This window comes from Sphaerodactylus townsendi, linkage group LG05, assembly GCF_021028975.2.
Source record: "Sphaerodactylus townsendi isolate TG3544 linkage group LG05, MPM_Stown_v2.3, whole genome shotgun sequence".
Lineage (NCBI taxonomy): Eukaryota > Metazoa > Chordata > Lepidosauria > Squamata > Sphaerodactylidae > Sphaerodactylus > Sphaerodactylus townsendi.
The window spans coordinates 100066862-100211040 of NC_059429.1; the positions used below are offsets into that span (position 1 = coordinate 100066862).

General features: G+C 41.9%; 3 protein-coding genes across 7 annotated transcripts; 1 reads left to right on the forward strand and 2 right to left on the reverse strand.

Moving 5' to 3' along the window:
• Positions 1-12421: 12421 nt before the first annotated feature.
• Positions 12422-61296, forward strand: PHF20 (PHD finger protein 20). Its single transcript, XM_048497887.1, is given in 18 exon segments — positions 12422-12573; positions 26068-26178; positions 31829-32000; positions 32724-32808; positions 36561-36640; positions 36726-37110; positions 43010-43117; positions 44840-45027; positions 45438-45591; positions 46690-46962; positions 48365-48457; positions 48767-48931; positions 49721-49896; positions 52552-52651; positions 54650-54845; positions 55565-55964; positions 57835-58018; positions 60085-61296. Coding segments are annotated over 17 exon segments (2985 nt in total). The 5' UTR covers positions 12422-12573; positions 26068-26095; the 3' UTR covers positions 60228-61296.
• Positions 61297-62847: 1551 nt separating this feature from the next.
• On the reverse strand, positions 62848-70591 carry SLA2 (Src like adaptor 2). 3 transcript variants are annotated; one of them, XM_048495900.1, is made up of 8 exons: positions 69087-70591; positions 67898-68038; positions 67188-67266; positions 66784-66870; positions 66467-66570; positions 65921-66070; positions 64975-65107; positions 62848-64655 (listed from the first exon to the last, which is right to left on the reverse strand). In XM_048495900.1, the coding sequence occupies exons 2-8, from the start codon at positions 67977-67979 to the stop codon at positions 64505-64507; spliced, it is 786 nt and encodes a 261-aa protein (XP_048351857.1). In that variant the 5' UTR covers positions 67980-68038; positions 69087-70591; the 3' UTR covers positions 62848-64504. The 3 variants fall into 3 exon arrangements, with proteins under 3 accessions (XP_048351857.1, XP_048351858.1, XP_048351859.1); XM_048495901.1 differs by lacking the exon at positions 66784-66870 and having other exon boundaries at positions 67898-70591; XM_048495902.1 differs by lacking the exon at positions 65921-66070 and having other exon boundaries at positions 67898-70591.
• Positions 70592-72987: 2396 nt separating this feature from the next.
• On the reverse strand, positions 72988-130387 carry NDRG3 (NDRG family member 3). 3 transcript variants are annotated; one of them, XM_048496909.1, is made up of 17 exons: positions 130255-130387; positions 110707-110808; positions 108497-108532; positions 86214-86319; positions 85843-85963; positions 84861-84923; positions 84495-84555; positions 83938-84024; positions 82895-82951; positions 82396-82499; positions 80158-80223; positions 78688-78739; positions 77396-77443; positions 76830-76865; positions 76691-76742; positions 75910-75948; positions 72988-75195 (listed from the first exon to the last, which is right to left on the reverse strand). In XM_048496909.1, exons 2-17 carry the CDS (start codon positions 110761-110763, stop codon positions 75017-75019), a joined length of 1164 nt encoding a protein of 387 aa, XP_048352866.1. In that variant the 5' UTR covers positions 110764-110808; positions 130255-130387; the 3' UTR covers positions 72988-75016. The 3 variants fall into 3 exon arrangements, with proteins under 3 accessions (XP_048352866.1, XP_048352865.1, XP_048352867.1); XM_048496908.1 differs by having other exon boundaries at positions 110707-110811; positions 130255-130381; XM_048496910.1 differs by lacking the exon at positions 75910-75948 and having other exon boundaries at positions 110707-110811; positions 130255-130381.
• Between the last annotated feature and the right edge of the window lie 13792 nt (positions 130388-144179).

Below are 144179 nucleotides of genomic sequence, written 5' to 3' on the forward strand. Positions count from 1 at the left end.
TATGCTGACCCACAATATATCAAAACCAAGATGGGGAAAGTTGTGATGTGGAGGGGATAACTGTGCTGAAATCTAAATGAGTTTAGCATATTAGATATGTTAAGCTGGAAGGAACCGTCAAGGACTTGCAGAAAACATCTTATTTTCCCCCTCCCACTATTTCCTCTTATACTTTCCTGAAAGTCCCCGTGGCCTCTTTCCTTTTCCTGCTTTCTTCTCTCCTTAGGACCGCCAACTCCAGGTTGGAAAATTCCTGGAGATTTGGGGTTGGAGCCTTGGGAGGTGAGGTTTGGCGAGGGAAGCAACCTTACCAGGTTTAACACCATAGAGTCCGCCCTTCAAAGCACCCATTTTCTAACTTGGAGTTGATAACCCTATCTCCCTCACACTTAACAGACAACCAACCTTTATTTGTCCCTCTGTTATAAGTTTTCTGTCTCGCCTCTGCTCTACCAGCCTCTACCTAAGAAAACTGTGGCACAGTATCTGGTTCTGGCCACTGTTTCAGGCCCACTTGTGTGGCTAGGAACCCTCAAGGCTTTGGGATGGCACCTCATTTTCTTTCTATCCCCCTCCCCAACCAATTTCATCTTTCCCTCCCCCTGGCAACCCCATATCGTGTTGTTTTCCCCTCTCTCTTTCTCTCCTCAGCCATTCACCAACTAATCCTGCTTGCCATCTTCAACTATATTATTTATTCACTTCATATTTATCCCACCTATCTTCACAGTGGGACCAAAGCAGCTTATATTATTCTCCTGCCCTCCTTTTTATCTCCATAATAATAATTAAGTGAGGTAGGTTACACTGAAAATATGTTACTGGTCCAAAATAATCTAGTAGCTTCCACAGTTAGATTGTAATTCTCCAAGACCCTACTCAGAATATCCAACAACAGCCACTCTATGAAAGCCAGTGTGGTATAGCTGTTAAACAATAGCAAGCAGCCAAGCTGAGTCATGAAAGTCGGGTGGTATCAAGTTATGCAGAGGTTGCTGCCAGGCCTAGGTTTGCCTGCCTCCAGCTGGGATCTGGAGATCTCCCAGAATTGCAACTGAGCTCAGATGGCAGTGATTGGCCCCCTGAAGAAAATGGCTGCTCTGGAGGGAGGGCTGTATGGCATACCAGCTGTGGCCTCTCCCCTCCTCAAACCCTGCCCTCCTCAGACTCTACCTCAAAGTGTCCAGGAAATATTGGGATATTAGATTTGCAGAGTGCTCAAAGCACATACAGGCTTCAGAGTACCATCTGGTTTGTGAGTGCTGCTAAGAGTTGGCAACTGGCCAAGCCTGGCCCCAATGAGTCAGGCTAAAATACCAAAGGCTAAAACAGACCTGGAAAAGCCCTGCCCCCTCCCATTGTCTTTTACTGGCAGAACCAAGTCTAGAAACAGTGGTTGCCTAGAAATGGCGACTGAGGGAATTTGTTGCTTAAAGCCACATGTGTTCTGTTTATCATTTGGGGTTTTTAAACTTCTTCCTCTTTTTTGGATTTCACATTTTTCTGCAAATTTGGGGTGGTGTTCAGGTTTGTAGAAAAATCTGTCTTGAGCTTTCCTCCGATTTAGCCTACTTAGCTATTAGTATATAGGTACAGAGTGTGGATATAATGAATAAATTATATCAATAGAAAATAAAGAAACAGAAAATACATATAGCATTACTGATATGTCCTATAATTCATAGGTTTAATCCATAATTACTTTCCCTTTATAGCGCACTCGCTTAAACTGCTCTATTACAGTATAGCCTTTTGAACAACTCCATTTTAAAGAATTTGCAGAATGGAAACCTTCCTGACCTCTTCAGGCATGCCATTCCACAAGGTGGAGGCTACATGTATGTGTAGCAGGAGGGTGCCTGACTGGCCAACCTGGGGGAAAGGAGTCAACAGAGAAACTACTGTTGTCCTAGTGGGAAACTTATCAAGTTATGGGAGCCTGAATTAGCAAAAGAATGTAAAGAGTTAACTTAGGCTCAGTAGCAGAAGAAAACTCACAAGCAGACAGGCAGTCAGACCGACCAATAGGTGAAAATAGAAGCCCCACTCTCTGGGAGTGGGATCTCTGTGTTAACTAGACTGGCTGGGTGAAGACAGGAGGCCATCATCCAGGTTTGATTAAATTGGAACAATGCATTTTTTTTGCAGCTGCATTAACTTGCTTTTCCAGCAGTAATGGAAAAGAGATCTAAATTTGCTTTTCCAGCAGTAATGAAAGGAGATCTAAACTTTTGGCATGCATAGCTTGTGTATGAACCCATTTAATTGTTCATAGTAATAGGGAGCAATCCTAAGCAGGTATACTGAGTAGTAAATCCTATGTCATTCAGTGGTTCTTATTCCCAGAAAAAGTCTCTAAGGTTGCTGCCATAGTCACCTGCTTCCTTAACAGGAATAGAAGTAGTGGGACATCACAAGTGCATGTGGGTTAATATCTCTCTTTAAAGCCAGGTTAACAACAAACAATGACAACAGCCATGACTCCTAGAAAATAAGAGGTTGGGCCACAGTTGAAGGTTAGCCAAGTTCTTGAAATCCAGATGGTTTCCAAATGAATATACAGTTCAAGAATGTCTGTCATACCAGAAATGTTAATTCAGAGGATTGCATGTAATGGAAATGACCACAGCAGCAGCCAGCAGAAATTAAGGAGGTATTGCTACCCCTGATACTCTATTTGTTATGGATACACCTAGCTTCAAGTAAATATTGGGATATTAGATTTGCAGAGTGCTCAAAGCACATACAGGCTTCAGAGTACCATCTGGTTTGTGAGTGCTGCTAAGAAACAGAATTGCACATGGAGCTGCTTTATCTTTGCAAAACTGGTACGAGTCCTTTATTATATTAAAAAAAACCATTCTAGACAGGATAGAGATTGGATTCTAATCTAGTCTAACTAGGATGGATAGAGATGCACAGTGCATGTGCCGCCCTCGTGTCACCAAGATGGAGAGAAAGTGTGGAGAGGTGGTGTATCAAGCAGAAGGAAGAGACCCTGAGAGTAGGAACCTACACAGCAAAGAGTTAGCAGCACAGCAGTAGAAAGGAAGGATGTCAGGAGTTAAGAGGCAGGCTTTCACTTCCAACAGTAAATAGACAGTGCCAGTAAACAGAAACCTCACCTCGTTTTTAAAAGCTTCAGAATCACAGTGCTATATTAGATTGCACATATCCCTTAGAAGTAATGCAGGGAAATCCTGTTGTGGTGCATGGGGACTGTTCCAAAAGGTCACACTGGAGAACATCAGGAAATCTAATGTACAAGCCAGACATCACAGTGTTTCTCTTCATACTTCTAACTATCTTAATGCAAGGTACTCATCTAGCAGAAGACAATTGTTAGTTGGTAGCTTTTCCCCTGGAAATTCTCCTGGGTTGCTTTTACTCTTATCAGTATTCCAGACTCACAATCCCATGGGACCTGTTGTCTGTGCAGTCCCATCATGTATGAGGTGAAAAGAAAAGCCAAGAGCCCCTCTACCCATGTACATAGTCCATCATCCATATACAGAGTAACCACAGTCATTCATCCTTGACACATACAACACAGAACAGAGGGATACTTTCTAGCAAGCTCAAACATTGACTCTATTCTGGAGGCAATGAACACTGTCAAGTTGAAGCTGACCTATGGTGACCACATAGGGTTTTCAAGGCAAGAGGTGTTAGATGTGGTTTCCCATTGCCTACCTTTATGTAGTGGCTCTGTTATTCTTTGGTGGTCTCCCATCCAAATACTGACAGGGGTGACCCTGCTTAGCTTCTGAGATCTGAAGAGATGGGGCTAGCCTAAGCTATCCAAATCAGAGTCTAGTTAATATCACTGTTGATATTTGATAGAAACAAAGAGACTATTCCAAGGAAATACTGCCACTCTGTGGTCAGATTAAGAAACAAGCTAGACAGCTGCATCTGGAGATGGTGCAAGCTTTACAACTTCATATTTTCTCTTCTCTACCCCAGGTACAGTTCAGTGATCTTGCAGCCAGTGTTAAGGTGAGGTAAACAAAAGTAGGATTTTATACCCTGCTTTTCAGTACCATAAGGATTCTCAGAGTGGCTCAGAATGACATTCCCTTTCTCTGACAGAAACGGTTTTCTCAAACTGGCTCCCAAGAACCGGACATGAGGAAGAATCTTACCCTATTGTCCTCTCTTAAGAAAACTATAAGTGAGAGAAATAATGAAGAAAACTCAGACATGAGTTTTCCATATCTTAAATAAAATGAGAGTCAATGTGGTCTAGAGATTACCATGTTGAACTAGAATCCCCCTTACCATCAGGCTTATTGGGTGATCTAATTTGCTTCACAGAGTTGTTGTGAGGATTAAATGGAGGAGGAAATGAGTAAGCCCCATGGAGCACTGTGGGGAATGAATGGAATAATAATTCACTGAACAGATAAATAGCAAAATTCTGAACAAACATGCCTGTTTGGCAAAACAGAGCAGTAGCTGGAGGAGCTTGTTAAGAGACCCAGGCATCAGTCAAGTCTGTGGAATTTACCCACTGACCGAAATGAAAAAGAATGCACATTTTTTGATCCATAAATCTGTGAGAGGATAAATAAGGACAATCTAGCAATTTAGCAAGGTAAAAACGAAGCTGCCAATGAACTCTGCTATGGGCATACAAAAATGCTAATATTATTGCCTTCTAATTCTGTAATCCTAATCCTGTTGTATTGCTTATTGAATGTTTTATGCTAATTTCACTGTTTTTGAATTCTATGATGTGCTTTGTAATCATCTTGATTACAGTACAGGGGAAATGCTTGGAGCAATATACATTGTACCTTTGCATCCTTTACAAGCATTCTTTACAACACCCCTCTTACCTTCTGCCTAGGATAAAAAAAATTCAGAGACTGCCATTTCTACTCTCTGAAACTCTTATTGGCCTCTAAGGTGCTTCTGGACTCATATGTAACCACTCTACTACAGAACAACATGGCTACCCTCTTAAACCACAAAATTGGAGTGCATAAACAAAGATTATTTTGCATAGATTACTTATCTCTTACCTCCCTTTGACTGAAGTATTGTATTAACAATCAAATAGTTAAATGGTGGCCATAGGGTATAGTGATCTCCCAGCAGAGGCAGTGATCTCCCAGCACAATGGCACTCACTGCCATGTTTCCTGACACCTATGTGTTTCTCGTCCAAAGCATCTCTTCCCCAAAGCAAAGAGCCAGTTCTTATTTTCCTCTAAGTAAAACAGGAAATACTTTACAAGAGTTTGGGAGGCATCACCTTAATGCCTGCTTAGAAGGCAAATTCAGAAACAGGTCCTCGTAACAAGAGGACATTTAGCTTGAAAATGCCCAATATTTTGTGATAAACCCCAGCCCACAAGACAGCCGTGTTGTGGTTGGCTGATAGGGTTGCCAGCTCTGGGTTGGGAAATACTTGGATTTTAGGAATGAAGCCTGAGGAGGGCAGGATTGGGGGGGCAGAGGAACTTTGGCAGGCACGTAGGTAAGGGGGGGTTCTCGGGTTCAAACCCTTCCAATTACATGTCCGGCTTGCTTGAAACAATGCATGGAATGGAACAGCTGGAAAGCCCTCAGTCACCGAACCCACCCCATTAAAAAAACTATACCTACATCACTGAACTTTGATGTGGTATAATGTCATAGGCCCTTTCCGCACACGCGCGGAAACGAACCTCCAACAGCATGAATTGTGCCAGTGGAGGCTCGGAGGCTCCGCACAGAGCTGCCTCTCGGTCGGCCCCCTCCACTGACCTCTTCTTCCAGCGTCGGTCTGGAGGGCTGCAGGGACCTGCCCATGCTGCCTTCCGACCTCCAGGGGTCAGAGGGCAGCATGGGCGGGTCTCTGCAGCCCTCCAGAGCGATGCTGGAAGAAGAGGTCAGTGGAGGCGACAGGAAAAGGAGTGTCTTCCCAGCGGTGCGGTTCGTACCACACCGACGGGAAGACGCTGCTTTGCAAAAACCTTGCTCAACGAGCGATGTTTACAGCAGCACCTTCACGCCACTCCCAGGTGGCCAGGACAGTGCTGCTGCAATGCAGCAGCGCCTCCTGTGCAAACAGCAGCCCAGAGACGGTGTTTTTGCCATCCCTTGGTTGCTGTATTTCACCAGTGCGGAAAGGACCATAGAGCCCTTTTTCTAAAGCAGCCATTTTTCTCAGGTAAACTGATCTGTTACCTGGAAATCAGTTGTAAACCCAGGAGATTTCCAGCTATCACCTGGAGGTTGGCAACCATATTGGCCGAGCCCTATCATTTTATAGAGGCACCCACTCAGTTTCTCAGGGTTCCAAATATGCTCACAGATTCAACACTGTCGGGGATTCCTGCTGTAAGGACACATAATGCAGCCGCCTTGCCAAAGCCACCTTATTAATATAGGTCTGGTTCTGATCAGATCTTGGGTATCTTATGTATGGGAGATAATTATAAGCATTATAATAATAAACATAACGGTATGTTTTTAATGCTTTATGAGTGGAGTGGAGGTTCTAATCTGTGTTAGTGTTGGTGGGTAGTTAACTATGCTGTAACAATTTTAGTTTTACTTAAAGAGGTGTCAAAATACGATAATAAGGTAGGTTTGAATAGTTCCCACCCTTTCCCCAATGGCATTCTCACCCTCCCCGCTTCAGCTGGCATGATCCCAACACTTGCTTTGCCAGATTCAGTAGTAACTGAATTAATGAATGGACTGGCAAGGAAGTAAGATGGGAACTCTTTTTCTCCCCAATGAGACCATTGCCATTAACAGAGCAAAGGTGAGGCAAAAATGCCTTTTTCAAACCTGGCCTTATCTCTTGTTAACCGAACTTCAGATTCTGATTAGATGGTAAGAAACACTTTCCTCTTTTCTAGAGCCTGGAGCCGCATTCCAAATATGTTCCAATCTCTGCAGTGCCTCCTTTCTTCCTTCTGAATCCAGTTTATTTTGTAAAATATGTGAAAATTTCCCCTCTTTCCTGCAACTTCGAAAGGATTTAGATAGGGAGGGAGGGCCATTTCCCCATGCAGTGATGTATTAACTGGGTCACCACCTGCATTGTTTTTTATGCAGTGTTTTATTTTCCCCCATAAGAATTAAACCAGTGGCTCTGAAGTCAGTGGCTCCGAAGCATCTCACCAACTACCTGATCCATTTAACTGTAGATACTGGGAATCGAAACTGGGGGTTCTATATACAAAGCAGATGCTCCACAGCTGAGCCACAGTCCCTCCCCACATTAGTGGTAATTGCTAATTTATATGGAAGAAGAGAAAGACTAGTTATGAGGGACATCAATGGCAGAGAAGCTAAATGCGTTTTCCACTTCTAATGGTGATGGACAGGAAATAAGTATACAGGTAAATAAAACAAATAATATTTTAACTGCTTTGTGCATTACCCCTTGGGTAGCTTATAGAAAGGTATTTATTTACAAACGTCTTGACATAAGACCTCAAAATTTATTATAACAAAGAATAGTAACATGATTAGTACATTAAAAGATAAATTCAGGAAGAGAGGTGCTACAACCTGCTGGTAGCATCAGTCCCTGAGAAAGAGTAGATTTTCCTGTCTTGTCTGTCAGCACTAATTGTTCTTGAACTTTGTTTGTTTCCCCTCACCCACAACCTCAGACCTGTTTGTACAATACTGTGCTTGTCCTCACTTTGAAATGGTTGTTTGGGGAGGCTTTCCCCCCCCCCCCCCCCCCCCCACAAGTAGCTGCTCTGGAGCGATGGACAAACACTAATGCTGGCATCTGGCCGGCAGGGTGGATCCTTCAAGAACTTGCCTGACTCGTACACCAAGGATGGAAGAGGGAGTAAAATGGGAGCTATAACAGTGACTCCAGCCCAGGTTTCTCAATGGCAGCCTGTGGCTGGGCCAGAGGGACCCTTTAAGTAGAGTCGCCAATTCTGTGTTAGGGAATTCCTGAACATTTGAAGAAAGTGGGGTCTGAAGACAGAAGAGAATTAAGTGGTGCATAGTGCCATAGAGTTCACCCTCCAAAGCAGCCATTTTCTCCATTTTCCTTGTAGTCTGGAGACAAGTTGTAATTTTGGGAAATCTTCAGGTATCACCCTTACACCTGCAACCCTACCTTTAAACCTGCAAAAACCTACCTTTAAACCTGCAAAAATAAACGAACAGCCCACTAGAGAGGGCAAAGAATGGAATTGGCTGCAGGATACTCTCTGGGTGCTCAGCACTAGGGAAGTGTTTAGAGAGAGGAAAGATGATTTGCCTTAGCCTGTCATAGGATAAGGGTAAGGGCTGGATCAAGACACTTGTTAAAATGGGAAATATGCTATGATTGACAACTCCAGCTTGGGAAATTCCTGGAAATTTGGAGCTTGGAGACTGTGGAGGGGAAGTTTTGGGAAAAGATTTCACCTAGAATCTATGGTATAACACAGGTCTTGCCCTCTGGAGCTGCCTACAGGAAATCTAATCTCTGTACTCTGGAGATGTTGCTATCTGTCTGTCTGTCTGTCTGTCTGTCTGTACCTGTCTATCTACCTCTCTATCTCTCTATTGGTATCTATTGGTATCTATCGGTATCTGTCTGTGCATTTATTTTATTTTTATCCTACTCTCCCCCACCACAGCAAACTCAGAGCAGCTTACAATATAAAACAATAAAATTTATATATATATAAACCTTTAATGGCATAATTAAAACAACAACAGCAAAATAACAGCAATGATGGCGGCACCAGTGTGATAAATACGATCTCCAATACAGTTATGACCGTTTGCTAATGACAGAGCACAAAAAGTTAGCCAACGCTTCCAATACTCCTACAGTTTCACAATCCAACATAGTTACCAAAATTGACAATAAAATTTATAACACAATAAACAATATTATTCTTTTAAAAAACCATGCCAGGCCCAAAATGCCAGGCCCATCTGGAGATTGTCAATCCTATGATATGATGGTGCTAAAAGTAATAAGGCCAGAGGGAGGAGAGTATGGGTCACCATTAGACACCCCCCCCCCCACACACACACTTCTGAGGCCATCAGGCAGCAAAAGGAGAGATTTGGATTTATACCCCCTCCCCTTTTTCTCCTGAAAGGAGTCTCAAATCGGCTTACAAACTCCTTCACTTTCTCTCCCCACAACAGACACCTTGTGAGGTAGGTGGGTTGAGAGAGTTCTGAGAGAACTGTGACTGGCTCAAGGTCGCCCAGCAGGTTTCATGTGTAGGAGCAGGGAAACAAATCCAGTTCACCAAACAAGAGTCCACTGTTCATATGGAGGAGGGGGGAATAAAATCTAGTTCTGCAGATTAGAGTCTGCCGATCTTAACCACTGCACCATGCTGGTGCTACACGTAGCTGGGGGAGGGCACTGGCTAGTTTCCTACATTAGTCTAGCAATGTAAAAAATAATGTTTAATGTTTAATAAATCTTGATTGCTCCAGAGGAAGTCTTAAGTACCTAAGAGGTGCCCTGTTGAATGAAATTAGTGCTCTGTCTTGTGTAGCAGAATTTTTCACACAACGGGAAGCCAGTTAACATGGTGGGCCAATGAACAGAGGTTAAGGCCTCTCTAGATGTTGCCTCAACAGTGATATCCAGAAAATTACCGCTCTCTTAGTTATCTTGATTATGAGATATGAAGGACACACTGAATTATACAAAACTGGTTTGTGTGTATATGTGACACAATCAGGTAATTTATTCTTTTTGCCATTTTCCTACAATCACAGTGGATTGTTAAAGCAAAAAAAGTTATTTTAGACTGTGCAACCTGGGGACTGGAAGTGCAGCAAAAATGTGACAAAGAAGGGCTTGCTAGATCTCAATAAAAAGGGAAGAAAAAGAGAGGTGGTTTGTTTATTAAGTCTTAGAAATTATGACTTTGCACCCGTGACAACAGGCACCCCCTAAATTTCCCAAGATCCTCTTTTTAAATCCACTCCCTTCCTGCCAATGCTTGTTTTCTTTGTTTCTTTTATTCTCTCAATGCCTAATAAAAGTTGTTGTTGTTGTCGTTGTTATTATTATTATTATTATTAAATTCACCCCCTTTGGCATGGATTTAAAGGGAGAATCTGAGGTCCCCAGTTTTAACATTGAAAGGGATGTTGTTTCAGGGTGGGTGAGAATCCACCCCAAAATAGCATCACTTTCAATGTTGTTTAAACTGGGGACCCCAGATTCTCCCTTTAAGGTGGATTTAAAAGGAAAATCTGGGCTCCCTAGTTTAAACACCATTGAAAATGATGCTATTTCGGGGTGGATTCCAGCATCACTTGTTTAAATAGGGACCCCAGATTCTCCTTTCAAATCCACCATAAAGGGAGAATCTGGGGTCCCCAGTTTAAATAACATTGAAAGTGATGCTGTTTCCCCCAATTGGGGGGACTGGATACAACACCATAAAATGTTTTCATAGCAGCAATAAAACATTTTGAAAGCATTTTGAAAATGTTTTCCAAAAATTATTTCTGCTGTGTGGCATGGCCCATTGCTTTGTTCAGATTTGTGAGTTGGGGCATGTTCTATAATGTGATGGTGACTTTGAAACAAAAAAATCATTGTTTGGTCATGGTGGGGGAGGATAGCCACCCATGGGGGGCATTTTTATTGATTGATTGATTGTCAAATTTATGTACCACCCTTCCCGAAGTAAATTTATGTACCACCCTTCCAGAAGTAAACACAAACAGAATAAAATTATAAATAAATAATAGGCTCCACGAGTCCTAAAATCACTAAAACCCCAATAAATACAACATTACATACAACTTCCCGGCGTCCGACATTAAAATTTCATTAAAAACCCTCCTCAGAAAGGGGGGAAGAATGGTGGGTTGCATAGATGATAAAAGTCCCAAGATGTAGGCAGGACAGCCAAGAGGGGGGCGCACCAATCAGTGGCCGGCTCCCCCAAAAGCCCGGCGGAACAACTCGGTCTTACAGGCCCTGCGGAACTCACCAAGATCCCGCAGGGCCCGGACAGATGGAGGAAGAGTGTTCCACCAGGGCTGTAAAGGCCCTGGCCCGGGTGGAGGCCAGCCGCATCATCGAGGGTCTAGGGACCACTAGCAAATTGGCCTCTGCCGAACGCAGAGGCCATGTAGGGACATATGGGGTAAGGTGGTCCCAAAGATATGAATCAAACTCAGGTTTTGCCCAGGGCTCCAGTTTGCCTAGGTACACCTCTGGTCTCCCAGATTCTAGGACAGGGGTCCTTAACCTTTTTGATCTTTTGGACACCTTTGGAACAGGGCAGGTGCAACCACAAAATGGCTGCCACAGGAGTTGGAGCCCAACTGTATAGAGGAATCCCAAGTCAGAGAGAGGAGCGTTAATTTTACAAATGCACTCAGAAAAAAGGAATGAGAGAATAAAACCAATACTTTGCTGGCAGCTGCTGCAGAAACAATATCACTTTAATCTGCACTGCTAACTGGATCTTCAACAACCAATCAGAAGCCCTAGGACAAGAGCCCCACTTCTTACCATCTAAAAACACTTGTGAGCTTCAGGAAAGGTGTTGGTGGGCACCATGGTGCTCATGGGTGCCACACTGGGGACCCATTGCAGTCCAACACTCTAACCACTGTACCACAGTGTATGTGACTATCCACATAATGCTTTTTATAGGAGTGGATCCTCCTACCTCTATCCTACCACTTGAATAAGGAAAGTTTATTCATCTATTTAAATATTTAGGGCTCATCTTTCCTTGTGGTTCAAGTTTGAAGCCTTGTTCCAGCATAAGTGGCTTCTCTGTTAAAGGAAAAGCCTCAAGTTAGAGAAAGCCTCCTTAGGGTGCAGAAAAGCTACTTGGTCATCAATTGGATCCACACCTACACTTTTATTTTATTTTTCTGTCAAGTAGCAGATGACTTATGACAACCTGGTAAGGGGGTTTTCCAGGCAGGAGACGTTCAGAGGTGGTTTGCCATTTGCCTGCCTCTGTGTAGCAAGACAGACTTCATCTCCCATCTAATTGCTAACCTGGTCAGCCCCTTCTTAGCCTCCAAGATCTGCCTAGCCCACCTGCTTAGAACGAGCCAAAAGTCACCCAACGTTATGGGCGCTTTGAAGTTTTCCAGAACTCCTCATCAGAGCTTTGGGTGACAAACTGTCACAAGCCACTTGGCTGGTCCTAACAAAAACCATTATATGGATTGTGTTCTGCTTTCTCGAATATTATTTCGGCACCCACCACACGCTGTTTCAACACCTATTTGCGAATCAAGACTGCTGCTTTGTTGAGAACGAGGACTTCTTGGAAGGGGCAGCGAAGGCCGGCGGGAACCCACAGGCGGCAGCGAGGAAGCATCAGCAGCATCTTTCCGTCCCAGTTAGAGGGATGAAGGCGACTCCCGCGCTGAGACCCCGTCGCGCCGCTTGCTGGAAACCACGCCCCCCGGTATAGCCCCGCCCCCCGGAGGACCCCCTCCCCCTCCGCTCGCGGCAGGCGGCGGGCGAGCTAGCGGCACCGCAGTCGTGGCGGCCATTTTGTGGCGCCGCTCGGTTGGTGGCGCCGGGCCGGCTTCGAACAGCGGAGCCAGAGTGAAGAATTAGCCGCTCGCTCGTCCGTTTTCTCACACGAAGCCCTCGGTAAGGACACGGTGGGGTCCCTCAAGAAAGCGACAGGGAGGGCCCGGCCTCGGACATGAACACTTTCCCGCCGCGGCCTCACAAAGGCGGGGAGAGGCGGGACCGGCCGGGGCGGCGTGAGGGTCCCGGGGCGCGGGTGGCGCTTCTTTTCTCTGCGCCGAGCGAGCCCGTTGTGTCCACGCATGAGGGGAGGGGCCGCGGAGCTCCCTGGGACCGCTCGCGCCACTCCCGCTCGGCGCTCCGGGCCCTCCGGTTGCGTCTGAGCGGCGTGGAGGAGCGCCCGCATGGCGTTGGCGAGAAGCTGCTCTAGCGGCCCCGTGGCTCTTCCGTTGGGGACGGGTGGGTGTGGATGGAACCTTCGGAGAGCTGCCGTTGGGAGCGCGTGCTCGGTTTCCACACTCAGCGTGCTGTCAGGCCCTCGTTGCTCTCCTCCCCACCCCCGCCCGGCGGAGTCTGCTGACGCTCGCGGCGGCAAGCGGAGGGGCAGGCGCGCCCCCCACGTTAAGCTGGAAGGGATGCTGCTGTGCTCCTACGATGTCAATAGCGTGACCTTGATCTTGGCAACTGCAAGGTTTTCCATCAGCCAAGTTGACCACGCAGCCCTTTGGAGGGAAGGTCCGGTTTACGATCCAGTTAGGCTCTTCCGCCTCTGAAATAACGCAGAGTTAATGTTTCGGTTGCAGCCCCTCCCCCTCCCGCGATACCGCGGAGTAAGCCCGCCACACGACTTATAGCCGAGTAAACGGACATAGGTAGGCGCTGTATGTACAGCATGTGTTCGTTTAAATGTCCTGGCTTCCATTAGTATCTCAGGATTTATTTTTTTTAAAGGAAACAATTCAGGAGTGGCAGAACCGCTGCCATGTCATAGTGACTTGCTTGAAAGTTGTTTATCCCTCAGTTGGTAGCAATAAACAGTTGGCGTGAAGAATGGTGGTGATAAATTTTGTTGGAACTTGGGAGTATAGGTTATTTTCTTGACTGGCATGATGGGTGTTGTAGTTACATAACATTTGTTTTGCTGATTGCTTGCCCTTAGGGCTCGTAGGGGCAGAATAGGTCAGTTCTCTTAATTCTGGTTACAGGCAACATGTTTGCAAGGCCTTCTGATGAATAATGGTTCACTGGAAATACATACTGAGCACAGTGTGAATTCCTTTGTTCATGTCTGGTAAAATAGAATGTAGTAGAGAACTTGTGTGCATTTATGTGGATAGTTTCATCCTGTCTATTTTTCAGTAGAGTTAGATATATTAAACATGGCAAGGGAAATCAAGTAGAATGATGCATTCACCTTCTGGCACAGTTTTGTTGCCTGTAGAACTAGAATAAATGGACCTCTCAGGTGCTGAATTCACATAGGCTCAGAAGGGCTTTTTAAAGTGTTGATAATAACCTTGCTGTGTACACTATGCTTACACACTATCTTTAGTATTTCATTCTTGTTAGATGTCAATTCTGTGCCCTGACCTGGATAGCCCAGGCTTGGAGACTAAGCAGGCCTGGCCAAGATTGGTATTTGAATGGAAGTCTACCAAGGAAGTACCAGGATTTGCTATGCATAGGCAGGCAATGACAAACCACCTTTGAACATCTTTCCTTGAAAACCTAATGGTGTCACCAAGAAGTTAGTTGTGTACAATATACAAACTATTTATTTTTAATTTTTTGGTCAGATTTTCATGCCATTCTGAAACAATCTATTTTCATTTTGCAAATAAGGTATCAGCACAGGTGTGTGTTTGATGATAGAGTGCAAAGGCTGTAAATCAAATAATAGAGCCTTCATCAATTCTATATGGAGGAGGAAGCAGGGAATTTCAACGAAATGACAACTCTGTTTTGATTTTTACTGGAAGTGCATAATTTAATGCTTTGGAAACCTTATGAATCCTGCATGCAGTTTGTAATGTACATTCTGCATATTGGTCTAATACACAGGTATTACTAAATCACTCAGTTGTAAAAGAAAGGGTAAGTTTGTTAATTAGGCAAATTGTTATATTTCGTGTGATGAAAAATCAAAGTGTTCATAATTTTCCATTGATATACTCACATAGTTCTCTAAGCTGGTGAAAGTATATGGAGGAAGAAAAATAGATATACCCCTTTCAACAGAAAGAACTAAGCAGAATTATAGCTTCACTAGCCATGTGGTGGACCATCTTTGTTTTAGAATGCGCTGCTTGGGTCCTATTGCCTACCTTGTTTTGGTAGGTAGCTACTAGGACCCAAGCTGAGCATTCTAAAACAAATATGGTCCAGCACATGGCTAATGAAGCTATAGTTTTGCTTAGTTCTTTTTGTCAAAAAGGGTACAGTGGTTTCTCTCTGTGTGTGTTAATTGCCATCAGGTTGCTTCCAACTTATGGTGACTCTTGGACCTCCTGAACATCCTATCATTAACAGCCTTGCTCAGGTTTTACAAACTGAGGGTGGTGTAGTCCTTGACTGCATCAGTCCATCTTGTGTTGGGACTTCCTGTTTTCTTGATGCCTTCAACTTTTTCTAGTGTCATTGCCTTTTCCAGGGACTCTGGTCTTCTTATAACATAACCAGAGTATGATAACCTCATTTTAACCAATTTAGCTTCTTGGGACAGTTCAGGATTGGTTTGATCTAGAATCTACTGAGTTTCATTTTTCGTGGTCCACAGTATCCATAAAACTGTCTTCCAGTCCAACATTTCAAATGAATCAACGTTCTTTCTGGCAGCTTTCACACCCATGGACTGTAAAAGGGGATACTGTAGTATGAATTAGCTTGATCTTGTTTGCCATCTTTACCCTTTGGGATTTTTTTTGGCTCTTTCATGGCTGCCCTTCCCATTTCCAGTCTGTGGGCATTTGTTTTGTTTTCCATATTTCTTGGCATATTCTTGTTAAGATATTGATTGACTTTTTCTGTGTCTTGAAATAGCACTATTGATACCCCACCTACTCCCCATCTATTTGTTTCTTTCAGCACAGCTTTCACTTCACTTTCTAAAACTATTGCTTCTTCAAAAGATTCTTCTTGGAAGGAATCTGTCATCCTTTCATCTCTTATGTATAGCATATGGTTCCCACCTTTTCTTTATTTTGTCCTGTTCTGCTAATGTATTTCAATGTTGATCTTTCAGCATGCCTAATTGTATTTTAAATTTCCCTTTGATTTCTCGGATCTTGTGGAACAGATCTTGTTTTTCCTTTTTTGTTGTACTCTTCCATTTTTTTGCACTGGTTATTATAATAGTTCTTTTTGTTTCCACATGCAAGTTACTGAATGCTACATTTTACACTTGTTTTACACTACATTTATATTCTACTTGTCACCTTTTAGTTTTATTACAGTAGAGTAGAATATAAATCTTTCAAATGATTCCAAAGTTGAAATCATCTTCCTAGGCTCTGTGCCTTCCTTTAAAAAAAAAAAGACTTCTTCGGTTAATTCTGTTAGCAGTAATTGTAATTGTTTGTCTGAGATCTAGTGTCGTCGTTAGAGTGTAAGAATAGAATTTGGGAGACCTAGGTTCAAATCTCCACTCTGTCCTGGAAACTTGCTGGGAGGCCTTCATCCAGTCAACCACATTTAGCTTAACTTACCTAACCACATTGTTATGAAGATAAGATATAGAAGGGGATAGTGTTCTAAGCCAGGGGTCCTCAACCTTTTTAAGCCTATAGGCACATTTGGAATTCTGAAACAGTATGGTGGGTGCAGCGTGGCTGCCATAAAATGTCTGCTTCAAGTTGACGGAGCCAGTCACAAAATGATTTCCACAGCTTAACTTCAGGTAACATGATGTAGATCTTTGTGCTGTGCTGGCAGCTGCTGCCAAGGCAACATCTTTTGAAAATCTGCACAACTAATCAGAAGCCTTCTTAGGGAAAAGCCCTACATGACCCCACCCACTTCTGAAAACGTTTGGCAGGCCCCAGAAGAGGTACCAGTGGGCACCATGGCATGAGCCTCACATAGGGCACTGCTGTTGTAATCTGAGTTCCCCTTAGGGAGAAAAGTGAGGCATAAATGAAGTTAAATAAATATAAAGTTCAGTGATTCTGTGCCCATTTCAAGACCCTCGTCTACAATGTATCTATCTGTGTGTTTGGGCTATAAATTTGGGTTTATGGATTATATGCTAAATAATGACCTCTAGCTAATTTGAATTAGTATAAACATTAGATTTATATTGTTACAAATGCTTACTTGCATTGGAGCGTAATGCGAACATAGTATTAGCAATCCCATAATTTTAGTTAGATGATCAGGCTAGTGCCCCCGGACTTACATTAGTTACTATAAGAAAATATTATTCTGAAAAAATAAACCAAAGAGGCATAGAAAAGATTATGTAAAAAATATAACAGAAAGGGAAGCCAGAAACGTTCATGACTTCTGCTAAAACATTTAGAAGTACCACAATCAACTCAGAAATTAAGAGCACAGCTATACTGAATTTTGCTTTCAGTGAGATTCCAGTTATCAGTATTATACATCAGACAAGCAGATGCTATGTATTAATTGCATCTGGTAGCATTTGTCTGGTAGAGTTATTCTTTTTATTTTCCCAACTGTTATTTGCTCAACTTTATTTTATGGAATTATGATATAAATGTGTAACAGATTGAACTAGTTCATTGCAATCTAGTACATTTTTATAGATCATTTTAAAGTGAAGTGTGGAAAATAAATATTTTCCATGAGACATACCTGGTAACAATACAACCAATATTTTAACCACAGGGGTTTTTGTTAATCTCAGAGAGGCTTTTTTGGACAGATAAGCGGATGGGAGAACAGAAAGGTGGGAAAGGATGCTAAATCCTTTAGTGAGCTTTTCCATTGAATCAAACATTGTGTGCAGGCTCACTTGTCTATCCTCTTGTGGTCTCAGGTCATACTGATTTTGCAGTTTTTTTTGTTGCACTCCAAAGTGTCTTCTACAAAAGCTGAAATTAGCTGCCAGAACTGTGCCAGAACTTTGCTAAAAGAGACTTAAAGTGTCATCCTAAGGACCTCCTACACCCCAGTGGATTTAGAAGAGTGTAATTCTTCTTACAGTGGTGCTGTTATAGTAACTTGTTTAATTGTTATGTTCCTTACGAGTGAGATACTTTCTCTCTTCCCCCAGTGCCCGGAAGGGCCACAAGGCATCTACTTACTCTGTTAAAGTTATGTCAATAACATTATCTGATTTTAAATCTGCTTCTCTTTGGTCATGGTGCTCTCTTGCACCCTATCAGCATGTTCCTGCCCTTCCCTTAAAAAAAATGAACAGGTTCCCCTTTCTCCTTGCAAAGCTGTATACCCTCAAGCCTCACATCCTTTCATTATGTCTATATACATATTGTCCTGACCTGGATATCTCCAGGCTACCCTGATTTTGTCAGATCTCAGAAGCTAAGCAGGGACAGCTCTGGTTAGTAATTGGATGGGAATACTAGGGGCATGATGTGAAGGCAGGCAATGTCTCTTGCATTGAAAACCCTGTAGGATTGTCATAAGTCAGCTGTGGCTTGACAGCACACACTAAACCACTAAAGAAAGAAGAAAGTTAGCAATAATGGATAATGTGCCATTTACTCAGCACAGCAAAGTATTGTCTTTTGTCTAGTCACACTCTCTTACAGGTGGATCACAAGGTGAGGAGGAGGAAGAGTAAGGTGACAGTAGACCTTTTATGCCCTAATCCAATGTTGCATTCCCAGGGGTCTTGTGGCCTTGAACCAGGGGCGTAATGAGGCAGCCCTGGGCAAACTGTAGCCCTGGGCAAAACCTGAGTTGGATGCCCCCCCCCCCCCACCCATGGGCGGCCACTCCACCACGACCAAAACATTTTTTGCACCAGGACATTAGTGCCTGCAGGGGGTGCATTTTTAGACATATTAGCACCAAAATTTCAGCATATCATCAGGAGACTGTCCTTATACTACTCCCCACGTTTGGTGAAGTTTGGTTCAAGGAGTCCAAAATTATGGACTCCCAAAAGGGGTGCCCCATCCCCCATTGTTTCCAATGGGAGCTAATAGGAGATGGGGGCTACAGTTTTGAGGGTCCATAACTTTGGCCCCCCTGAACCAAATTGCACCAAACCTGGGGGGTATCATTAGGGCAGTCTCCTGATGAGACCCTGAAAGTTTTGAGACTGTGCCTTCAGAAATGTCCCCCCCCCCCAGCCTGCAAACCCCATGGACAGCAATGCAGAAAACTCAATGCAGAACAAAGATTCTTGGGCAAATTTATGGGATTTTCCTGCAGGGGGTGCATTTTTGGATGTATTGGCACCAAATTTCAGGGTATCATCTGGAAACTGTCCTGATGGGACCCCCCAATTTTGGTGCAGTTTGGTTTAGGGGGTCCAAAGTTATGAACCCTCAAAGGGGGTACCCCATCCCACATTCTTTGCTAAGGAGATGGGGTTACCCTTTTGAGGGTCCATAACTTTGGACCCCCTGAGCCAAACTGCACCAAACCTTGGGGGTGCCATCACGACAGTCTCCAGATGATACCCTGAAAGTTTGGTGATGATACGTCCAAGAATGCTCTCCCTGCAAGAACATCCCGAAATTTGCCCAAGAATCTTTGTTCTGCGACGAAGACCTATACATTATCCATAAAGGCTAACTCTTGAAGAGGGGGGGATTTCTGAAGGCATATCTCAAAACTTTCAGGGTCTCATCAGGAGACTGCCCTAATGATACCCCCAAGTTTGGTTCAGGGGGGCCAAAGTTATGGACCCTCAAAACTGTAGCCCCCATCTCCTATTAGCTCCCATTGGAAACAATGGGGGATAGGGGCACCCCCTTTGGGAGTCCATAACTTTTGACTCCCTGAACCAAACCTCACCAAACTTGGGGGGGTCGCATAAGGACAGTCTCCTGATGAGACTCCGAAAATTTGGTGCCGCTAGCCTAAAAACTGCGCCCCCTGCAGGTCATAAATGGAAAACCACTAAAAATACCCAAAAACGAACCCAGCATTTTGATGCCCTCCACAAGGTGATGCCCTGGGCAGCTGCCCACCTTGCCCAATGGGCATTACGCCAGTGCCTTGAACATCAGCTTTTCCGAAGGTTGATGGGGGAAGACAGGAAAGGTTCATGTTTGTAGGATCCAAATCCATATGTAGTACAAGAACAGTCTTTCACAGAAATAGTATCTCTTCAGTAATGCTATGTTGTACCATGTTTCTAGGAATGGTTCATTTGAAATAATAGTAGCAGTAACATGTCTGATTCTTAGTGATTAACTTTACTTATCCTATGAATGTGTTTAAATGCAGCATGCCAGTCCTTGTTAATTTGCAAGAGCTTCTATTTGTACTATGGATCATGGACCACTTCTACTTTAGATGAACCATTCTTGATGGGGGCATGCAAATGGAAGAGGTGCACATAGTTCTTGCAACTAATTATGGTATGAAACATAGTCACTAAATGGAGCATGTAAGGATTTAGAAGTTGCTTACTGCACTATTTCTCAGACTTCTTGCTCCACTTGTCTGAATTTACTGTAATTTTTTGCCTCCAACCCAAAACCAATAATCTTTTCTGAATGTGGGTGCATAGTAATTTTCATGTGCTGTTGTATTCAACATTCTGCTGCATAAGGACCTGGGCATTGTGGTTAATGAAACACTGCAATTATAGGAATAGGACAGGACTGTGTGTGTGGACTTAGGAGCAGGCCAGAACTATCCTTTAATATAATTCACTAAGGCTTGGAATGAGTCGACAACGCACTTCCAGCCAGTCCCCTACCCACCCACCCCTGGATGTAGGAGCAAGCCAGGCCCAGCAGGGAGGGCAGCTTCCTGCCGCCCTCCCACTGGGCCCAGCAGCATATTTCTCATTTCCCCACCACCTTCCCCCCATCCCAAATAACAAGTGGGGAGGGTGGTGTTCTCCCACTGGACCATGGAGCAGCCTCCCCATTGCCCCACCACTCCCCCTAACAAACTAGGCCTGGTGGGTCAGCAGCAACAATCTGCTCTCCTGTCGGACCTGGCACCCACTTCCCCATTTCTCCATCCCCAGCCCAGATACAAAGCAGGACCCACTTGGCAAGGACGAGGAGCAGCGGCCTCAGGTAAGTCCTTGCCACTTCCTCCCCCTCCCTCCACTCTGTTTAGAGTCCATTTTATTTTAATTTGAAATGGGCTTTAGTGCTAGTCATTACAGTAAAACAGTAACTTTTCCTTAACTTTCCGAATCAGATTGAGGTGATGAGGCAGTGAGGAAAGAGACACTCCTGAAATCCAGTGAGAAAGTTAAGAGTTCTCCACCATGGCATTCAACCCTACCTGATCCTGTTAGGGGAAGGGGGCAGCCTATCTGCCTATAACTTTATTCCTCCAGAGATGTGAAAATCCAGAAAAATGGTGGGAGGTATAATGTTGGAATCATTTACTACAGAATTTGGTTTCTACCTCCCAACTTTTATTTTTCCTACCTCTCAGGGGTCAAGTTAAAGGTACCCTCTGGCGGTAGCATTGTGTGCAGCAATTTGCAATTTTTTTCTCAACTACTGTACTTGCATCTTTTGTTAAAGAAAATGAAGATACTTATACTTTGAATGTGTAAAACAGTACAATTATACATGCTTAATAATTTATAAATGATCATCCCAGTTCTTGACATGTCTGCTGTGCAGCTAAGTTCCACTGCCTTCTTTCTGGATGTTCTAAAACAATAGTTCCCAAAATGGCAGTTTTGTCCACTGAGGGAGGTGACTACCTTGGGGGTGCCAAGTAGCAAGGAGTTGGTGGGCGTGTGCTAGAGGTGGGCATCTTCATCTGTATAAGTCACTTATTTATGATTGACCAGGCTATGACATCATGCTGGCAAATGGTACTCCTAATTTATGTCTTCATAGGCCCATTCTGCATTGGCCAATTAAAATGGTGGGGGGGAGTGCACAGATTAGATGGGATATTCTAATAGGCAGCTTTCCATGCAAGTAGGTGGAGGGAGATTCTGTGGGGGGGAGGAATCTCAGCTTCCTGATTTATACAGAAACAACAGCGTTTCTGTGCAAACCATGCTGTCTCCGGGATCCCAGTGATCCCGGCTGGCTCCTGCAGCTGCTGTGCAAACGGTGGCAGCGCAGCAGGAACGGGTTTCATAAATCTGTTGCTGCCTGTGCAGAATAGTGCTCATAGTGCTGAAATCTGGTGGTAACTATCAGGGTTTTTAGGTCATCCAACTTCTCTCCTCATGAAAGAAATTTATTCAGATTATTGAACATAGTGATTTGAGACTCTTGCTAAGCAACTTCAAACGAGACGAAGGGAAACTAGTGTCCTTTCATCAAGCCTACCTGTAGCATTTAGAATTTACTGAATCTAAGATTCTTGCTAAATGATTGAGACTTTGAAAAGCTGGTATCACTGAATCAAGGTCATCAGTTTTGCTGAATAAATTAAACTAAAAAGTTTTAATTGGATTTTGAATAAATATGCAATTGTTATGGTTTTGAATTTTTTGTTATTATCTCTTCCTTATGGGTCATGCAGACCACTATTCTGAATAATGGGTTTTATATGGAAGGGGACCCTGGAATGGGTTTGTGCAAGGGGGGTGGTAGCCAGGAATTGTTTGGGAACTATGGTTCTAGAACCTTGTACTTTATTTTTGGATCCTTTTTTATCTCTGGAGATTCTGCTTAGTTTCCCCCAGTTTGTCCTCTCTTTGGCCCTCTAGGCACCTCTAGATTAATAAAAAAGAGAGACAAAGTAAGAACAGGAAGATTGGAGAAGCTTAACCCCACATTCCTCCAGTTGGTGCAGCTCCTTGGGACTTCAGTGGCAAATCTCACAGGAGAGGCTACACAGTCCAGCTAGCTCATGAGCCAACCAGCAGATAGCCAAAGGGGATGGTTTTTCCAGTCCAGCTCAACCGCCTGACTTGCTCACAGTGGTCTGCCAAGGCAAAGGTGCTCTGAAGCACTGAGAGGGTGCTGTGGATGATTGAGCTGCAGCACAGTGCAGCCATCTGTGAGGCTTCTCAGCAAGAGCTGTTCACTGCTGCTCAATCTGACAAGTGCTGGTTGGTTAGAGGTAGCCCAAGGGCAAGGCAGAACCTCCCTTGACACCACTGCAACAACCCCAGCCATTATTTTCCTCAGTGTGGGAGGTGCCTATTCAGCAGTAGGTGTAAATCCTCCCCTGCCATGGTGTTGCTAAACAGGCCTCAGGCTGGTATTCTGCCATAGTCTTCCTTTTCATAGCCTTTTATCACAGGGAAAGAAATTGCAGCTACACCAGTCATCCGCTAGAGGGCCTGTCACAGCAGCTCACAACTGTACAATCTGCTTTATCAGTTTCAGGAAGTTGATTAGAAAGATCTTAAAGCCATGAGCAAATACAGAGTTTTTAGGTGCAGGAATTCCTGTTCTGCTTCCCTGCTGCCCCCCCCCCCCCCCCCCCCAAATGCAGACAGCATACCGCAATCCACAATACAGATCAGGCTACAGGCCAAGCTCTGGCTCCTCAGTTCTTTGCTTGGTCCAGCCAAATTGTAAGGACAATTTATTTCTCTGTGGATACAGAGGTATATATTTTGTCTTTTAGCGATAATAAAGGGGAATGATCAGGCAACGAATTCTGTCTTCCTTACCCAGTCATGCTGTATGCTAGCATCTGCCAAGACTGTTCCTCTGTGTCTACCTGTATCAAATTGAGCAAACTCAGCCAACAGTCAACAAAAGCAATAGCACCCAACATGACTCATTGATCGGAGACCAGTTCTGCTTTCACCTTCAAGCTAGGGTGGTCACATCCACACATCATTGAGTGATACAATCAGGGAAGGCTGCTGCATAGAATTCTTCTACCTATCTACCTATCGTTCCATCCCTGAGATTGCCTCATAAACATCCTGTAATTCTTCAAGTCATTTTACATTTTCTGGATACACAAGCCATGTCTCCTCAAAAATACTCTGTATTTTTATTGTTCTCAAACACAACAGGGACTGCAGAAGAACACTCAGGCAACTGAATAAACTCTTTTCAGGTTTATTCTGAAAAGGACAGAGGGAATTTACACATTCACCTGGGATTGGCTTTAGAACTCTTCTAGACATCTTCCTATATCACTCTGGCAAGGGTCCTGAGAAGATTCAAAATGTGAAAGCAGAAGACAGTCTCATAGTGGAACAGACCTTGTTTTCTTACTTAGTTCAGCTTGCCATTCAGCAACTAAGGCTGATTCTCTCAGCCCATGGCACCAGAGTCCATTCACTCACCTGGATCCAGTACAGGTCTGACTCTCCATCAAGAGACAGAGTAACAAATACTGGAAATACCTAGATAGCAGTTGAACCTCACAAACTGATTCTACCAATTGCATTGATTACTTTGCAGCTGCCACAAGCATTTGTCACCATACTCAGACAAGGAAGTACTGGAATTTCTCCAATCTCTGCTGGACAAAAGCCTCTGAGACACGCTCACAATTGCAAGAATTAAAATCCCTATATACTTACCTAAATTTCAAACTTGTGGAGCATCTATTCTCATCCCTCCTGGATTCATATGTACTCTTCCTGGGATCATTAGTGAGTTCTAGTAGTACTAGCCCCAAACCCCTATTTTTTCATAGCCTTTGTACACAGCTTGTGTCTCAAGATAGGTTTTACAGTGACTGTTGTGTTGGCCAAAGTGCAGAACTTAATTCCATATCATTGTTTATCATGGGATTATATTCCTTCTACAGTGACCTATGTGAACTAAGCCAATAGTTCTTACAGAGATCTCAAAAACATTGCAGAGACAAGGAGTGGCATGTTCGATATTTATAGAGCTTTCCATAGATGTGTAAAGTATGCAGCAGAGTCTTTGAAAACAGACACTTTTGACTTCCCATGTATCTGCAACAGGGTCCTGAAACAGGGTCCTGAAATGTAGGAGTGAGTACTTGCAAGTTTCCTGCATGAAAGTTAATGACAGCTGTTCAGTGGCCCTCCCAGGATTTACATACTGGGATGTGAAGAGCAGGGGACCTTGTTCATTAAGATTGTTGGAGGTCTGTGGATTCAATAATCTGTTTCTCAGGCAAGGTGCTATAGCCTGTTCAGAAGTGTTGGCCAGGTCAGTTACATCTGTTGAGCTCACTGGAAGGTTAGGCTACCCTTGGGATATATAACCTGTATTCATTTATTAAAAGCAATTATATCCCATCTTTTCATTTCTAAGCTGATCGCCAGGATAAATTGCTATAAATTTGTAAAATAACATAAAACATGAGATAAGAAGAAGAGATTGGATTTATAGACCCCCCCTCTCCTATAAGGAAACACAAAAGGACTTACAAACTCCTTTCTCTTCCTCTCCCCACAACAGACTCCTTGTGGGGTAGGTGGGACTGAGAGTGTGCTGAAGAACTGTAACTAGCTCAAGGTCACCCAGCTGAAATGTAGGAGCAGGAAAACAAATCTGGTTCACCAGATAAGACTCCACTGCTCAGGCGGAAGAGAGGAACCTTGGAGCATAATTGTTTATAAGTAAGTTCTATGAGTGTCTCAATGCATGTCCAAAATAACCTGGTGACTGCAGTGGCTCCCATTCCCCAGTTCAAGCCCCACATCATGCAGACAATTCCGTGTTCTTAAAGATCTGAGAATATTATGCTTTGCTACTGAGTGGTTATGTATGTCTGCTGGAGATTGGAGGGAGGCTGAAGGCTATCAGCACTTGAATCAAGGTGGCAGTGCATAATGAGCGGCAACTGTAATAACAAGGCAGCTGTTTGTTGGTAGAAAAGAGGGTTTCTATTTGCTGACTATGTATTTCTGACAAAATGAACAGCTTAGTTTTCAGGCTGCTTAGCATTTGTACTTCTTGATGGATAACTGAAATCTTTTGAAGACAAAATTGGTGCTTTTGAGGTGGGCACCACAGAGTGGGAGGTGTTTTAACAACCAGCACATTTTGCTCTTTATTTATGTCATAATGAAGTATGTGAAAGCCTCACGGCCAGGAACCATTCCCTTACCTTCCGTCTTCTTCAGTACCAACAAACCAATACCAGGGAATTAGAGACATGTCACTTTAATTACTCAGTCACATAAAACAGTCAACTCATGCTATTAACAGTTCAGTCCTCACAGGGTACCCTCTCCGGTTATCACCACCACCTTTTCCAACCCCGGGTTCCTGGCCAGCTTCAGGTTGCTGCACCCTTCTTGTAAGGTTAATTTTTGATGTGGCAGGCCTGTCAGTGTCCCAAGAGGTGCCACCTGCTGCGTCCCTGGGGAGCAATACTACTTCCCAAGTCCAGTGAGGTCTCATTTCTCCAGAAACAGAAGATTTAGAGCATTTAAGGCCAATCTTGGTTATCAGGGAGAATATGTATTAAAGGGCACTTACTTCAGCCTACATATGGATGAGTTTAAAGGCAATTTTTAAAAACTGAAAGATTGGGTTGTGAATTATTTGAATTCATTAGACAGCCTAGCAAATATAGAGATGACTCAGTTTCTAGTGATTGATATTTAATTGCATTTTTCAGGGGAATAAAAGCAGCGGCTTTTTACAAAATGAGAAAACATCCACCAAACAGAAGAGGTATCAGCTTTGAAGTGGGAGCCCAGTTGGAAGCCCGAGACAGATTAAAAAACTGGTATTTCTTATTTCATGATAACCCTTGGATACATTTTTGTGATGCTGACACATTATGCTATGAACAGAGAGTCAAACCATTAATCTTCAGTCATAGTTGAATGGAAACCAGCCCTAAAGTTCTAGTACAGATAACTTTTTCATAATCAGTTTGACGTACCTATTTCAGTTCCAGTACATGTAGGCAAAATTGAAGTAAGATGCTGATTTGTACATGTGCTGAGGTGATTTATATCCTTGTGATGTTCTATCCCAATCTTTTGCTAGATGAGTAAACATACTGTACAGAAAAGTCTTAAACAAGAGATATCCTGACTCAAATCAGGAGTTGATAGAAAATTGATTCAACAACTTTAAGATGTAAACTGGCTAGAAACTGCAGCATGGGAGAAATAGTCTGCAGTGCTCAGAAATACTGTCCTTCCAGCACCAGAGGCTATTCAGTCTGTTTGATACTGAATTGCATGTCAAAAGCAACAGGTCTCTATCCTGCTTGCTTCCTGCTAGCTGTTGGAAGAGGACAGAGTACAGAAGCTTAAATTAAATAAATATATAAAAATCTCTCAGATATTAATTCCAGGGCAAGTGAGTACATCAGTCCTTGTTAGTCGAATCCTTATCTGTTTTCTGGTTTTGTTTCAGTGCTAGTCGAGCAGACAAAATATGGCTCAAATTCTATGCCAGTTTGGAATAAAATGAAGGTGCAGGAAAGCTTTTCAGTAAAGGTTTGGTTTGACTCCCTGGTAACAATTTGATTATGATTCAAATGTTCTCAACGTTGTTCTTATTTTGTACTCATAATACAGAAATATGAGTAAGAAATATTACAGAAATATGAGAATAACAAAGGGCGAAATGTTATGGTGCTGCCTGAAAGAAGTGTAGTCCTGTACACTATAAAAGCTATTTGGTGTTCTTGGCTTGAAATGAAAGGCCTGTGTTAAGTAACTAAAGCAAAAGTAGATTCTGGTCTTCAAAAATTGAGGAAACTTTAAAAGGAATGAGGCACTGGAGAATTTTTCCAAGTTGATTTTAAAATTAACATAATGTAGTTTTATACTGCCCAAGTTGACAGTAGCTGTCTGGTAGAGAATGCCTCCGAATCTTCAGGACCACAGCTGTATTTTGTGTTGTATGAACAGAGAATATTTGAAAGGCTGCTTGTTACTTTGCTTGTCATCTTTAGGAAAAGTGAGGAGGATGTTTTTGAGAACCTGAGCTGAACCTTGAAACTGTAAAGCAGGGCAGACCAGACTTCTGTACACCAAAAGCAAGCTACACCTGGGCTTGAATACTGTTTTCTCCCTCCTCCCCCAAGTTGGGTTCATAGAGCATGAAAACTTGCTTTGGTATGCGAACTTATTTTTGCAAGGCTATCAAATTTATAGCAGATAGGTTGCATCCCAGAAAACTTTCTACCTTACACAAAGGAAGCTGGTATGTTTACAACGGGTTAGAACCAGAGGTAGTATTTAATGGGTTGTGAAAAACATTCTGAGTTAATGACCTTTAACTTGCAACATATGATGAAATGGTTGAAATTGGCATCTATTAAATTCCATTTGTCAGATCCACTGCTGATAATTTTTTACCTGTTTAATGTGGTTGGGGATGTATCTTAAATTTTGAAACCTTTTCTGGATTCCTTAGGAAGTGGTCAGAAGGAATTATATTTTGAACTAGTACCACTGATCACTAGGCAAAACCCAAGAGCTTCTAATATATTAGGAATCTCAGATGTTCATGTGATACTCCTATATACTGTACTTGCAGTATATGGGATACTTTTAAAAAATGTCACTTAAAACGTGTTAATGATTGAAAATATCACAGTGTTCACTAGTTGTTTCATTACGGCCTTATAAAAGCAACCTTTGATTAATCACTTTACTACTTATAACATGCAAGTAAAAAACCCTCAGATGCAAGGAAAATTGTAAAGCTGACAGTGTATTATGTGATTGTCAGAAAAGTATGAGTGAGAATGTGTGGAAATAGCTGTTTTTGACTAGAGTTTGTCAGCCTTTAATAGACCAAAACCTGCAGGTCCAGAAGTGGAGATTGCAGAGAGGAGAAGAAACTGCGTGAAAGTTCCCCCACCTCATTCTTGTACCAACAGAATTGTTAGGAAAAAGGAAAATGGTGGGATTTTGCTTGGTTCCTCTTCTTCACTGTAGTTCTGCAGACTACATTTTTTTTATCCATGCAAATACTGGAATCTCCATCATCAGTTTTTCAGAGGTCTTCCTTCATATGATACCATCCGTAGAGCTTGTAGTTTTGAAGGAAGAATAGTATTTAAGCACTGAACATAAGCACACTCAATACTTTAAAGATGCTGAAAAGCTTGGTTTGAGAAGGTTCAATGAAAACTGTAAATGTTTTGAGAGGAAGGGTGGTGTAATGGTTAGAATGTGGGCCTAGGTTCTGGGAGACCTGGGGTTCAATTTTTGTTCTTCCTTGGAAGCTTGCTAGGTGACCTTGGGCTAATCATACAGTCAGTTTATCTCAAAGGGCTGGTGTGAGGATAAAATGGACAAGAGGAGGATATAAACTGCTTTGGGTCCCAGTTAGGGAGAAAGTTGGATGAAGCGAAACTTGTAATGAATGCAAAGTTAAATATAACAGTTCATCCAACTCAGGAAAGACAAAAGTTTAAGACACACTAAAATGCATTACTCATCCAGAATCAGCATGATAGACTGGATTGGAAATTGTGGTAACTCTGATTCTTGAGAGATGCAGAACCCCATCCAAAGGGGGCAGGCCAAATCTGCCACTCGGAGTGGCATGGTAGCTACACCGGCAGATTCGTCCTCTCTGGGGCACTTACCCCAGCGAGGGGCAAAACTGCTGCCATGCGGCTGCCATCAACCTCCCCCAGTAGTGGGATGTGGCACATGACACTGCAGCAGTGTCACTGTGCTTCCACTGGCGTAGCAGAGGCAGGTTATGGGTGGGAGAGGAGCCAACATCAGTTGGCTCTGTCCTGGCCTTTGCTGATGTTGTACCCACAGGTCACAATCTGTCGTAAGTCTATTGCGGCCCATTAAGATGTTTTGGTGGTGTGGAGGCTGTTACATTTTGTGAGCCTCCCCATGCTGTCATGAACCCCCTTTGGGAGTGGCGGGGCAGTGCCACATTGGTTCCACAGCTCATCACCTCCACTGTAGATGGGGCTGCCCATCCAGCTGTTAGTCTTGCGAAATATTTATTTATTTATTTATTTTTCAGTTTTATAGACCGCCCCATCCCCTGAGGGCTCTGGGCGGTGTACAACATAATAGCCATCATATACAAATAAAACAGATAAAACCTTTAAAAGCAGCGGTAAAATGAGAGACTAAATATAATAGTTAAAATTAATTTGTAAAATGGCATCCGACAATTTCGTTTCCAAATCCTCTTTCAAGGAGGGAAGGACAGCAAATCCCAGAGTAACAAAGGCACAGATGAAGCTAGGCCCGTGGGAGGCACTGTCAACGGCTGGGTACCTCCAAAGGCCCGGCGGAACAGCTCCGTCTTACAGGCCCTGCGGAATTCCATAAGGTCCCGCAGGGCCCGGACAGCTGGTGGAAGAGCATTCCACCAGGCTGGGGCCAGGGCTGTAAAGGCCCTGGCCCGCGTGGAGGCCGAGCTTACGTAGATCATCGAGGGGCCAGGGACCACCAGTAAAGTTGGCCTCTGCTGAGTGAAGAGGCCGTATTGGGACATACGTGGGGTGATGCGGTCCCGGAGATACGAAGGTCCCAAGCCGCTGTGAAGGACCTTAAAGGTCGAGTACCAACACCTTGAAGATGATTCGGAACTCTACTGGGAGCCAGTGCAGCGGCGCAGCACAGGCTGGATATGATCCCAGGTGGCACTGCCTGTGAGCAGTAGCCTTGGCATTTTGGGACCAGTTTTGAAAGCCTTCCGAGATCAAAGCGCCAAAGAGGAAGCGCCCGCGTAGAAGCGAAGTTACAATAGTCTAATCTGGAGATGACCGTTGCATGGATCACTGTGGCCAGGTCGGTCTGGGAGAGAAAGAGGGGGGGCCAGCCGCCGGGCCTGACAAAGGTGGAAAAAAGCAACCCGGGTTATATGGGCCACCTGAGTCTCCATTGATAGAAGACGAATCCAGGTGTGGACCCCCAGGTTCGCGTCTCTGCCGGAGGGGGTCGGTTTCCGCCAATGCTTGACCCCTCCCACACCGGCGGCTGAAACATCCCCCTCTCCCCCTCGCGGCCCAGCCAGAGGATCTCCGTCTTCTGTGGATTCAGTTTTAACCTGCTCTGTCGCAACCAACCAGCGACCGCCTCCAAACAATGCTGTAGAGCTGCCGGGGCAGTGGCTGCTCCCCCCTCCATCAACAGAATGAGCTGAGTGTCATCCGCATATTGGTGACAAGACAGCCCAAAACTCCGTACCAGCTGAGCAAGGGGTCGCATGTAGATATTAAATAACAGCGGGGATAATAATAAGGTGGAAGCATGGCACTGTTTCAGCTCAGCAGTGTTCAAGTAGTATGTGAAATGTTAGAAATTCCACTATATTAGTTTTCTAATATTGTGTTTTGTTTTAAGAAAACAAGGTATTCTAGGCCTACATTGACTGAAGGTCAATTGGGGATACAGTTGATGTGACATTACAGGGTTTTTTATGAATGGAAGCTGAAGTGTATGACTGCCTTCACTTTCAGGTCCATCTTTAAACTGCGGAGTGGATTCTGGGATAGCTCAGCAGTAGCAGTTTGACGATGAGTAGGCAATAGGAGAAGGGGCAGGAAACAGCATAGGTGTCTTGATGTTGGTAATAATAACACGCATGTAGTAAAACATTTAGGTACTAGAGAATTTGGGTATGGTTAATTTGGTTAGTGTTTAAAACAGCTTCAAGCCTCAGTCACAACTGGCATTCGGAAATTATTGTTAGAAACATTCAGAATTTTAATTATGGGGTTGATCTTATAAACACTATTTTAATCTGGACAATGTTATTTTAAGATGTCAATGGTGTGTTTTTATTGTCTGAAGTTTTATGCTAGGTTTTATGCTAGGTTAAGCTTTTAATGCTGGATTTTCACTAATATATTTTAACGGTTTGCTTTTATCCTTATTTTGTAAGCCACCTCAGGCAAGTTCCTAGAGGGGTGGCATAAAAATTTGAATTGCTTACCTTCAATTTGTTGCTTTCATCTTGAGCCAATATTTATATTGTTTATGTTGTTCTTTGGAGCCAAGAGGTCCTAGTGGGCAAATAAAAGCCTTGGAGATTAAAAATAGAAGAGCGGACCCACATTTAATAATCTTAAAAGGAACTTGTGCTGTGAATAGCTGGGGGAAAACAAACTCATGGCCACAACTATTTTTCTCTTTTCTTGGCCTACTTTTTCTCCTGCAAGTTATACCGCCATTCTTCCTCCTGGCCCTTCAGAATTGTTGTGGTTCTTCTTTCCATTGCAACCTGTCCTTGTTAATGAAATGATTTGACAAGAAGTAGTTGTTGCCTAAAATGGTATTTACACATATGATATCATCACTCGTTAAATTGTTACTGCCCAAAACAAACACATTGCTAGATAGTATGGACTTGCATTTTAGTTTGCCTGTTACTTGTGAGATGCAATCTCATGTTTCTTAGCAAGAATATGTTAAATTTATTTGATTTAGGTATCCAGCTCACATTGAAGAAATTGATTATGAGGAAGGAAAGGTGCTTATCCATTTTAAACGCTGGAATCATCGGTATGATGAATGGTTTTGTTGGGACAGTCCTTATTTGCGTCCATTAGAGAAAATACAGCTACGGAAGGAAGGCTTACATGAGGAAGAGGTATCTTCTGTACGTAAAAAATAAATCTGAATGTCTTTTCCATTTTTGAGAATTGCATACAAATTTTATAAACCAATAAGGCCTTTAAGAGCTTGAAGTTTGTCTAATTGGTTGTTAACTTGTTCCTGCTGCTTTTCCTTAATAAATATGATTTATTGATTTTTTTCTAACTGCTCTTCCAGAGCTCTGATCAAGGTGGCTTACAAGAGTTTAAAACAAAAGCAATCAATGAGCAGTTTAAAATTAGTGTCTTCAGAGTGAAGAACTTGATTGTGTCTTCTTGATTTTTAAGTTGGTCAAGATAAGTGAAATATGGGCTGAGTCAAAACATTTTTATGTTGCCTGTGATGGGATATTCATTTGTTGGTTAGAACCTTATTTTTAAACCTTTGATTCTTGTTAGCCTGCTTCGCACTGCAGTTTTCTAATTTTGAATGTTTATATATTTTTATTTATATAAAATATAAAAATTGAAAAATCCAAGAACTACCTGTTACAATTATAGCCAGTCCAAAATACATAAGCCATAATTTTATCCAGAATTTTTTTTGTTTTAAAACTTTCTTAACATTGATTGTCTCTTTCTCTACAAATCTGTCAAATATACTCTAAGTATTTTTATTACATTTGATGGGTAGCATTAGTAACTTCTACCTTCTAGTTAATTATGTTTCTACCTCCACTTCTGTAAGTTAGAATGATAAGGATATGCTTCTTTTTTTCTTTTTTAAGGGATTTCATACAAATGATCAGGTGTTGGCTTGCTGGTCTGATTGTCGTTTTTATCCAGCCAAAGTTACTTCAGTCAACAAGGATGGTAAGACTTTATTAAAACATTTTAATCCCATCTTGATTATCTGCAGAGCTTGAGAGAGGGAGAGAGAGAGCTATCAAGTGTGTAAAGTGCTGTCAAGTAGCAGCCAACTTATGGTTACCTTATAGCAGTGATGGCGAACCTTTTCGAGACCGAGTGCCCAAATCGCAACCCAGAACCCACTTATTTATCTCAAAGTGCCAACACAGCAATTTAACCTAAATAACCCCCTTGAGCAGGGGCCAGCCTGCTGTAGCCTCCAGCAAGTCCCACATGCGCCACTCTGCGCCTCTCTAGCATCTCTGCCACCTCTGCCCCCCTCCCCCGGGCAGCAGCCACCTGGAGCTCGCTGAGGTGCACGCACATAAGTCCAGCAGCCCAGACCAGTGAGTGTGTGTGTGTGGGCGATTCCCCCCCCCCCCCACATGACGAACTCTGTACATGCATGCCCACAGAGAGGTCTCTGAGTGCCACTTCTGGCACCCATGCCATAGGTTCGCCACCACTGCCCTATAGGATTTGCAAGGCAAGAGACTGAAAAAGGTAGTTTTCTATTGCCTTCCTCTGCATAGCAACCCTGGAATTCCTTGGTGGTTTCCCTTCCAAATACTAACAAAAATTAACATCACAAGCTTTGTAGAGATTAAAGCTTCCCTTCCCACTGCCACACTGTTCTCATCTGATAGAAGACTAAAAAGTTGACTGAAGGGGAAGCAAACTGCCTCCTTCTTCTCACTGGCTACTCCCAGGTATATGTGGGGCAAAGTGGGTATCTCAGTATCTGTGCTGTTCCGCACTGGCTCTGTTGTACGAAGCGGGTATCTCAGTATGATTTTCTGGGTGCATTCGAACAAAAGACCAAAACCATTTCAACTTGGTTTCCTGTTTTAAAGAACAGTTTTGAAAGTTGGCAAAAGATTTAATAGAGGCAGGTTTCCCTTACCTAGCTGTATTCAGAGGCCATACGTTAGAACAAGAATAGTCCCTATTCAAATAAATGCCTGGAAACAGATTGAAATTGATGAGCTATCTAGGAACCTGTGAAAATTTTCTACCATTGCTCTTCTTCTACACTGCCCAAGAACAGTAAGTTAAATATGAGAGTAATTAGTAATGATCTTTTAAAACAAAAGGTTTTAATTCTTTGGAGTTATAAGAATTTCACCCAGATTCTCAAAGGAATTGTTACAAGTGGAACCTTCACTTCCTCCCAAGTGATTTACATTTATTTAAATATTTTAACCTGCTTTTCTGTCACACTAACGACTCAAAGTGGATTATAAAATACTCATTATACAAATTTAAATAAAGTATACCTCTCAACAGAATTCCCATTGCAAACTTAACACGGGGGATGGGTCAGAAGGATGTCCTGAGTTGGTTCTGATTCCACCAGCACAGTTTATTCAAATGCCAGAAATGGCAAGCCATGAACTGTGGCCAAGCTGTGACTTTAACTGCAAAATGCTCAACCCATGTCCTATTTAGATTGTTCAGCTGTTCCCAATTTCCTCCTCATGTGGATCCAAACTACAAGCAGTTGTTGACTTTACAACTCCCAGGGTCCCACCAGCTTCAGAACATTGTTCAAGGAGACCAATTCAGAACTTGCTGTAAAAAATTATTTAGATGGAGTTTCTACCAATTCTGCTACTTGATCTGTCAGATTGGTATCCAGTTTGGATATTTATCTGTAGAGAATCACACAGTATCTTCATGGCTTAATGTCAAATCCCTGTCGCTTCGGGACTGACTTCTAAGAGTCATCACATTTTGCATTATCCTAAACAGTAATTCAGCTAATATAGAGAAAAGACTTTGTTACTATCACCCTCATCTCAAACCTTCTGATGAGCTGTACAATGTGCTCTTTTAGATTTGGCATGAGTCTACTGCCAAAATTATTATAGTCATCACATTGATTTGTTTAAAAAATGATTGGTTTAAAAAAAAGACAAAACAGTGGTTTAATTGCATAATTTCAGAATTTTCCTGACTGGAATAGCTCAGACCAGCCCAATCTCATCAGATCTCAGATGCTAAGTGTGACGGACTAGCCTACATTGAAGGGTTAGTGTGTTTCTTAAGATGCAGATTAGCTGGCCTTAGCAACAGCCAGAATGTGTAAGCACGCTCCTTATATGGAGATACCACCTGATTGGCTGGGAGAGGCGCAATTCGCCTATACCTATAGCCTCAGGCAGGGGGAGCTAGAAGTGCTGGTTATATTTAAACAGGAGAAAGCCTGTCAGAGGGGAGACACTTTGAATCGTTTGGATCCTGATCTGAAGAGAAGAGACTGTCAGCAAGAGCTCTTTAAGCAGTGAAAAGCTTTGTTAAGCTGAGGTAGATCTAAGTCTGTGGAAGGTGACCCGCAGCTTTGTATCCAGACAGAGTGTCCTGTCAGTACACAAGTCCATCCAGTCTGGGAGTGAAGTCCAGAGGGTAGTGAAGCCCAGATAGGGACCTGTAAGAGGCAGGCTAGGAAGCCAAGAGTCCTCTAAGCTCCAGCTGGTAGTGTGGGACAGTGGGTGTACTAGTAGCTAAGAAGCGGAAGACTTTAAGAGAGACGGAAGGGTACTCTCAGTGGACCACCTGTGTGACCAAGTGTGTGTCAGTGAAACTGCTTGAAAAATCTGTGAAGTAGAAGCTCAAACTTTCTGAAACCTCATGCTTAAGTAACCTCTCTGTGCCATCTGAGAAGCCAGTTCATTTCTGTAAATAATAAAGTTAAATTCTGTTTCATGTTACCATAAGTTCCAGTCTAATTTCTGTGTGCCTACAAAGGGTGGTGTCTGTCTGCATAAAAGCCAAAACTCTCTCTCGCTGAGTTTCCTTCCATTTTTGTAGTCAGAGGCTTTGTTGATTTACTCCTTCAGTCAAAGGGGAGTGTAGAAGAGGGGGGTGTTTGGTGGGCCAGTGACCAGTACATCAGATTGGTGGCCCAAGGCTCGGCAGTGAACAGTGACCGGTGAAGGGTTGAAAATAAAATAATATTTTTGGTGGCAGAATTTTTGTGAGAGCCAGCCCGGTCGTGATACTAAGCAAGGTCAACCTTGGTTAGTATTTGGATGGGAGACCACCAAGGAAGTCCAGGGTCCCAATGCAGAGACAGGAAATGACAAACTACCTCTTAACGTCTCTTGTCTTGAAAACTCTATGGGGTTGCCATGTCAACTACAATTTATCAGCACTTTCCACCACCATTTGCACATAGCGAAATACAAAAATGCAGACTATGGCTTGGATTTATAGGTTGTACTCATAAATAGATTTTCCCTGGCTCTTGGCAATCCTATGCAGACCCCAAAAAGGCACTGATACAGATCATGTGTCTGTCATGGACAAAAGGCAAGGGGGCTTCAGTGAGGAGAGGTAATTGAGCAAATTGGCTCCACTCACTCTTTCATTGGCAGAGGACTGTGGTGGTACAGGCTTTCAACGGGCCCAAGAGCAGAGTTGGTATGGTATCTCCCAGTTCCTCCTCACTTTAGACTTGCTGTGCCTGGTGACTTTTGGACCACAAGGTCCTGCTATCTCCACCAGTACTTTTTAAAGGGATACTATAGGAAAGATTGATCTTGATATTTAGAGGGGCGTGAAAAGAATAACTTGTTTTGTGAAACAAGTATCTTGTTTATATTAGATTTTAAGTACAGTGTATGTGTGTCAATTTTTTCTTTTTTCTATGTTAAGTAGTTGGCTCTGTGCAGAATAAGTCATATTGTTCATTCTGACTTTTTTAAAAATTCCAGGTACATACACTGTGAAATTTTATGATGGTGTAATTCAGACAGTAAAGAATATACATGTCAAAGCCTTTTCCAAAGATCAGGTAGGAAAGATTTAAAACTAATTAATAAGTAATTTGCTGACTATCTTGCGATAGAAGTAAATCACATTTTGTGCATTTTCTCTAGTCTGTAGTAAATAGTCCAAGACCCAAGGAGAGAGGTAATGAAATCCCTTCATCTCCTGAAAGATGGGAAAAGTTTAAAGAACAGAGGAAAACAGCTGAGAATAAAAAGAAAGACAAGGATGAAAAGGCACTAAAGATTGAACGAAGGTCAAAGACTGATAAAGAAGGAAAACTAATAGTCGTTTCAGAAAAAGGCAAAGCGTGTGAAAAGGCTGTGCCAAAGGATGGAAAAGAAGACAAAGAGAATATATCTGAGAATGATAGGGAATTTTCAATAGACACTCAGATTGAAAAGAAACCTGAAAATGACAGTGTGAAGACCCCCCCAGAAAATATTAAAGAAACAAAAAGACGGCGCGGTAGGCCTCCTGTGGTACCACCAACAGGTCAGTTTTAATGTTCAGGATTGGTTTTGCTATACTCTCATAACTGGTACATTCCCTTTGTTGTATTTATACATTTTCAAGGAGCCCAACATAAACAGATTTCTCTGTGCATCACACAAGTAGGAGCTCAGGCGTGTGTAGAACATGGATCTTCACTTTCTAGAGCTAAATAATTTTTAATTAAGTAACAATTTTTTTGAATTTTTTAAATAATCAGGACAGTCTCAATGTGATGTATTTTGCTTTGCCTGATGTACTTTGCCTAGGTACAAGACATAAATAAGTCTTTTGTGTGTAATTGTGCACCACAGGAAGAGTGGGATTTAAACTTTGTCTGCAACATCATAACCGTGTGGAGAATAAAAAAAAAGGGAAATAGGGAGGAGGAGTAAGGTAGCCTAATAGCCCAACCCAGCCTTGTCAGAGTTTGGAAGCTAAACGAACTAAGCCTGCTTAGTACTTGGACAATTAAGACAGTTTGCTGTGCAAAGGAAGACAATGGCAACCACCTCTGCTTATCCCTTCCTGGAAAACCCCATGGTCCGGTGGCTGCCATGAGTCATTTGTGAATTGACAACACACAATTATTATAAGCTGAGAACCTGCAAAGACCTGTGTGCGCATGTGATTTCTCTTCCCTCACTACATTGCTTTTCTTTTTCCTAAAAGCCCCCATAGCCTTTCCTCTTTTCTGGATTCCTTCTTTCTGCCTCCAGCTACTACTTATATCTACTACCATGTCTTCTGCTTTCCTTTCTCTTCTCAGACTTTCCCCAGGAAAAATATGACCCAGATGTTCATTGCCAGCCAAGCTGGGCCCATTTGCACTGAACCTGCAAGGACTGGGAGAGGCACCAGATTTTGCCCTGCATCCCCTCCCCACACTATTTACTCTTTTTCTTATCCTAGCACCTTTCATACCCTCATCTTTCTCTGCTTCCTTCTCTCCTTCACATTCATCCACCAATTCACCTTTTATTTGCCCCCTCCCCCAAGTCTTATTTATTTACTTCATTTATATGCTGCCTTTTTCCACAGTGGGGAAGAGGGGCGTAGCTTTATAAAATGGCGCTGGGGGCTCACCCTGGGCACTGAACCCCCACACACACACAGCTGTGCCCCCCCTTTCAATCTCCACATGGAGTTCATGAGTGGAACCAGCCAGCTTGCCCTGCTTATGTTCTGCACGCAGAGCTCAGGAGTAGTGCGGACCTGTTTGATTCTGGCTTCAGCTCACGCGAGTCCAACTTTAAATTTCCAGCCTGTAGTTCAAAGCTGGATCCAAGCCTTGCTGGGGCCAGGATCAAACTGAGCACTGGGGTCTACCAGCTCTAGCTTTATACTAGAGCAAGCTGAGACCAGCATCAAATGGGCCCATGTTGCTCCTGAGCTCCTGAGCTTGGGGACGAGTGAACCCTGCTGACCCTGCTCCCAAGCTCCACATGGAATCCTGCTCGCCAGCATTCCACAGCACCCAACTCGCAAACTCCACGGGGAGTTTGTGACCAGGGCGCAGTTGCCAGGGGGGTGCATCCCTGGAATGCACCCCCAAGGAAGTGGTGCCCAGGGGTTTACCCCCCCCACACACACACACACCTTGCTATGCCACTTGTGGGGACTTCAATATATTCTCCATCTTATCCTCACAACAACCCAGTTAGGTTGGTTAGGCTGAGAATGTGTAATTGGCTCAAGGTCATCCAGTGAGTTTCCACAGCCAGTGTAGACACTGAAGAATACTGGCTTTTGTTGGGTGGCTGCTATTGAATTGTAGCAAGCTGCTATTCTAGGTGGGTCATGCAGTTCAGGTGATATCAGGTTGTACACTGGAGTGTACAGCAAAAAAAGTATTTTTTGTTATCTTGATATTTTGGAGCCAGAACTATCAGAATTACTGGCTTCCCAGGCTCCAGATATCAGTATAATATTTGGATTTGTGTTTTCCAGGGTTTCCAATATTTTTCAGCACCGTTATTCCCTGTGGATAAGTTTTCTAGGGGGCTGGGATGTGACTTTACAGGTACTGGCACCAAAATTGCAGTGGATCTGCTGGTTCCTACCCATTAAATAATCCCGAAATTTTAAGATGATTGAATTTAAGTCCAACTCTTTGGGTTCCTGAGCAAGGTGCCCCACCCCCAGCTGTCCTCCACCATTTCCTATGAAGGAACCCCCTTGAACACAGGAACTGTAAAATTCAAGAATCCTTCATGTCATTGGACACTTTTGCCAAATTCATCCTATGTAACATCTGAGAATCCGAATCCAACACCCAATCTGAATCTAATACCCAAGAACTTCAAACTGTGTAAAATGTGGGAATCCGGAACTATGTAAAACAGGAGTATTCACCAACCCCCACACCCCAAAAAACCAGTGAGCCAGAAATAAACCAACTCCAGCAAAGAATAAACTTTAAAAAACCACTTAAAACTGACAGAATCTTACCTAAAGTAGCCTGGAAAACTGATGCAATCCCCATGATATACAAAAACACAGGGAGGGGGGAAAAAGGAAAAAGTCAGGGGAGCTTGCAAAACTTGGCTCTTAATAATCCTGAATGTTTCCAGAATTTTTTGGGACCCTTTTTTTCAACATCCGGAAAAATCCCAAATGTATTTGGGAGGCCTGAATATATTCAGAAAATATGTATAATAAAATATAAAGTATAAATATATAATCCCAGTGGTTGCTTTCTTATTTTCTATTTACCGAGTTCCTACAACAGGCACATCTCAAAACAACCCCAGAAAGGGCATTTCCCCCTCCTGCTGCCTTTTACTGGCAGAAATCAAGCAGAAACCAAATTGGGTATTCTGGCCAAAGTGTTGTGGTTGCCTAGCAACAGCCACTGAATGCATCTATTTGTTAAAGCTACACAGTTTCTTTTGATTGTTTTGAGTTTTATTTAATTGCCTGGTATAGTACATATATCTGGCTTCAGGATTTCAAAATATTTCTGCAGAGCACAGAAGTGTTTTCCTGTTAGGTTTGTGGAAAGGGCACTACAGAGGCACCTGATACATGCAAGGATCTTGGGAATCGCTTCAAAACATGTTAGAACCATGCATGCATGAGAACTTGCAGGAAGCATGCCTGTTTTCCCCCTCCTCCACTCTCCTCTTTGCTCCCTCTATTCTTAGCTTGCTTCCTTAGCCAGCACATCCATCAGTCAATGCTGTTTCTGTATATCCTTTTTGTCATTTAGGGTGCTTATAACACTCTTGCACTTTCCTTTTGAAAAGGCAGTACGGACTCCATTTGTATGAACACGACACTGAACCAGGAAACACACTTGCATGGTCAGGAATCCTTAAGGACTTGTCAGGGGTACCTCCCTTTCCTGTGTACCTCTCACACATAGTGTTTCCTTTCCCTCCTTCTGTCAACCCCATATCCTCTCCCCTTTCCCTGCCTCATTCTTGCCTTCTTGGCCATTTACCAACCTACCATTTCTCTTCCTCCCATCTTCAGTTGCATGTATTATTTATTCATTTATACCCCACCTTTCTTCACAATCGGATCTAAAACAGCGCACATTATTCTTCAAACCTTTTTTTACATGCACAGCAACCATGTGAGGTAGATTAGGCTGAATGTGTGTGACTGATCTAAAATCACCCAGTGAGTTGCAGCAGCAAGATAAGTCTTGAATCTCCCAACTGCTACATCACACGGCTTTCGTAGGGTGGCATGCTATTGAACAAAAGCAAGCAGCCAAGCCCAGTTGAACCATGAAAGTCGGGTGGTATCAAATCATCCAGAGGCCACTGCCAGGCGTACAATAGCCATCGTCCATGTGGGATCTGGAGATCTCCCAGAACAACCACTAAACTCCAGACAACAGAGATATGTCCCCTTGGAGAACTTGGCCACTTTGGAGAATGAACATTGTTGCATTAAATATGGCTGAGGCCTGTCCCCTCCTCCCAACCTGGAGCTAGCATCCATAGCCAGGCCAAGCCCCCAATGGGTCCTCCCTCAAATGTCAGAATTGGTCTGGAAAGGGTTCTGCCCCCTTCCCCTGCTTTTTACTGACAGAATCTGTGGTTGCCTAGCGAAGGCCACTGAGGGAATCCATTGCTTAAAGTTACAGTTGCTCCTTTTAACATGTCAGTTTTTTTAACCCTTCCCATGTATTTTTTTTTACATTTCGTTTCTGCAAACTTGTGACCTTTTTCATGTTTGCAGAAAGATTTGTCTTTCCCGTTCACAGCTGCAGTCACCAGATGTGAGTATCCTCAGATCTGGCTGACTTTGCTATTAGAATATAAGATAATGATGATGGTGAACCGCCCCAAGCAGTATAGAAACAATAATAATATAGAAACAATAATAATATAGAAACAATAATAATATAGAAACAACAACAATAATAATAATAATAATAATAATAATAATAATAATAATAAATATATTCCCTTGTATCTGAGGGAGAATGTAATTCTTATCTGAAGAGAGACTTTCTAATGGAGATATCTGCTGTGACTGTCAAAGAAGTGAGTGGGAGCCACTTTCCTGCCCTTTCTAGGCATACATAGTACACTGCTGTGGTTGGAGGTAGCACCAAAAATGTTTTCATTCTAGAAAGTTCCAGTCGAGGTCCTGCATACAATTGAACTCCTAGTTGTGTGACTACACAGACAACCTTTCTGATGACACCATAAAAGGTAGACATCCTGTTTTTGTTATTAACACAGCTGGTTTAAGTGATGTGAAACTACAAACTGTATTTTACCAAGGCAGAGTATTGGCCATCTAGTTTTCTACTGTCTAGATTGTTTGTTAGTGACTGTCCCAGGTCCTGAGGCACAGCATTTTTTTTTTATTAGCACCTTCTACTTTCTGAGATTTTAAAGAAGAGATGCCAGAGATTGTGTCTGGTTTGGGTTGGGCCTTTTTAGAAATCTAACATTTTTGGAAGAAATTTGGGGGGGAATGGAAATTTATGCAGTCTTACTGTCCTATTAAACCTAAGCAGATTTTACTACTCTAACAATGTTTTATAACTACTCTAACACGTTTATAATTTATTTAGCCTATAAAATTACAATATTTGCATCTCAGATTTAAGAGCTGTATGTATATTCATTCCCACATTGTCTTAATTTCACCCATTCTAAAAGAAAATATTTCATGGGAATTTTTAAAAATACTCCTCAAATTTTCCAAGTTTGCATTGGAAAAATGGGGAAGAAAGCCTTGGAAAAACTGGGGGAAATGTTTTTACACTGAATTTTTCTGGTATTTTTCCAGGCCTTCGCATTTTTAGGCTTTTTGCCCGCAAAACCTGATTTATCATTTAACCATTGCTTTTCCTGTACTATCAGTGTCATGCTCATTTTTAATTTGCTTGTTATTTTTATCTAACTCTTCACACACACTTTATGTGACCAACAAAAATAATGTAAATAAAATGTGTTCTGCTGTAATAAATACCGGGGAAGTCCACGCTGTATTTTGTTTGATTTATTTTCTTCATATATTTCTTCCGTTACTAATGTCATTTTCATTGGTTTCTGTTTAAGTATCTTCAAAGTGGTTTATGTATACAGCAGTGAACAGACCTTTGTGTTAGTTAAACCGGTTGCTCATATTGGTTGCTATCACTTGTTGGAACAAGGGATACCACTAATATTTTAACACTGATACATGCAGGTTTTTTTCAGTGAACAGGTGATAATTATGGTACAGGAACATTTTACTATTTACTGTAATATGTGTAGTGCAGTTGCATAGTTTGTTGTCAAAAAAGGGAAGATAAAAGTGAGGGATTCTTTTCGCTAAAATTCATGAAGCTTTTATAAGTCAGCAGGAAAAATATTATTTAAAAAACACAAAAAAAAAGTTGTGAGCTGGCAACATTTACAAGGCTTTTGCACTATGTTTGCCGTTAAGAACCAAGGTGCTCAAACGTTACAGCCAATAACTTTAGAATTAAGAAGGCGGAAAATACCTAAAGGAGGAGAGGTCCCTTCAAAACGTCCTCGGCTTCAAAAGAATATGTGTGAGTATTTTTCACTCTTAATAATGATTATTAAGTAAACAGAACAGAAAATATTCTAGAGCAAGTAGTGTGTATAACATTACTCGATCTCTAATTTTAAATTCCTAGGTTGGCTGTGATAGCTGCAGCCTACTTTTGAATTCTCTTTGCCTCTTGGTCCTTTTCTTTCGGTTAGTATCAAATAACACTAAGTTAAAGGGGCAGACAGAAAGTATATATGTACAGCAAGCTGACAGCCCTTTTCATTTTCAATTTGAATTTGGTATATTGCTTTGAGTTGCTACTTACTTTTCCCTTTAGCCATTTGATGGTGTTTTCTGCATTGGTTATCTGGGCAAATATTTGATGGGAAAATGCTTGGAGCAGCACTACAACACACTACAAAAAAGAAAAATAATTACAAATAAATTGACAAATATTATCAAATCTGTAAGCAGAAACCCAGCATTTTGAATCCTGACTTGTGTTTTGAAACATGAGTAAGAATACAATTTATAATATACTTGAATCAGAATGATGGTGATGAGCTTTTAATACCTGTATGAAGTTTAAACTTATTTATGTTCTGTGTGAGTATATGTAAATATAACAGCAATATAAACCTGTTGTAATTTCTGGAGGTTGTATGCAAGCTTCAGTGCCTGTGTGATAGCAGCAGCCTTTATACCAGTCCCTTGTTCCTTCTCAAACCTGTATACACAATAATAAGCTAAACAGCAAGCAGTAGCAATGCATTTCATTCTACTGATTCAGTGATTGACTAGTACCTGGTCATCTTTTGGGCTTGATTCTGTAATATTCAAGGATTGTGTGTCTACCGTCACTCACATTGAACAGTGGGCTATATACTTCCAAAAATAAATTATAACAGGAGGCAATTATTGTTAATCAGTATGCCAAGAGAGAAGTAAGTTGGCAAATAAACATCTGTTGCTTATGAGGACTAAGAGGAAAGAGCAAGGCAAGAATCAATGTGTTGTGTATAACAAATATGAAGAAGAATGTTCAGGAATGAACTGGGTCATTTTGATGAGCAGTCTATAATGTTCAAACACATGATTATTTCCTAGAATTAAATAACTCTCCAATAATTTAGATAAACTGTGTGAAAAATACCTTGAATTTCACTCTTTATGCAAGGTCTCATCTTCTCTTTGTTAATGTTTTCATGAGTATCCCCATGATTTTAGGGAGGGTCTGTGGCGAAGTGGCTGACCATCTGCCTGTTCATAGGGATCAGTTAGTAGATGATATGAAAGACTTCTACCTGGAGAACAGTTGCCTCTGGAGAACAGTTGCCAATCAGAGTAGAGAGTACTGATTTAGATAAACCAATGATCTGACTCGGTATAAGACAGCTTTGTGTATTCTAACACCTTTTTAACGAGGTATCTCATTATACATATTTACATGTTCATACAGCCCTTAAAACAGAAAGGGTCTGGTTTAAAAGACAAGATTTTCTTTAATCATTACTTTCATTACGGTGAAGATAACCAATTATTTTCTTTATTTAAGCTATCTAGGCAACACTGTAGGCAGCAGGTTTGATAATACTAATGTCTCAATTGGGGGAGAATAGAGATACATAACATACCATAAATGGGGCAGTGGTTGCTCTTTGGAGGTCTGAACAAAGAATGTGGTAGTTCAAAGTGCTTATGTTTTGAAATCTGTTTATTCAGTTTACTTATTAAATATATACTTTAAAATATCTTTTAGCACAAGAAAAATTGAAAAATTCTCCAGGCAGTGAAAAAGATTCCTTAAAGAGACGGTCAAGACATTCTACAAGTAGTAGCCAAGAGGCTTTAGATACTGATATTGTAATACCTCAACTAGATGAAATTGAAGCCTTAAAAGATCCAGAATCAAGTTCAAAAGAAATAAATGAAGGTAAAAAGCTTACAGTATGAGTGATTTTTCTTAACGCTTTCCATGATTACATTGCCCCGTATAATTGTTACATTAAAGTAATTTGCAGTTTTGAACAACCAACTTATTTCTGTACATGAAGGGATCTTAATGGATTTTGCAGAAATTGAGCATGGGTGATTTTAGAATACAGAAGTGTAGAAGCACTAGAAGTCCTTACAGACCTTTTCTTTTGTCTCATAATTGCATGAGCTGAGTAGAAGCTCAGATCAGTTTGTTCCTGAATATTTTTATAGCCTGCTTGAAGTAGAAAAACAAAAGCAAGTCATCCATTTCTCGCGCTCTATCTTTATCAGTGGGCATTGCATCTAAAAGACATATACTGTGGGTTTTCTTCCGGCTTACCCTTTCCTTTCGCTTTGTTTGGGTCCGCTGAAAACAGTAGCCAGATGTGACCAAAAGATTTAAGTGAACGAAAGTTGCGCCATCTTCAGAAGTATCTCAGACTTTAGTAGATGACAACAGATTAAAGGAAGTGAACATAAAACAGCCTTCTTCTACACCTGAATCACAAGAGTCTTCAGAGGCACCTGTTACAGGTCAACATTTACTATATATAATCAGACCACTCCTAATGTCCCCTTATTCTTGGGGGGTGGGTTGGCGGGGGGAAGGTCCTGTTTTTATATTTATTTCAAATATTTCTTAGGCCACTTCTTCAGATTTCTACTGGAGGCACGTACAATTAAAAAACACAGTATTAGTGTGCAAGCCATTAAACCACTAAAGCGCCAAGCAAGCGTAACAACTAACAGAAAAGCTTATAATCCAGAGCATTGGGACTGGTGATAAAGAGATAAAAGAACCCTAGTTAAAATCATGGGTAAAAGCATTTGTTTTAGCCTGGCACCTAAAAGAAAATAAAGTAGGTGCCAGGCAAGGCTAAAGAAAGAGAGCATTTCACCAAAGAAAATACAACTACCCACCCTCACCTCTCCTGTTGGAGCGGCTTTGCGAAGGAAACGGGGCTTTAGAGACGAATGTCAATAATAAATACAAACTTTGTTTAAACTGACAACTTTAATTGGTCAGTTTCAGTTCTTGTTTCATATTCTGTGGAGATTTTCAATAAGGATTCAGGTTCTGTTTGACTCACAAAAAAGGGAGGAGTTGGATCCTATTCACAAATCTTTTCTGCCTTGTAGCAGTCCCTTGTGAGTACTGTAAAGGCAGTGTCTTGGATTGAAGTCCTTTGTGCACAGAAAGCCACACAATAAGCAGATGGCTAATAACCAGATGCTGGGGACAGTCAAATGAGATTTCTGTCACCTTGCTTCCAAAGGGGCATCTGGCTAATTACTGCTGGTAACAGGCTACTAACAGTTCTATTTTTCTAGTGAATTAGAATTAGCTAGGTGAACTCGGTTTGTATTGCTTCTGGGTAACTATTTTTTTATATTAAAACAATAAAAAATGCAGCTAATTGTAATGTTCCATAGGAGATGAAAGCCTTACAGGTCCTAAAAATACTGAGGGAATGTGGCCATGTCTGACCACCCTAAGCTTGTAGGTTTCAGTTCATGATAAGTCTTACTTGCAAACATTGAGTAGGGCCTAAACATTTTCATGGAAGAATAGCTTGGGTTTTATTTTGAAATGTACATGTTGGTAATACAAATTTTGTTTTATTTTAACAGTAACCAGTACTTCTAAGAAAACTGATGATTCTCCTGCTTCAAAGGCTGCTGTTGACCATGAACCGAAGTTTCGATGCAAGTTCTTAGACTGTTCCAAATCCTTTAGGAAAGCAAAACTATTGCATTATCATATGAAGTATTTCCATGGGATTGAGAAGTCACCAGAACCACAGCAGAGTCCAGCAAAAAGAAACATTCAAACAAGATCCTCAGCTTCTGAAAAGGGCAGTCAGGAAGATTCTAACAGAAGGCGGACTACATCAGGTTGCTTATGTAAATATTTTGCTAATGAACTTCTTTTTAATAATTTCATTCCCTCCCCCCCTTTTAGGTTTTCACCGGATATTCCCTTCTTCCGGGGCTTGGTTAATAGCTACAAAGGCGCCAGGGGCTGAAATTGTTTTCCTTTTCCATATGTATTTTAGCGGTGAGTGCATCTTGGCCGAAAAATGTTAATGTGTGAATCTTTGCATCGCGATTCTTGAAGTACCGCAAACTGGACAGAGGGTAACAAATCCATGTCATTATTAAGTCCTCATTGAAAACATAAATTGAATATCCACTTAGCTTCTGTTTGCAGCAAAAAAAATTTTATATTGATTTTCTTGGACAGTCCCATCCAAGGGGCCAGGTCACCAGCTGCGGCGTGGCAACTGTGCTGCCATTCCCAGAGAGGCTTCCTGGCGGCATGGGAAGGCTTGAAGAGAGAAGAAGCCTCCTCCTGCTGAGAAGTCCTCATTGGCCTTCATAGACTTATACCACCTGTTTGGTACTGCTGTGTAAGGCAGCGAATGGCCAGGAGGAAGCCAACTAACATTGGCTCCTCCCCTGGCCTGCCCCCACCATGGTGGCAGTGGCTGGGACTCTGGTGCTATGTCCCAGCACTCGGAAGGGGGTAGTAGCCGCATGCCGGCAAAAATGCTCTTCTTATCCTGCGAGTTAGGAGTGCCCCAGAGAAGGCAACCATGCACCGGCGACGACCCCCACTGCTCCCTGTAAGGCAGATCCACACGTTGGTCAGATGGGGCTCTTTGTGTGTTTTGTTTTGAAAGTGCATTACATTTATTTGAGATCATGTAGATGCAGTTGTCTAAGTTAATCATGAACCTGCATAGTGTAGTGCTGAGAGTGTTGGGCCAGGACCCAGATTTGAATCCCCACTCTTCCATGTAAGTAAGTTAAGTTAGCTGCTAGATCTTTGCCAGTCACATACTCACAGCCTAACCTACCTGGTAGAGTCGTGGTGAGAATAAAGTGGAGCAGAGGAGAACATTTAGTGACTTGTTTTACCATGTTTTATGCTGTACACCGCCCAGAGCCCCTAGAGGATGGGGCGGTATAAAAGTTTAATAAATAAATATAAATAAATAAATAAATAAATAAACAAACATTGTCAACCATGTTGTGTCCCCACTGAGGAGAATGGTGGGATATAAATAAAGTAAATAAATAAATACAGGGAGAAGAAATATGAAGGCAGCAATTTAATGAGTTGGAGCTATGTAAGTATGAAATGGGCAAAGATTTAGTACTTGGAGACAAAACTGAAATCAAATTAAATTAAACACATTGCTGATTTGGATTTATTCTAATTATGCATAAAATGTATACCTGTGTAAATGTGTTATGCTTCCACTCTGTAAACTAGCAAAATGACATAGATTTTTCATTGTAGCCACTAAAGAAAAGGAGAAAAGTAAAGAGAAGAAACCCAAAGATATTGTGCGGTCAAAGTCGAAGAAAAAAAAGAAAAAGAAAGCAAAATCAGGTCGAATTGCTTGATTTTGAAACCGGGTTTAAATTTTATTGAGCTTTCTTTGCTTCAACTACGTGTTGACGTACCTTCTGGAGCAGAAAATACTTGACAAAATATGTTCGTATATTTAGACCATATGTGTACATGTGATTTGTTTTTTAACAATAGTACCTGAAATCTTAATGGGCCCATTCATGGGAGCCAGAGCCTCAAAGAATTGATGTAGACACAAATGTCCAAATTCCTTAACCATAAAATCTTGTATATATCTGTTTTGTGTAGTATTTATTTCCTAGTGTTAACACATTCCTCTGTTTACAGAAAATTCTGGCAGTGAAGAAAATGTTGAGTTTTCCCAGGATCTTTCCCCTCCAAGATCTGTCACCACTGCGAAATATAATTCAGCGAACCGATCTTGCGCACATTTGACTACACAACTTCATGGCATTGAAACTGGTCACCGTAAACACAGATCAAAAATAACTGGTAAGACGGATTTAGTTTCTGTTTGGAATAATTTTCTTAAGAACTGGGAAACACTTTGACAGGGAGTGCAAAGTTTTTATGTGTGGAATGGAGTGGGTAGATAACTGTATTCAATCAGTGTAATAAAACATTATTTATTTGTGCTGCAGACATTATTTTTTATTATTTTATTAGATTTACACCCCGCCAAACTTCAAAGCAGCTTACAAAGAGGGTTAAAGTACTACAATAGAGCAACACAAATTACATATAAGAAACTTGAGATATCCTAGATTGCTGTATCAGTTATAGACATTCATACTTTCTAGCCTTTTTTAGCAGTTTTGCTTCTACCTGGTTAGTTTTTGGGGGCTTTTCTTTTTTTGAATTCTCTTTTACTTTTGAAATGTTTAGATTGTCTTACTATGCAATCCAAAGTGGGTGTGTGTGTGCGAAACCACACTGGAAGTTCTGGAAGGGTTGGGCTAGTACCCATGCAGAGTGTCACAGATGCCTGTGCAGAGAATGTCGGAAGCTGCAGCCTCCGCCGGCATGCAGTGGGATGTTTCTAGGGGCATTTCCAAAGGACCTTTGACCAGGAATGCCTCCTACATCTGCAGCCAACTTAACACCATCAAAAAGTGTGGTTTTGTATTAAGGCCAGCAACATGCTTTCTCAGTATGGCCCGGTATTGTCGTAGGACATTGGGAGTTGGGTTTTGTACACTGATTTACAATGGCCATCTCCTCTGGCAACTTTTCTACAATTACTCTGGTTGTTTTTATTTTAATTGAACCTCTTGCCCACAGAGGATGATACCTTGAGTGAGTCATCCACAGATAGTTTGCTTTGGAGCAATGATGACTGCAGTCAGGATATTGATGTAACAACTAATCCTGATGAGGATCTTGAAGATGATGATAATGGCTTTGAAATTGTCCGGTGCATTTGTGAAGTGGAGGAAGAAAATGACTTTATGATTCAGGTATATGGTGATACATTGTGGATGTGCACTGAAGTAAATGGAAATACAAAAGTAGTTATTTAAAATATGTTTAGAAGAAGTCTATTACACTGACTTTATTGCAGCTCTCTCTCCTGGAGATCCAAACTATTTATCCATTTGCAAGTATATCGGTAATCATGCAGTATAGCTCATATTTTTTAACTGGGAATTCTCAGTATAGAGCAGGGGTCTTCAAACTACTACCTGCGGGCCACATATGGCCAACTAGCAGATTTTATCCAGCCTGCATCAACTTGAAATATTTTTTCCCCAACCACACAGTCAGAGAGTTAACATGTACAGTTCTATCCACCACACTACTTTCTATGTGACCCCTCATTTTCAGTTACCAGGACCATATTCTGTAAGACTGAAACCATAATTATACAGTGGTAACCTCATCCCTGTTGATAAAACAAATCATGTTTCCACATGTTGATTTTTCAGCAGGGCTGTATAACAATCGCTGTGAGGAAGTAGCGTCATTTTCTCACATGTGTAAACAAATGAAAACAAACTGAGTTTCCACAATACACAGGGGGGACGATGTGCCATGTGCCTCTTGCCTATATAAGCAGCTTACATTAAGCCCTGCTTCTAGTATCGCTTGTACCAGCTCTCTCCTGTTTTTAGATAACTTTATAATTGTATTTTTTATAATTTTTATAATTGTATTTCATATAATTGTATTTTTATTGAGCTTTTTATGATTGTACCCTGTCCATGAACTCTGATGATGGGCAGGAAATAAATTTACAGAAATAAATAAATAATATATCTGAGTAACCATCTTTATTTTTATTTTATTTGATATGCTGCCCTCCCTGATTAGGGGCGACTAGACATACATGTTTAAAAACAATCTTAACAAGTCTACAAAAGTAATATAATTAAAATCTTTCAATATATAAAATGTACACAGTTCTACATATGACAGCTAAGCAGCAACTTACCTATATACCAGTCCTACTCTCACCTCAGTTCTAACTTTTACAGGGAAGAGAGGAGGGAGTGTAAATTTTGGGCCAAGATATTACTACATGGGATCATCATCATTGATTATATGCCCAGCAGAACATTTTGGTTTTGCAAGCCCTGTGGAATAGGTTTATATCCTCAGGGCCGTAATGTCTGCTGGGAGTGAATAGACAAGGAGCCAGAGCTAAAAAGGCTCTGGCTCCTTGAGACTGCTCCGGAAACTGCAGCTGGTCCAGAACACGGCCGCAAGAGTGCTCACTGGGACACCAGTGAGGGAGCTCATTAGACCTGTGCTTCATCACCTGTATTGGTTACCAGTTGAATTCCAGATCATCTTCAAGGTTTTGTTTCCAACCTTTATGGCCTTGAACAGTCTGGGACTGTTGTATCTTTGGGACTGCTTCTCCCTATATTGCCTCTGGAGGACTCTTCCATCCTCCAGTAGCAATTTACTGGTGGTCTCCAGCCCCAGGGATATTCGGCTGAGTTCCACCATCTTGTTTTGTTTTATAAGTTATTTTTGGCTGTGCTTTTTGCACAGTTATTGCAGTTACTGTGCAGATAATTTTTCTATGGTTTTAAGGAGTTTCTTGCTTGTAACAATTTATAGGTCAAATTTTGTTAAAATTTTAATTCTAATCTTTTCATTGTTCAGGTATGTCCTTCAGTTATGGTGGGAAAAAAATTCAAAAATGAAGCTTGTCAATTCTAAATATCAAGCAATTTTATCTGAGGAGCATCTGAAGTCTATTCTAATAATTGACTCCTCAAGCTTGAAACCTCAGTTCAGAGATACTTTGAAATTTAAAAATCAATTCCATCACTCCCATTATCTTGTACTTCATGTTTTGTTTTTTACAACTAAAAACTCGTAACTGCCAAAATTGTGTAGAAAAGTACAGATTGAGTTCTTTTTTGTTTGATTTTTATTAATGGCTCATTTTGAATTTCTTAGCTTTGTTTTACTGAAATTCTTGGAGCATGTTTATTTTTCTTATTGTGTGGCACAAAATTAGACAAATTCTCATTTTATGTAAATTTGTAAATTGAATGAAAAAATGAATAGTGTCCTTTTTTAAATCTACCGTTAAGTAACTGATTATTTTGTCAGATCAGTTGGTAATGTTCGATGTTTTTACTGATTATATATCATTTCTCAGTTGAAGCACAGCATTGTTTCTTTGTAATTGTCACATTTCCCTTTTGTTCTGAATCCCATTATGCTGATTACAAAAACGATCCAAGTAAAGCTTATTTATTCATTTAAATTTTGTTCATTCATTTATTTTGTAAAACTGTCATTTTTCAGCCCAAGAATATTTGTAAAATATATGATGTGGCCCTTATACTGGAAAGTTTGGAGACCCCTGTTATAGAACAATGATGCTAAGATTTTTAAACATTGAGTTGGATCCTGCAAATTTTTCATTGGCAGAGCCTTTCTCCAATATGAGACTGCTCCCTCCCATAAAAGATAACTACAATAAGATTTCCATTGATTTTAATTTAATCATTTCTTCTGTTTGTAAAAGAAATTAACAAGCAGTGTTAATATTGTAAATCTGAAGGTCATAAAATATTTTTTAAAGTTTTTTGTCTCTTTTCCTAGATGGCTGATCTAATTGTAGCTTTATTTCTGCTTTTCATTTATCATAGTGTGAAGAATGTCTTTGTTGGCAGCATGGAGTCTGTATGGGATTATTAGAAGATAATGTACCTGAAAAATATACTTGCTATATTTGTCAGGATCCTCCAGGTACAAAGATTTCTAAGGTCCCAGAGTCCTCTAATAGTATGTAGTGATTTAGTATGTAGTAATACTGTAGTATGCTTTCATAGGGAACTGCATTTACCATATATGTGCGCTCATGCATGTGGGCTTGTGCGCACACACAGGCTGTGTCCATAGGAATATCAGCACTTCTGCTAGTTAAGGTAGATATTTTATTTGGCCAATTCCTCCCACCATGGCTCTCCACGTTGTGTCCTGTGCTGATCCTGGGAGCGGGGTGGGGTGGGGTGCCCTAGATCCTGTGTAATATTTATAGGAGGGGGGGGCGGGGTTAGTGGCAGTGGAAAGGCAGGATAGTTTCCATTCCATGGCTGAACCTCTGTTCATGGATAGGTGGATCCACCCCCTCTTTGTTTATTTAATGTACATATGGGTAACATGCCTCCACTTCAAAACAATTTTGCCCCTTAATCCTCATTGTTTTAAGGGTTACAAATTAAAGGGAGCAGTTGGTAAGAATCCACATAGCAGATGCATCCCCGTTTCCCTTCTTTCCCATATTCTTCCCCGTTTCCCTGTCATTTGTTGTAAGCCACCCTAACCGTGTTTGGGGAAGGGTAGCCTAGAAGCTGAATAAAATAAATACATTAAAAATATTTTTTGCTTATAAGATACTAATTTCATGGGAAAGAGCTTCGCTGACTCCCCTTAAATCTAGCTTCTTTTCTGAGTGCCTTCTCAACATTTGAAAGAACACCTTTTTATTACAGCAATTTCATTCTACCACATATTACTCTACATTATAGTAAATGGGTCGTTGGTTCTGGCAGACTACTAGTCTGTAGTTCTGACAGACAGCACAGGCCACTGCAGAGCAGTTCTACAGATTTTGTCATTTGAAAGAGCTGCTACAACCCACACAAACCTTGCCAGCTCTTCTTGTGAGAACAAGGAGAGCACTGCACCAATTCTTTTTCATCACTTTCTCTGGAAGTTACTGGTTTTGTCTTCAGTAGGGAGAGAAGAGCAGCCCCTGCTGTAGCAAACAAGAAATCCAGCTGTGATTTTGATGTCCTTGTTATCTATGACAAGGAGCCAGCATAATGATTAAAGTGGTGGACTTTAATGTGGAGAACTGGGTTTGATTCACCACTCTTCCACATCTGGCCTGCAGGGTGACCTTGGGCCAGGCACAGTTCTTTCAGAACTCTCTCAACCTATGCAGAGCAGGGCAATGGCAAACCACCCCTTAGTGTATCTTGGCTTGAAAACCTTACGAAGTTGCCATAAGTCAGCTGTGACTTAACAGCTCTTTCCACTCCACATTGCAAGGAGGCGTTAGCTGGGTGAGGAGGCAACAGCATCTGCTTTACCACTAGCATAGGAAATTTCTGGAGCATCAGTTCATTCAGTTAATGGAGTTCTTTCTATTAATATGATTAATTAGGTTTCAAATAAATAATAGTATGTAGCCCAGCGCTCCACACATTTTCTCAAAAGTAAAACCCGCTATGTTCAGTTAAGCTCCCTGAAGGGTAGATTTGTACACTTAGTGATATTAAAAACTTCCACATACTTTTGCAAGAAAAATTACACTGCATCATGAGATTTGCATCTGTGTTGTCTTCCTCCCATCCATTTTTATTAAGTTTACTATTTTTTAAAACACTGGAAAAACTGAAATACTATTGAATGCCATTCTTTGACTGTTGTGAGACTGTTGATGTGAGTCATTTATCAGTTACAATTGTACCCCATCCTTTGACAAGGAGCCTGGTTATCAGTGTATGTGGTTCTCTCCCCCCCCCCCCCAAAAAAAATTCTATCCTCATGCGGGGGTTTACAACTTCTGCTGTGAGGTATCTCTAATTAAAACTACATTTTTGTGTGTGTTCCTTTTTAGAAATTTCCAATTTATGAAACTATTTCAAAACTTTATAGAAGATGAGAACATTTTGCTAACAGTTATATTCAGATATTTATTTTTATTTATCATTTACCTCATCGTTACTGTTGCTTTAGGTAAACGGTCCAGCTTGAAGTACTGGTATGAGAAGGAGTGGTTATGCAGTGGTCACATGCATGGTTTAGCATTTTTGGGAGAAAATTATTCTCACCAGAATGCTAAGAAAATCGTAGCTACACACCAACTTCTTGGCGATGTCCAGAAAGTAATAGAAGTACTCCATGGACTTCAACTGAAAATGAGCATTTTGCAGTAAGCAGTCGTTTTACATTCTGAATTATAATGTAATTTGTAGAAACGGTACTTTTTTTTTACCTGCTGCTATATGTCCTAGTGCTCTGACCTGGATAGTCCAGGAGCTTGTCAAATCTCAGAAGTTAAGCAAGGTTGACCCTGGCAAGAATTTGGATGGGAGATCTCCAAGGAATGCCAGGGTCATGACATGGAGGCAGGCAATGGCAAACCACATCTATTAGTCTCTTGCCTTGAAAACCCCATTGGCGGTCACCATAAGTCAGATGTTACTTGAGGGCAAAAAAAATGTGACCTAGTGAACTTGGGAAATTGTTTTCTGCTTTATAATGGGTTTTAAAATTCTATTTCTAAATTGTATTTTTGTGTTTAATGTTTGAATTTTTAAAAACTGCTTTGATTTTTTTTAAAAACAGAAATCAGTATAGTTGCTTTTAGATCTATGTTTCAATGAAATGTATACAATGAAAGTTTTGATTGCAACAGTTGAAATGTGCTGTATGTATGCAAATATAAGTCTTCTGGCCAGTGGAGCAGAGCAAGTAGATGCAGGATTTGGATCTGTGAATCCATTCCCTTGATGGTGGTGTTTCCTCTGGTGTGTGGAACTTTTCTGTGACATCAAAGCGCCATCAAATTGAAAGCGACTAACTTCTTTTCTGCACCCTTTTCCAATGTTTGAAAGAATGACTTTTTCACTTGTTTACCTTTTTCACCAGAAGCAAAGAACATCCTGACTTAAAGCTCTGGTGTCAGCCTTGGAAGCACCTTGAAGCGGATGAAAAATCTCCTAGCACCCGCCTCGTTCACATTGAAGAAAACTGCTGCAAAGAGGAGACTACAAGTTACAGAACTTTTAACGGAACAATTGAGAAACCTTCTATCATTCCTTCTGTAGAGGAATCTTATATCACTAGTGAACACTGTTACCAAAAACCTCGAGCCTACTATCCTGCTATAGAACAGAGACTTGTTGTAGAAACCAGAAATTCGGACATAGATGATGGTGTTAACAGGATAAGAGAGAATGGAGATGATACTATAGTGGAGAGATTAGGATGGGAGCTGGATAAAGAAATATGCAAGCTGGAGAATGAATCAAAGCATAACTACTCTAAGGTAGGTAGTACTGGAATCTTTCTGGCTTTGAGCTGAAGAGAAGAATCTACCTTTAAAGCAAAAGAAGCAAGAGATACCAACATTAAGCAGAGCCATGCTTGTACACTGAACTTCTCTGTTGCTTCAGCTGCATACAGTTTGAGGATTCTGAGGGACTGCTCAATGAATGAGAAAAGAAAAAAATCCACTTCCCATGATTGACAAATAAATTGCAAAAAAATTGCCAAAATGATGTGATTTGTAAATATAATAGCATTTACATTGAAAATTACTTTGATTGAAAGTTGTTTATAATCAAATATTGATTCTTTTCTATTCTATGCTAAATTATTCAGCTGGAGAGTTGTGAAGCATTAATATGTTGCATGATGTATTAATTACACTTATTTATTTTATTTACTTTATTTATAGTCCACCTTTCTCACAAGGACTCAAGGCAGATTACACATACTGAGTCAGTAGCAAATTCAGAATTCAGTAATTCAGTAAACAGTGTATTGGGATTGTAAACGTCTGGAACCAACTAGAAAGGGCTGAAGCATAGCATGCGTATTAAAATGACACATTAAAAAGAATCCTACTTATAGTGAGCTATATGCACCTGCAAGGCTACAGACCCTAAACAGACTCAGTAAGATTGACAACCATTTTGTACAGTGCAACCATACTACTTGTGCACAAAAGCCCTTTTGAATAATTCAATTTGCACAGTTTGTGGAATGCAAACTATGGGAGCCTTCACAACTTCCTTGTACAGGCCAGTCCATAAGGCGTAGGAGCCACAGTGAAGAAAGCAGTTGTTGATTTAGCCCACTTTTAGGTTGGCACCCACAGAAGCACCCTCTGACTTGAATGAAGCTGTCATGGCAGAGCAAAGGGAGAGGGATTGTCCCGTAGATAAGAGGACCAAGGCTTTGCATGTGATGACTGATAGTTTAAATTGGGTCCAGTAACAAATAGGCAGCAATGGAGTGTCTGCAGAATGGGAGTGATATGCATGCTCCATCTAGTTCCCATTAATAGCTGAGCATTTTGGATCGATTGGAGTACAATGCATTGCTGTGGAATCAATCCATGTGGCCAGATTAGGCATAATAAAGTAAGGGGGCATCTTACGGGCTAGGCTGAGTTGGTGGAAAGCAATTTTTTTGCAATGCATTAATTTCCTTCTCTAATAATAAGATTGAAACCAGACCAACATAGGTTGGTAATTATGATGTAATTTTTTAAAGTAACAGCTTCCTTTCAGAATGCCCAAACCTGGATGGCCAGGGTTAGCCTGAACTCATCACATTTCAGAAGCTAGGCAGAGTTGACCCTGGTTAATGTTTGAGTGGGAGAAGGAAGTTCAGGGTCAGGATGCAGAGGCAGGCAATGGCAAACCACCTCTGATTGTTTCTTGCCTTGAGAAGACTATCAGGTTGCCACAGGTTGGCTGGACTTTGTGGTACTTTCCATCACCTCCTTTCAGAGTAGTGAAACATGCAGTGAAACAATATATGTTCTGTGATGGTTGCATGTATATATTTCCTTCTGTGAGAGTTAACTATTTTAATGTGTTTTCTAATATTCCATGTATGTTTTCAGTAAACCCTTTTAATTCTGACTGAAGTTTATAAACTTTAAATGCATTCAAATGTTTTGGAGGCTTCCTATTTCACACTGAAATGTGTGTAACATTCATACTAGTAGGGATACTTCTAGTCTTTAAACTAGTTAAAAAAAACCCCTTATCTGGCTATTGAAAATCATAGAAATTGCAAATAACCAGTTGTACAACCAGGTACTATTAACTCCAATATCTGTCGCTTTAAAATTACACTGGCTGATTCAGTGTCTACAAGTAACATTCATTTCTGTATTTTGGCAGGTCAGGGAAAATATGTCTAAGAAAGTCACGTCAGAAGAAGCTATTGAAGTGAAGCTGCTGGAGAAGGACAAGGAAGGAGTTGTGAATTCCCAGCTGCAGTGGCAGCTTAACCTTTTAGCCCATGTTGAGTCTCTTCAAGATGAAGTTACACATAGGATGGATTTAATTGAAAAGGAACTGGATGGTAAATGTTTTGTTTTCTCTTTTATCCAAGATTGGGCACTTTCATAGCCTAGTTCATTGTGAATAGCTGTTGATCACACTGATTTATGGTCACATAGCCCAAGATCCTGTGAGTATGTAGAAAAATAACTCTTCGCTGTCAGGGGGGCCTTTGCTAAAGAACTGGGCCGCAAACAGCTTGAGAAGGAATTGACTTCATATATACTGCAGAAACTGTGAACCATTGGAAACTATAAAACAGAAGTCACAGGCACAAAGAGAGCAAGTAAATTGCTTAAAAGAAAAATCTTATTTGGAGATAAGGAGACAGTTAACAGTAGCTAGATGACAAATGCTACTTGAGCACATTGAAACATTCAGAGATATGTTGAATAGTTTTCCTTTTCTCATGTGCCTGTTTCATTCTCCTGCTAGAATAAAAGAGTGCCTTAAAATGAAAGACTGAGAGCTTTATAACCTAATCCACAGGACTGCAGGAGCTGGGAATGGCAACGCCTCCAGAAAGCTCTCCATAGGGCTCAGTGGAGTTACACCATCCTTTTGGGTGGTGTAGGTCTGTGGCCTGCACCATGGTGTTCCTGATTTGAAAGCCCAGGTGGAAGCCAATTAAAGTTAGCTCCACCCCCAGGAATATCCCAACCCACTCCCCCCTCATGCTGGCATCCACTTCAATACCAGCATAGTCCAAAGGGTTGCCCCCTGCTGGTGTGAGTGCTTCATACACTGGTGGAGGGGGCAAACAAGCTCATGTGAGCACCACTCCAAAATGTTGTTTTGGGTCTCCCTAGATTTGGCAGTTAGAGACGCATCATATTCCTCCTGAAAGTTTTCAGCAACTGCTAAAAGTATTGACAGTTGTTTCTTTGCCCTTTCTAAATTGTACAGTTGCATTCTGTTTGTTGTGACCTTCCAAGATACACCCAATTCAGTAGAATCCTAAAATAAAATCTGCCAATGTTTTGTCAAGAAAAGTATGGTCTGGGAGTAGACCTGTCTAGTGTCAATCATCCCATAATACATGCTTTCTCCATCTTCAATTTGAAAGCATTGCTGAATATTTCTAAAGTCTCAATTTTTAGACCTTTGCTTCATCCTGAAGCTCCATTTGGGAGCTCTTTTCTCCTGCTAGTACTAATAATTTTGAGTTTCAATTAAAAGATAATCAATATGTTTTAATATCATAAATATTTAACTATTCAGAAAATGTACACTTTCAGAAATTGCACATTTCTACTAAAGGGAATTGGGAAAGGACAGTATAAAACACAATTAATTACTGAAAAAAGTGACTGGGTATATATATAAACAAATGTCTAAAATTGTTTATGCTTATATGTTACTGCTTTGTTATAGATAGTAAGAGAACATACATTATTCTTTATTTAAAATTAAGTATCTGAAAAAAGGAGGAATACTTTGTGCTGATAAAGTGTATGCATAAAATATAATCCACTGAAATTAGGGTTAAATGCTAAACAGATTTAGGTTCCACTGAATTCAGTGGAACATGTTTTCTGATGAATATCCTTAGGATTGCCGCCAGACAGCAATGATTGCTGTATTTTATTTATTTAATTACTTCATTCTTACCCTTTCTTGCTGAGACCCAAGATACGTTACAAAATTTAAAATACAGTTTGATCAGACATCAAGGTCCTCCAATAAACAATACAGTAGGAGTCAAACAGCAACAAAAAACTGAAAAATGAAAAGCTTTCTAATACGTGACAGTCCCATATTGCAGAAAGTTGGTCACAAAGGCAGAAAACTGTGGTAAAAGGAAGGTAATACCTACAGTGAACATTGGAATAGACTGCAATCCTATTCTCTTATACAAGCAACTCCTTGAGCTGTTCCATTAAAATGCCCTCCTGAAAATTCTGTTTTACGTGTTCTGCAAAATGAGAGAAGTGTGGGGGGGCCTTCCTGACCACAGGGAGTTCATTGTACAAGGTGGGAACCACCACAAAGAATGCACTTGGACAGACAGTTGCTGTTCTTACCTGTTTGCAGGATGACACCTTCATATATGAATATTTGTGAACATCGGCATTCTTTCTTTTGCAGTTTTGGAGAGCTGGTTGGATTATACTGGAGAACTAGAACCACCAGAACCGCTAGCAAGACTTCCACAACTCAAACATTGTATAAAACAACTCCTCACAGACTTGGGCAAAGTACAACAAATAGCACTTTGCTGTTCAACATGATACTGGACAGTTCTACATGGTGACTGGAGCATGTCACATGATGAACACTGTTTAAGCGGAGTAGCATGCTTGTTGCATGTGATTCAGAACTGACTTCAGGGAATTGTTTCAAGACAAGTGTTATTCTTCAAGAACAGTAAAATGAGGTTGCCCTTTTTGTTCATTTGGTTTTTGCTAGGCATTTTTAAAATTGTGGAAAGAGATCTATTTCTTGTCCTCAAAGCCAAGATGCAGGCTGGCAATAGACTTTCACTCCTTTTATCAAGTTATTTAGAAGTTCAAGATTAAAGTTAATTGCATATATACACTGACAAAATTGTGCCACTGGAGAACAAAGTTCTAAGAGCCAAAAAACGATTAGTTGACCAAGGCTGTAAATTACATTCTGCATAGTTTATTTAAATGACTAGTGCACCAGATTTAGTCTATTTTATTCTACCGGTTTATGCATAACCACAATATTTAATCAATAGAAGATATTATTTTCAAGCTTAGCAAATATGAATGTCTAATTTTATTGTAAACTGTTACAAGGGTTTTGCAGATAACGACCTGAAACATGTCTACTATTTTAGATAGATGTAGTAGAAGGTCACAATTTGGTTGCACTTCTTTTCTTAGTAAATGATTGTTTTCCATATTTATCATGTCATAGTAGCATGCCTTTTATGGTACTGGGAAACCCATTTATGTTGTACTTCTGTGCATTCTTGAACTTCTGAGTCTGGCCATGCTGTGCCTCCCATGTTATAGTTCTGAGGAGTCTCGCCCTCATGGTAGGGTACAGAATGGTCTGTGAGATAAACGGTGTACTGCAAATTCAAATTTAGCCATGGTCTGTGATAGACACGGTGTAGTTTCTACCCAATTGTTAATAATTTCCATTCCGGTTATAGTTTCAAATGTAGTCTTCGAATATTATAAACTTTCTTCTTGTAGACACTTGTAAATGTGTGGTTTTGGGAATCAGTTTATTTTATATATGTGTAAATGAAGCCTCAAGATCTATGCATGAGGTACTGTCCCCAAAGCAGTGGGGTATTACATTAAACAGTATGTTTTCAAAAAATCATTTTTTGTACTTTTTTTTAGTTTTCTTATTTGTATTTGTGAGATCAAAGTGAAGATGCTGCTTAAGCTGAAGCTACATTTTACAGTTCCTTTTGGTGTATTGTATGTGTTGGATATGTTTAAAACTCCTTTTGTCTGAAAATCCTATTTCTGTAATTGATTTTTTCTTTTTGTTACACAGCATCTGGGACAAAAAGGTTTATCTGACATGAACAGGAATGAGCTATTCTTGCATTTAGGAGTTCTGAATAAGTTGTATTTTTATTACCTTGATATCAGAGTTCTGTTTTTGACACCGAAATTTAAAATTAAAGCACATTTGTGAGTGGAAGGCCTGTTTAAGTGTAAACTGTTAACTATGGATATAAATCTGTAATGCTTATATGCTGCAAAAATTGATTATGTCAATTTCAGTTAGCCAGTGTTGTCATAGGAGTAACATTGACTACAGTTAACATTTTGACCAGCTAATTTCTTTTCAGAAAGAATAACTACAAAAAGGCTTTTGTGCCAAGACTAATTTCAGGGAATAATTTGTCTCCAATTTATTGGCACTTATATGAATAACATCTGTACAGCAGACAAAATAACTTTGCTGTAATAATTGGAATAAAGATTATGTGATTGTTACATGACATCTGACTCTAATAAGAAACGAAGTACTGAAGTTATGCTTGCTTGTATTATAATGTATGTTATACAGTAAAATCCAACTTTTCAGTGACCAGCCACAAAACAGATAGGTGACTAAAGTTTATGATGGTCTTTCAGTGTTTGACCAGGTTAAGATTGCTGAGTTTCAAAAGCATAAATAGGTAAGCATTGTTGCCCACAGACTTATGCACCTTATAGAAAATTCCATGTGATCACCTAAACATTAGGAAGAACTTCCTGACCGTGAGGACTGTTCAACAGTGAAATTCACTTCCTCGGAGGGTTGTGGAGTCTCCTTCGTTGGAGGATTTTAAACAGAGGGTGGATGAACATATGTCGGGAGTGCTTTGATTGTGTGTTCCTGCATTGCAGGGTGTTTGATTTGATGGCCCTTGTGGTCTCTTCCAACTCTATGGCCATTTCTGCACAGCCAAATTTGCGAGGCTGCATCAGCATGATTCATGCCGATGCCAGTCCTGGGGCCATTTGCATGAACAGCCCCATGGGCTGCGCAGCTGGCGGAGCAGGCTCCATACAGCCGCGCAGCCCCCCAAATGGCTTTCTACCTTGTCCTGGCTTGTGTCGCTCTGAGGAGGCCAGGGGACACGCCCCCGTGGCCAGAGCGACAGCTGCAGTAATGGAGGCCAGGAGGCATGTCCCCTGGCCTCAGAGCAACGGAAGCCCGGACAAGGGAGGAAGCCATTTGGGGCCAGCGCAGGGAATACGCCAGCTTCCACCCACTGCTGTTCACTTGGCAACGGGTGGAAGCCGGTGTATTCTGAAAACCTCGCTCCTGAGCAAGGTTTGAATACATTGTTTGGGGAGGGAAAGAGCGGCACTGCATCATTTTCGCAGCACTGCCTGTGCGAAGCGCCCCCCCCCCCAACCCCCCCAACAATGTTTTACCAGTGCAGAAAAGGCCTATGATTCTATGACATGACTTTCCCTGTAACTGTAGTTAGAGAGGTTACTGTATGCCTGGCAACTGGGTCTTCCATTCTCTTGTCCTCAGAAGCCTCTAATAGATAAGTACTCATCAGCAAATGCAGTTCGGTACAGTGGCCTGCAGTGAAAAAAAGAAATATAGTAAAACTGCTTTATTTTCCTGGTGGTGGCTTGTTGCAGCATAAGAGCCAGTTTTACTTTCCTTCCGCTTTCTGCATTTTGTTCATAATGCTCCTTGTCCTCAGGGAAGAAACCTGTTCATTCCTGCAAATGTTTCTGATGAAACTAACTCTTTTCCTTCAGTGCAATACTTGAGGAATAGGAAAGTTTCCATGTCTAGTAGGGTTAAAGACAATATACTTGTTTGACGTTAATGTTCAGATTGGTCATGCAAGAGTGTATGATCTTAAGCTGTTAAGCTTAGTCCCTCAGTTGTTTTGTAATGTAGTTGACAATGACTGTCAGTGCAGGGACAGTGGGTCTTTGAGTCTTGTTCCTTCCTTTTTCTTGGTTCAAGGCCACAAAATGTGGACACAGCCTGCATAGTCACTTACACGTGTTTTGATTGATCTTGTGGTCACCCCTATGTAGATTGAGCCACAGAGACATTTTATAACATAAATTACACCCTTGGAATTACATTTTACAAATGATCTTATGTAGTAGCTCTTGCTTTGAAATGAACCATAAAATACCTTGGTTTTTAAACTTGGACAGTATACCTTCCTTTTTCTTGGCCAGAAGTCACAGGGTGAGATACATACCAAACAGCCGGGATCAGATAGAGCAGGTATTCTATGTTGACTTGGAGCCGAAAATCCCCATTAACCCCTGAAGCAGTTATTTGCCCAAGGCCATTTAGTTTACATCTCAGATTACTACCCTTTCAAAGGCAATTTGGAAGGTAAAATGGGCTAAGCCCTATGTAAGGTACCCTCACTTTCCTTCAAAAGAATGGAGGATATAAATTACTCATTTACAGACCTCTCTAATAGAGTGATCCTGATAACACTGACTTTCTCTAGAAGCAGCTGAAAAGTAAATAGCAGCCTCTAAACCACTTGCAAGCTGCCTCTAAACTGCAAATCCATGGACTTTAAGGCACAGGTTATGCAGTGGGCTAAGCTAGGAATCCACCCTTGAACCTGTTGCCACTTGGACAATTCTAAACATCCCTCCAAGAGTGAATACTGTGTGCAAGTTGGTACAGTGGGACAGGGCTCTCAGTAGTCAAAGAAGCAATAGTGTATGCAAGGAGATAGGAATTAGATTTATCAAATGTTCCATTGCTTTGCTATTCCTGCATTTTAAATGAATACTTTTGTGTGATTCTTGTTCACCAAGATTAGATATCTGCTGGGTGTTTTGGTAACACAGCTCTCAAGACACCCTCCGAATCAAAAACACGAGAGGTCTCTTGCGAATCATAATTTTTTAAAGTTATTTTGGTATTAAGTGGGAAAAAAATAAATGCAGTATTTTGGGCTAAAGAGCATCTTTCTGGAAGTTAGCTCAAATTCTGGTTCTCCTGCATTTAATAAAGTGTTATAAATGATGGTGGATCTTCTGTATTCAAGTTCCATGAAACAAGTGGTTCCCAAAGGTGATCAAATGTCTTTGCATTTCTTCCCCTTTCTGGTAGATCTGGTCTCTAAGGGCAAGTCTTCAGTCACTAACACGTAAGAATTGATGGCGTCCCGCAGTCCCAGACTGATTGGAGAGTCCTCTGGCAGTAGGTTCTCTGACAGCAGCTCTGAACTGGACAGAAGAAAGTAATTCTGATTGAACAGGATATGAAGTAGAAGATTGAGTATTTTTCTCAAATGAAGAATGAGTTTATTTCATTGTAATTGGTATAGCATGTTAATATAGATCTGCCCTGTAGATGAGGATATTTTGGTACTTTCAGGAATGTTGCTTTATCTTCACCAATTGGCATGAAATGCTTTCCTTCCAGAAGCAATTCTAGCTATCAATAGAACAAGAACTTTATGCTTGTTGTCATAAACGGGCTGGTCACAAAAAACAGCAGGTGAGCATCCCACTGTGCCCTCGTCTCTCCAGGCCCTTTACATACCTGTTGATCTCCTGCCAGTTGAGGTTTGACTGTTTCACTGTCACTGGTTTTGAAAGGCTGGGTAGCAAGCCTGAGTCAGAGCCTTGGATGAAGCATGGTTCCTGCAGGCGGCAACATAAGCCATCCTGACTATCTGGAAACAAAGATAGAAAATTACTTTAGCTGTGCAATGATCAACAAGCTTGCTCCACCTGGTTTTTTCCTTTGGTTACCCACAGAATACCTTTGCGTGTTCCTAGAAGCAGTCTCCGTGGCTCAAGTTGATCTGGGAGGTATTGGAATTACCAAAAGCAAGATTTAAGTTTGCTCCAGTTAAGTCCAAGCGTGTTCAAATGCTGCCTGGGCTAGGAAGCAGTTTTTATTTCTAGAGAGGTTTCATACATAGTCCGCAGAGGAAAGGTTAAATGCATGCATTTTGTTCTGTTTGCATGGTGAGGTAGTTTTCGGAGTGGCAGGAGAGCTGGTAGTGGAAGTAGGTAAGTGGGCTTTTGTGCCTGAACAGCAGTCCCTCCAGTATTACTATCTCTGCTGAAACAGGGTTTTTAAATAATTACTCCCCAGGTATAATACTTGTTTCTTTTATGATGCTAGCATTTATAGTGTGGAACCTGGATATGTCCTTGCATACACATCCTCATTTATTTATTTATTTATTTAGGTCATAGAAGTCAATGGCTGCTGTTCATTCATATGTGGTAAAGTTAAGTGCTAATCCTGGGGACCTACACGGGGTCGGGATTTCTGCCATCTTCCCTAATACACAGACATTTTGGTAGTGAAAGCGAAAGCCAAGATCTTGCTGTGAGTCAGCCTTCTCTCTTGTTTAATGCCTTTGAATAATATGGATCTTCTTGTGTTAAAAGATGGAGTTAAACCTTAAGCATGATGGTTGGGATGACCTGTTCTCTTTTTTAACAACCCCACAATGTACAGAGAAAGACGTTACCAGAATAATAGTCCACCAAATCCTGCAAGTGGGGAAAAGTGAGATGGCAAGTGATGTAAATCCAGTTGTTTTCCAGGCAGTTAATACGGTAGTGTTTCACAGAATCCCAGCCTCCATGCTGTGCATGTCTGACAGACAAGGCATAGCACCCTGTTTGCAACAGAGAAGAGAGTCAAGTGACATGCTGAACTTCCAGACTCCCAACTTCTGTAATGGGTGAAGCTGCCTCGGGCCTATAAGATTAAAATAAACATCAAGGCTTCCTGAAAGTGATGAACTGTTCAGGGGGATTTTGTAGTGATTTGTTTAAGGTCCTAGATTAGGCTTGGTTTGGGCTGTAGTATGTTTTGCTGGTTGCTACTGTTTATTGTCATTCTGATTTTATGGCTTAATTTTTATTCATTTTGTTTTGACAAGTTGTTTTATATTTACTTGTTGCAAGCTACAGGGAATATAGCTTAGAAAGAAAGAATTCCGCATTTTCCTTGTGTTCAACTTCCTTCCTGAGAGTTTGGTTGTCAGGTTTAGAAGGACTCTTCATAGTACCTTTCCTCATTTGACTTTTCCTTATCAGGAAGGAGCCGTCACGGTTGGAAGGCATCATCAATAGCTCCTCGGCTTTTTCCCTGCTGATGCCATCATAGAGCCACCTAAAAAGCAAGCAAGTATTGACATGTATACTACACATAAAATTTGTCCCATCCATGTTAAAGGGGTGGTGAAGGACTGCTCACTCGGGAACATGGCTAGGCTGTTGTGGAGGTGGGCCTTTTGGTAGACACGGAGCTATCCTACTGGTTCCCAAGGCACCCTGACTAATGTATATTTTGTTTCAAAATCAAAGGAAAAGCAGCAGCTCATACCTGTAAGTAATTTTTGCTATGTGGCTGCTAGGGATATAGCAGTCTCTGCCTGTTGCTACTGATGTGACTTTCCACCATTCACCATTCCTGAAGGATCAAAGCATACGCATTAATAAAGTGCTCCTGAGCAAAAGCCATAAAACTGCAAAGGCCTTTTTGGCATCTGCTTTCTTGGGGATCATGCCTTTCCTACAGTTAAATGTCACAGGAAGGGATGGCTATTATAATGAGGTGAGTCTCCTATGCTCTCTCTAGGGATTACGCTGGTATCCTGAGAAACAGAACCTTCCATACAAACAGTAGCCTTTGCACTCCAGGAAGTTTTTTTGCCATGTGGAGCTATGTGGCAGAGGAGGGTAGCGAGGGTGTGCTCCTTCAACTTCTCTGTGAGTGCAGATACTCACTGGGACAGCAGATGCAGTTGTTCCCCCATCTGTAGTATCTGCTCTGCTGGGCCAGGAGGGAAGTTACATATTGCAATTGCTGCAAATCAAGACAAAGTACACTTGTCACTTTAAGTTATTCCCATTGATGTAGTATTCAAACCATTTATGTTCTTCCAAAGGAACCGTCATCTTAGTCTTGTGGGTTAAGTATGGCCCAAGATGTCCCCCACCCCCCAGGTCAACTCTCAGCTACAAGCACAGGAGATCACAGGCAACCCACTTTCTCTCAAACTCCTATATGTAGCTTGCATTTGTATACAGGGCTAATGTAAGAATCACCATGATACTTGAAATATACAATATAACTCTGCATTATTTTGCCTGAGGTGGGGTAGGATGCACGAATTCAAGCAGTGTGCCCACATCCTTGGGCTGCAATAGCTGAAATTTATCCACAGAAAGCTGATGAGACTACACTCTGAATCTTCATATGATGGAATAGTCGCATCATGGGTGCAAAAACAGGTTTAATCTGCAAAATGTCTTGTGGTTTGTTACACAATCTAGGCTTAAATGGTCAGGGGCCCTTTGCTAAAATTGATGGTGCAAACCTCACTCCAGATTTAACCACCTCACCCCCATTTATGAGAATTAGATCCAAGACCACAGCTACCCTACTTCCCAAGTCCCTTGACCAAAACTGATTTGTAGCATAGAGCAATCTCCACCTGTATGTCTTGGACCACAGCCAGTGGGTTGGTGGTTTTGTGGGACTGGTTTCCTCCTGCTGAACAAGCTTCCCATTATCATCCTCAGCCAACTGGTGTGTTTAAGCAACGGCAGTGTACTAGTACAGTGCAGAGCGAGGCCTTTTAAAAAAAGCAGGTAGAAAATTATGTGGAACAGAACACTACAAACTGAGCCAAGCTGTCACCTGGTACTGCTAAGTGGGAAGAATATATGTTTTTATCTGAGTTAAGATCAATAAATGTTTGTTCTACCTGAAGACAGGCAGTAATGGATGCAGGAAGTAGCTAACCTTAGAAAGCACAAAAACAGGAAATCATGAAGCCACTAGTCCAGTGAAAGATAATTAATCCCACAGGAATGTGTAGAGAGCTATCTGGCCTTCTGCTGCCAAGGAAGCTTTAATTGGGGATGTGAAGAACTGAACCAAGAACTTACTGCATGCCAATCACAATGTCCCTTCCTAAAGCACGGAGTGATAGAGGTTTGGTTCATGCTCTGTGACTTGGAAGACCAAATCATGGTATTGAGTGTTTAGAAGATGATGTTTGCTCATTGATTGGGGGTGGGTGGGTGTTTGCATATGCTGAAGGATCCCCTCTTTGCTACTAATGAGCAGAGTAGAATATCAATTTGTGTCCTTTCCCCTAGAATAAACGTGAGATTAACTAAGGAAAGGCTGTTTGCTGTCAATGGACCAGCTTGACAGTTGCTTTTCTTTACCACACTAATCTGTCATGTTTCTAGTATCTGGAGCAGTGCGTGTTTTTCATGCATTAACTAAGTTCCCTCTTGTCTGGATGTCCCTTGAGATTCCCTTAGCAAACCATTCCCTAACTCAACCTTGATTTATTGACAAAATGTTTCCTATCCTTCTTGTCCTTTGAATGTATACAATGAACTCTCTGTAAGGCATTGCATCAAATGTCCTGAACTCCATTTAATGCATTGCCAGTATTAAGAACATCATGGCCACAGAAGCACTCATGGGCATATTTTAGGTGAGACATCTATAGAATAGCAACCATGGTCTTTCAAGTGCTACTAAGCCAAGATGTTGTGCAAGCGGCTGCCATCCTTGCATTTCCAGACTAGTGTGCAGCTGTAATGATCCTGTTTATTATTTAAATAATATTCTGTACTGTAAGCCCAAGAGTGGGAATCACTTACCTGTCGTGAGATGGAGATGCCAGCAGAATCTTATGGCAGCACAGAGTCTAATTTCAGGTCTTTAGGTTGCAACCATTGTATGCAAGACCTTAGTTCACATTCAGCACAAGTCCAGCCCTATTCCTTTGACAAGGCACGCTGAAAGTATAACTCCTGACTCTTCTTAAACAGTGTTCAGCCCTTGCTTCAAGATTTTACAGGCAACAGGTTGCCCTGGGCTGTACTTGTGCAATTCTTAAAATCCAAGTAACAGGACCCTCCCCTGATATAAAGATTAGCTTGATAGTTTATAGCTACAGAAGTGCCACTAACTGCTGAAAAACCACAATCTGCTCTCATTTCCTGTGATGCAAATGGAAAGGTGGTTGTAGTTTTTTTCCTCTGTGCAGAAAACAGGAGTCCAATTGCCTACTTCAAACATGCTGCTGTAACATAGCCTTCAGCTCTTTCAGGCACAAATTGGCCAGAACAGGTCTTGTTGCTTGGGCAGTTCAGGTACAAAGGCTTAGCTTTCCCCCAGACTGAATGCAAACAAGAAACGCTATACTATTGGCTACATAAAAAGAAGTGATTTAAAAAAACACTGCTATTTGTTTTTAAATCATAACAAGCTTGAGAAATCTATTGCCTGATTTAACCCAAGGGACTCAAATGTTTGAAACATATTAATTCCATTTCCATTTGTAATAAGTGGTTCTTGATGTCTATGATCTATATTTATACAGGACACAGAATTTAAAATATCTTTCAGTGTGCTGGGAATCAAAATGTTGGACCAGTTGAGCTTCAATGTATGTTTAATGTTTAATATATGATCTGTATTCAGAAATCCTCATATAAATAAAAGCAACTTTTTGTTTGACAAGAGGTCAGGGTTTTAAGTTCCCATGGCAAGAATTGCAATGGATGAGTATCCTTTTTGATGTTCCTAGATAGGGTGCAGTTTTTACAATCTGGTTGTTTGCTGCTTTGTATTAAATTGCAGTTTTTACAATCTGGTTGTTTGCTGCTCTGTATTAAATTATTGCACATGTTTATATATTTAGTAAGGATACAATTCTTTTTATGCAGCCAACAGTATAGCATTTCTTCTTCGCTTGTGACTTGGTGTCTCTGCACTATACTGAGTTGTATTTTGGTGTAGCCAAAACTGAATTCTACATAAATTCTGGAGACCAGTGCAGATGGCTTGCCTATATATTTTTCTTACTATGAATACATGCAACCCTACACTTTTAAAATGAACACAGACTACATATGTTAAAGAAATAGTATATGCTGCTGTCTTCCAATCGTTTCTCCTTTTTTACTGTTCAGATTCTCTTAGGTTTTTATTGAATTTATGGATCCTGGAATAAGATGCAGAAATGGATCCATGAGCACATCCTTCCTGAAACAGATACCATTTCACACAGGATGTTTGCACATCAGTGAATTAGCAAGTGCATACACTTGCATCTTCCCAATGAGCAGCAAGCAGATATGAGAGTTATCTGGGCAAAACAGCAACTATTTTTAGGAATAAGTAAAAATTAAACAACTAAAACCTGCTGAGAGCAAACTGCCAACATTTCCCTACACAAAGGCCAGATCTGTGTCTGTGTAAATGATCACAATTGAGGTTCTGTTAGTTCTTGATCTAATTAAGTCGGCAGGGGCTATAGGGCATTAACTCCTTTGTCTTTAGAAGGGAATACAGCAACACAGATATAGATTTATTGTTCTGTTAAAATAATTTCTCATGGTACACCTGCCCCACTCCTCCAGGGAGGTAAAACCAAGTGGTGAGCCTGCCTAAGACTGAGTACAGATACACTCCCACCGTATTTAAATGTTGCTCATATAGAAAGGGGCATGGGTTGGCCTTCAGGAACTAAAATGCATGGTCAGTCTTTTCTGTTCAGCTCCCTGCAGGCCTTCCTCTTCTCTTAGCTAGGGTGGCTTCTAGATTGAAGTACAGTTAAGAGAAAGTGGTTAACAGACTATAGAGAAACACAGACTGGCGGGGTGGGTGGGTGGTACAGGTTTCACACATGTACCTGTGGCCCTTAGCCTGGGACCCTCTTCTGCTTTCTCCGCGATTGAAATAGACTGGACATGTATATCTGCATCCTCACACATTCAGACTTAATCAACATAGTTTGCCTGCAAGCCCTTTCCTCGTTTGTATTAAGCTTCATGTGACTAAAGGCCATGACATGACTAAAAATGTGTGCCTCTCAGATGCCTAAAAATAACTTTATCAGCATGGCCATCTCCTACTGTGCTGCGCAGAACTAATGTGTGACTTTGTGGGCATGAACTTCTGCCTCAAAAACTAAGCATGCAGTAGCAGCTGTGAATGCAAGAGTGGAGCTGGAGGTTAGAACTCAGGGGCTATCCTTTCTAAAACCTGAGGCTCCATTTACGCAGGCAGCATTCAAAGGTAACCATATCCACCCATAGCCATCTTTTTCTATATTGGAAGGTCCCAGACTCTCCAGTGAAAGGAGCTCCAATCCCTTAATTGTGTTGGTTGCCCTTTTCTGTACCATTTCCAGCTCTGTAATACTCTTTTTCAGAAATGACGACCAGCACTTGTTGACAAGTGGAATCAGACAATCATAGAAATGCCCCTGCTCAATAATTTTGATGAGTAAGAAGGGAGAACATTTATAGTGACCCTTAGACCTGTATGATTAACATGTCTTTTATGTTCATGGCATTTTTTTTAAAAGTTTGGATTCAGGGCTGTCCAAACGGAAACAGACTTGGCGTAGTTCTTCATGCACAACGTTTTGCACAATGTTTGGTGCAAGCAGACACACAAGTGGAGATGTACGAAGCTTAACTTAGCATAAGTGGCTACCCCCTATTGTTTATTTCTTCTTTGCTTGAGCAAAAGCTCAAATTTTGTGCAAGATCCAACTGATCAAAATTGATCTTCACTGAATTTAAAAATGACCTTTTCTGCAGAAGAATAGCATAACTGAAGATTTCCAGTGGCTAGCTAAATTCTTTAATGACAAGCTATTACCTGAAAAGGGGAGGAGGGAAAGAAGAAATGAGTGCTGTACTTGGGTAAGGCAAGTACTGGAAGCAAAAATGAGACCCAACTATTAGTGGGGCATTTTTTAAAGGAGCAGGACTACATTAGGAAGACATCTTGATAGAATGGAACTGTGGACTATATTACTAATATATGCTATTGTGTGTTTTTATCTTGCTGTCACTGCATTGTTTTAAATAAGTAACAACATTTCTTGCATTGTACAACATGCCATGTTTAATACTTATGCCTTTCTTCAGAGTTCTGCAGTCTTAGTTCTATTAGAACAGGAGAACAATTTGAAGGGTAGCCTTCCCAAGTAGTGTGGCAGAGTGGTTTAGTTTGAGTGCTCTGCTGTGAGGCCTGTCTCTGGTGATCAGCAGACCTTGTACCATTTAGTCTGACTCTTGGAAAAGGGCAGGCTGGTGTGGGTGGAGTCCTGTGTGTATGTGAGGATCCAACCTAATGGCCGTTTAACAAAAAGCCTGTTGAAGCTTGCAAGCATTAAAGATAATTTGAACTACATCTGAAGCCACAACTAGCTAAAATTTATCTGCCTCAGCCAGGCTTCTCTTCTGACTGTCTGGAGACCAGTGCTACTGATCTGTTCTTTAAAACAACCTGTAAATAAATAAATCTTTGCTATTTACATACAACTCCTGCCTTAGTGATCTCCATGTTCTTCTTGCTCACTACAAAACTTAATTCAAAGCAAACTCAGTTCCCCAAAATCATAAGAAGCTGTGTGAGTCTCCCTCAGTGGGAAGGGCCTATCACAAGTCAAAAATACTGTACTGTGGAAATTCTGCAGTCTTAAGCTCCATGTGTGATTTTGAATACTCTGCTCAAAGGAGGGGGGGAAAACAGTCACAGTAAGATTCAATAACAGTTTTATTTAAACGATACAAATTCACTCTGAGACAGAATGTTCCAGTCTTATCTCCTGCCTGAAACAGATCAGATCCAAATATAATTGTTTCCAAGGAGAATGGTTGGTCCCACATGAGCCATGTAGGGTGCAACAGGGAACAGCACACATTCGGCCACGACTTCAAGAATATAAGCTCCATATCCCCACCCCATCTGCAGTTCTCTCTCTTGACCCCTGTCATATCAAGCTCTTCTCAACTTCAGTGATCCACCCAGAACAACAAAACAGTAATTTATTTTTAACTCCAAAAAAACATTTTGGAAACTGCCTAGCTCCCAAAGGCAAACATTTACAGTTCTGCAAGGAACACCATATTGGTCAGACAATCAAGTTGTATACCAGCCTATGAAAAATAGGCCTCAAACAGAGCAGGATATTACAGTACACAGTACATCAATGCATTCCCTTTGCCATTCTTTGGACAAGCAGAAGAAGCTTTTATAATGCAAGAAGAACAAGTCACAGACCTAATTTTAAAACGCCCTTGCAGCAGTACAACTGTTTGGGGGAAAGGTTACAAAAGCAGCTGAAGTTGATCCAAAGCTACATTCAAGATGCATCCCTAAATCAAAACTGACCAGGTCACAAGGGAGTTAAATTTTTATTGTGAATGCAACCAAGATGTCTCCACTAGACAGATTCTTGAGTACCAGAGATCATTATTATCCTTCTACAGGATTGTCAGAGAAGCCTGGCAATCTTCTCAGGTGGAAAAGTACAGTTGTAACACCAGCTTTTGTCAGTAAAATAGAAATAGAATAAGCATGGTAAATTTGATGTACTTCTGCACAATGCTATAGTTACAAATATTTTCCAATTTGTTTTATTCAAATTTTAAAGTATCTTCAGCGGTTACTGGATGGCCATTGGGATCTGACTGGAAGTCTCTCTCTATGCTTTAGGAACACAGCTTGTATTATGTAATTTCCTCAGATGTGTTTGTGTTGGTCACGGAATATATCTTATTCAATAATAACCAATCTTTGTAGACAAGTGTGCTTAAAGAGCAACAGATTTATGATGGTAGAAACTGCCCAGGGCATCCTAGGAATTCTCTTTGCACAAATATTTCTGATTCTTCAGTTCAGCTTCAGACTGATTATCTAACACCTGTATCTAATTACAGCAATTTATGCAATTACACAGTTATGGCAACAGAAGACTACAGTTTTAAACTAGGTCTAAACTTATCCTAGTATAGAAAGTACTATTTCCTTTGGGGTTGCAAAAACCATCCTAATTAAAAACCTCATCCCTGCAGCTCCTATACTGCAGTTCAGACAACTGTAGCATATAAACCCTTATATTATATTATAATGCAATAATCAGTGAGAATTAGGCCTTGCCCTTAAAAAAAATGGCCTCACCAGCTTTGGTGAGAGATCACTTGCAGATGAGAGAGGTTTTGGTTTCTTCCATACAGTAGTAAGACCTAAACTCTCCTGTATGTTGGTTAAATATGCAATATGCTGGGGTCCATTCTGTGTTTAACAGGACAGGATTGAAACCCCACTCCTGAAAATGTTTCAAAACACTGACTTTTCCCTTTATCTCCACTTCAAAGACACTGCAACAACTGCAGCCAAGAGCCCTAACCCTTCAGCAGAAGCACAACTAGAAAACAATTTTAACTGCACAAGCCACAGAAATGGTTACTTAAAAGGGAAAAAATGGCGAGGCCCACCACTTTCATCTGCTTTAACAGCACAAAAAGCAAGGGAAAAGGATGGCATTAGCATATACAGCAATTCTCTCCTCTAGCACCAATGGAATGTTAGCAGTTAATGTTTCTGTAGCCAGTTTAAAAAGAACCCAAAGCAATGTTCAACAAACAGGTGAGAAGATGGCAACTACAACGGGCAGGCACAAGTTAGAAAAAACTGTTAATTCCACTTGTCTCAGTGAACACTGATTCTGGGTGGGTTCGGAATAAAGGAAGGGGTTGTCTGAATGCACACGAGCAGTGCTTGCTTAGCAGGATACTTCCATAGTCTGAGGAGAGTCACGAATATCAGCTGCTTCAGGCATTCCAGTTAGTGCCTCTCCTGGTTTGCTGGTCTGAGATCTTGTCGGAGCGTTCTCGCCAGAGCCTACGCTTGAAGAAGAGTGGGTCCGGGAACGGATCAGCCTGGTCATGCTAGCAGATGGCACTACAAAGAGAGAGGCAACAATGGGCAAAATTAAAGCAGTTCACAAGCTACTACAACAGGTGCCCTTTTTGCTGTAAGAACAGAAGAAGATAAATGCTCCTGAGAAACAAATGCAGCATTTCTAATTATAAGAAGCATTCACTTAGAATGTGTTACTCTAGCAAACATAGGTACCCGTGACCTGTGTTTGCCTAGTTAATGCCAATGTTATGGCATTTGTAAGGGAGAATCAGCAGGTAGAGGAGAGGGTGGTTAAACCACATTACCCTGCCAGCATCTCCCCAGCCACTGATTTGCCTTAAAAGAAAAATGCAGCTTGGGAACCCCATGGCTCTCCATAACATGTAGTTCCGCTCTTAAATGTGACAATGAAATGTCTGAATAGGTTCAAAAGCAGGATGCTGAAGGCCCAACATGGACAACTGCCTACAGCTTTCAGCAAGCATGATGTTCGCTTGCTCAATCCATCAGGGATTCCTCACAATCCCATTTAGGAAAACCAAAAACCGTAAGCATTACTCCTGAATCATTCATGAGCTGCAAACCATGCAACAGCCAACCAAATACAAATGCAACAAACAAAGTCAGAGTGCAAGAGGTGTAAAAATAGAATGGCCTAGAATACAGAAAGTTGCCAGGCCATGCTGTAAGCAGTCAGAGTAATGCAGTGCGGGGAGGTAAACTCAGCCAAGCCAGACACAAAGTTGAAGGTACCTGACTCAGCGCTGAGGTGGCTGAGCTGCACATAAGGGACTGGAAGCAAAAGGTAAGAGAGGGAATGGAAAACACAGTTAGCGAGTCTCAACTTGTGCAGGGCTATGAAAGCAGCTTGAGCACCAAGCACATATTTTCAGCCCTTTGGCTTCCGGGTTGATGAACTGCATCCCTTTCAGGATCATCTGCTAGTACTGTCAATGGCATGTGAAAAATTCTGTTCACATGATGTGGTTCTTCTCTTCACCCAAAAAGCAATTTTTCATGTCAGAAACCATGTATAAGGGAGACACAAGTGGATTCCTCAACCATAGGTAAAGTATCTGGAAGCATACAGCAGCTGTACCAGGAGTAAAGGATTATAGCTGAGTTTTCAGAAGAGAGCAGAAGTCAGGCCTATTTAAGGAAATTTCTCACTACCCTGCTGGATGGTCAGGTCAGTACATTAATAACCCAAAACTGTGGTGCCTGGAATAAGAAATCCTAAACTGAGACATGGTTGCTAGGTTAGCCTTTGCCATGACCTATGGCATGCATTGCAGCCATAGCTTGGGTCTCTGCAATTTTTCTGGCTGCCACTAGGGCAAATTATGTCAACCTAGCTATACGCAATACAATATATTGTCTACAATATAGGCAAGGACTCCTCCAATTCAGTAGTACGTATGAACCACACTGGCCAACAAACTTCTTAACTTACAAATCTCATCATCAAGAGCACAGCGTAACAGTTAAGATTACATAAGCTTTTTTTAAAAAATACAGTATTGTCAGTACTTACTGTAGCCCATTCCTTGCACAAAGTACTTGAATGCCTCAGTCAATTTTCCAGGCTGGAAAATACAAGCAAGACTTAAAATTAAGGAAAGTCAGGTTTGTACCCTCAACTGTACCGAATGCAGACATAGCCAAGATCTCACCTGAACGACCTGAGGCAACCCTCCACAGTCTGCCATCTGAAAGAATGGAGTTGAAACCAGTCATTTTGATACCTGGCTAAAAACTATGTCTAAACTACAAATGAATAATAAATTAATAGCAGCCCCATAGACAAAATGGGAAAACTTCTGCAACAGGCAGTTTTATGCCATATGTGATCTCTATATTTCTTAGCATGCATAGCTTTGTACCCAGATTTTTCCAGAGAAATGAAGCCATCACAGGAGAAGTTAAAGTATTACCCATTGCTAAAGAAGTCTAAGCCAAAATAAAACCTACTGTAGTTGGTTAATCCTGATTTCTGGTCGAGGGATTTGGAAGGGGAAGAAATGTATTTCTGAAATACACTTATGGCAATGCATTCTCTGCCTTTTAATTTAAAACTCTAATTTAATTTAAAAATAACAACAACCAGAACAATCTCTTAATTCCCTTCTCTTGTACTGCAGCATGGCAAAAGGAAATATATTCCTAGAGACCTCTGGGATAGCTACACAGAGATCTCTCTAAAGTTTAGCACAGTTGCTCACAGCAGTGTGTTTGTTACCTTCAAAAATGTTGTGTTTGCTGGATCCAGCCGTGAATTGCACTCAACCTGCAAAATACACACACACACACAGATTTCATTTTCCCCTCTATTGTGTACCTGAAGATATAGCCTATAATTAGGAGTCTTTGCCAAGGGTCCAAGAGGATGGAGTGTTGAAAGTAAAACTAGTGCATAGCAGCAGCACACTGGAATAAAGAACTCAGTCTACAAGGGGAGGATTTGGTGATTAAAATACAAATGTAACAATTACTGCCTTGATAAGCACCAAACACCTCTTGCAGTACCTCACAGATAAGACCATGAATTTCTCTGGGGAATTATGTAATTGTTGACGTGATTAACTGTTGGGTTCCAAGAAGGAGTGAAACACACACAAACTTGCATTTAGGCCGGGAAAGGTGCACACATCAGATCAGTGCTATACAGTGGCTAATGCTCCATTTGGATTGGGGAGACAAGGACAGAAATATCTGCTTAGTTACATTGTGCGTGTCATTCTCCTTTAATCTATTCCACAGAGTTGCTGTCTCCATCGCAATAGGATATAATGCTATGTATGCTGCTCTGAGTTCCTTGAAATAATGGCAAGTTAAAACTTTGATAAATGAATACTGAAGAAAAGGCTCTAAAATGCCCAGCAGGGACAGATGACATTAAACAACTACTGAATAAACAGAGTTGATAGTGAGGGTGGAAATTCAAAATTTCATTGGTTATTACAGTGTCCACAGAAACCAAGCAGAGAAGACTCACTTAATTTAATAACAGCTAATAAGCCACAAAAGAGCTAAATGTTAAAAATATTAAAGCCTTGTGAACTGGCCTTAATAAAAAAAATTAATGCAACTTTTGTCTATTTATATTTTTAAGGGAAGCCAAAGATCGAATGAGAACTGAGAGGGAACAGAAAAAATCATTCAATAATACATTGCTTTCACAATATCAGAAGGCTCCGTCATGAATCCTACCCACTAACACGTCCCTTCCACCCCACTCAGTTGACCTGATGCATGCATTCAGACCTGTCCAAATATACACCGTGCACAGAGTTTCTCCCTGACTTCATCTTAATTTGTTTGGATTTGTCAAACAAGTATAACAAATCATTCATTTATTCACAGTGGACAGAATTCTATATTCATAGAATGCTCATTAACAGAAGCACCCTGCTCTCTTGTTATATGTTATTCAACTGGCCACATGAATTTTAAGAGTTCCACCATGCCATTGCAAGAAATCAACAAGATGACGGGGAGTGAATTCAGAGCAAAATGACTAAGCACACTTACCACAGCTTCCACTGCTGGTGAGCTGTCTCCAACCACTAATAAGGCAGGACACCTGGATGAAAACCACAGCATATTATTAAACTTTGCTGAAGCAGACACATCCCCATCGAACAATCTTCTGCTGGTTATGAATCCTGATTAGCAAAAATGACAGTCTCTAATAATTTATCCAAGTAACTTTGTGAACCAACAGTGCAACTTATGTCCTATGTAGAAAAGCCCTCTTGAATAATTCAGTTTTGCATAATTTAAGGAAAACCAGGGGAGTGGGAAACTTCCAAACTTCCTTCAGGCAGGCCCTTCCATAAGCTGTGGACCACGAAGGAGAAAGTTCATGTACGGGCAGTTGTTTGTTTGTTTATTTATTATTTAAATTTATAGACCGCCCAATCCCCAAGGGGCTCTTTGATTTGGCCCATTGTTGATTTGGCCCATTTGCAAATTGGCACTTGCTAAAAGACTCTGCTCCAATGAGCAAAATACAGGGGCGTAACGAAGCAGCCCTGGGCAAACTGTAGCCCTGGGCAAAACCTGAGTTGGATGCCCCCCCCCCCCCTTTTGGCCGCCACTCCACCACGACCAATTTTTTTTGCACCAGGACATTGGTGCCTGCAGGGGGTGCATTTTTAGACATATCAGCACCAAAATTTCAGCATATCATCAGTAGACTGTCCTTATGCTACTCCCCAAGTTTGGTAAGGTTTGGTTCGAGGAGTCCAAAGTTATGGACTCCCAAAGGGAGTTTCCAATGGAAGCTACCCTTTGAGGGTCCATAACTTTGGACCCCCTGAACCAAACTACACCAAACTTGGGGGGTGCTATCATGATAGTCTCCAGATGATACCCTGACATTTTGGTGCCAATACATCCAAAAATGCACCCCCTGCAGGAACATCCTAGAAATTTGCCCAAGAATCTTTGTTCTGCATTGAGTTTTCTGCATTGCTGTCAATGGGGGTTGCAGGCTGTGGGGGGGGGGGGCACATTTCTGAAGACACAGTCTCAAAACTTTCAGGTCTCATCAGGAGACTGCCCTAATGACACCCCCCAAGTTTGGTGCAGTTTGGTTCAGGGGGGCCAAAGTTATGGACCCTCAAAACTGTAGCCCCCATCTCCTATTATCTCCCATTGGAAACAATGGGGGATAGGGGCACCCCCTTTGGGAGTCCATAACTTTGGACTCCCTGAACCAAACCTCACCAAACTTGGCGGATAGCATAAGGACAGTCTCCTGATGATACGCTGAAATTCTGGTGCCGCTAGCCTAAGAACTGCGCCCCTGCAGGCCAAAAATGGAAAACCACTAAAATACCCAAAAACGAACCCAGCATTTTGATGCCCCCCACAAGGTGATGCCCTGGGCAGCTGCCCACCTTGCCCAATGGGCATTACGCCAGTGGCAAAATATCACAGTATGGCATAGGGAGAGAGGCAGTCTGTTATAAAAAAAAATTATAGATAGCAACTTACTTGAGTGTTTTTGCTGTATTTTCATTCACACCTAAGACGGGCCTCTCAATGTCCAGATCTCTCCGGCTAGAGAACAAAGCAGAGCTACTGTAAAACACTAAGAAGAAGGTGGGTGGTACTAAGGCCTTCTATATGATATGCAAAACAGTACAACTTTTATGCTTGGATTTAACATTGACACAGTCAAGACAAATAAATAGGACAGCAGATCTGAGTCTGGAATGACATCACGCTTGAGCTATGAACAGACCAAAGAAGCCATTAAATAGCATGTGACAAATATAGAGCGCTAATTGGATCTAGCCAAGCCTCCAACCTTCATTGCTGGTGAATCTAATAGGTACTCTATCTCTCTTATGGCATACCTAAGTACCTAAACAATAAAGGGCTTTTACTCTGGCATGAAGCCAGGATCTCCCTTCAGCTGTCCTGGAACGTTGATATAGAATAGTGGTTCTCAACCTTCCTAATGCCGCGACCCTTTAATACAGTTTCTCATGTTGCGGTGACCCCTAACCCTAACATTTATCCATTTTGCAGATGGAGAACACTGATGCAGAGGTTGAGAACCGCTGATATAGAAAGACTCCTCATCAGGACAGAAAATGTCTCTTTGGATCTGGGCACATTGAAACAACAGAACATGTGTTTTTCCATTGCCAGTATTACAAAAATATATGTATTATATTTCATCATTGCTGTAAGATTTCCAGGTTGCACAGAATTTTTTTTATTTTCTTACTGCTTACAGATACTAATCCTGACATAACATACAATATTGCCAGTTTTCGTGTAGCAGCTATTGAGATGTCACAGGATGGTTTGTGTAAACTAAGCAGGATCAATGATCTAATAGTTATTGCTTTTTATTTACCAATTTTATTGCTCCTCTTTTCAAATAGTTTTATAGACCTTTTAATAGTGTTAAAACTTTCCCCCATTTTAATACTTATGCTTTTATATTACTGTTTTATGTTTCCATATTTTTGATATTTCCAATTTCTTATTATCAGTACATTTTTTAAGATCTATATTTAAATTAATTTTTTTCATCTTTTAGTCATTTTTTATTTATTTCATGCTGGTCCATGACTGTAATAAAGATTGACTGATTGCATTACACTAAAGGAATGGTAGCTATTAGGGGTGTGCATTCAACCAAGTCGAACCAAAAAACTCTCAAAAAATGCCTTGGGAGTTTTAGGAGGTGGGGAGCTGTTCTGCAAAAAGGGGCAGTGATTTAAATGATGCCAAAATGTGGATCCCAAATAATGCTGAATTTTGGGGCATTTTTAGGCCACCATTTAAAAAAAGAGAAAAGACTGGAGGAAATCCCCTCTCTTCACTTACCTGTGTGATGGGTCTTGGAGGCAGCAGGTGGTACAAAACTGAATACTGGACTTGGCCTAACCCAGCATTCATCTCTGCACTGCCACCCCCACCAAAGTCCATGTGGTCCAAGCACAGCATTCACCTCTGTGTTGCCACCTCCAAAGTCCTCATAGGCTCAGAGGTGATAAGTGGAGCACAGTTGAATGCTGGGCTTGGCCCAGCAGAACTTAATGTTCAACTTTGCACTGCCTGCCACCTCCAAAACCCACATGGAGTTCACAGGCAGTGTGAAATTTTTCAGGCTTAACAGACCAGATAATTTTTGAATTTTCAAAAAAACCTGGAAAACTCCCTTCCCCCTACTGGTTTGGGAATTAATCTTTTGGGGGGATTTTCCTGAAATTTCTGGGTCTATTTAACGTGAACCCAAAACATACTGGAAAAAAATGATGCATACCACTAGTAGTATCTTAAGACAAGGGGGGTGGGGGGTGGGGGTGGGGGGAGGGACGGGCTCAGTTTTGTATTCTACCAGTTACTGACCACAGAACCAAAAGCTGGCTCATAGAATAAAGTGTGCTTGTTGTCCTTGTTTTAAGCAGCAGTTTCATGGCTTCTTTGGGAAAGCCGAAAAAGATTGAAGCAACCAATTAAAAAGGCCTGAAACACCTACACCAACATCATAAGACAAACACAGCTGAGGTGAGGGGGATTTGTCAGGACCACTCCCCTGAAGTATCTTATAGGAGACTGCTTCCCACAAAGTATAACACAATCAGCATTTTGTAGCAGATGCTCAACATACAGGGTTCTTTTCACAGCTCTTACCAACTACTACAGCAACGTTATTTTTTTTAAAAGGGGAAAAGAAAGAAAACTGGTTTCCATATGAAAAAAAGCCAGTACCTATTGTAGGAGGTGAGGAAGAGTTGAAGATTTTCCTGATTGATGTCCTGTGCTATATGACGTCGGTATGTCTGGATCAGCTCCAGATTAGCTTGAAGTTCTTCCTGGTGAAGAATGACAAATGCCCTGCTCAGTTGCTATGTTAAGTTTGTGTTTGTAAAGCATTCTTTAAAAGTGTTGGGATACCATATGATACACAAAGCAAGAAAAGCAATATACATGCTGCAGACAACAGGGTTAAAGATGAAGCCACCATATGCAAATAATTTCCTACTCCTACTCAACAATACAGAGGACATATTCATGTTTACCTCTACTTTGTCTTTCCACCTGACCCTTGCACATTATTGGACTAAAGGGAAAAGCTACCCCAAAACCCCAAACGGAGACTGTGATTCTGTTCTTGTCAGGACTACAAGGATCAAGAACAGTCTCTACCACATTTTAAATATGTTGGTTCTAAAAAAATCAATCAATATAAAATTTGCAGTTCACTTACCTGACCAAAAAGGTGAGTCAGGACAATGTCCACAATGTTAGTGGTCCACCCAGAAAACTGGAAACAAAACCACAAAAGTGGTGGAGTTGTAATACATTTCTTCTATGATTACATTTTTATATCTCACCCTTCTTCCAAAAACATCAGGACAGTTCACAACATTCCCTCCATCTCCATTTTATCTGCGTACCCAACCTATGAGGTAGGTTAGACCAAGAATGACTTGTCCAAGATCACCCAGTGATTTTCATGGTCAAGTGGAGAATGGGATCTTCCTAATACCAGCTTGGGATCTGCTGTGTCACATCAGCTCAGTCACATACTCAAAACAAGACAAGGTAAGTTATACAAGGTCATTTTTTTGAGGCAAGTAGGGAATACAATCTTAAAAGGTCTTCAATTCTGGAATACAGAAACATGATTTGAAGTCACCAGCTTACATTTATTAATACACAATTCAAGTGTAAGATTGCCATTTGGCTGAATTCTACAGGGTGCCTTGATAGCCCTGATTGCGCAGATAGGAAATATATAAATGTTGTAAATAAACATACACCACAAGCTAAGGAAGAACAGCAAAAGTCTGGCAAACAAGGGTTCCATCCTCTATTTTTCCCACCATTTTTGACTCAGGCACAAGACATCAATTCCCATATAAGTCTATGCCACTACGATCAATATGCATGACCACCCATCTATTTTTGGTCTCGTCACTTTGGGCTCTCTCCCAGTTTTTGATATGTACATGCACTGCCACTTTAGAAGTTATATATAGAAATCATGTATTGTGCTTATAGATTGCTTGGTCAAATATTAGTTTTACAGTCAAGGATTTTTCATACTTTCTCATTGTTATCCAACATGCAGTTCAGTATGTGCAGTATGTGCAATGAGAACACTGCTTTGTGCTATACCTCTTCCTTCAGGCATCATGAAACAAAATGCAAAGAAAGGAAAGTGCAGTTTCACATGCTATTTTCATGATCCCATAAAGGTAGGTTAGTATTATTATCCATGTACTGGAAAAGTCACAAAAGTCACACCTTGGATGCTGCCCAGTCCATCCATCCTTTTGCACACGGGTCAACGTTAATAAGCACGAGACCTTCCACCATGTCAGGGTGATTCAACTAAAAAAAGAGAGTGGAAGAGGAGAGGAAGATTCTGTCTTTGAAAACTAAAAATATTTGTGCTTTAAATAGTATGAATGATTAATCTAAATGACACAATTTCTTAAAATCATAACACACATGAATCACAACATTTGAGCTAATACTGACAGACTCCCTTCATTTAGCTCAGGGAACAGAAAATATGGGAAGGCCACCAGCTTTGACTGGCACTGAACAATAATGACAGAGCTCTTTCCAGAAGACAGCTGGGAGCTCTGCTGAATACAGTAGTGTTCACTCTGAATTAACTGTTTAAATTTAAGGGCGAACCTTCTCCCTCCAAAGGGACTGGGAATACCCATAATTTAAGCAGTTTGATCTTGCCAGTATTTCATATGACTGTATTAACTTTACAAATGGGCAGCCCCAAGAACAGAGCTCAGACTGACTCTATTTTTAAGAAATATTCAAAGACAAATAGCACTTACTGCAAACCGGCTGAGAATGAAAGCACCAGCTCCAACTCCAATACCAATTATGCTTTTGAGACTGAAAGAGTTCAAAAGGAGAACCTCCTCAATACCTGCACCATCTACTACATCAGCTGTATTATACACCCCCTTCCAACACACCAAGTATACCATTTTATATTCTACTAGTTATAGCAGTAAAGAATAATCGATTATTATGAGTATTCTCATGTGGGATATTATTAAAAATTACCTGGCAAACCGTTTATCCACTGCAATTTAAGTATACGTGTCTCCTTTTCTAGGGAAGTATTGGGGAAAGGGTGTTTCACCACTTGCAGTAATTGCTCTGATAAATCAGGGTCACTAGGTGTGTATACTTGCCTCAGGTGTGTGAGAACAGCAGGGAGCATTTCAGCTAGTTCATCAGTTGTGGGATACTGGAATCTGAGGCGAAGAAAATGTTAGTTAGAGACTACAGGCCAACATACATTAAACTCCAAAGTGAAGGCTATTTCATTTCTCACACACAGTTCTGCAGCAAAACACAGTGATGACACAAAAACAAATCCTGGAGCTTGGCAAAATGGTTGTGAAAACTTGCAATGACTACTGGCCCAATCTCGGGGGGGGGGGGGGGGTTGAATCCCAGCTCAGATATGGCATGCGGTTGCACCAGTGAGTTTGCCCCCTCTATTGACATAAGGGGCATCCCTGCCCATGGAGAGGGCATGGATGCCGCCATCCAGGAACCCTGAGTGCATGTCGGTGAAGGGGGAGGGCAGGCCAGGGCATTCCCAGGGGTGGAACTGACTGTAGTCAATTTCCACCTGGGTTTTCAAGCCAGGGACGCCACAGCCAGAGCCTTGGACTTACACCACTCTTTTGTAATTCCCATTCAACCCTATGGAGGGCTTTCCAGTGACTGGGGGTTGTTTCGTTGCTGCTGCCTCCTCACACCTCATGAAAACCCTCTGGAGCTGGCACAGCAGTGCGATAGCAGCACTGCTCCCAGCCACTGGGGGCTTGTGGACTGGGCTGTAATGCATATGATAAGGGGCAACAGTGGATCACAAAAGATTCATATAATGAACTGCCATGTCTATTTGCACCTCATGTCTCAGGTCATCCCTGTGTTCACTTGTCACTGCAGAAATGCACAGGCAGCTCTAAGAAAAAAGACCCTCTCTAACAGCCTTGGCATTTCAAGTGCTCTTGACAGGACTGTCACAAAGCTAGAGAGTTCTGCCTAGCAAAGGAAAAGCAAGAACGGAGTCTCTGACAAAATATCATTATGAAACAAGCTCTATCACCTCGACGCTAAATGCCACGCCCATCAGAATGGAACCGCCCTCGCCAAACTTACCCTGAAGGGAAAGCGGCAGCCCCTTCCTGCTGTCCTGGTGCATCAACATGACACACAGAAAAGTGGTGTGTGATTTCCTGCATGTCCTCAAAGTTGAAGAAAGCATTGAAACAGGATTTATCTGAAAGAGAAAACCCCAAAATTGCTCAAGTATGAAAATACTACTCTGTTCTACTACCTGCTTCTCACTGCTGAACGATCACATTCATGTTTGGGCCACAGCAAGTTATCAAATGGTTCAAAAGTTGAAGCCAATGGCTCTATTTTGCCTATGATGTCATCAGAAAGAATGTAACCAAGCCAGCAAAACACATATACTAGACAAGGCCAGAAAAATGTACAGGTCTGATTACCTAGCAAAGGGGACTTACGGTTGAGGCCGATATCATGGTACGTGAGGATGATGGGCCTGTTCCCTTTTGGTGTCCCACGCAGAGTGACATGAACAACGCCAAAAGCTGTCTCAATGTCATGCTCCTGCAGAAGGAAAAACACAACAGGTGGATTAAAAAAATCCTCTGGGAGACAGCTAGGCAGGAAACAGTAAGACTCAATCAGATAGTTTATTGAAGGAGGCAGTGGTACACCCCCCTCCTGAAGAGGAAATCCTTGGACCCAGAAGATCTCAACAACTATAGTCTGGTAGCCAATATCTCTTGTTGGGGAAGATCCTGGAGCAGGTGGTGGCAGCACAGCTGCAGACATGCTTGGAAGAAACTGATTTTCTAGATCTATGCCAGTTGCAGTTCAGATGGGGGTTTGTGGCAGGGACAGTCTTGGTTGTCCTGGTAGGTGACCTCTTGTTAGATCCCTGGATCTCTGCTCAATAAACGGACTCTGGTATATTACTCAGCAGCTTTTATTGTAGTGGTAGATCAGGTACAGCTTGAAGAAGCCAGTTCTATTGGACCTGGCAAAGTTAGTCCCATATATCCCCCTAAGTCCCCCCTCCCAAATTCCTACAGAAAGCATCTGGTGCTTAGACTACAATTGTACCTGGCACCAAGGTCAGAAGGAGCCACCTAGCTACCTACCCACGACAAGATGACAACAATAACTCTTTCCCATGGCCAGGCATGGCAGGGGAGACCTACTTCTCTAACAAGCATAGCAAAGCCATAAAACTCAGATCAAGGAAAGAATGCATAGATGGCATTGGTTACATATATCAAAGCGGAATACAGATAGATATGGATAGCAGTGATTACATATATCAAAGATGGATTTGCTCTGTATGCCAAGCTCCCAAGACTGGGGAGTTAAGGGACACCTGGTGGTGGAAGAGGTGGTTCTACACCAAAAAGACAGGGTGCAGGATCTTGAGGTCATCACGGATGGGGTGCTGTCTAGAAATCCAGGTGGCAGCGACAACAAGGAGGGCCCATCAACACTTCCAGCTGGTGTGCCAGCTCTGCTTTTTCCTGGACCAGGATAATCTGGCCACAGTTATCATGCTCTAGTAATCACCATATTGGATCATTATACTATACATGAGGCTGCCTTTGAGAATGGTCCAGAAGCTTGAGCTGGTGCAGAATGGGACAGCTCGTCTGCTGACTGGTACTATGGACCGGGATCACATCACCACTATTCTGAGGAGTCTGCACTGGCTTCCAATGTACTACTGGGCTCAATTCAAAGTGCTGGTGCTAACCTATAAAGTCTTATATGGCTTCGATTCTAGGTACCTGAGAGAATGCATTCACCCATATATTCCTGCCCAGGTGCTGAGATCAGAGGGGGAGGTCCACCTGGCTGTCCTGTTACCTTCAAAAGTAAGGGGGTGGGGACAGCCTGGAGGGCCTTCTCTACAGGGCCCCTACACTGTGGAACGCCCTCCCTTGAGAGGTTCGCAAGGTGCCTACTCAGGGTAGCCTGGCAAAGACTGTCCTCTTCACCCAGGATGACTTTCCCCCCCAGAAAGGAGGCCCCTGAGATGGCTGTATACTCCTCCATTTTTGTTGCAGAATATGTTATATCGTGTTTGGGGTTTTAGGATGTGGTTTTATTGTGATTTTTCTGTTGTTGGATTTTTACTGATGTTTGGTTTTTATTGTTATCCACTCTGAGGCAGTGGTTAAGGGTGGGGAATAAATGTGAATAAATAGAAAATAATATTTACAAGACATCTTTCCAATTCACTGCAGAGCTCAAGGCAACTTACTACAAAATAAAGTCTGATAATATCAAGTATATATTTCATATTTTCAGCAATGACAAGCAACCCAAATCAGGCATATTTCAACAAGCCTCAGCAAATGCCTTAGAACTTGTTTCCAACCAATGGAAAAAAAAATAACAAGAGTACCACAGGGATTGCTAAAAAGAAGGGATCCCAAAGAGAACACCCAACTCTACAGTCTCTGAACAGGAAGGAAGAAATGAAGAGGAAATGCTTTTCAAACTCCCCAAGAGGCTTTTTTAGTTCCCCAATCCAGCAGTGATCGCCATTTGCTTTCAGCACAAAAAGTCCACACATTCTCTGCCTCTCCACTGATCAGGTTTGGCATCAGTTTACCAAAACACCTTTCTCCTCCCTCTTCAGTATTGCATCTCTGCACAGTCATCCAATCTGCTTTACTCCTTTGGCTCAAGCAGGTGTCTCCTGCATGTTTCTTCACAAGGTTGATGTGGCCTTGAGACGCACTGCTCTGCTGAGTCGCTGGTTATTCCACGTATAGAAGTACATCCATTATATCAGCAGATTGTACATCTCATGATGACGCACACGGCCATCTCCGTATTTAAGTTGATCACATGGCATGCAGTGTAAGCTAATCTGGATCCATTCAAGTTACTGAGAAACTGACTCCACAAAATAGCTACAACAATGTCCACACAAACACTAAAGACTCTTTATCTTACTTTTTTCAGAATCCCTCCATTTGCATGTTCACTGTTTTACACTGCTTTTTGGAAAAAGCCTACGAACCATCGCTTGTTGAGGAAAATCAAACAGGTAGTATGCAGCTTCTACAAGTAGACCAAGACTGCTGGTTACGGGCAGCTCCCCCCCCCCCCCCGGGGTTTACTATATATAACTTGTCCTAGTTTGAGAGAAAAGGAAGAATCAGTATGGATAAGCAAGTCAAGGTTTGGATAGCAAGTAAGCAGCAGATGGCACCAGCCCCTCTTTTAACGTATGGTGCCTGTTTTTCTATTGGGAGTCAGCAGCCCTGCCTTGGAATACTCATTAGGCAAGCACAGTGTGAAGTCTAATTGCTTTCTCAAGATAACCTGGTGATGGCATGCCATGAGGCCAGCAAGAAGCAGCTCTGATGTCTGCACTAAATGACTATTCTGTTTACACTGAAGATGTGGCTGGTGGTGTCAGTAGGGTAAAGGGGGAGAAAACAGTTCACATCCACAATGCAGACTGCATTAGCACATCTCCACAGCAGGGTCTGAAAGCAAAGGAGATCAATTTTAAATGTTTATCAGATTGCCCTAAGCAGAAAATCAACTCTGGTCCCTCTAGTTCTGAATACATATACGTTATTGAAAGATTACTAGTTCTGATTTATTAAAATAAATCAACTTTAAGGCTTGAGATGAACAAAGATGAGACAAACAAAGATGGGATTCAAAAGCTATCTTTTTTCACAGGAATAATATGAATGTTTTTTTAGTTAAACAGCACCAAGCCAGGAAACAAGCAAGAGTTTTAGGTTACAAACCTCTCTGCACTGAAGTTTCATCAGATTTCCTTGTTTATGGCCCATGTGACTATTTCTGTTGTGCACTATCAAATATGTGACCTTAAACTCATTTAGCTTCTTTAGAGGTATAGCGCAATACATGGACAACTTTTGTAATGTATGAATAGAGCTATGGAAATTTGCTTGATTGCAACAGCGTAGCATTGACTGTGGAGTCCAGCAGCTTTATGTACAGTTCTTAGAATCTTGGCTTCTATTTTTAAAGAAGCTTCTAGCTCACAAGACTGCAGAGAAAAACTTGAAGATATGTTGACTTTTTTTCAACGAAGCAGAAATTAGAGACTTTATGGGTGGGTATCCCAGAAGCCAGAGAGTAGGTACTGGAAGAGATCCAAAAGTTCATGCCAATTCAGAGCCTATTGAAGGCTTGCCAGGAAGAAGCCAGTAATTATAGGGCAAAGCAGTGCCAATGCAGATGCAGTTAGGTGGTGAGAGGCAGCAAGGGTTGCCCCTCCCTCTTTCAGAAAAAAATGATATAAAAATAGTGTCACAAAAATAGCCCTGACTTAGATACTTAGAGGACTTCCCTTTGGTATGTCAGTTCACAAAGGAGAATCTTTCTACCTTGCAAAGACAACAGTGCAAGAAAAATAAGTCTTACTGGGAACACTCCAAGTCCAATTGATTTCAGTGGGCCTCAAGCATACAAATTGTTTCTAGGCTGAAAGCGAGAAAAACCAGGCAGAAATAGTCCATGGGAGTCTTTGGCTCCAGAGCAAGGGGATGTGCCCATAATGCAACAATCTCACTTATACAGTACCACTTGATAACACAATGCAACTATATAGAAAGTGAAAGATGCCAGATTTTACAATCTATTCATCATTTTGTTTGCCTTCAGGGAATGAAGGGTCTTATTGGGATCATGCCACACAAAGTTTTGCTGACCAAATTCATAAGCTAGGTTACATATATTTATAACATGAAATACTACAGATTAGATCCCAGAAAATATCCTTGGGAACTGTTCTATGTCAAAGATCCAAAACTTATTTGAGCCTGCGAACCAGTGGCATACCACCAGCTTGGGGCGCACGCCGTTACGTCACGTGGGGGGAGCCAGGTGCCAGCCGGGTGAATGCACATAGCCTTTTGAGAGGTGCTGCGACCTGGTCAGTGCCCAGTGTCTCCCCCTGTGCTGGTGAACCACTTGCCGGCTGAGTTGTTTGCTGCAGCCACAGACAGCTCCCGCCCCACCCGGAGACTCGGGAGGGCAGAAGCCGGCCTACCACAGTGGCGTCCGCCCCAAGCTGCCCGCTGCAGAGCCCTATCCCTGGCTTCCCTGCAGGTCGACTCCTGCCCTCCCCAGGCCCTGGGAAGGGCAGGAGTTGGGCTGCAGGGAGGCCAGGGGTAGGGGCTTGGTGGTGGGCGGCCCAGGCAGGTACCACAGTGGCAGGCCAGCCCAGAGCTGGTTTGCTGCCGCGGCAGCCGTCTAAGCCATCCCCAAGCCTTACCCTCCCTGCTGGCTCCCATAAGTGGGGGCGCGGGGGGGTGCAGGAAGCCAAGTGAGTGGGGGAAGGGAGCCAATCATGCCCCCAGGCACCATTTAGGCCCAGTATGCCACTGCTGCAAGCACATTTGGAATTCAGACACAGTGTGGTGGGCACAGCAACAAAACGGCTGACAAAGGAGGGAGCCAACCATGAAATGATTGCCACAGATTAACTTTGGTAACACAGTGTAGTTACGTATGCTGTGTGGGCAGCTGCAGCCAAAACAATATTTTTTAAAAATCTGTACAACCAATCAACTCTCCAAAATTCAATCAGAACCCTTGCTGGGCAAAAGCTCTACCCATGTTTATCCAGGAAAGGCTTTGCAAACTGTATGCTGATCTGTGCTTTAATAGACTGTTAGTATGAAACAGAACAGGGGTCCCCAATATGGCATCTGTGGGTGCCAGGGTACCAACTGACACCTTTTCTGATGTCTGCTAAGTGTTTTAGGAAGTGGGTGGGGATGGGTAGATCTTTTGCTCAGCAAGGGTTTGGATTGAATTTTGAAGAGTTTTTAAAAAATGTTGCTCTGGCTGCAGCTGCCAGCACAGCATACATAACTACACTGTGTTACCAAAGTTAATTTCTACCATTTATTAACCTTTCCTTATTTTAACCTTGGCCTTTTCCTTTAATGGCTCTTAGACCTGTCCTTGTCCTCTTCCAACCAACATATGGAAGCTACCAGATACACTTGTACACGGCTACAGCTCCATGGTACTCAAATGAGGCAAAACTGAACATCTATCTCATGAACATTCTCCATGCCATCTAGCCTATCCCCATGCACAGCTGCTTCTCAGCTGCTAAGGCTTCTGAATGGAAACATTTCTAATGGCTTGTCGAAGGATTTCACAGTCAGATTCAACTGGTTGTGGTGGATTTCCCGGGCTGTGTGGCAAAACGTTAGGAACAAGATCTACCAGACCACAGCCACACAGCCCGGAAAACCCACCACACCCATTTCTAATGGCCTCCATATGACAGCCATATAATTATGAGAAGGGCCACCACCATGAGCAGGGGCCACCACCATGAGCAGGGGCCACCACCGTTAGTTTTCTATACAGTACACAGCTTTAGTCTTCTACAGTATCAGGTTTTCCTTAGACTGATGTTCCCCACTTGGCTTAAATGTTTTGTGAAAACCCTGTTTGCATCACCGCTGTTTCTCTGCCATAAAGTTGTGACTGAAAGAAGGCTCAGGTGGGATACCAGTTGTTCAGACTCAAACTAGCACACTGAACTAAATTATTCATACCCACACAGAACAGAAGTATTAATAGAAAAACAGTCTAGGCATGCAGGCGATGGTTGCTATGGCATTCTGTAAATATAGATCAAGGTGTAAATTAACAGTGAAGCTTTGTGAAACTCAAGCACTAGCTAGAACTTTAAAAATGACCTCAACATTCCAGCAAGCACCTCAGGATAGCGCTCGATCAGCAATTACACCAGCACACGTTTCTGCTTCTCAGGGTACCTTTATTCAGGCCCTTGCTGTCCCTTAAATCTATTTTCAGGATCACACTGAAGGACAATGTGAAGAATTCACCAGTCTCCTATACACAGTATTGAAAAACCTGAAGATGGCAATCAGTACATTTCACCTGAGAAGTTAATTACTTCTTCAACACTGGCCTCCTTAGTGGAATAAAACATGGATTTAAAAACAACCAGGCAGAAATATAATTAGCCTAGAGACAGCTTGTGTCATTTCTGAGTACAGCTATGGCACTTTGTTTGATTGCATAGTATAGCACTGACAGTGGAACCCAGCAGCTTATGTAGAAGAAGAAGAAGAGTTAGATTTATATCCCCCCTTTCTCTCCTGTAAGAGACTCAAAGGGGCTTACAAACTCCTTTCCCTTCCCCCTTCACAACAAGCACCCTGTGAGGTGGGTGGGGCTGAGAGAGCTCCAAAGAACTATGATTAGCCCAAGGTCACCCAGCTGGCATGTGTTGGAGTGTACAGGATAATCTGAATTCCCCAGATAAGCCTCCACAGCTCAGGCGGCAGAGCGGAGAATCAAACCCGGTTCCTCCAGATTAGAGTACACCTGCTCTTAACCACTAAGAACATAAGAACATAAGAACATAAGAACAAGCCAGCTGGATCAGACCAAAGTCCATCTAGTCCAGCTCTCTGCTACTCGCAGTGGCCCACCAGGTGCCTTTGGGAGCTCACATGTAGGATGTGAACGCAATGGCCTTCTGCGGCTGTTGCTCCTGAGCACCTGGTCTGTTAAGGCATTTGCAATCTCAGATCAAAGAGGATCAAGAGTGGTAGCCATAAATCGACTTCTCCTCCATAAATCTGTCCAAGCCCCTTTTAAAGCTATCCAGGTTAGTGGCCATCACCACCTCCTGTGGCAGCATATTCCAAAACACCAATCACACGTTAGCGTTGGAAGAAGTGTTTCCTTTTATTAGTCCTAATTCTTCCCCAGCATTTTCAATGAATGCCCACCCCTGAGTTCTAGATATTGTGAGAAAGAGAGAAAAATTTCTCTCTGTCAACATTTTCTACCCCATGCATAATTTTGTAGACTTCAATCATATCCCCCCTCGCCGCCTCCTCTCCAAACTAAAGAGTCCCAAACGCTGTAGCCTCTCCTCATAGGGAAGGTGCTCCAGTCCCTCCAATCATCCTTGTTGCCCTTCTCTGCACTTTTTTCTATCTCCTCAATATCCTTTTTTTTGAGATCACGGTTTGACCAAGAACTGAACACAGTACTTGCTCAAGTCGCGGTGGCACCACTGCTTTATATAAGGGCATGACAATCTTTTGCAGTTTTATTATCAATTCCCTTTCTAATGATCCCCAGCATAGAGTTTGCCTTTTTTCACAGACTGCCATGCATTGAGTTGACATTCCCATGGAACTATCAACTAAGACGCCCAAATCCCTTTCCTGGTCTGTGACTGTTAGCACTGACCCCTGTAGTGTGTATGTGAAGTTTGGATTGTTTGCCCCTATGTGCATCACTTTACATTTTGCTACATTGAACTGCATTTGCCATTTCTGAGCCCACTCACCTAATTTATCAAGGTCCGCTTGGAGCTCTTTGCAATCCTTTGTGGTTCTCACCACCCTACATAATTTGGTATCATCTGCAAACTTGGCCACCACGCTACCAACCCCTACTTCCAGGTCATTTATGAATAGGTTAAAAGAGTACCCTGGTCCCAAAGCGGATCATGGGGGGGACACCACTCCCGACATCTCTCCATTGTGAGAACTTCCCATTTACACCCACTCTTTGTTTCCTGTTTCTCAACCAGTTTTTAATCCATAGGAGGACTTCCCCTCTTATTCCTTCATTGCTGAGTTTTCTCAACAGTCTCTGGTGAGGAACTTTGTCAAAAGCCTTTTGGAAATCCAAGTAGACAATGTCCACCGGTTCACCCCTGTCCACATGCTTGTTTACACCCTCAAAGAACTCTAGTAAGTTTGTAAGACAGGATTTGCCTCTGCAAAAGCCATGCTGACTCTTTCTCAGCAGGTCTTGCTTTTCTACATGTTTTATAATTTTATCTTTAATGATAGATTCTACCTAATTTACCAGGAACAGATGTCAAACTGACTGGCCTGTAATTTCCTGGGTCCCCCCTAGACCCTTTCTTAAAGATTGGTGTGACATTGGCCATCTTCCAGTCTTTAGGGATGGAGCCCTGATTTCAGGGATGAGTTGCATATTAATGTGAGAACATCAGCAATTTCATGCTTGAGCTCTTTAAGAACTCTTGGGTGAATGCAATCTGGGCCAGGGGATTTGGTAACATTTAGTTTATCAATGGCTGCCAGAACTTCTTCCTTGTCTATCACCATCTTCGCTAGTTCCTCGGATTAAGCCTCCTAAGAAGCTTGGTTCAGGTGCAGGAATGTTCCTCCCTCACCTCCTCTTGGAGTGAAGACAGATGCAAAGAATTCATTCAGCTTCTCTGCAATCTCCCTGCCATCTTTTAGCACACCCTTTATTCCTTTGTCATCAAAGCGGGCCTGCAGGTTTCCTTGCTCCCTTCCTGCTTTTGATGTGCTTGAGGAACTGTTTGTTGCTGGTCTTGATGTTACATGGCCATGCGTTCCTCATAATCCTTTTTTGCCTCCCTTACAGCTAACCCCTTCTCTTTTGCCACCATTTGTGTTGCCTCACATATTCTTCATCAGCCAAACTGGACTTCCATTTTCTAAAAGACATTTTCTTTTTTCTGATAATTTCCTCAACCTCCCTTGTTAACCATGGTGGCTTTCTTTTGGACTGGGTACTGCCTTTCCTAGCCAGTGGAACACATTCCAGCTGAGCTTTTATTACTGTATTTTTAAATATCCTCCAAGCATCTTGGACAGTTTTGACTCTCTTGATTTTTTCCTTTCAGCTTCCTGCGCACTATCCCCCTCATCTTTGAGAAATTTCCCCTTCTGAAGGCGAATGTAACTACATTAGTAGTTGCCACTTGTTAAGCATGCTGAGAATGCACACTGAATCTGGCTTAGCATTGTAATTGGCTATTCCCTATCGACTCAACAACACTGACTTCCTGCACCAGGTCCTGGGTCCCACATATAGAATTAGATCTAGGATCACCTCTCCCCTGGTTGGTTCCACAACCATCTGCTCCGCTTCACAGTCATTTAGCATATCCAGGAATGCTCTCTCCTTACTATGAGCCTGAACATGCATTTTTCCAGTTTATATGGGGATGATTAAAATCACCCATTACCACTACATTTTTTTGTTGTTTTTGGTAGCCTCTCTAATTTCTTTTTCCATCTCAGAGTCCTCTTGTGCACTTTGAGGGTCAGGGGGACGATAATATATCCCTAATATTAAACTGTCCTTCACACCTGGTATTGATATCCACAGTGATTCTGTAGGGGAACAAGCTCTATACATTGTCTATTTTATGTGATACTATGCTCTCTTTGATGTAAAGAACAACTCCACCCCCAATGCGCCCCTGTCCTATCCTTCCTATAGAGCCTGTAGCCTGGTATAACAACATCCCACTGGTTCTCCTCATTCCACCATGTCTCTGTAATGCCCACTATATCAAGAAAGTCCTCCTTCAAAACTCATGTACTCTAAGCTCCCCCATTTTAGGTCAGATAGCTACTACTATTAGCATAGAGACACCTGTATGCACCTGTCTCTGTCCTTAACCTGGGATTTATGTGCTTTACCCTCAAGTCTTTTGTAGACACTATCCCAGCAGCCACATGCACATTGCTATGTTCCTTGCTTGTATGTGGTTGATTTAGAAAAACCTCCCTCTCATCTGCATCCCCATAGATACTGTATTCGAGGAACCGAAGTCACCTCAGCTCCTGTCGGCTTTCCCCCAGTGATCAGTTTAAAAGCTGTTCTGCCAGCTTTTTTAGTGTTGAGCGTAGCAACCTAGTTCCTCTTTGGTTAAGATGAAGCCCGTCCCGTTTGTACAGGCCTGCAGTCCCATTAAGGTTCCCCAGTTCCTGACAAATCTGAAACCCTCTGCCATACATACCTTCTCATCCGCGCATTTGGACCCATTATCTCCACTTGCCTAGCTTCGCCCTAGCGGCATTAGGTGAGTAGCATTTCTGGAAATGCCGCAGCAGGAGGTCCTGGACTTCAACCTGTTTCCTAGCAGCCTAAATTTAGCTTCCAGAACCTCCCGGCTACATTTCCCAATAGATTTGGTGCCAATGTGGACCACAACTGCTGACTCCACCCCAGCACTGTCACAAAAGCCTATCTAGGCGAAGCGTGACATCCGCAACCTTCGCAACCAGGCGAACCCAGTCACCATCGCGGTCATCAAGCCTCTCACAAGCCCACCTCTCTACATTTCTAGCTGATCCGAATCACCCACTGAGGAGGCCCCCACAACCCCGCGGGGTAGCCTCAGTGCGCGAGGATAGCTGATCACCAGTTAAGGAAGGGATCCCCTCTGGGGAGCATCTTCCCCCACCCTCCAGACTGGCACCCTCTCCATCCCCAAGGCCTGCATTCCCCAGGACATGTGAAGAGATGTCACCTTGGGAGTAGGACCCGGCTGTTAGGTCCCTGAAAGCCTCGTCTGTCACCGTCTATGCCTCCTTCAGCACCTCCAGGTCTGGCACCTTGGCTGCAAGAGAACGCCTACCGCGTTCCTTGAGGTGCCAGGAGCTCGATGCAGCGAGGGCACGCCCACGACTTCTGTCCTGGTGGCAGATAGTCATACATGTGACACTCAGTGAAAGCACTGGAAAGCCCCCATCCCCCTGCTGGCTTTTCTGCCTTCATTATCTGAGTTTGTTTTAGATATTTAAATGTCAATTAAGCTTTTAGTCACTGCCGCCCTGGAGCTATCTGCACGATACTATCTGTCAAATATGTCCTAGCCAATTAATTTAAAAAACAAAAAAATTAAAGATTAAAATGGTTTCAGAGACTGAACTCAAAGCCCCACCTCTCGGGACAAAGACCGGAACAAGAGATGAACTCCTGTTAACCTGTTAAGCCCACCTTCCAGATTCAGCAGCCTTACAAGCGAGAAAAAGAGGGTAACGCCTGTTCAGAAATACACTGTTTTAAAGCTGTGGCTTTGAGAAAGCCCTCCAAAATGAACACCATGCAGGTCAACTCTGCTCTTCTGGCCAAAGTCTCTTCTGCTGCTTTCTCCCTCTCTGCTGGTTCCAGAAGGACTGAACTCAAAGCCCACCTCTAGGACAAAAGCCCCACCTCTCAGGACAAAGAGGAACAAGAGATGAACTCTGTTAACCCCTGTTAAGCCCCACCTTCCAGATTCAGCAGCCTTACAAGGAGAAAAAGAGATAACCCCTGTTAAAATACACTGTTTTAAAAGCTGTGGCTTTGAGAAAAGCCCTCCAAAATGAACACCAGCAGGTCACTCTGCTCTTCCTGGCCAAGTCTCTTCTGCTGCTACTCCTCTCTGCTGTGCCACTGAAAGTCTCTTCTGCTGCTACTCCTCTCTGCTGTGCCACTCACTATGCCACTGCTGTTCTAATGTACAATTAGAATTGTGGGAGAGGTGAAGTCATCCACTCATTGAAATTCCTTGCAAAAGTAGAAGTGTCCAGTGGATCAAAGCCAATGTCTTCTAGTCACTTGCAGTTGAAAAAAAAAGGAGGTACCAACTTCAGGGCCATCATTCCCAGCCATATAGGAAAGATTTAATGTTCACCATTCACCTAGGTCAAGCAGAAACTGCCTACAAGTCAGCTTCAAGCAGTAAATGCTCAAGCCATATGTTTGAATAGCCAGTCACTAATACTGGGTTGCACACTTGCCTCTTGAGAGATAAGACACAGCAGAAGTGTGCCTTTTCAGGCTATGCACAACTCTGAATTTCCTCTGCCTTAGAGTCTAATGAAAGCAACCTCATTAATGAGATGGTCATCTAGTCTAACTCCTTCCATGACCTCAAAGCGATGGAGAGAAATGGAGCCAACGGTGGACAACCACATCCCTAAAGAACAGGTATGTTTTCATCTTGCCATTCTTAAGAACACGGCTAAAAGCGTCCATACTAGATGAAAGAAATGGTCCATCTAGTCTAGAGTCCTATTTCACACAACAGCCAACTAGATGCCCCCTGAAGGTCTACAAGGAAAGCACATGGCCAAACCCTCCCCTCCTTGATGTCCCATACCCCAGCATTAGTATTCATAGTAGTATATGTCTAGCACACTGCTGTAAGAAAGCAACACAACATTTTAATTAGCAAAAGCTAATGGACCATGAGCTGATAAATCATTGTAGGGTTTTTTAAACATGCATACAGAAACTACATGTCCTGCCACATAATTTGACAGAATAACAGTGGTCATATAAACAAAAGTTGTGAAACTAAAGAATATGCCCAATGGATAGTAGTAATAATGTTAACAATAGAGCCCGAGTAAAATCCTCCAAACTGAAAGACTTTCAAAATATAGGCTCTCTTTTATTTGAGTAAAGAAATTAGAAATTTGCAACCTGCTTCTCCATGTAAATAAAAACTGAAGTTCACTAGAAATGAGAACCGCAACAACAATGTGGAAATAAAAAATTAAAATAGGTATTTACCTGGTTTGAGTCTACTAACATCTTTATCCCCTGCCCCTGTTATTATGTTGAGTGCAAGTCCTTAAAACCAGCAGTAATATAAAACCAAGGTGACTAATAATACTCAATAAGGGAAAAGGTTGCTAAAGCACTGACATATAAACAGGCAGTTAATAAAAGTAAAATCAGAGGGTAGTTTGAGAGAAGAATGAAAATGTTTCCTAAAAAGATTGCTGATTTAATGTCAGGTTAGCTTCTATGGGGAGAGAGTTCCAAGGTTTGGGTGTGACTTCTGACAAAGTTTTGTCTCTCATGGTCACCCACCGATCCTCCAACGGTGGAGGCACACAGAACAGAATCTCAGAAGACCATGACCACTGGAGAGACACATATACTGGAGAAGGTGGGTCTTCAAGTAGCCTGACTTGGAACCATGTAGAACCTGATGGCGAACATATACCAATGTAGTTTAGGTCATTATATTAGGACTTGGAAGACCCAGGTTTAAATCCCAATTCACCTATGAAGCTCATTTGATGACTTTGAGCCAGTCACATTTCTCAGGCTAACCTGCTTTTAGAGGAAGGAAGAATAACATGTATTTGTCCTGGATGCAAGGCAAGGTTAAAAAATGTGAAAACTGGAATAACCAGTGTATTGAATTGTGCCCCCAAGGTCAACAGTGAATATATGGACCCCGTAAAACCTATCTTCTAGCGGACAAAAGTAACTACCAGTTGCAAGTCACCAACACAGATTGAACAGCTTCACTCATTTAGTTTAAGATCCACTCATTCTGCCATCGATACAGTCTCAATTTCATCCCATTTTTAGTTCACTAAAGGCCAAGTATTCTGAAGGAGGAAATCCAGAGATCAAGGTTTAGTTTCCCAAGGCAATAATATCCATAAACAGGAACTGTCACAACCAGGAACAGTGGCAAGGTACTGACCTTGTGGTCTCCTGTATTTTTTTTTCAAGTACCAAGCATCCTTCCTCTCCCAGCTATTCTAGGAGAGAACAATTGCACCTGGTTGGGGGCAGGGGAAAAAGCATAAACCTCATTCACCTTGACTAATAAGAGGCAGGACTGTCTCTCCTACTATTACCAACTACTACAGTTGCGAGCAAAAGGAAAGAAATATATAGCCAATGTGTCCTGTATCCACTAATTAGTTGGGGAGAATACAAGAAAACTGCAGTAGTTTGGAAACACACTCTTCCCAGCCCCCATTCACACATTTGACCAGGGTTCTAAAATTAGAAGTGTGAATTTGTTATCAGCATTTACAGATGTCACTCTGATTACATTGTACAAACTTAACTGAGGTAAAAGATGTTATTATTACACAGATTCCCTTCCTGCTGGCCTAGGAGCTGATATTTTTGCTGCAAAATCACATTTTCCACACAGCAACAGACTAGTTGTGACAACAATTCCCTTCCCCCTTCTCCTCTCATGTTTCCAAAATGTCATTAACAAATAGAAGACATAGCAGATGCAAAAGAGACTGTCTCCAAAGAAGGAACTGGTGTTATTCGGTCCATTTTACAAATGGTGGCTATACAAAGCTTCATGCCTATGTTAATTGTAATGGTATCCTGTGCCCTCAGAGTGTCACTGTCAAGAGTGCACCCATATGAAGAATTCTTACAATAGAAGTAGGAAACCTGGCCTTGCAGTAATTCTTCTAGTATAATTCTATATGTTTTGTGATGCCATTTATTACTGCAAGTATGCATTGAAGAAGATAAGCATTTCAGTGGATTAGGATTTCAATCAAATGCCTTAAAAATTCTAAACCAGTGTTTAAATGTATCCATCCTTCTCATTAGTGCATGTAGTTTCCACTGTTCCAAATCCACAATGGAACACAACAGAAGACCAACAGGGAAAAAGCTTTACTTAAAATCAATTGCCAAAATGCTACAAGTCCCAAACTGATGAAATATGAACATCTGATCTAGAGAGGTTTATCTCCTAAAGTCCCATAAATTAATAGATCCATGTAGGCATTTGCCCTCAGTCTCAAGAATATCCTTTCTTTTTCCCTTGGCAACACGGTTCTAGATTTAGGGTTTTCTAGAGCAGGTATTGGTGCAATCTTCAGGAGATAGTTCAAATATCTGAAAATGTGATGATGTCTAAGTATCTTAAGCAGAAAGACCAAATCTGTAGGAAGCTGGGCTTTTACCAATCCTGCTTTGTGCAAAATATCAGAATCCAGGGGTTGGTCCTATGAACGGTTCCTGTCCTCAAGCAGTACCAAATGACCAACAAAAAACCATCACTTTGAAGGGTTTGTGTGTCTTTCTTTCCTAAGTTAACAAAGGCTTTGCCAAGCATCATCTGCTGCGGAAAAAAGGGACTGTGGGCAAATTTGCTCACTCTTCTCCTTCTCACTACAGCAACTACACACTCTTGTGTGTGAAATCGTGTCCATCAGTGTCTCCCAAACAAAGCACCAATTTTCCAGGAGTCACAGCAGAAAATGCAAAATCCAACTTGCAAGATGCAACACTTGCTTTAATTCACTGCAAGAATCAATTTCAAAGGGCAGCCAAGTTGGTCTGCAGTAGAAGAGCCAGACAGAAATCCAGTAGCACCTCAGAAATGAACAAGATTTTCAGAAACCAACAAGGCTGACAGTCAAAGCTTAAAGGTTTATATCCTGAAAATCTTTTTGGCCTTTCAGGTGATATTGGACTCAAATCCAGCTCTGCAAGAAGAAGCTCCTACATAAAATAAGCCTGATTAAGTGAATTTTTCAGCTTTCATTTTTAATACTGGAAGTGACCTCTTCAATGATCAAGCATTGGGAGCATGAGAAGTCAGAGCTGAGGTCATACTTAATTACATGACAAGCAAACACACATGAAGCACTGCTAAAAGATCGAACATTAAATGCTTGAAGCAGAGGCACAAACTATATTAATACACCCATGGCTCTAGCTGTGTAGGTCACAGACACCATCTGCCCATCTGCAGTGAAACCCTGGAGACGATTTAATCTACCATCTGCTGAAGGAGATAAAGTTGCTATACTCCCAATGTACTGTGAAGAAGTGTGCATGGAACATGAACGGTAAGGTCAAATGAGCAAGTTTAACCAAGGAAAAACAATTTTAATATAAAATAATTCCCATGCTAGCTATACTGGTTTTACATGAAGAACAATGCCATTACGCTTGCTGCAAAACAAACCTTTAAAAATGAAGCATTCCAGAACTCAAAGAGAACTGTACAATGTTAGCAGCCATTGTGCATTCTCCAATTAAATTAAGAATTCAAAGCCATTCTAGCTCCAATAGTAACTCCACAAAGGAACCTGTTGTTGTACCAAAATGTTTCCCAAATCCAGTACACACTGATACCAGCCAGTGTAATCTAACTGCAGGTGAGGAGCTCCATCCAAGAGGCCAGGCAGCTGGCTGCAGTCACACTGCTGCAGTCACACCACCACTCCCATGGGGCCTCGTGGCACATGGGGATGCTTGCAAAGCAAAAAAGTCTCCCCACCATCAAGAAGTCCCCATTGGGCTTAACAGAGGTGCTGTAAGTCTAAAGCCCTGTTGCTGACATTAGGAAGGAAGCTGGGAGAGGGAGAGAGATGGGCAGAGGTTAAACCATCACTCTCTTCAGTCTTTCCAGTCCAGGGAACTTCAATAGATACTCAATCATTCTGCAAGATTTTCTTCCAAGTCTGTTCACTCATCTTTGCCAAATTGCTAACTCCACCTACAGATTACCACACAGCTGCATCCTGAACCACAACCTACAAACCTTTCAAGAATTATAAAGAGCCATTTGAGGAAAACAAAATGGAACCAAAGAGCATAAAGCCAGGTTCTTTTTAAAAAGTGTGTCTTTAATAAGAAGTACAGTGTAGCAAGTCTTCACATAGATAGTTGTAATCTTTGGTGTGGTTTTTGCCAGAGGAATGGATCCTAACTGGGGTGCCAATTCAACTGATTCATTAAACCAAGTTCTTGTCAGCTGTCAGAGCAGTGTTGAGATGCAGTGCATAATTATCTTATTTAGATATTATTTAGATATTTAATTTAGATATTATTTAGATATATATATGCTATTTTTATCCCTACTGGAGAGCAAAAGCAGCTCACTCACAGTTTACCCTAATCACCACCATTTGAAGTAGGTTACACTTCAAAGCGCGACTGTCCAAGGTCACCAAGCAAACTTCCAAGGCAAAGCAGGGGTTCAAATCTGGGCATCTTAGGCCCACTACATCACACTGGTTATGGAACTCCTTGTTTTGAAGAACTGACCAAAGTTAAAGAAAAAAATATTGTGGGAATTTTGGGGCAGTGTTGCTGGAGTCACAGAACTGAATAAGGCACGTGCCTTTTCATAGGTCTGCTGCACTGCCTAAGAGAATGGATGGATGATAGGAAAAGGAGATGCACTTTGCAGCTGGATTTTACTGTGCAGAATAGCAAAATCCACTTTCAAACAAGTGTGAAAGTGGTTTGAAAGTGATTTGTTCTGCATGTGCAGAAGGGGCCTAAGCTTCCCCACTCCCCAATCAGTTGGCCAATGGATGGGGTGGGGGTTAGAGCAGAACATACTTTTAGCATGAAAGCTTTTCCTAGCCAGATGATTTGGGGTTCTTGGAGCTGGTAATGCTCTCTGTACTTTAAGATCCAATTCTCGCACATCAGCTGGCCAGAAGGGGTCTTGGAGCTGAAAATGCAAATGACACATTCATGGGTCTGCCTCTTGTGCTGTCACATTTTTAAACTAAAGCAGACACCACAAAGATTTATGTTCTTTTACTAAAACAAGTTTATTCTGACTCCAAATCCCTTTCCATCTGTCAATAGGAGATCAAGGAGGTTTTTCTGTTACCATCATCATAAGACACACTTTGTGCCATGGTTTACACAAAGTGCAAAACTAAAGTTTGGAATTAAGGGAACAAAACATATTGCACTCCCTCCTTTCACTCCCTCAAGCAGTCGGAAATAAGATGGATAAAAATCAATGATTTTTTAAAAAATGCTTTTTGAGGAAAAATCTACCTAAAGGCAGGTTAAATAATTATAGTCCAAAGATTATTCATCATGAAATAAGGACCAGTTTTAGTTATGTAGCATGAAACTGTATATTCAAGCAAAGTTTACATTTTTTGGTAAATGAATTCCATTAATTCATTCTCAATGTCATGTTCTGTAATATTATTTTAGACACTTTTTCCAGCTAGAAGATATCATCACAGATGGTTGGTTTTGCAGTTCTCAAAACTGTGAATTTGTGTCTGCAGAGATAACATGCCTCTTCTTCACAGGAAAAATGTTACAAAATAAACATACAGAGTTGAAAAAAAGACCTTAACCTCATTGTTCCTTTGCAAACCTAGGCATGCAGCATTAACTCCTTACCTCTTAAGTGCTAAGTTTCAAGAAGTGCAATGAATAGAAGATTGTTTGGAGTACAACAGATCTGCATAAAGATCTAAGTGTAAGGAGGGAAGAGCAAGCAGTAAAAATGAACCTTTCAAGCAGAATACTTCACACAGGATCTTTGTGTGTATAGCCTGAGGTTTACCATACTATTCTCTCCCTGGAGGAGAAAGTCTATAATGGCAGCAAGCCATAAAACAAACCAGTTTGGGAACAGTTTTATGCAATTCCTCAACCTATGGTAAAGGCAGGCATGGATGCAAAATGCAAACCTAGCAACAAAGAAACACAAGGCCTGATGGCCTAAATGAAACTGACAATATGAAATTACTGCAAAGTGAATTATCATTTTTGACATAGTTGTAAAATTAATCCAAAAAGTTAGTCTAAAAATGAAAGCTTCACGTGGTTGTAAATATTAAGATTACACCAGCAAGAATGAGTCCTTATGCAGAAAACCATCATTTAAATCTGATTGACCACTGATTTAAATCACAAACTATGGTCTCTGGTTACTTCCACCCTAGTAAACTACAATATGTGCTAAAACAGAATCAGTTAACTGTTTCCAACTATGTGCAGTTATAGATAGGGAGGCAAAAACAGGCTTGTTCATCTAGCACAAACCTGATTTGGGCATCTACACTATCGTGATATCCTTCTGATGAGGATCTATCATGTACTTAAGTTATGGTGTTATTTAAAATGCTATGCAGCGTTCGACCCAATAACACAGTCTAATGAAGGGCAGGTACTTGCGTTTTTCCAGATGGCACATTAGATCTTGATGTGCACTTCTTTAGTTTATCAAAAGCAACCTAGTATGAAATAGCCAAGGACCATGAGAAATTCTCAGAGCCATGTACCCATAGCACCCCTCCTAAGTATACAGTAGCTCAAACTCTTTCAGTTATAAAGAGCACTGAAGTAGGCACTCCTCAGAAGTTGTCATAAGCACCTTACAAGAGTTGTTAACAAGACAAAGCAGCTTTATTAACTAGCACAAAGGCACAACATGTACCTGGATGTTAAGAAGGAGCTAAAATTAACAGAACTGTAAGGAACATCCCATTCAAGAGTTGCCATGGACACAAGTTGCTGTTCACAGATTCAAAAGAAAAAATGGTGGCAAATATCACCTGATCTATGCTCACTTAATGACACATTATAAAAATACAAAACCGTGGTATTGCTTTGCTCTGGTAGTCTGCTTATCCCTCCGCTGCAAACATGTGCCCAGCAGTGTCTCAGTCTATTTCTGTTGGGTTATGATAGGATGTTTCCAGTAACGTGCAGGTGATGTCCATATATCATCCATGAAAACTATGTCAGTATGCATTTAATTTATACTTGCAGTTATGCTATTCCCCCTTGCAATATGAGTGGGAGCAGGGACTAAAAACCAGGCAAAAATCTATGGCACCCACACATAGATTAGAACATCATCATCTACATACTAACAGAGAAGTTGGCCAAATCGAAGGACACTAGAGCAGTAAATGGGCAAGATAGATTTTTCTACAAACCTGAACAATGCCCCAGAAAAATGTGCAGAAAAATCTGAAACCTAAATACATACACACACACATGGGGGTGGGGGGTTTAAAACCCCAATATGATAAATGGACCCCCTGTAGTTTTAAGCAACAGATTCCCTCAATTGTAATTGCTAGGTTACCAAAGCATTCCAGGCTTGGAGTTTATGTGAGTAAAAGGCAGAGGGAGGGGGAGGACCCTGTCAAGAGCTGTTTTGGTCTTTGAGGGGAGGCTTATTAAAGCCAAGCCGGGGGATGAGGTTGTCAACTCCAGACAAGGAAATTCCTGGAAATTCTGTTGTGCATTCTAAAGAGGATGGAGTTGGGAGAGGAGAGGGTCCTCAGCCAGATATAAGAGTCCACCCCCCAAAGCAGTTATTTTCTCCAGAGGGACAGTTCTCTTTTGTCCAGAGTTCAGTTGCAATTCTGGAATATCTCCAGGTCCCACCTAGAAGCTGGCAAACATAGGCATGGCAGCAACTTTTGGGGACTTGATACTACCCAACTTGCATGTCTCAACTGCCTACTTCTGTTCAACAGCAGCCACCCTATGAAAGTCAGTGTTGTTAGAGCCTCAGAGTATGGTCTGGGAGACTCAGTTTTAAGTCCCTATCTTGCTGCAGAAAGAAACTCAATGGGTAAATATTTGACTAGTCCCATACTTTCAGCCTAATCTACTTCACAGTGTTGTGCAGATAAAAAGAAGAATAGAATAATGTTAGCTGCTTTGGTCCCCTCTGGAGAAAGGTGGGGTATAAATAAAGTAAATAAATAATAAATACAGCTGAAGATGGGAGGGAAATAAAAAGTAAGTCTGTGAATGGCTGATGAAAGGATGAGGCAGATTAAGGAAAGAGCATACAGGGGTTACCAGGGGAATGGAAAGAAAAAATGGTGTGGGGAGGGTGACAAATGGGAAAGTGAAGCCCCTCTACAAGACCTTGAGGTTCTCTACCATGCAAATGGGTCTGACCCAGTGGCAGGCACCCACAACTGTAACATGGTTTTCCTAGGTAGGGGCTGCTGGGGGTTCAGGTTAAAGCAGAGGGGCAGATAAAGATAGGTTGGCTAGGAAGAAGAAAGTGTTGCCAACTTCAAGTTGGGAAATACCTGGAGATTCAGGAAGTGGAGCTTGGGGAGGGTGGGGTTTGCGGAGGCTTGTGCATATAATACATCTCTACCATTGTCTACTCTTTCTTCCCCTACTTCCCATGGCTTCCTTCATAACCAGCATGGCTGGCCCCTGTCTAACTTCCCCCATCTTCTGGCATGGCTGAGAGGGTTTCCCCCATTGCTGTTGTGATTGGGCTCAGCTTCCCCCATTGTGGTTGGATGCAGTACAGCTTCCCCCATCACCAGTGCTGCTGAGATGTGGGGGGCTGGGGGGGAGATGAGTGCACAGGGGGAGATGAGCCATTAGACCACTCCCATTCTACAATCAAAGGCAGAGCAATGCCCAGCTACACCCTACTTGGCTCTCTGGACCGTTCATCCCAGGAGGAGGAACAATAGGGACTAATATTGGGAAAAGGTGTTGGAAAGGTAAGAAATCTACTTGTTTTATTGTAAACCAATTTGAGCAACAAGGAAAAGAGGTATAGAAATATAGTAAATAAAATATAATGGCTCATATTACAAATTCCTGGCTACTTTGCAGACAGATATTATAGCAAGATGCTTAGCAATTTACACCAGATAATTATCATACAAGGCAAGCTAACCCAATCTCTTCAGATCACAGAAATTAAGTAAGGTCAGTTCTAGTTAATACATGACATGGGGGATCAGTGAGCAAGTCCAGGGTTGCTATGCACAAGAATTCAATAGCAAACAACTCCTGTTCATCTCTTGCCTTGAAAAACCCATGAGGGGTTGTCATAACTTGGCTGTGACTTGACAGCATTTTGCACCATCAGCAGTTAAGACCTTAAACCACCAAAAGATATCCACATTTGCTTCTTGTAGAAAATACCAAAAGCACAACACAGCATGAAACCAAATTTGGAAGAGACAATTCCCTAATATGAGTTAGCTTGTTTCATAACACTTAAATAGAATTACAAGCCCCTTTGCACTTTACTGTTTTCTGAGATATTGAACCTCAGTGCAGATTTCCACTTGATAAATCTCACACACCACTGCAGCAATTTAAGCTATTTAATAAGGACAATCAGATCAAAAACATGAGCCTTTGGACCAGGAGTTGGATAGGGCAGATACAAACACTGTCTAGCCAGAAACATAAACAGAAGTCAATATACTGTCTAAGGCTTTCACAGCTGGAATCAACTGGCTATGTGGCCATGGTCTGACAATTTTAGCTTGAAGTAAACAGCTTGTAGGTTTTTCTGGTTCACTTTCTTCCATCTATTTAAAATTATTATACAACCAATGTTTTTTCCAAGAAAAGACTGCCAATGCATGTCCATTCTGGATTCATACACACTTACCTGACAATCAAAGTCCTGGAAGTTTCTACCTGCATTCTGTCAGAATAAGCATAAAAAACAATGAGTAACACAGAATCAAAAATAATCCAATATGCTTGCAACTCAATGAATTGCTCATTGCACTCATTTGAGAATTCTGCTTTATCGGGGTGGTTTGCAGAAAAAGCAAGATGTTGTAAAAGCACTTTGCGTCTTACATACACCTTTTCAGATTCCTCTTTATACTGCAACCCTTTGCGCGCACACACACCCATTCCTGGGTGTCGGTGGATTCTTGGGAACAATATGGGAATCAGCAAATCTTGGTTCCCTTTGTGCATGAAGAAGTGCCTTTCCACTCACGGAGCGAGTGGCTTGCATCCAAGCCAATCTGCACAGTATCTTCTAGTACTAAATCAAAAGAAAGTGCTCAGAAGGAATAATTACAAGGAAAATGTTAATTGTACCATCACTGAAGCCCACAAGCCAGTCATAAAGACTGTGTGGCCAGTGCCAATAAGCAGTTAATCACACTGTGTCAGGCAATGTGCAGCAGTTCCAACACCTCCACAAGTATACATGTGGCTGTGAACACTTACATGGATCAAAAGTATACAATCTCTAATCACTTCTAACATCTCTGCATATATGTCAAACGCCTCTTCAAAATGTACTCTGAAACAGGCTTCAGAATGTTTTCAATCTAAATTTAACATTAGTACATTGTGACTTCTTAAACTTTCATTTAGATAAATCTCAGTCTTCAGCTGTTATGTAATTTCTCCATCCAGTATAGCTGGATAAGGCTTTAGTTCTAGATCTGTGGTGGCGAACCTTTGGCACTCCAGATGTTATGGACTACAATTCCCATCAGTCCCTGCCATGCTGGCAGGGGCTGATGGGAATTGTAGTCCATAACATCTGGAGTGCCAAAGATTCGCCACCACTGTCTAGATTATATGAACGCTCAGCTTCCCTGGCAATGATGAGTGTCAGGAAAAAAGGATATTTTAAAGTAGGAAATGTAAATTAGAACAATATGCATTTGAGTCCAGATATTAGTCAGGACAGATATTCTCTACAGCTATAATGTAAAACAAACAAAGACTGGATTTGAAGATGAAGCTGGAAACAGTTACATAGATCCAGAACAGCATTCCATAGATGCAAGAATTTTCATCCAAGGTAGCGACCCAAAACACCCTCCAGTCCCGTTCCTGTGGTCTTCATGGGCAGAAAATCTTGCACCTCTGGAAATACTGTTCTGAATTCAAGCCAGTGGTTTGTCTCTAAACTCATCTCCAGCTACAAAGAAATCATGTTGTTCACATGTATCCACATGTGAATACGTATCTCATATAGGATAGCAACTGCAGTGATTTCTTTAATGTTCATGCTTGTGTTACATTTCATGGCTCCTTTCTTTTCTTTGCTTTTGTTCACTATGTATGAAGCACAACCAGTTTTTGAGAAGCGGTGGCAGCTACCCTCATTTCTGAACTAAATATTATTCTGTGATTAGTTACCCCAACCTTGGCACTCAGAAAAGCTAAAAATGGCAATGCTAGTGTGCAAAACTAAGCATGCTTGCATATATTTCTTATTTTACATTATTTACTCTCCTTCAGCAAGTCATGGAGAGAATCAAAGACCTAAGCAGGGCACTATGGCCTTATGTCCCTTCTGATGGCCACTGGAAATCCTGCTGAGACCTCTGCTGGTTGTGGAGAACAGTCACTGTTTGCACTTTTTCAAGCCGATCTTTGCTGCTATTAAGTGTATTTATATGGTGCCATCACCATTTTAACAGAAAAAGAGACTGGAGTTCACAATCTGATGATGAACACATGAGAGGCGGATAGACGGCAGGGCAAAACAGGGAAAGAATGCATGTTCATGTTCAACTGCATCAACATAGAAAGTAAAACATTCTTAGGTTATCTATATCTTTTTCAACATAAAAAAGGACAGGAGATTTGAGAATTCATCCACCATTTCCTGGACTGTCTCTGTTCTAGAATGCTCTGTTTGGGTCCTGGTGCCTACCTAGCTCTGTCTAGAACAAAGATGGTCCAGGAAATGGCGGATGAATTCTCAAATCTCCTGTCATCTTTAACCTGGGAAAGGTATAGTTTTCTCCAAACAGTACAGAACTGTGCCCTGTAGCACTAGAACACTATTGGCACACAGGTCACAATTTACTAGTGCTCCAGTAAGGCCAGATACGTTACCTTCTCATTCAGGAGAGGTTTGATCTCTGTTAACTGGACATCTTGCAATTCATCCATGTTTTCCAAGATCACCAAAGTTAACTGTGAAACAGTAAATCACAGCTGCTGAAACAAGGAAGAGACAGACATGGATTAAAATAATAATGCTGGAAGAGATCCCAAGTTTATACAAAACAAATTGAGAGCATGGATTAGGTGGTAAGCCATAGCCACGAGAGGGGTCAAAATCATAAGAAGCTCTCTCCCCGCCTTCCGCCTGAATTACAAACAGCCTGCCTGAATTACAAACAGAAAGTGATCTCCCTGAAAGGCAGTACTGAAATATCTCTGAGTATTTGGACCAGATATTTGGTCTAAATGCTCTGTGTAAGGGGAGTATGCAAAACACAGAACAATGATGTGCAGCTTCATTTTAACTGTTACCTACATTTGCAAAAAAATATTATACATCACATCCAATGTGTACACTTACATTGCATACAGAAGAATGATCAATTTATACTTCACTTTTATTTTAAAAGTGCTTTTTAAAAATAAGCACGAACGCTATAGCATATAAATATCACACAAGCAAGAGTAGCACAAAAAAGTTTAAATTATAATTACTGTACTAGTACAATGGAACCTCGGTTTTCACTGCCTTCAGTTTTCATCGGTTTCGGTTTTCATCGATTTTTTCAGTGAAAAATTTGTCTCAGTTTTCATCAATTTGCCTCAGTTTTCATCGATTTGCAGTAAGGTGCAGCGGTTTGTGGAGAAAAATCACCCAGACAAAGCTGTTGCAGGCCGTGTCTGCAACTTGTTTAATGACAATTTCTTGCCCCATTTCAGACGAATCTTAAAGAGGCGTCAGAAACAGACCTCTTTGGACAGCTTTCTGGTGCGACATTGGTCCACTGGCTCTGAAGCTGGTCCCAGTGTTATTGTTTGTTACTGTTTTCAGCATTAAACACTATGTTTATTCACCAAAAATGTGTTTTTGGTATTTTTTTGGAGTGCCTAGAACGGATTAATTGGATTTACATTGATTCCTATGGAAAAGTTTGCCTCGGTTTTCAGCAGTTTCAGTTTTCATCGATTCTTTTCAGATGGATTACCAACAAAAACCGAGGTTCCACTGTATATGCAAAGTCTGTAAAATCCTTTACTAGTATCAGTCAAATGTTTATAGGAAGTGGACAATGTCAGATGGGGATTTGCCCAGCAGGGCTTCTGATTCCCTGGACAGATTCCAAATATATATAGCTTTGGCAGCAGCTGCTGCTAAACTGTGATTGATTCACTGTGTAATTGAAGATAAGCTGTGTGTAAGCAAGACAATATTTTTAAACAGTAAGTTCATTTTAAAAGGTCTCATGTCTGAATGTTGAAGAGTTACTGTTATAGTTATGCATAACCTCACTCCCGGACATTTTGTGACTGGTTCCGTCCCTTGCAGAGGCCATTTTGCGGTCGGCTCCACCTCCTATAGCAGCTGTATCTGAAAAATCAGCTCATATTTTAAAGTATCCAAGAAGTTTCAGTGGTTTGTTTTGTGTCTGAAAGTTCAGCATAACTGCAGAGATGAACTGCCATGCATTACAACCTTCTGCTGAGCTTCCGAGGTACACAGAACAGCAAGGTGTCAGGGTGTGGCACTTCTGAAGCACCAGGTAATATCAAGTAAGACTCCAGCTGTCCGCCATCTTGGCTAAGAGGCAGGATTTGTGGTCAACCTGGCAACGTAAATTTTGGGACCTTAGCAACCCTGGCCAAAATGTTATTTGGCAATCAATCAATCTCCACCAAAACGAATGGGTCAGATGGCGTTGCACTATGATTGTGTATCACAAATCTCAGCAGCATGTGTTTGGGGCTCCCACTGCTTTTTTTATGTTGAGTGGGAATAATGAGAAATCAACAAATGTGTAATCCAGCCAAAGTTTTATGCATTATAGTTTCTTTACTGAATGGATTTAAAAGCTTTCGTGAGTTTACCAATTGTTAAATAAATGAATAATATTCTAGTTACTGATATCCCTTTTCTTCTCCAGCATGGCTACTGAATGCAGCATTTCAATAAGCCAGGAGAGGAATTAACAGGAATTTCCACTTCAGGCAGATATGTTTGAATAGAAAATATTATGCACTGATCCCAATTTGAGCACTATCGTTGTAGAAACCCCCAAAACAAACTGAATTCTTCTAGCAATTAACATACCAGCATCGTTCTGAAGGGTGAACACTGTTACTGATCATTTGATTCACTTTTTAAACATACTCGGTTACAGTATTAATCTGAGCAGAGGTCTAATGCCTGGAACAATCCAATATGGTCATTTGTACAATGGGAGCTAGAGAAGCAGTGTCCAGAGGGATGCATGCCTTGTTCTGTATAATTGATAAATGTAGTCTGCTGATGTTTCCAAGGCAACTATACTCTCCCCGGACATACAAGGAAAGAGGAGCATAAGGCTGGCTAAGTGGCTCGCCTGCACAAACCTAGCTGCATCTTACTCTGGCACTGGTATCTGGACTAAAAGCAAATGCAGAACATTATTGCATCAAAAGCTTACTAGTTGCCGTTGCCTCGACATATGTATATAATGATTATACTACTAATTCAAAAAATAGAGGTTTAATAACTGGTCTAATCAAGTAATTGTTAACAGTCCACAATTAGGCTGGTCAAAATTTTAATATCTATAGCCTTAAGATAAGGCTTTGTGATACATATCAGTTTAAGTGTATCTGATCAGGATGCCTGTTGCCCAGCAACATGCTTTATCTAAAAAATTTATAGAGTAGCCTTTCTCTCAGAAAACTGGGACCCACAGTGGATAACTATAAAATCAATGCAAAATACCACTTATATAGCCAGCAAAAACAAATAAAATCCAACAGAGTTTCTCATACTGGCCAGTTAGATGCCTTCATACCCCATTATGGACTTGAGGTAACAGCCTTCCCCTGTCGTTGCTATACAGAAACTAGCATTCAGAGGTACAGTGCTGAAAAATGAATGGTTTCATTTATCCCTCGTAACTAATAACATATCCTCAATGAATATGTCAAATCCCCTTTTAAAGCCATCATTACACCATGCTGTAGTGAATTCTGTAGGTTAATTATGTATTATGTTTGGAAGAATTCACTTTTTGTCTGGAATCTAAAAAATAGGTAAAGTTTCCCCTTCAGTCGTATCCGACCCTGGGGTACCACTGCAAGCAGTGATTTTATAGGCAAGCCGCTTTTGTGGGGTAGTTTGCCATTGCTTTCCCCGGCTATTCTTTACCCCCTAGCTATGAGCTGGATACTCAGTTACCAACCAAGAAATGGATGGATGGCTGAGTTGACCATGAGCCAGCTGCCAGGGAGCTCGAACTCCTGACTGTGTGAGTGGCAGTGAAAGCACTTAACCACTATGTCACGCGGCTCCTAACGTCTGGAATCTAATGGCCAGTTTTATCAGATAACATGATTTCTACTATTAGGGAGAACAATAAAAGTTATCTTGATGCCCCCTCCACACATAGTGTAGACATGAAATTTTATTCTATTTTGGTTCCTGTTGAGAACAAGCTTGCAAGCCCCTTTGGTTCCCGGGAGGCTGGAAAAAGCCCACAACTATCCCGAGTCTCCATTTAATGTTCTACCTTTCCTACCTTTCCTCTTTCCTCTGACAGTATTTCCTGCTAAACTGAATTATATCTCTAGCACTCGGTATCTTCACTGCCAGAGGTGACGAGGGGAAAATGGCGCTCGGGGCAACACCTGCCCTGGGCACTCCCCCCCCCCACGCCCCACTTACCTTAGGAGCAGCCTGGCGCAGCCGGGCCAAGGGGAGCCTGTTGCGGGCTACCCCTCAGCCTAGCCCTGCTAGGCTGCTCTGAGGGCGGCCCACAGTATGTTCCCCTTGGCCTGGCTGCTAGGAGCGGTCAGGAGCCTGCAGTAGTCCACTGGGCACCCTCCACGTGATCAAATGGGGACGCCTGGGGTCAACTGGCCCCTCCATGTCACTCTGGCAGATACGCCACTGTTCACTGCCATCTAAAAGCTCCACCTGGCTGATGTGCCTCCTGTTACACTACAAGTGTAAGGGCAGTCTACCACCACTCTGCATTTTCAAGCTATCATGCTCCATGTATGGTGAACTGACTGGCTGATCTCACTTCAGACAGCAAGGCTGAATAGCATGGTACATTTCTAGAGACCAGCCTTAGAGGATTCAAAGCGTAAGAATGTTTAATAAGTGAATAAAATAATATATCTGTCCTGTTCAAGTTTTCAGGCTAAGCAAGGAAATAAAGAAAAGCCGAAATCACACAGTCCTCTATCCCTACACTAGGTACTTCCTAAAGGATATTACATAGGACAAGCTAGTTTTACCTGGAATTGCAGTAGTTTAAAGCTCATTGTTACTTTAGTTCTCATGACTAGTCTTCCCTTCACTTTCCCTGGCTATGGGAACAAGATGGAGTTCCTAGCTAAAATCTTAGTCCATGGCTTGTAGCCAACCCAAAAGCTGAAACCTAAGAGACTTCCTCCCTCATGTCCTCGGGGAATCTGTTCCACCTGGAGGTCTTCTGGATCTTCCTGCCCCAAAACAAAGCATTTACTTTCTAGACAAGGGGTCTGCAACCTGCGGCTCCGCAGCCGCATGCAGCTCTTTCGTCCTTACACTGCGGCTCCAAGTGGTTTGGGCCCTCTCAGCCTCCTTTGGAAAGTCACCCTAAGGATTAATGGGAAAGGGTCCCCATTTCTAGAGAGGCACAGACCAAGACGGCTATCCCAAGCCACTTCCAGCTTCCGTGTCCAAGTTGCCTGGTTGGCTGATGCTGACGGCGCGGGGCGGGGAATTATTTTGATTCGCTGGTGGATCCTCTTGAACAGGTGAGTGGCAAAGGGTGGGTAACAGGAGGGAGTTGTAGGAATGCAGATTTTCAGTGCAATCCTAATCTCAGTCGGCCCCTTGAATGGGGGGTCAGGGGTCAACCCTGCTTTGGATGGACTCATTTTCCCCTCCCCCGGGTCCTTCTTGGGGGGGCACATGGGGGATCCCAGCAGCGCCACCTTGGGTTGCAGCCCCCCCTCCCTGCAGCCCCACTGAGCTCCAGGGGCTTTTCTGGCGGATGGCAGCCTGGCTGAGTCCAAGTGAAAAATACGCTGTCAGGTTTTAAAGGAGTTATTACCTGAAGCCCAGCAAGGTTGCACTAGTCGGGGCTGTTTGATGGGGAGGCGGAGGTAGGTGGGAATTGTTTGCTTCTGCATTGCCAGGGAGGGCAGGAGCGCATGGGGAAGGGAACTTTTCCCTGCATGAGAATATATACACTGTTATCTTCATTTTAGATGTCAAAAAGTATTTGCAGCTCCAAGTGTTTTCTTTTCCGTGGAAAACGGGTCCAAACGGCTCTTTGGGTGTTAAAGGTTGCCAACCCCTGTTCTAGACTTTTGACCCTTAGCAAACTCTACCTTTTTATCATAACCTGGCAGCATGGTATGAAGCAGTAAGGTGGTCCTAAGAAGTGCTGTTCTGTAAGGTGCTGTTCTGCAGTAAGGTGGTCCTAAGAAGTGCTGTTCTGTCCCATCTTGTCCTCTGTGATATTTAATGTCTACTTGAAACTGCTGGGAAAGGTCATCCAGTGATTTGGAATGAGGTCATCACCAATATGTGTACGATACCCAGCTTTACTCAACAGTGCTACTGATGAGAAGGGGGATCTGTTACAAGAAATGGATTATTCCTTGTTCTGGAGGGGGCTGCACTCCCCTAATGGAGCAGAATCTGTGCTGTCAGCAGGCAGGAACGTGGCCGGGTCTGACCCCACGGGGCCAAACGGGCAGCAAACACAAGCTTGGTCAGGTCACAGTCCAATGGGTCGAGGCAGGTAGCAGGCAAGGTATAGTCAGGTCACAGTCCAATAGGTCAAGGCATGGGAGAACCGAGGAGCAGGCTGGGAATCAACTAAGAACCAGGCACACAGTGATGACAGGTAACACACTTGTTACACCCAGGCAGAAGCAAGCTCACAGAAAGGCTATGATTCTGCAAGGAGTTAATCCTCATCAGATGCAGAGACTTCTAAGCTCCCATATCTTGCTCCAAATGATCACTCCTTCTTTGCTTCTGCAGTAGCAGCCTCTGCTTCTGCCTCCTTTGCACAGCTGGCTCATCACTAGGTTCCCTAGGACAGTGGTGGCGAACCTATGGCACGGGTGCCAGAGGTGGCACTCAGAGCCCGCTCTGTGGGCACTCGCAGCGTGCCTCCCCACCCCCCCACATCTAGCCTGGCCTGGGCCGCTGGGATCGATTATTAGCATTAAACCTAAGACCTAGTTTTGGGGAAGCAGTGTAGGTAATCCTGTTAAGTGCTGTTAAACCCCATTGATTTTCATGCGAAGAACTAAGCACGATCCTTTACCTGGGAGTAAGCTCGGTTGCTGGCAATGGGGCTTGCTTCTGAGTAAACCCTCCTAGGGTCGTGATTCACCCGTTGGAAGAGTTGCACGGTTGCTTCAAAGCAAAGCCACCGACGACCACCAAGCTTACTCCCGAGTAACGCACGCCTTGGAGCCAACCATTTTTCCTAAACTAAAACCTCAGTATTCAGGTTAAATTGCCGTGTCAGCACTTTGCGATAAATAAGTGGGTCTTGGGTAGCAATTTGGGCACTCGGTCTCGAAAAGGTTCGCCATCACTGCCCTAGGAGGATCTGCAGGTTTCTCCTGCAGGCTCCTCCACCTGTATGCCATCAGGCAGGGAAGTGCTTGGAGTTGCCTCTGCTGCCTGGTCTTCTTCAGGAGCAACCAGCCCTGGCTGCACTGTGTCCCCAGGTTCTACCTCAGAGTCCTCTGTGTCCTGGTAAGTACCCAGGGGTTGGCTCATGATAAGTTAATAGCTTGATGTTACTCTAAGACCTGGATCTCCTGTTCGATTCACAGATGACAGTGGTAATCTGGGGCACCTTTCATTAGCTTTGGCTGGTGAGTCAGCTTTTAAAAGCACGTCCCTGGAGTCCAGCTCGGCTCCTACTATCCCAACGCTCTGGGGAGGGCAGAAGCCGAGCTGCAGGGAGGGGGGTAGAGCACTGTCCCCCCCCCCGTGTGTCCCTGGAGGCTGGCTGCTGCTCTCCCCAGGGCCTGGGGAGGGCAGAAACCGGCCTTCATGGGGCAGCTGGAACAGACACACTCAGATGGAGAACTTGTCAACACTCTCGCAAACACAGAAGATGTCAATAAGATTTTATGTTGGGTAGGGGGAGAGGACTACGGCACAGTTCTGCACATCAGATGATACAAACCAGATTTAAATACTATAAGTCATCTACTGAACTATTCACTGATTAGTCAGCCAGTATGCAGGTTATTCAAATATGTGATTGGTATTCTTCAAAAGAAAAATAAGCATTGCCAATAGACTTCCTTTAATTTTTCACTCCCCCCAGAGTGAAAACCTTGAGGCGATTTTTATTGGAATGAATGATAATCTTAAACATTAGCATTGCAAATTCCATGAGAATACTTATGGGGAACATTAGAATCAATACTGTTTTCTAAACAAAGAAATAACTGATATATAGCTGACATTGTACCACTCCATATAGTCCCTCTATAAGAGACTCATGCCTCACCAATACCATCATTTAGATATGTGATTAACCAATTACTTTGTTCTCTATCTGATTCTGTTTCACCTAGCTGATTTGATGTTTGAATTTAAAAATTAAAAAACAAAAACAAATGACTCACAATTTAGCTGTCATTATATTTGTGCTGCTCTTTCAACTGATACTATTTCTAAAGACAGATACAGATAAAATGTATTCTAGACCAGGCTAGCCTAACCTTGTCAGATCTCAGAAGCTAAGCATGGTCAACTGTGGCAAGTATTTGGAAAAGAGACCTCCAAGAGATATCAGGGTTCTAAGATGGAGGCAGGCAATGATAAACCACCTCTGAATGTCACCTGTCTTGAAAACCCCACCAGGGTCGCCAAAAGACAGATGTGACTTGATGGCAAAAAAAAGGTGAGAAATAATACCAGTTTACTTTGAGTGCTAATAGTTTTTCCTATTTTGTTTATATAAATGGTACGGTTCCTTGAACAAACAAATGTCTAGAACAGGGGTAGGGAACCTGCGGCTCGAGAGCTGCAAGCGGCTCTTCTGCCCTTGCACTGTGGCTCCACGAGCCGAGCCACCGGCCCCATCCTTGCCCGCCCTGCAGGCAGCAGAGCGGGCGCATCCATGCGCAAATAATTTTTGACACTTAAAATAAAGATAGCACTATATATATATATAGGGGTTTTTTACCTTTTACCCCGCTCATTCTGAGCGTGGTAAAAGGTAAAAAAACCCCTATATATATATAGTGCTATCTTTATTTTAAGTGTCAAAAATTATTTGCGACTCCAAGTGTTTTCTTTTCTCGTGGAAAATGGGTCCAAATGGCTCTTTGAGTGTTAAAGGTTCCCTACCCCTGGTCTAGAAGAATGTTATGAACCACCACAAACCAAAGACATGAACTCAAACAGCCAAGTGGTACTACAGAAACGTCAGTGGCTTTTGGTTTCTCATTTTATATTTGGAGACTTAGCATCTCTTTCAATTTAATTCCTTTCAGCAAAATACATTTTAATACAGTAACAAGCTTTAAGACTAACTCATGCTCCTTTTTAAATATTAAAATCTCATATGCATTTTAAACATGCATTCTAAAGCCTAACAATATTCAGGTAAGAAACAAATAATTGCATCATACAACTAGTCAGTAATAAGTGAAGATCTAAATTTTAAAACTGATTTTTTTGCCTGACTGCTATAACAAAGCTTATATTCAGTGACACCAGCAGCTTGTAACTAACTGCAACCCCACAAGGAAGCAGAAGGAAAAGGATGGAAAATTCCACTTTGACAACATATTTCAGTTGTAAATTTAGGTACTGGCTGAGAATAAAAAGCTTCTTAGCCGCAGTCTATAATCAAGGAAAGTCCTTTGAATGAGTGTCAATCAAAACATAGACATAAGCACACTTCAGATGCAATAGCAAAACCATGATCTGCTCCTATGTGAACAAGTCTGAAGGACCCTCAAGCTCATGCAAGGTGAGACCTTTGCACCACAATACAGTTTGTCACTTCACACCAACTATAAACTAAGAAATATGCTATTCCCTGCAAAACTGTGTTCCAGCATGGGCTTAAACCACTGTGTAGAATCCTGGTTTACAGGAGAGGGTACAAATGACAGTTTGTCACCAAGGCAAGCTTCACCATGAAAACAAAAGCATTTTATTACCAAGCTGAGCAGGTGGGGGGATCCCCCAGACCCATTCACAGAGTGACCATCCATAATTGGCCATTATATTTGAAGTACACCAAAGCAGATATATCAGAGGTATTGTATAATATTGGGGGTGGGTGGGTCAGACTTCACAGTGATTGTTTGTAAAGCTGATTGGACATTGGAGATAATATTGAAGACAGAACTGCGCTAGATGCCTGAGGGGGCATGTTGCCCATGATTTGGCCACTGGTGCCTGAGCTTCATCATGATTGCATACTCTCTTCTGCTTACCTCTGTGCTTCCTTCCCAGCAACAAAGTGTAATGATATATTTGAACCAGACAAACTGTGACTAGTGCAGGGCACAGTTTGCCTGTGTACCAGAAATAGATACCACGATCAAGACAAGGTTTCCAGACATTGAATGGAAAAAACTATGGCCCACACAAACCATTAAAATGCAATAAAATTGTAGCTTGCTTAGTTTTAGCAAATTCTTCATAATGTTATGATTGCTTAAGAAAATAGTTCTGTACATCTCAGCTTTTAAATGGTCTTTTTAAAAAGTCAATTTCTCTCCTCTGCAAATATATAGAGCATATATACTTAAGGTGTCACAGCATCAGATTTTGATTAGACAATATGCATATTGTCCTAATATAATTTGTCTTGTTCCTCACAAAGAACAACATTTCTGCATTAGTGGATTGTCTGTTATTAAAAAAGCAGTTATTTGTAAAAATACAAGGATGCACACAAATCCCACCCTTAAATTCTATGAATAACATCCAACAGAACTACAAGAATGTTCAGATTTCTATGTAGTATTTGCTCAAATGGAACATACCATCTTCATATACCGTATATGCTACTTGCACTTGAATGAAGGTCAAGATTTTTCAGCCCTTTTTTCAAGGCTGAAAAAAATGTACCCCCATCGACTTATATGCTTGGGTTCAGTGATCCCAGTGACCCCCCCCCCCTTTAACAAACGCAGCAGGCTTGGGAAGATGCCTTGCCTGTGTTCCCTTCCTGGCTGAAACGGCCTGCTGGGGACTACATTTCCCAGGAGACCCTAAGAAATGTAGTTCCCACCAAGTCCAAACGACTTCCTGGAAGGGAACACGGGCAGCAGGCCTCTTCTCAAGCCTGCTCTGTTTGTTAAAGTAACTGTGGGGGGGGGGGGTGCCGGGGGACGGGGCGCCAAGCAGGGAACCCCCTCTGCCCCAGGGAAAAGGCAGCTGCCTGGGGCAGAGAGGGAATGGCAGCGGCGCCCTACTCTGTGCAGGGAACTCCTCTGCCCCAGAGAAAAGGCGGCTGCCTTCTCCCTGGGGCAGAGGGAAAATGGCGGCGGCGCCCTGCTCTGTGCCACTGGCTGCTGCATTTCCCACCCTCGACTTATACACGAATCAATACGTTTTCCCAGTTTTTTGTGGTAAAACTAGGTGCCTCGACTTATACTCGGGCCAACTTATACATGAGTATATACAGTATATTGAAGTTTTAAAAACATTTAATTCACTTAACGCGTTTTAGGTTTGAGATGGACATACAGTATTTTAAATAAGACACAGGTATGGATGACAGTACCCATAACATAATCTCTACATCTTTATCCAGGCTCCAATAATTAAATGTCCAAAATAAGTTCATCACACAAGTGTGAGTCTTGTCAGAAAGACAAAAGCACCAACTGTTACCACTCAGGAGAGATGAAACACTGACAAATTTCGAACTATATAAGAATAAATCACACATGTATCATGGCTGCCTCTCTTAAAAGGCCTTCATAATCCCAGATAAATATTGGTTTTACTTACTATGATACTTTAAGCATTTTATTACGCACTTTATGATGTGAAGAAGCATAACAAAATTAAGACATCTACAAAAACTCTAAGAATAAAACTCCCAAAATACATAAAACTAAAGGCACTTGGTCATTATTGATCCATAGGTTCATATCACAACGGTCACTAGGCAGACTAGGTTTATGGGGTGATTTCCCATTGCCTTTCCCAGTCATTTACACTTTACCCTCAGAAAGCTGGGTACTCATTTTACCAACCCTGAAAGGATGGAAGGCTGAGAAAACCTTGAACTGGCTACCTAAAACTTCCGTTGGGATCGAAATCAGGTCATGAGCAGAGCTTTGACCACAGTACTGCAACTTACCACTTTGTGCTATAGCATATACAAACTATAAAACATTAAAAATCCTAATATCAAAGCATAACAATTTACCCAATTGATATATACTCCCCAGTTTCATTAATTGTTATATACTCCTCAGTTTCATTAAAAACCTAGGGATCACAACCTCAGAGCCTCAATGGAATAAAAAAAGCTGAAATCCTCTAGCTCAGCACACAATCCAGCATCACCCAACTGGCAAAGGCTCATAGGAACAATAATACAGCCTTCCACAGCTTCCTAAATCTTATGATAGCAGTGAGCTGTGTCATGCTCCTGAAAATATGTATTTATCATAACAGCAGCTGTGCAATGGTTATAGAGTCAAACCAGCATCTGGGTGACCCAGTTTTAAATTTAAATGCTAGTCCACCATGGAAACTTTCTAAGTGATCCTGGATTAATCACTGTTATAAGGAATCCTGAACCCATGGAAACTGCTTATTTCCCAATGGGGAGAGTCAGGAAGACAGAAACTGTGGGTCAGCAATTTGGGCCTACCTGCTGAAAGAGATGTGATGGAAGGACATCATAAAATTTGATCAGGGAGAGAGATATGAGAGCTATGTGTAAGGAAACCCCACTGGCAGAAAGCAGAACAGCTCCCTCAAGGGTCAGGGTTCCTAATTCTGGGTTGGGAAGAAAGCTTTTCACCTAAACATGTCAAACTGTATCACTTCTTTTGTTCTGTATTCAAACGTATGTATGAGCAGCCATGACCAGTGATGTGTTTGCTCCATCTGATGGTAACTATAGCACAATGTACCTCAGTTAGATATATGTTTTATTTTTTTAGATTCTGTATTCTACCATGGTGACTATTTTAATGTACGTGCTCTAGTTTATCTTTATTAATAAAGCTTCTATTCAGTTTAAGAAAGTAGACTGTCTGAAACCCCACTCACATGCTAAGACATTCATACATGCTAAGCATATGTGCCCACAAGGGAGCTAAAGTAACTGGAAACTCTGCCCCCTGTACTTGCTCAGAGGCAGCCTTACCAGTGTACCCCAATGCACTGGTTACTTAGAGGCTGGATTTTATCTCTTGGGAGGGTGACAAGAAGAAGAAACATAATTTACACATAGGAAAACATGCAACACGCATTTGAAGACCCAAAACCCCAGTGTGGGAATGTGACAGTCATAATATGTCAGCCTAACCTAGCCTATCGGGAGGGGAGAACAATGCCATGCTTGGTTTGGATTTCTGTTAGAAAGAAAACATATAAGGTATCTAAAATAAATAAATACTCAGTGGAAGTCTGGTTATTTTATTAATGTTTAGTTAGTTGAGTTTGATTTTCACCTCACTCTCCCCCGCCACAGTGGGCTCAGAGCAGCTTATAGCATATAAAACAATAAAATTACAGTATACAACAAAGTGGATAATGTACACTTTAACAACTTCAATACAGTGGTGCTTAATTGAAAAAGTATTGCTCTGGAACTCTTTCTCCAGGGAGACTCACCTGTCCCCTTCTGTGACCATCTTCTGCCAGCATGGGGAGCTCTCTCTCTCTCTCTCTCTCTCTCTCTCTCTCTCTCTCTCTCTCTCTCTCTGTGTGTGTGTGTGTGTGTGTGTGTGTGTGTGTGTGTGTGTGTGTGTGTGTGTGTGTGTGTGTGTGATTTGTCATTCCTTCAATGATCCCTACTTCTTGCCCAATTAATTGTTGTTTTCATGTTCTGTATGTGTATTTTAGCTCAGGGTTCAATTATAATAGTTTGTTCTGCTAGTTTTAACAGTTTTTATTAAAATGTGATTTTGTTAGGTATGTTTTTAATTTGTTAGCTGCCTTGGTGGCCTATTTGAGGGCAAAAAAGGTTGGGTATACATATTGTAAACAAAATAAAAGAAAAGCCAAGGTCTCTGTGTGTCAACAAAAGAAAAAATACACGTTCCTTGTCAAAAGATATGGAGAACATTATTTCTTCTTAGGCCAAAACCTTCATAATACTAACCATAAAAATAGCGTTCTGAAGAATCTGGTGCTTCAGTTTTACTATCTTGTATTCTTACAGCAATCTTTTAAGGCCATATGTAAAGTAAACAAAGTATGATCAGATCCTGAGTGAATAATTACTGCACAGGTAAGATTCAAAACAGAGACTTCCTGATTTGTAGCTTGTTCAGCCCCTTATGGTATATGAACTCAATAGTCTAGTTAGGTGTTAGGCCATTAAAGCCTTAGTTATATCAAGACTGGACTACTGCAGTACACTCTACATAGGGCTAACCTGGAAGATTGTTTGGAAGCTACAGCTTGTCCAAAACGCTATAGCTATACTGCTGGTTGGAGAGACCATGTGTGTGTCTGCATGTGTGTGTTTGCCCGCATGCAGTCAAGTCAAAGCTGGCTTATGGCAGTCCCATGGGTTTTCAAGACAAGAGATATTCAGAGGTTGTTTGCCATTGCCTGCCCCCACATGAGCTGACAGAGTTTTGAGGGAGCTTTGACTGGCCCAAGATTACCCATCAGGCTCATTTGTAGAAGATGGGGGAATCAAACCTGGTTCTCTAGATTAGAGTCTGCCAACCTTAACCACTAGACCACACTGGCTCTCTAAAACAGACCTTACTTAACCAAAACATTAACACAAATTATCAATGTATTTCATGAGGCATTTTTGTAAGCCTCCATTTTTCTCTGCATTTCACTATCCAATTTCTTCACCATAGTGTAATTATTCTACCGTTTAAGTATTAACATGCTTTCAACTGCAGTCTACCATATATCACTGTCAGATTTCAAATACTTCAGGTTTGTCTGTTTCTTGTCTAAACTATCAAGACAAAGGATACATAAAAACAACAAGATGAATAACTTATCTTGAATATAAACATTAACACCATATTTTACTTTAAGTTTTTAATATTCATCAATGTAAACGGTTTAAGAAAGAGAAGAAATTGTTTCTTCAATGTTAGTTTTCTTCAATGTATACAAAATCTTTTTGAAGATAAACTCACCCATGACAGCAACACATGCATGACAGCAACACACGCATGACAGCAACAAAGGTTTGTTAGATTTTTATCTTAACCATTATCTTGACTTGTAGACAGAACTTAAACAAAGAATAAGTAATGCAAACTGGTGATCCCTGGCCCCTCAATGATGCGGCTGGCCTCCACCCGGGCCAGAGCCTTTACAGATCTGGCCCCTGCCTGGTGGGCAACAGCCTCTTCCCCTCCCAGCTACAGCAGACCCCTCACCCGGGGATCTTAATGAATTTAGCTTGGGGCCTGCAAAGTGTGGAGACTCATTCCACACGGGACCTTTAGGGAGAGCCAGGACAGCTGATGCCCCCCTTTCCGTAAAATCTGTGGACCCTGCAGTTCCCCCTCCCTCTTTCTTTCCTCCCCCCTCTTTTTCTTAGGGGACCTTTCTAGGTGGGGCATCATCCCGTAATTTGATAGATGCTGCATTTTTTAATGGGGGTCGATTTTAACTTATAGAGCCATATTTAATAACTATTTAAAATTTTTGATTTTATTTGTGCTCTATCTATTTGTTTGTTCACCGCCCTGAGCCCTTCGGGGGAGGGCGGTTTATAAATATAATAATAATAATAATAATAATAATAATAATAATAATAATAATAATAATAATAATAATAATAATAATAATTTATGCCAGTGATAAAATAGATGAGAGACAAATGGCCTGAAACACACACCCTGACCCCACAACTGCTGCAGGCTAGCAACAAGACATGTTCATTCCATAACACTTTGTCATTTCCTACTAAATGTTCCTACATTTGTCATGTTCCTACTAAAATAACTACACTAAGGCAACACACACAATGGATAGGATATTCTGCATCATCTTGGACAGTGAAGATTTAGATACTGAAGACAGCTGCTAGGGTTGGACCTATCTCCACCTCTCTTATCTTCTGATAAGAATGGAAACGCAGCTCAACTGCCTAGTCAGAAAATATGCCTGCACACTTGTATGACTGACCTATGCACTGCTCAGATGGGTCGACATTTATAAAGGGCATTAATGACCTTGCTGCTAAAAACATCAACCACCACCTAATTGGGTCCTATGGCCATGTACAAACACCACATCAAAAACCAGAAGCTACTGCAGCAAATTTTAAAGATAGGCAAGACTCCTGCCATTAAAAGTGTCCCCGTCCACAAAAGGTGACACAGGCATCCTTCACATACTGTGAGAAGAAGGAGGCTAAGTAAAAAGCGATGTTCATACGTAACATCTGAGTTGTGTTGTACAGTTTCATTCAGTTTAGTCTTACCCTCTATTATAAAAATGTTCACCTGAACAGTTGTTTTTTATATTTCCGTGGAATGGTCAGAGTATAGGAGTTTCCCTGACTGGGGGAGTGGGGGTCGAGGGGAGGTTGCTACAGATAAGCATGGGTACCTCTTTTTGTCTAAGATAGTATGAGTGCATACAGAAGCACTGAACACATTATATAAATGTTTCCCAAGAAAAACAGCATGGAATGCCAAGTACTTCCCTAGGGAGAAAGTTTTCAGGGCCACAGCTGATTAACTTCTACTTTGATACAGCTAGCACCTCAGAGTGCTCCTTTGCCATATTGTTTATACTGAATCTTCCCTGCAGCATCCTTTCAAATACCAGAAAGCTAGAGCTATCAGTAAACATCTTTGAGCCTATTTTTAAAAGTATGAAGAGATTACTATCTCTTTTTAAAACCTGGATAGCTTTAAAAAGGGCTTGGGCAGATTTATGGAGGAGAAGTTGATCTATGGCTACCAATCTTGATCCTCCTTGATCTGAGATTGCAAATGCCTTAGCAGACCAGGTGCTCGGAAGCAGCAGGCCGTTGCTTTCACATCCTGCACGTGAGCTCCCAAAGGCACCTGGTGGGCCATTGAAAGTAGCAAGAGTGCTGGACTAGATGGACTCTGGTCTGATCCAGCAGGCTTGGTCTTATGTTCTTATGATGATGGTACAGTGCTCTAAAGTGGACGGTACAATAATAATTATATTTGCTCCTCTCTTTAAGGGATAGAAATAGGTCAATAATTTCTGAAGAATCCAGCTCCTCAGATATCTTTGAAAATGAATTTGTGTTTTAATTTCCCATCACAATTATGCTTGAACTTCAGCCAGATGGCAATGGTACCAATTTCTGCAGAAACAGTCAAAATGAGACCAAGAGATTTCAGTACTGTCCAGCACATGTTCTTTGTAAAGGAAGAACTAGCTAGAATTCTACCCCGTTGTAAACAAACCACACTGAGAAGACAGAGCAATATGTCCAATAAGAAGCCTTATCTGCCCCCCAAAGAATCAGGTGTAACCATCTGAAATGAGCACTCTTCACACTCTAATGCAGTGGTGGCGAACCTTTGGCACTCCAGATGTTATGGACTACAATTCCGATCAGCCCCTACCAGCATGGCCAACAGTAAGAAAAAGAACCTTGGAATGCAGAACGTCAAGCTTACTCCATCCCCAGTTTACTTGATCTGCTGTCTCTTTCCCCTTACAAGTTCACTATCTCCATTCATCCTTTATTTACAATTAATTTTTCCTCAAATACTGAGAGATCCATTTCTTTATGTAATGCCAAGCATATAGGTGGCATTTAATATGAGGGAAGCTGAAGCTAACTTCATACTTGGATGTCATTTACCGTAACTAGTTTTGACTAGTACATTTAAAAAATGTTAGTATCTATGAAGAATCTTATAAACATTTTCCATCCAAATACAAAACAAAACTGAAAACAATCCTACATTACAACTCAGCTGCCTTGAATATCAGAACCACTTCTGTAAATATCAAATAATTGAAGATGAACACTAACATGCTTAAATTTACACTCTGATTTTAAATATTGTTTAGAGAGAGATGCCATTTATTTCAATCAGATTTAAGCATATTATTACAGTCTCATAATAGCATATGGAAACAACACAAAGGCAACTGAGCATTTGTGCTGACCAGTTAATTTGCACTACACATTACACAAGTAGCGATTTAGTCTTAGTTGAATAATAGCAGTAACTGGTTCACCATATTCACTCACATATGACAATGGCAAATGTAGCTTTAAACTAAAGCTATTCCCCAAAAGAAGCAATAACAGCACCATTGTGAGTGTGCATCGTTTCAGTCAAGCAATATGTGCAGAGGTGATTTCATCAGTTCTAAGAAAACCAACCTCAAAACTATCCTAGCTGTTAAGGCAGCATGCTTTTTCAATCTGCTAGACAAGCAACATTGGAGAAAAAATGCCCAATCCGTGAAAAGCCCAGCAGAGGCAAGCCAGAAGAGTTCAAACCAGAATGATAACAGATGGAAACAGAAAATCCCTGAGAACCATCGACTCCCAAGAAAGGAGCATGGGAGCATGGGAGAGATGTTCACCCGCTCCCATAGAAGCAGCCTGCAATTCAGACTATGATTCTTTCATCTAACTAGTTGTGTTTCTTGCATTTTCCGAAGAATGGACAGTTGGACACACTACCAAAAAAATGCAAGGCAATTAGCAGCTCAAACACAAAGCTCTGCTAGAACTATTCCGGACAAATTCACAGTTTGGTCTTCTTCAGCAAATGCTTACACGGAAGGGACTCTCATTTGAGTCCAACGAGACTTCATCCTAACTGAACAGGTTTACATCTGAAAAACATCCCTGAGTCCAGAGACTGCTTATTAACCCAGCATAGAGCTCGGCGATGTCCCTTAGCCTTTACACACCACTAATCCACTAGGTGTCATTTCTCCTTTCCCTGCACTGGGCTATTTTCTTGCCCTCGGGCGGCTAGCGACGGCCTTACTCAGCCAGACCAGTCCAGAACCCAGTGACGTAGGTATAGATTTTTTATGGGGGGGGGGTTCTGGTTCTGGGGCGAGGCCACGCCCCCACCCACCCTGGTTTAACCTGGGGACCTCAGATTCTCCCTTTAAATCCATGCGGAAGCTAAGAGCAGCTGCAAAACCAAAAGCATTCTCAATGTGATTAAAAAAAAAAACCACTTGTGCAATCACGCTGGGAAACCTCGAATAGAAGTGATTGCTGACAGTGTTGGGAGGGGAAAAGTTAAAATTGTGAATCAGCTGAGCTCATGTAAGCAGCCAGCCTGAAATTCAGTGTTGTTCAGTGGAATTCAGCTCACCCATTCTGCAGGGAAGGTAGCTACTGATTGAACTACATTTCCCAAGTTGCATTGGGTCACACAGTCGCATATGGGTCCTCCTCTCCCCTCCCCCTTTCCATGATTTCTCTCTGCATGCTTACTCTGTAAACAAACGGAAAAAGCAGAAACCCTGCAGGAGGCAGAGAAAACGGCTGGAGCCTGGAATGATCCCAGGGAAGTGAGTCTCTGCTTGAGTCGCCTCTTGAGTTGCCAGAGCTCTGGGTTCAACTTCAAAAGCAGGTTTCCGACAGAGAGCCGAGGTGAGCACTCTCTCCCGAGTGCTCAGGTCTCACAAGCAGGAAGCAGCTTCGCAAGAGTCGAGGCAAGAGACTTTCAACTTGAAAGTCTTGAGAGGTGACCAGACTCACTGGAACAGGCTGACTCCGGGCGGCTCTTGCCGCTTGCAAGTGTGCAATGCGGGCTGGCTGTGCCCGTGTGCAGGAGGAGCGGCCCGCCTGCCGCTGCCGCCGCCGCCGCCAGACATGCAATGGGGGGGGGGGGGTTTCAAGTGTGCTCGTGTGCAGGAGGAGCAGCCTGCCGCCGCTGCCGGACATGCAAATAGATGTGCCCGTGTGCAGGAGGAGTGGCCCGCCGCTGGACATGCAATTGGGGGGGGGGGGTTTCAAACCCGAGAACCCCCCCCCCCTTACCTACGTGCCGGCAGCACCAAAGAAAGAGAAGAAATGCAGGGTGCGACAATAGCAATTGCAAGCAGGCAAGGCCGAGCTCTTCCTGCTCCCAATAGTTTCTTTTCTGGGGACGATGTGAAAGAAGAGCTTAATGCATCCAAGCCCGCCATGGGTACTTACTGAGGGCAACTACTAGCCAACACCCCCGGCTTTTTGCTGATACCCAAACGATACAACCAACCAGGAAACAGAAAAGAAAATGCAAACCAGCCACCCGCGCCAAAACGATCCGCCAACACGTTGGAGAACTTACCTTCCACAACAAGCACTTAATGACCCTCAATGTACTCCACGACTCCAGCAACGCTTAACAGCATGTGTGCAGGGACACCCGCGCAGACGCAATGAGACTTGAGGAGCGGATCAGGCCTGCCACGCATGCGCACAATTCCTGTAGTTGTTTAGGACTACGAAAGAAATGGCAGGCGTCAGTGGGAAGGGGGAGAGAAACCCAGAAAAGGACTGGAGAGGGGCGGGAATGGGCATGTACAAAGTGCAGGGCGGGTTCTGCAGAATGCTGATCAGAACTGACAGGTTTAATTGCAGAAGTTCTAATTGGTAGGCTGTTCCTCTGAATGGGGATGTTTCCAGGTTAGAAATTATGTTCTCAAATTCGAGAAGTTTTCATCCTAATTTTATAACTGTTCAGAGTTAATCTTTAAATCCAATCTTGTACAGTATTTACTTAGAAGTCAATCCCACGAGATTTGTTCCCTGAGAAATTAAAATAGGATCGAAAGCTTTGAGGAAGGTTGATCTTGACAGAAATGCTGGATCAGAAAGTGTGTAATGATATAGTTGTGTCTGAGGAAGATTATTTATCATTAAGTAGCGCGAGGAAAACATCCATAATTTTGTTCCATTTGAAAGATTCTTGTTTATTACGAAACGATTTGTTTTAAATAAAATGGCTGGGGAAGGGAATTTCAAGATATGAAAGGTGGGGGTTTCTGTTGAAGATTATATGTTACAAGTTTGAGACAAATGTAGGGAACTATTTCATGGCACAACATGGAATTTAGTGTCAGAAGATCTCTATCCTTGCAGGACTATACTTGGAACTACAGTATATATTGGGGAAAGATGATGTATGTGGATATTGTTTCAGTTTATAAAATTTCTGTGTTATGTAGCAAGGCATTTTCAGAAAATAGTTTGACAAAATATGAACATTATAATATTGTATTCCAATAGCAGAGGCAGCCAAATCTTTGGATATTTAGCTTCTGTGAATGGAGCCATGAATGGGAAGATAGATCTTTCTACAAACATGAAAAGGGTGCCAGGTTTGCAAAAAAAGTGAAATCTAAAGAAAAAGTAAATTGAGATTTAAAAAAATACAAAAATGATAGAATAAGTGTCTGTAGCTTTAAGCAACAGATTCCCTCAGTGCTGGTAGGCAACCACAATATTCCAAGGCTTAGAGGAGGGGGCAAAGCTGTTTTCAGCCCTGTTTTGGCTTTTGAGGGAGGAGTCTTGGCACCAGGCTGAGTATGGTTGTCAGCTCCAGTTTGGGAAGATCCTGGAGATTTGGGGGTAGAATTTAAGGAGGGTGGAGTTGGGGGAGAGCAGGGGCCTCACCCAAATATAATATTATGGAATCACTCTCCAAAGCAGTTACTTTCTCTGGGGGAACTGACCTTTGTCATCTGTAGAGCAGTTCTAATTTTGGCAGATGTCCAGGTCCCACCTGGTGGTTAGCAACCTTAGGCCTGGAAACAATCTCTAGGTGACTTGGTGCTAACCAAACAACTTGCATTAGTCAACTAGGCCCAGCTACTTGCTACTGTTCAACAGCAGGCATCTATGAAAGCCAGTGTGGTGTACAGTAGTGTAGCACCGACAGGAGTGTGACGCACTGGGTGCACGCCCCTGTGGGGGTGTGGTGGGGGCGTGGTGTGGTGTGGAGGATGGGGTGTGGCAGGGGAGCAGGGCACACGCATGCCCCGGGTGCAGTTCCCCCTTGCTCCGCCCCTAGTGGTGTAGCAGTTAGAGCCTCAGAGTAGGGGCTGGAAGACCCAGGTTCAAATCCCCATTTTCCTGTGGAAGCTCACTGGGTGGTTTTCGGTCAGTCACAAGTCTTTAGCCTAGAAAGGGGAATAATGTAAGCTGATTTTGTACCACTGTGCAAAAAGGTAGGATATAAATAATACATATAGCTAAAGATAGGAGGCAGATAAATGTTAAGTTAGACTGGATGACAAGGACAGAGGTATGGGGGTTTCCAGGGGGAGGAAAGGAGGAAATTGTGTGGGGAGAGGATAAAGAGGAAAGTATGAGCCACCTCACATGTCCTTGAGGGTTCCCTATAATGCAAGTGTGCCTAAGTCAGTAGCTGGCCAGACAACTGGGCCACAGTTTTCCTAGATAGAAACTACCAGGAGAAAGAGGGGGGAAGCTGAAGACAGATGGAAATAAAGGTAGGTTGACTTTTGGGTGGGAAAGAGATAGGGTTGCCAACCCCAAGTTAGGAAATATCTAGAGACAGGGCAGAGTTTCAGGAGGGGAGGAACCCTAGAGGGGTATAATGACATAGACTTCACCCTCCAAACAGTCATTTCCTCCAGTGGGGCTCGGTCTGACAACTACCAGGTGAGAGCTGGAGATCACCTGGAATTACACTGATCTCCAGATGACAGAGGTCAGTTCCCCTACTGAAAGTGGATGATTTGGATTCTACAGCATTATTTCATTCTAAGGTTGCTTGCCTTTCCAAATCTCACCCTCCCAAGGTGCCACCCCCAAATCTCTAGGAATTTTCCAACCTGGAGCTGGCAGCCCTAGTGGGGAACTGATCTCTATAGCTGAGACATCTGTTGAGATTCCAGGATATTTCCAGGCCCACCTGGAAGTTGGCAACCCTAGAAGGAAACCAGAGAGGCTATGGAGGCTTTCAGGAAAGGGAAAAATGAAATAGTAATAAAGGGGGAAATGAGATTGCAGGTCCTTGCTGGTTCCCTCTTGTTCTTCCCTGTTCAGCACGTTGTGGAACGAAGAGGTTCTTTGCACATGCATGGAATTTTGCTTTTAGGTATGATTTGGCAAAAGATGGAATGTCATTTATATAATAGTTCAGGCATTTCAAGAAAAAAAATATGAATTCAATTTCTCCATGTTAGTAGTTTATAAGAGCGTGCTGAAGAAGAGTTGCTTACTGTCTGACCTACAAAAAGAACAGGATTGTTTAGACAGGATTAGAGGGTCAATGGCCTTTCGCTGTCACCAGCTGAGCTGTATCAGTATTATGCACTAGCTGATTTTACTCCAGAGTGATTACTGTTGAAGAATTTCAAGCATTTTTTATAACGTATAGGGCGACAGGACTAGCAAGGTCCCCTTATATGCAAACACATGTGAGTTATCACGCTGCTAAAAAGCATATAACTTCATATTAATAGAGTATAACTGCAACGCAGAGGGGTCACGGAAGGACTGTGGTTAACATTAATCAGATTTAGGTCCCGTACTTGACTATTACTGGTGAAGGTTAAAACATATTAGCACAAATTGAACATTTTCTCAGCACTTCCTAGTTAAGACTGTAGATCAATAAAGTGTGCACTGCAGATTAAGTGGGCATCATATGATGGAGACTTTTCTTTGAATGCATGTGTGTGTTATGTGCTGTCAAGTCACTTCTGACCCTATGAATTAATGACCTGCAAAACAATATATCATTAACTGCCTTGCTGAGGTCTTGTAAACTGAAGACCGTAGCATACAATTAAATGATCAGACAAAGCCAACCTGGCCGCCAGCAGTTCATAATGAAGCTACTGAGCCACAGATGCTGCTACATACATTGATGGACACCCAAATTTATGGGAATAGCAAAAACAAGACCAAGGATAGTTCTAGGAAATGAATGTGTTGGCTGAATGATTAAATATTGACTTGACAACCAAGCATGGTTTAAAATGACTTAAAAGATAATTAATTGCCCGAAAAGGAGTGGACTACATTTCTTAAAAAGTTATTTGTATTGTTCAATTCAGTGCATATTTAAAGGTGATTTCACTAGAACTGTAACTTTCATTTTAGACAACTTTAATGAGTGTCTAGAAGATCATTCAATTTAAGCTTGTCCATTCTGATTCTGTAGTACGGCCAGTCTTCATAATTCCCTCATGTCAAAATATACACGATAATTCATGTCTGCTTCCTACCACCAGCATTCTGTTTAGCCATTGGTTCAGATATGTCTTGATTATACTGCATGGACACTGAAGGTACATTAGAATGCTTCTTTAATTTCTGTGTTAGAAAAACATGCCTAAACCAACGATATCCCTACCTGGGCCACTCAGAATCCTCACGATGTGTACAGGACATCATCTTTAAGAATTATATTCAAAAACAGTAGGTTATAATTCATTTTATTTTCCCTTTGGGGGATACAAAATGATCAGCCTCATGACCTACCCTAATGTAGCTAATGAAACTGAGATTCATGATGACCTACCTACAAACCTACATAAGATCAATGAATCCCTTTCTGAAAACCAGACTCATCTGATTAACCTAATTTATGAATACATTAAACTAATATAACTAATCCAACTACTCATAGGAAAATAGAAAGGTAATTAATTTTTAAAAGTTCAACCCCCCCAAGATTATAATTTAAAAACAGTTAAGTGATAGAATTCTAGGGGGTGTAAAGTATATTAGTACATCACAGCAAAAACAATAGCCTTGTGGAATATATTCTCCGCATTATGGCAATACCAATGTCTTAGTTGTTTGTTGGTTGTTTTGATTGTTGTTTGCATTTATTGTTATTGATTCATTGTTATTGATCACTATTAATGTGGTGTACAGGGAGAGTGCTGTAATGATAGTTTTTCCTCCTTTGTGGGATATTGTATTTTAAGGCACCAGATTTTTATTGTTATGTTGATGTATTTTATTCCACTGGAATTTGATCATGCTAATGTTAGTCGCTCTTAGCCTGTCGCAATGGGGGAGAGTGAGCTACAAGTCAAACAAACAAACAAATAAATAAATAAAACTGTTTCCCAATTCTGTAATCCTAGTCCATTTGCATTGTTTCTAATCATAGCATAAGAAGAATCCTGCTGGATTAGAATAATGGTCCACCTAGTCCAGCATCCTGTGTCAAACACTGACCAACCAGTTTCCCTGGAGATCCAACAATGGCTCATGGAGGCCAAAACCTTGCCTTGATGTTGCCTTCTGACATTTATATTCAGAGGTTTACTGTCTGTGAATGTGGAGGTTCCCTTTAGTCACCATGGCTAGTAGCCACTTACAGAATGTCTTATTTTTCTGTGTTCTGTTCGTCAGGCATGCTTCCAAACAAAAACTTTGCTACATCTTACTTTCGGGGGATGCCTTATATTTCGCACTTCAGCAAAACCTCTACTACATCTTATTTTCTGGGGATGTCTTATATTCGGGGAAACAGGGTAATAGGTAAGTTTGTCCTTTATTGGTCCAACTTCTGCAGGATGCAAGATTTCAAATTAAACACTAATTTATATCAGATATCTTTATAACCTAGCTGATTAAGAATTATCGTGGCCAGTCCATTAAAAGTATCCCTAGTTACTTGATGTAGTAGGGATGATATTGTGTTAAAATCAGGTTAACAGATAACCGTCCATTTCTTAGGCCCTTTCCGCACAGGCCTCTGAAGCCCTCTCCCCATACGGCAAAGAATTCTGCCGGCAGTAGGGGTGGAGGCAGGTTTACGCGCATAGCGTCGCGGCTGACCCCAACGAAAAGGCCGGCGCGGGAGAAGCCGCCCTCTTCCCTGTCCCTGAAACCGCTTACTTGCCTTGTCCCGTTTATTAGCAGCCTGCTGTCTTCCTGGCCAAGCCCATGCGCTGCCCTCCGACCTCCAGGGGTCCGGGAGGACAGCGATGGTTAGGAAGACAGTGGCGGCATAACTGGGACAACAACGAATCGAAGGAAGAGAGAAAACAAGCGATGTTCGGTTGCCGTTAAGCGCAGCATACGCCAGAGGTTTCACGCTGTTTCCTCAAAAACACCCCTTTAAAGGGGTGTTTTGAGAGCGATAGCACTAACCTTACAGCCCTGAGGGAGGGCGAATTAGACGGCGCTGCTGCGTTTCAGCAGCGCCGCCTGTGCGAACGGCGGCCTGGGGGCGGCGTTTTTACCGTCCCCAGGCCGCCGTTTTTGGCCCGTGCGGAAACGGCCTTAGTTTTTGTGTAACAATTAGTGAAAGATGTCTGGTAAGTTCCTTTTGAACTTACTTCACATGCTGAAAACTGAACTGAAAAAGAAACATTTGAATAGTTGAAATTCCAGGCTCCTGAATCTTAGTTGGCTAAGAAGTAATGCCACAGGCCTCAAGAACTATCTGGTGTTTGCTTCTGGAAAATAGATGCAGTTTTGAAGACTAGCACTGTGAGTGTCTGCCTGGGTGCTAAGTGCTTGCCTGCTTTCTCCAGGCTCAGCTTGTATACATTCAGACAAAGATATTACAGCAACACAAGGAACACAAGGAAACAAATCTGATGAAAGGCTGCAAATTCCTACCACTTTGGAGACAGTATTTTTCATATATTTTTAAATTCTGTGTAATTAAAGGTAACATGAATAACATTTTGGTATTTAAGTTACAATTTCAGTATCTTTATCATTTAGATGACTTCATTTAAAAATAAGGTGCCATTGTTATGAAGGAAAAATAAACCCTGAAACTTCCATAAATCCAAATTGTAGTTCCTACTGCCATCTAGTGACTGACATGTCTTCAGCTATACAAACTTGTGTATATATGTGGGAGGGAACTCTCCAACAGATGGGAGGGAACTCTTCAACAGCACCATCAACCTAAACCTGGATTTGTCCACATATCAGATTCCCTTTCCAGACATCACTAACTTTGTGATGAATACATAGATGACACTTTGTCTTAGAAATCAGACAACTTTCCTACATGGTTCCAGTTACCGCTCAGAGCATGCCACAAAATCAATTGCTTGCTACCATGTTCTAAAAAATAGGTATAATTTGTTCCAGTGTTTTGGATAGAGACTAGATTTATTGGAAGCAGTGTTAATACCCCACCTAGGGAAGTGCAGAAACAGACTGAGAGAACAATAGATAGCCAGGAATTGCCTACTTGAAGATGGGTCAGAAGAGAAAGCAACAGAACAGCACTCATTCTTCACGTGCAGCTATCAGGCAGTCTCTTCAGCGCATTATTATCAAAGATTTACAGCCTATTGAAGATTTATCCTCCCTTTTTGTGTACCTTAGATCAGTGGTGGGATCCAAAAATTTTAGTAACAGGTTCCCATGGTGGTGAGATTCAAACAGTGGCGTAGCGCCAATGGGGCTGGGCGGGGTACGACAGGGGTGTGGCCGGGCATTCCGGGGGCGTGGCATTAATAATTTCTCTGTTAATGTAAAAAACTTACTGTAAAAAAAAGTTCCTAATTTCCAGCTGGTATCTTTCTGTCCATAATTTAAACTCATTATAGCAAGTCCTATCGTCTACTGCCAACAGAAACAACTACTTCTCCTCTAATTGACTGCCTGTCAAATACTTAATACTTTCAAATACTTAGTTTTGTTTCTAGAAATCAAAAGGAGGATACTTTCCTTAAACAAGGAACTTTACCATATTTCTAAATCATGCTTTCAAAACAGCCCAACAGGGAGAATTATCCCGTTTTCTACCTTCGCTAACCAGCCACATAGGAAACAACAGGACTTTATGATTTTTGGACCTAATGGAATTTCTAACGGAAAAGCAGACCCAATTAGTAACCCCCTCTCGGCACACACAAATAATTAGTAACCCACTCTCGGGAACTGGTGAGAACCTGCTGGATCCCACCTCTGCCTTGATGATCTGTCCTTCCTTATAGACAGCTATTAACCACTATTAAACAATTACTCGGTAGCAAAAACGCAGAGATTTTTAAAAAGTCTAAAAAGTTGCCCTGAAAACAAACCCTCAAATCTATTCAGCCACAATCACAGGCTCAGATGCGTTATCATTACGGGCTCTTTCACAGGCAAGTCTTGTTAATGTGATATCCTTCTTAAGAATGCATGACATGCAAGCAATGTCTGTCATTGACATAGGCGAGACTGTTGTTGTTGCCTCACCACCATAGCAGAAGAATAGATACAAATCCAGACATTAAAATGGTAGCAGTGGAGAGGGGAAGATTTCAGTTTCCTTTTTAGACTTGGAAAATGTCAGCAAAGATTTTGAAAGGAAAAAAACTACTCTGAAGCTCCTGAGTTGGAGACAGTATGCAGGCTGACACTATTAGGATCAGACTGTCGCATAGCAACAGAAAATGGCACCCATTACCCACGGCAAGAACTAACATTGTAGCCCCCCCCCCCAACATCAGACACATATTTTTGTGATAACTGCATCAAAACAGACCCACCAAGGAAATCCAGGGCCTCTATGCAGAGATAAGCAATGGCAAACCCCCTCTGTATGTCTTTTGCCTTGAAAACCCTGCAGGGGTTGCCACAAATTGGCTGCGTCTTGAAGGTACTTTCCACCACTACCAGAATTTGTGCTGACCAGCATTTTGTCCCAGCTGTGACCTGCCTCTCTGGATTCCAGTAGGGCATGGGGGGGCGGGGAACGGGGGGACATGTTGATATATCTGTGTGGAATATGCGTGGTGTGTGCTTTTGTGTGATGTGGGCTGCATGGTCTCTGGTAAGTGTGTGGTGTTCAATAGGGCTACCAGTTCTGACTTGGGAAACTTTGGGGGCAGAGCCTGAGATAGCAGAATTTGGGGAGGGGAGCTCAGTGGTGATGTGATGCCATTGTATCCATCCTCCAAAGAAATGAGCTCTGTAGTCTGGAGATCAGTTGTAATCTGGGAGAACTCCTGGCCCCACCTTTATACCTCTGTGGAGTGTATGTCCGGGGATGTGGGGGGATACCATGGGGGGTTGTTATTATGTTCTATAGTCTCCTGATAACAGACTCGGAAACTTAATTGATTTGTTGATGTGGAGTTCAAACAGGTTGCACTTCAGGAATCCATTGCCAAGTCTAAAACTTTTGTACCAACCAAGCTGTCCTGATAAGGGCTCCCAGACTCCCCCTTTCTGGGCCCTGTTACTAAGCAATAGAATCACCACTACTCTCCCTCCCTCTCTCACAAGCTTGCTCTTGTTTCCAAGGCCATGCTTCTAGATAAGGGACCAAGTACACCCAGTCCGGGAAAGGTGTTTCTTTAATCCCTCATATTCCTGAATAGCAACATTCTAAAATCAGCTCTAACCCCAGCTACAAGCAGGAACAATCAGGTGCCACAGTCTCCTGACCTTCCCTGGAGATATGGCAAGACCAACTAGTATAGAAGCAGGTCTTGACAGTTGTGTTGTATATGCACAATATGTGTGTGGGGAGGTAAGAGTGCATGGTGTATGTGTGCATTTTCCCCTGAGTTCCACCCCAGCACCACAAATTGGAAGGGGGACAGGGAGCCTCCCCCTCCCCAACTCCCCAAAGACCTTGCGGCTCTTAGGCTGGCTGACCCGGTGGCGGCTCCTCTGGGCCCTCCTGTTGCTGTTTGGCAGGCATTTTTACCATCAGCCCCCTCTACCTTTTCAGGCAGCAGAAGCCTGAGCAGAGGAGTTGAACCCACTATTCCTGGTCCAAGTCTCTGGAGCAGCAGAAAACAATCCCTCACCAACATAACATCCCTTCAAATATCTAAACATGGCTATCATGTCATCTCAATCTTCTCTTCCCCAAACTAAACATACCCAGCTCCCTAAGTCTCTCCTGAAAGGGCATGGATTCCAGACCTTTTACCATTTTGGTTGCCCTTCTCTGGACTGCATCATCTCTTCACTTTTGTTTTGCACAGTAGTCTAACTTTTGGATTGCTGGGTCTCCTAGCCTCATATTGTAGCTCCTCACTCTAGCCTCTGATCCTCCTTCTGTCATGCGTATGAGGAAATGGTCTTTAGCCAGTAAAAGTCTATGTCACAATAAATGTGTTAGACTTTAATATGCCACAATGATCTCTATCAGGGTTTTTTTGTGCAGTGGAAGACTATCATGAGTACCCTTCTGAAACACTGTAGAAGACTTGCAGTGCCATCATAAGGAGAGTTACACCCATCAAAACCCATTCATTTCAGTTGGCTTATACTGGAGAAACTGCATAGGATTGCATTGTTAGTATGGGCTTGAGTGTAGTAAAGATGCACAGAATGCCTTTTATTGCAGCTGTAACAGATGCAATGGTTGGAGTGTTATAAGCATTTGGAGACCACGTATATCTTTTTGCTCGGCTATAATAATTACCAGGTGACCTTGGGGCATTCTTTCTCAGCCTCACCTACCTACCTCATAGAGAAATCGTGAAGATAAAGCAGCAGAAGAAAGAACTATGTATACTGCCCTGACCTCCTTGGAGGAAGACATGTACTTAATTAACATGCACTGGTTTCTTAAGCAGGATTCACCAGGCTTTTGGAGAGCCAGCAAACATGACGTTGGAGAACCAAACCTTAACAAGTTCCTAGAGCAACATGACATCATATCCAGTCTTCCTGCATGAGACTCTAGTACTACCTTACATAGCCACTCTCCAGGATTTGTAGTGATGCATGCAATACTAGCAACCTCTCCCCATGTCCTACCCCAAAGCTGCTGCTGTTTGTCAGACAACCCTATCAAATCATGTCTCATATTTGGCCATTCAACTGTGTATGCCCTGATCAAAGGTGGTGTCACCTGGAGAATAGGGAGCATATCCTGGGTCCTCTCCTTAGTCAAACCCCAGACCCAGAGTGGTGATAGCCAATTAAGACCTTTCCAGGGCTGAAGGGGGAAGGTGTGGCGGGGGCGGGAACTGGAATAGAAGGGAATCCACGTGCACTATAAATTTCCGCAAGACCCCTCACTTTTCTGTGATGCCATATACTGCTACAGCCTGGTGAGCAATAGGCCTCCCTCCAGTGGTGGGATTCAAATAATTTAACAACCAGTTCTGCTGAACTGATGTGAACCTGCTGAATCCCACCACTGCCTCCCTCCCTTTTTTCCCATTCAGAGTGGAAGCCTTCCATGTGGGCTTAGTCTGAGGGGTGCGTGACTCATCTTCTGTTCGTAACAGTGCTCTGAAGAGGAGACAAGATGAGGAGATGAAGTAAATGCTGCCTATTACATTTGGACCTTTTATTAAAGCTGCTGCTGCCACCATCTTTTTGGGATGTGGCCAAGGTGGCAGATGGTCACTACCTGGACTATCACTATCCCCTGCCCCTCGCCCCTAGCATTTAGGCAAGCCGGAGGTGGCAGAGGCTTTGACTCTGGCCAAGAAGAAAGCAGACCTGCTTTCACTCCTAGGCCTCATCCAAAACATGCCATTGGCTTATTATTAGTCTTAACTTCACTCATTTCTTGCTCACATTGCAGTTTGATCAAGATCTGTTCACTCATGTTGCTTTCAGTGGTTTCCCATGCTGATCTGGTCTGTTCCCACTTCACTTGATTAGCTTAGCTCATCATATTCTCTGGGCCCATTTGATTTTCTTAAATATTTGATTTTCCGTAAAATGCAACAGTGTGAATAAAAACCTCTGATTCTGTTAAACTTTGTAATGTGGAAAAACATCTCACTGTTTGAATTGCATACAAATCATCTGAACTCATCAACAAATTATATTGCAACTCTACAGCAGCCCCTTGCCAACCTTGCTGAAATTGTGAATGCATTTGGAATTTTCATCTCTTCAAAATGGATGCCATGAGAATGCAGGCAATCACAAAATGTTGGCAGTTTCCACAAACTACTGAAAGGTTCCAAGTACAGTGATGGAGGCAGCCTTTTCTGAATGGGCACTCTGTAAATGCAAAGACAGAACTCTGTGGGCTTTACCAAAATGCCTTCTGCACTGAGTAGGTGGAAAAAAAGCTGGGAGAGGCTGTTTGCTTAAGAAAAGAGATGCCCTTTGGCTTGTTTCTGAAGGAAAGGGAGGGTTTGTTGTTCCCTGCATAGCCTGAGGGAGAGGCAGCTCAGCCCAGAGGCATAAAAAACTATGTGTCTATGACCAAGTTTAGGGCCACATGCCTGGGATGAGCTCAGTGCTTTGCGAGTCTGTCCGCTAGTATATCCTGTTCAGATTTGTGAATTCATCTACCATTTCCTGGACAGAACTAGGTAGGCACTAGGACCAATGTGGAGAATTCTAGAACAAAGACGGTCCAGGAAATAATGGATGAATTCACAAATCTTCTGTCACATTTATCCTGAACAGGATTTTTTAGCTTAATAGGAGGTGACTAAGAGCTTCCTGTTCTGTCTGTTCTGTTCAAGATCCTTCGATTTATCCCCAAACACTGAAGCAGCAAGTTGATACCAGGATACCCCAAAGATTAATTTGTCTAATTTATATATTTCCCTCCTTTCATTTAACTTGGGATAGTGCAAACAGAGTGATGCCATTTTTTCTTCACAACATCCCTCTAAGGTAGGTTAGTCTGAGGAATGCGATTGGCTCAAAGTCACCTAGTGAGCAGCAGCGTGAAGCTGCCTTATACCCTGGTCCATCAAGGTTAATTTTGTCTTCTCAGACTGGCAGTAACTGTCCAGAGTCTCAGACAGAAGTCTTCCACATTGCCTCTTATTTGATTGTTTTAACCAGAAAAACTCGGGATTGACTGAGACATGGTGATTCCTCTGTTTGAACTGAGGACTCTATCCCAAATCAAGCACCACACTGGCTCTAACAGTAACAACCATAACTGGAGAGATCTGGAACCTTTTTATTAGCTCTGGGCTGTAGCTTGAAAGAAACACTTTGTCAATGAGACCGTGCAGAGGAGTGGCAAATCTGACAGATGAGGATGCCTCTGCCAGAACCTCCGAAGATCTAAGCTGGTACATGCGTTCATATAGGGAGAGCTGGCTGAAGATGAAACGTGGGTAGAGGGGCAGGATCTTTCTTTGGCCCCTTCCGCACACGCAAAATAATGCGTTTTCAAACCACTTTCACAACTGTTTGTAAATGGATTTTGCTATTCCGCACAGCTTCAAAGAGCACCGAAAGCAGTTTGAAAGTGCATTATTCTGCATGTCTGGAATGAGCCTTTGTTTTTTTGTTTCTCTTCCTGTGGGCCTCACACGGAATAACAAATCTGCTTTATAGGGGTGCTTCTTTTGCCATCTATGCTCTACGTTTGTGTGCCGCGTCTCTCTGTGTGTGTGTCTGTGTGTCTGTGTCTGTGTAAACGAAGCAAATATTACAAAGATCTTGTAAGGCCCCTATGGTCTGTCTTCCAAAGAAAGCCAAATGCAGAGAAGTGCTGCTTCTCACTGCACGTGAAAATCTCTCACTACATGTAAAAACGGGCTGCACATTAGAGCACTGTGGTTCACTCCACCTTCACTTAGGGCATAATTGTCCTTCTCAGACACTGTTTCTTAACAACCCAATTCCAAGAACACTTTTTTGGGAGCAAACCCCATTGAATAGACTAAAGTAGAATTCTAAGTTGATCGGCTTAAAATTGCTTTCTGAGTCTTTCAATTGGTGGGTGTTTCCACTGTGGGGGATCTATAATTACTGGTACCCTATTTGCTGAAAGGATATGTTTAAAATGTTAATAAATTGATTATATATTTTATAAAGGTAACCCTCTATTATACATTCCAACCCTCAAAGAAAAAAATTTACAGTACAGTCCTTTATAGATTTAATCCAGTCTGAAACTACTGAAATTGCAAGTTGTAGACTGGTATGACTTCATAGGATAATCTTAAATGCGTGATTGTGCTGTGTGCAGTACTTACTGTTTAAGCATTCACATGTCAAGTTAAAAGAAATCAGTTCTTAAAATTATTAAATGTAATTTGAAATAAAAATTTTAAAAATCCCTTGTCATGATTCTTGGGCCAAGTTAATTATTTTAACAATATGATTCATTCACTGTTAACAAGAAACATATATATTCACATATGAACTTGTGATGAATTACACATTTCAAAGGCTAGTGCAAACTGGTATTGAAAAAAACACACACAATGTGAATATTGTGTGGCAAGGAATACTAAATACCACAGAGAAGAGGAAGAAGGTATGGTCCAACAAAAGGCTTCTGAGTCAGTTGTAGCCATCTTCCTGAGTATTTGCACATGATCATAGCATTAGTTTTTAATATGCCACAAAATTCATTTTTCGCTT

Excerpts from the sequence above, each read along its gene's own strand:
- SLA2 (XM_048495900.1), bottom strand. The coding sequence starts at position 67,979 with ATGATAATGGGAAGCTTGTTCAGCAGGAGGAAACCAGTCCCACAAAAC. Across the intron at positions 66,071-66,466 it reads GAAAAGTCAAATGAGGAAAG|GGTGCTATGCCTTGTCTGTC; the intron begins GTACTATGAAGA and ends TGTTGCAAACAG. Across the intron at positions 64,656-64,974 it reads AACTGGCAGGAGATCAACAG|TTCAGAGCTGCTGTCAGAGA; the intron begins GTATGTAAAGGG and ends TCTTCTGTCCAG.
- NDRG3 (XM_048496909.1), bottom strand. The coding sequence starts at position 110,763 with ATGGATGAATTGCAAGATGTCCAGTTAACAGAGATCAAACCTCTCCTG. Across the intron at positions 84,025-84,494 it reads TCATTCTCAGCCGGTTTGCA|TTGAATCACCCTGACATGGT; the intron begins GTAAGTGCTATT and ends CTCTTTTTTTAG. Across the intron at positions 75,949-76,690 it reads TGTGCAAGGAATGGGCTACA|TCCCTTATGTGCAGCTCAGC; the intron begins GTAAGTACTGAC and ends TTTTGCTTCCAG.